Raw genomic sequence first — 134,958 nt, forward strand, 5'->3', positions numbered from 1 at the left:
GGGGCTGGCTCCGTCCCCGGGTGCCCCCGGGGTGCCCTCCCTCCCCTTCCTGTCCCCTTGTCCGCTCGCCTCCCACCGGTCGGACCGTCACCCTTGCAGCCCGAGGAGGGTGCTCAGCGGGAAGGGGGGGGTCACTGAGAGGGGCACGGCCGGGGGCACGGCCGGCGCGGGGGCGGTGGCGGGGGCGGTGCGGTGCGGTGCGGGCGGCGCCGCCCGGCACATATAAGCGCGGCGCGGCGCGGCGGGGCCCCGGCGCCGGTGTTGCTGCCGGTACCGTCCTTCCCCGCCAGCTCCCTCCGGGCTGCCCGTCCATCCCTCCGACCGCCCGTCCCCCTCTCCATCCCCGCCCGCTTTTTTTTCTCGCCGTCCGCGGGCTCGGGCCCCCACGCCGCTGCCACCCTGAAGTTTCTGGCGGTGCTGCTGGCGGCGGGCATGCTGGCTTTCCTGGGGGCCATCATCTGCATCATCGCCAGCGTCCACCCGGCCGGCACCGCCGCGCCCGCCGCCGCCGCCGACAATGACTCGGCCGCCGCCGCCCTCCTGCCCGCCGCCGACAAGGGGCTGGGAGCGCTGCACGGCCCCGCCGAGGCTCTGGCCAGCGCCGGGCCGCGCCTGCCGGGGGGGCCGCCGCTCTTCAGCCGCTTCGTCTGCACGCCGCTGAGCACCGAGTGCCCGGCCACCGGCACCGGCAGCGCCGCCGGCAGCGCCGCCGGCCCCGAGGAGCTGCTGGCGCTGCGGAGCGCGGCGGCCCAGCTGCGCCGCACGGCGCTGGAGCAGAAGGAGCGGATCCGCATGGACCAGGAGACCATCCGGGAGCTCACCGGCAAGCTCAGCCGCTGCGAGGGCGGCCTGCGGAGCCCCCCGCCGCCGCGCCCCCCGCCGCCGCCGGGCTCCGCGCCGCCCCGCACCCCGGCACCATGGGCCATCCCCCCGACGAGCCGCCCGCCGTGCGGGAGCTGGAGGAGGCTGTCCGCACCCTCCAGGACCGAATCGACCGGATAGAGGTGCGAGGGATGCTCCTGGGGATCTGGGAGGGATTCTCGCAGGGGATGGTGCTTCCAGGGAAAGATGCTCCTGGGGGGTCTGTGAGGGATGCTCCTGGGGGATGTTGCTCCTGGGGTGATGCTCCCACACGTGCCATTCCCCAGGCCTGCAGCTACATGCACCCCGAACCAGCTCGTCCCCCTCATGAGGCTTCAGGAAGGTTGTCCTTGCCTTGCTCTTTCCTGAGATCTCTGCCCAGGGGCAAGGGAGCCCTCCTCTTGAGCCCCCCTCTCTTCCCTCCATGCAGGGTAGTCCCAAAGCACCAGGGCTGCCCCACTTTCCCCCGGTCTGCACCCAGGCAGGGTACCTTGCTTGCCCCATAGCACCTGCCCAAGACTACTCCAGAGCAGGTTGGCAGCTCAGGGCCAGATGCTGCCCTTTGGCAAAAAGGTAAATCCCATCTGATGCCTCCATGGCTATGAATGGGATGTCTCACGAAGTGAAGTGCAGTGAAGTGAGCCTGGCACCCTTTTCCCACATGGTCCACAGGAGCTGGAGAGAGAAGGGCACAGCTGGAGTCATTAGCTGTGCCCATTCTTGTGGCACTGGGCTGTTGGCACTTGGGATGCAGACCCCTGGTCCCCACTCTGCAGCAGATGCACAGCGTGTGCTGGGCAGGCTCAGCCCTGGCTCAGCCACAAGCCAGTGGCACCAAAGGCTGTCCCGTGATGCCTGTCATGGGGCACATCACAGAGTGCAGATGAGTGTTGATTTATTTGGGCTGGTAGGGGCTCAGCAGTCCCATGGCCCTTGGCAGACTTTGCAGGATATGGCTGTGGCAATGGTTTTGGCACGTAAGAGCTGCAAGAGGAGAGTTGTCTGTTCTCCCTGTGGGAATTGCTCCAGGCAGGGATTGTTCCCTGAGGTCTGTCAGGTGTCAGAGCCACCTGCAAGGAGCCTCCTGCAAGTCCTCAACGTTCTCATCTTCCTGTTCAGTTCCCTGTTGCCCTCTCCACTCTTCCCTGGAGTGTGGAGCTAGGAGGGAGGTCATGCAGCACCCCAAGGGGTCCCTCTCCTCAGCTTTGCCCTTCTGCCCCCCTCCCTGCAGCCACGTGGGCCCAGCAGCAGCAGGCAACACATGGGAAATTCAGAGCCACTGAGGTCACAGGCTGAGAAATGAGACTGGGAGAGAGGGTTATTGTAATGGATGGAGATATGAACAGGAATAGAAACAGAGAAAGGCGAATAAACACATGCACACAAGAAGGAAAAGAGGTGGAAGAGCAGAGGAAGCACCTGTGAGCTGCCAGGGTGGGATGTGCAGCCTGTCTGACACGTTGCCCAGAGCCAAATGCAGCCAAAGGGAGGGACAGATCCCCTCCCCCCAGAAAACCCCCTGCAGCTCCAAACAAATGATTTTCCATCAGTGGAAAAACGCAGCAGGTATGCTCACCCAGAAATAAAGCGGGGAAATAAGTCCCTGCACACGTATACCAGGTGATGCACAGTGGGATGGTGCCCAGCATATCAGTTTAGATCTTGCGGAGCATCAGGCCATAGAGCCATGCTCTCCCCCTTCTCCGAGGGGCAGCACCACCCATGAGCTGCCCTGGGCCCTCTCCTGGGGTCTCTGATGATGGTGGGAGGTATGGGGTGGAGGAGGAGGGTGAAGCTCACAAGGGCTGGAGCAGGCCCTCACACGCGTCTGGGGAGCCTGAAGTGATGCTGGGACGAGGCTCCTGCACACACTGATGAGGAAGCCAAGTGACACGTGACAAAACATGTTCAGCTTTGTGTTGCCAGGGGCCTGAGGGTCCCAATTATACTCTGCAGGGGAGACACAGCAGCCTCAGTGAGCCCTGCCAGGTGAGGAAATAGGGCACTGTGTTGCCGGTGGGCTTGCTCCTGCCTGGTGAAAAGTGTCACCCGTGTGCACCACACCCCTGTGATGGCTGCAGCCCGGCCAGCTGAGCCTCCTGGTCACACCTCAGCCATCCAGTGATGGTTGCCTGTGGCCTCCCTCTCCGAATTGCCTCGCACCCCACCCCAGGAGCAGGCACCTAAAACTTCATGGTGGGGTACCTGCACGCTTCTGTCCCACATGGCTCTACCTGTCAGCCCTGGGAGCTTTCCTGGGGTACCCCATGACATGGGAGGCACTCTCAACCTCCACAGCTATCCTGGATGGTGGCAATGATCATCCCAAAAGGTGACCTGGATGGGGACAGTCCCGGGGTGGCCCCCATGTGCTGGAGACTCTGAAAAATCCATTGGGAAGGAGAGGAAATGTTGCCAAGTCTGTGGTGGCTTAGTCTCAGAAGAGAGTTGACACAAAATGCCATGAGCTGCTCTGGGAAGGCTGCATCCCAGGGAGTCTCCAGGCAGGTTTGCCAGCAGGGATTACAGCTGGATGCTTCAGAGCAGGGACTGCGGGGAGGGGGCTGGTGGAAGATTGCTGATCTAATCTGGGCACTCTCAGCCCCGTCTGTAAGGCATAACAAGATTTATTCATGTACTGAAAAACCTATTAAGGCATTTGTTTCTTAATTTTGTCAGCATGGCAGAAGGATTTCCCAGGGGAGGATGCAGGGAGGGCCCCCACGGTCTCGCTCTTTGTCCCCTGTCATTTCTGTGGGGCTGGGCTAGCATCAGCATAGCATTCCCACATCTTCCCTCACCTCTTCCTAATGCCACCCGAGGCACTGATCATCCTTTCCTCATGCACAGCAGCCTAGTTAGGCTTTTTCATCCTGGTTTTGAGGGTCCCCCCCCATTTCTCTCAGCATGTGCTCATGTCTGTACACTCAGGTGCATCTTGGAACACAGAGCCGAGAGACCCAGGTGCTCCTTTTCCACGCTTCTGGTTATTGCTGCAAATGGAAAGGGAGCAGGGAGAGAATCACCTTGGCTGTCTGGGCTGTGCTGAGATGCAGATGCCCCCCTTCTCCCCATCATCCCTTGCAGGAGAGCAGAGCAGGAGAGGGGACAGCCTGATGGGCTGGGGGGACCTGGTGGAATTGCAACAGCCTGCTTGCTCCTCAGCTGGTACGTGGCTGTGCCATTGTGGCTGGTGACCTGGCTGCTGGCAGGGAACCCTCGGGTAAGAGAATGGGAATGGTAGTGACCTAGCTGTTTCCCTCCTGTCTGCATCTCCAGCAGTGTGGGGATGTAAATGCCCAAATTGTGACAGTCCCAGGCCCCCCTGAGTGAGGCTTTAGGGGGACAGGATCAACAGTGAGCTCTTCCCTTGTGAGGAAGGGGGAAAAGCTGATGCATCCCTGTTTGTCTTCTACTCCAGTCCCTGCTGGAGTTTAATGATCCCCAAGGTCCTGCCTGGGTTAAAAGAGGTGGCAGCGTCCAAGAAACCTCGGTGCAGCAGGTGTGCTGTCCTGCAGCAGTGAGCATCCCAGGGTGGCAGCCACTGAGGAGTTTTGTGCAGGCTGGAAGGATTCATGGGTCAAGGAACAGAATGGGTCTGCTGTGTGCACGCACCCAGCTGAGCATCATGATCCCTGGGATGTGCCGGGGCTGCATCCTGCAGGTCATGTTCTGTGCTCCTGCCTGCCCTGCCCCAGCAGTCAAGGTGTGCTGGTGGCTGAGGGGGAGCAGCAGCGCCCAGATTTTACCAGATTTTACCAGATTTTAATGCCAGTGCATTAGTAAATGAGGCTCTGATCTCCTTATGTAAATCAAAGTGCATTTGCTGACTGAGGGCTCCAGCCCCAGTGGCACACTCTGGCATGGCTGCCGCAGCCCCCTGCCCCCACCTCCCCCTCCCCACCCCCTGCCAGCCGCTGACATTCAACGTGATTAATATTACCTGGCATCTTTCAATCTCTTTTGCTAGTTCTGGTGGCCAAAAAGCGTGGAACAAGCCTCCCCCACACCCGCTGCCCACTCCCCTGCTGCCTGTGCGGCAGCAGATGGAAAGCCGGGTGCCTGCCGAACAGCCAGGGAGAAGGCGCTTCCCCCCCTCCCCTCCCCAAAGGTCACCAGTAAATAACAGCTGCACATCAACCATTAATAGTTTTGCAAATGATTTGCCTTGTAAGAAAGATGCTCGAGCAGCAGCTCAGAGATGGGGATCATGGCTTGGGGATGCAGCCCAGCCTGGCATCCAGCACAACTTGGCTGCATGGGGTAAAATGGGGACTTCGGTCATTGTCTGGCTGCAGGGATATGGATGGTGTTTGCTGGGATGGCCCTGAAGCTCTGCCAGATGATGGTACTGGCTACAACCCCTTTCCAGAAGGAACATGAGGTCAGCAATGATTCAATTGACCATGTGGCTCTGGCTATTGGTGCCCTGGCTGCCAACTTGGAAGGACCAGCAAGAGCTGGAGAGAGGGCTGGATGGACAAAAACTCAGGAAGGGGGAAGAAATTGAATGAAAGGGGAAAGACACTGTGTGTGTGTGCACAGAGGGAAGCATCAGGAAGAGACGCTCTGAAGTCAGAGAAATGAAAAAGCCATAGGGAGAAAAGTTACAGAGGGAAGAAAATAGCAGCAGGGAGAAAAGCAGGAGGAAGAGGGGGGTAAAAAAAAAGTACTCAGTCACTACTGACTAATGTAGGGCAGGCTATCAGGGGCTAGTGAGAGTGACAAAATTTCCCAGCCTTTTCTTTTTTCGTCATTAACAGATGGAGCTGTGCATGAAAGCAGGGACGTAGGCTCCAAACCCGCAGCTCGAGCAATCAAAGCGTGCGGCAGACAGGAGCGTGCCAGCCTCCGCGGTAGCCAGGCGGCCTGAAAGGATGAGAAAAGCTCTTGGAGCACACGGGATGTGGCCACAGAGGCAAAGGCAACATCATCCCACCTGTGCTGCCTCCTGCCAATGCAGCCAGCTCAGCTTGGGTAGAAACGCAGGCAGCCTCAGGTGGGAATTATCCCTGCCAGGGGGATGAGAATTAACCTTTCCACTTCCCTTCCCTCCTGCCATCTCTACCCTGCCTTTCATCCAGTGGATCCCCAAGACCCCTTCCAAAAAAAAAAAAAAAAAAAAAAAAAAAAAAAAAAAAAAAGCAAAAGAGCTAAAGCCCCTTTCCCATTGTCTAATCCCTCCATTTTGCAAAGACCAAAGGTAGGATGCTCTTTTTTCCCTTCCCAGAGAGGTTTTGCTCACTGCCAGAGCGTCCTCAGTGCTGCCGGAGCAAGCTGGCAGCGAGAGCTGGCATTAGGTCAGGGCTGGCAGATGTCCCCAGCACAACCTCTCCTTTCTTGATGGGTTTTGCTTTTCCAGGTTGGTTTTCCCCACAGAACCTGTGGGTTTGCCCTGGCAGACCCTGCTGGCAGCTCTTGCAGACCTTGGGGCATAACAACTTCCGTTTTATTTGTAGCCTGAGCATGTTGCTGCCCAGAGTGGGTACATTTGTGCTCACACCAATGCCATCTTCTTGCTTTTCCTCTCCCTGCTGTTCCCATCCGCCAAGGTTGCATCCTGCCTAGCCAAACCTGACTTTCTTCCAGCTTTCCCCTCCCTCTGTTGTTTATGATGGATAGCAAAGATTAGGAGTGACATAGGCAGGCATCCCTCCCCTTCAGCTTTGTGTGCATGATTATTAGGTCCTGTCCAGCCTGGAGAAGCTGGATGTAAGGAAGAAGAAAAAGCAGGAAGCTACAATCACAGATAAGCATGCTGACCACCTCCAGGCCAGCTCTGAGGCTGGAGGGAGGCTGTTCAGATCAACAGGGATGGTATCCCCCCTGTTCTGCCAGCACAAGCCATGAGAATATCCAGGGCTGAAGTAGTAGTAGTCTCCAAGGCTGCTCCAGCACCTCTGGGAAGGTCTGGCAACACAGAGAAGGTGGTCGTCATCTTTCAGAGCCCATGGCAGAGACACTAGCGTGCTAAGAACATGGGGAAAGAAGAGGGTTCCTATTTACAGGGAAACCCCAGGAGAATGGCAAAGGGTCACCTTCTCCTTTCCAGACTGCTTTTCTTCCAGCTGGGGTGGGGTCTCCCAGTAAGGTGGGATCTGGCGGCTTTGCAGTGTGCAGTAGCAGCTGGGAGCATCTTCACCAGCTGCCGTGTTGGATTTGCCATGGGAAGAGTTTTGGTCTGAGTGTTAACCCTGATGGGACAAGACAGGCTTGATGTCCCCAGGTGATGGTTCGTGCCTTGAGGACCAGAGACACAACAGCCTGGCACAAGTCCCACTTTTCCCTGGCATCCTGTTGGCCTGGGAGAGGTTGGCTTATGGAGAGCTACCTGGCACATGTGCACACACCCCCACACTCTGGCTGAGCTGGGCTAAGAGGATTACAGCCCCATTAGTGATGTTAATGTGCTGGCTATAGGTTAGCAGCCTCACGAGCAGCAGGAGTGGCCGGGAGCTCTGAGGTCCTTCCCGCATCATTTCCTCATCGTGGGAGGCTGCCTGCAGGAGCAGAGCCAAGGGATGACCCAAACATCCCATCCTTGCTCTGCCTCTGAAGCAGCAGAAAGTCATTAAGAGCAGCCAAGCTTCGTTTCGCAGTAATGAACTCAATGGGGGCTCTGAGAGGGGAGGTACAAAGTCAGCCGGAGGCTCTTGGAGAAGACCCCAGTGCGGATATGGGACTGTCATCCCAGCACTACCTGTAGTGCTGCAGGCTGGGCATGTCCTTATTTAAACTCTTATAGAGACACTGTGCTGAATTTTCTCTTTTGTCCCTCCTGTTCCCTCCATCGTGTCTGCCACCAAATGCAGCAGGAGCTGCCAGCCCGCACCAATGGCTCAGCACCCACTGCCCCGGCACTTGCCCGTGATGCCCTCCACACCAAGATGGAGCAGCTGGAGGAGCAGCTCCTTTCCAAGATCCTGACCCTGCAGAAGGAGCGCCAAGCCGCCAGCACTGACCGCAGCCAGCAGCAGCACAACATCGAGAAGGAGCTGAACTCCCTCCAGAACCGGGTGACGGAGCTGGAGCACGGTGAGTCCTGCCCCGCGGGGATGGAGGTGGGGTGGGGGGTTCCTACCCCGAGGTACATCGCCAGGAGAGCCCCAGGACAGGTCACCCTCATCCCCGTTACAGGTGCTGACCTTCCTCTCTCCTCCCCACCCTTGTTATGTAGGACCACTGGGCTACAGCCCTCCTGATGCCTTCAAGGTGACCATCCCAGTGCAGAACAACTACATGTACGCCCGTATGAAGAAGAGCCTGCCGGAGCTCTACGCCTTCACCATCTGCATGTGGCTGAAGTCCAAGGCCCTGGCAGGAATTGGCACCCCGTTCTCTTACTCTGTCCAGAGCCAAGCCAACGAGATCGTGCTGTTGGAGTGGGGCTCCAACCCCCTGGAGCTGCTCATCAATGACAAGGTCAGCCCAGTTGCAGGAGGGGCAGGAGAGAAAACCCTGCCCTCATCTTCCCTGCTTCAGTCACCCTAGGAAATTATATTCCCAGGGTCACTGGTGTGGGGGAGCTGGGAGGAAGGGGCCCTAAGCTTGTGGTGGGAGGCAGGAGGATGGGGAGGATGGCTCTTTGGGGTGAGTTTTGAGAGGGAGAAGCAGCACATCTGGATGTCTGTAGATTTTGGGATGCCACCACCATGGGGGTGCACTGCTTGCTCTGTGAGGGGCTGGGGAGACCCTGGGGTTCCCCAGCAGTCCTACCAAGCACTGGGATCTTGCTCTTCTCTCAAAGGTTGCCCAGCTGCCACTGAGTCTGAAGGACAAGGCCTGGCACCACATCTGCGTGGCATGGACCACCCGGGATGGCAAGTGGTCGGCGTATCAGGATGGTGAACAGCGGGGTGCCGGCGAGAACCTGGCCTCCTGGCACGCCATCAGGCCTCAGGGTGTCGTCATCCTGGGTCAGGAGCAGGTATGTTCCAGAGCTGCCAGTTAGCATCACTCTAGTGGGAGCTGGCTGGGGGGAAAAGCCCCTAAATGGGGTGAGGGCAGGGGGCAGCATGGGCAGGAGTGCTCAGCAGGGCGTTGGCTCTCCTGCCTGTTCATCTGACCTCCAGGCTGGCCATGTGTGCTCACTGCCTTCTCTTCCCTCTCCCTATCCCTTTGGCCTCCCTGCTTTGTCTTCTTGAATCTCTTCCATGCATCCATCCCCTCCCCTCCTTGCCATCAAGCACCTTGCTCTGCTTCTCCCCAAACCTCTCCCTCTCCCCCTTGCCCTGTTTGCCCACTGGATGCATGTTCCTCCTCTTCTCTCCATCCCTGTCCAATCACCTCTCCTGCTCTTTCCCAGGACACCCTGGGGGGCCGCTTTGATGCCACACAGGCCTTCGTGGGAGAGCTGGCACAGTTTGGCGTGTGGGACCACATGCTGGCACCAGCAGAGATCCTGGGCTTGGCTAACTGCAGCTCCCACCTCCAAGGGAATGTGATCCAGTGGGATGACCAGGCGGTGGAGGTCTTTGGAGGCGCCAGCAAGGCGGGCTTCGCTGCCTGCGAGGAAGGGAGGAAGGCATGAGTGGCCCCCAGCCCTCTCCCCAGCACCAAGGAGCCCGGTGGTAGCCCCAAAGCAGGGAGCCCCTTTCTCCCCTCCCAGACAGACCAGTAAGCCTTGCTGGGGCAATGCCTGAGCCCCTGTGCTGGTGCCCCAGGAGGGAGAGGGGCCCCTGGAAGCCTCCCTGTTGTCCCTGTGCTGGTGCTGTGGCTTGTCCTCGTTCCTGGCAGGCTGGCTCCTGAGTCTCATCTCGCCCCACTTCTGTTTTGGGTGGACCTCGCTGTACCTGCAGCTGTCCTTGGTACGGTGAGGGTCCTCACCTTGTCAGACCTAACAGGGAGTGGGAAGGAGAACGCCATCTACTTTGAGTGCAGTCCAGCCTCAGTGGGGTGCCAGGGTACAGGCATCACCTGAACACATCCCCTTTCCTTATTTATTTCTAGCAACCTCACTGTCTGGGTTTATGAGCCTGCATTCCAGGATCTCACCTCCAGCCCCATCCTTCTCCTGCTGCCCTGGTTTTTTAAATGTGGCCCCAGGGAAGCTGAGGGAGAATGGCAGAGAGTCAGTGGGACAGCACTTACCCCCCTGCATCCTTTTCCCTGCCTCTGTTGCCTGTTTGGGCAGGGCTGCTGGAGGGGAGCCAGGCTTCTGAGGCTGAGGGAAGGGAGCACTCCCCACCACCTCCAGGCTGGGGCATGGGTCAGCCACCAAGGGAATGGGGGGAAAGGGGCAAAGCATCTCCCCCAGCGCTGGCCGAGGGGGAAAGAGCGCAGCACTGCCAAGGGAGCAAAAGCAAGAAAAAGAGAGACAGAGGATGGTGGTGGTCAGAGGAGCCCTGCCATCCATCCCCCAGTCTTTTGGTACTGGATTGGGCTACTGCCCTTGGTTCCACCCCAGTCCCCTTCTTTTGCTGCTCCTTGCCAGGAACAGGGCTGCCACTGGCCTTGGAAGTGGGAGGGTGAGAGAGCGGGCTGGTGTTTTCCCTGTGGAGTGCCTGAGAATACGCTGTTTCCACATTGTGTGGTCACCAACATCTCGATATGTGAGTGTGTGTATGTGCACGTGTGTGTGTCTGGGGGTGGGGTGGGAGGGTTATTTCGGGGCTCTCATGGTTGCTCAATGCAGTGTTCAGCTTCCAGTGTTCCCCCCTACCCCAAGTCCCACTTTGGGTGACAGCTGCCCCCACCCCTGGGGGAGGCGAAGCTGGCAGAAGGGACAGCCCTGCCACCCCGCATCCCCCTGCCCAGGGTCTCTGCCAGTGCTGAGATGCTGGGGTGGCTCAGCCCACTGGTGGGGGACATGGTGGGGATGGGGAGCAGCCCTTGTGCCAAGTGGGAACACTGTGACCTTCGTGCACCCTGAGGAGCTGCCCCCTCTCCCTCGCTCGCTCGCGCGCTTTCTCTAATGCACGTTCGTGAAAAGGGCCCCTGACGTGCAGCCGTGTTGGGACATTTCTTTTGTAAAGCTGATGGTGAACAATAAACGTGATGTTTTCTGTTCGAGCCTCCTGTGCAGCACGAGGTTGCTGGGGGGATGGAGGGGACTGGCCAGCCCAAGCTGAGGTGACCTTCCCCAGGGTGCTTAGGGTTGCATCACTGAAGGGAGTTCGCCGGGCTTATCGCTGACATTACAGGAATATCATCACAAGGGTTTGGTATTGTTGCCCCGGGGGGGGCAGGGGGGTGGTGTCACAGTCTGGCCACCTCTGATCTACTCCACTGCAGAGCAGTATGGGGTACAGGCTGCTGTTGTGGGGCATGAGGGCTGGGGAAACACCTCTGATGGGGGAGGAGGAACCCTCATCCTGACAACAGGGAAGCAGAAGCGAGTGAGAAATTGTGGCCTCTGAGATAGCAAGGAACTCACATTGAGTATAAATCTAATTAAGTACTAGTAATGAGTTTCTGATCTAGCTAGGCACACAATGGTTCAGGCATGGCTCTTGGAGCTCCTATTGTAGAACAATTTGTGACCGGGTCTGCATGGTGCTTTTGCCCCTCAGTGGGTCCTGCTCCTCCTAGGAAAGGCACAGCCTCATCAATAGTTGGGGAAAACAGAGCACAAAGCCAGAGGACTGAGTTTTCCCCATTGCTGGCATGCTGGTGGGATCTCCTCTCTGAGTCAGAGCTGGCCCCCCCACTTCTGCTTCTGGAGGTTATTTAATGCCATAAAAGAAAGCCTGACACTCCCACCTTCAGCACATCTCCACAAAGTTGGGGGCTTTTTTTTAAGAAAAAGTATGTACTTCAGCTGGAGGCTCACACCCCCGTTACTGAGAGGAGAGGGTTCAACAGGTGACATCTGCTCATGTGCCCAAGTAACAGCAGCGTAATTAAGAAGGACAGCATTTTTAGAGGGAGAAATATTAAAAAACATTGCTGGGATCATAAACTCAGAGGTTAAATGGAGGGGAAACTGGTCCAGAAGCCCCTTCCATCAAAACTGCAGAAGCACTGTGAGAGGGCTCTTGGGGCTTCTGGCCAAGGCAGGAGAAATATAAGAGGATGAACAAGGATGGAAACAGCCTGGCTGCTGATGTAGGCTATTGGCATAACACCCATCTCCTCCGGAGCCCGGAAACCCAGCCCACGTTGAAATTGTGTGTAAATCCTCTCCAGAAGAGCAGAAACAAAGGGGATGCCAGGAGATGCTTGATCAGGGCCTTTGGTGCTGCCCTCCTCATCCCTGCCAAATGATGCTGGCATGATCCCCATCCAGCCATGCTCCTGGGATGTGGATCTGTCTCTTCTGGAACAGGAGAATGGGGGGAGCCCGACGGCACAGCTTCTGCAGGGTGAGCTCCTCTCCCCCAGAGGTTCACAGCCAGTTAGGCAGACCTAGGGACACACAGGAAAACTTGATAGAATTTTCCTAAACCTTTTAAAAGCTTCTAGCAAATTCCTATACATAAGGTTGTTCAGGAAACAAAGGCATTATGGAGAGATTAGAAACTGGTTGGGAGACACAAATGAAGAGTAGAAATAAATATTTGATCTCCATCCTGCCCTGGCTCTCTGCAGGAAGCAATGTCTGCTTCATGCCTGTCTGAGGAGGAGAAGAGCAAGATGAGACCATTTCTTTTCGGTAAGCTGAGCCTTGCAAGAGCTGCAAACCTGCAACAGGGCTTAAAAGGTAGAGGAGATGACAAATCAATAGTGTTGCTGGCTGCAAGGAGTAATTACAATGACTTACACATATTGCTTGCTTCTAAATTAACCAGGAGCACTCAGGAGATGCCCCGCGTCTCTCTAAGGGCAGCTGGCTGGAAAACAACCTGTTGTGCACAGAAGAGATGAGGAACAACGAAGTCAGCCTTGGGGGGGAAAGGGGGGAAAGAGAAGGAAATTTTTAACAATGGTGCAGAGCAGAAGGTTTTGTGGTTGTGGTAGGTGCTTCAGCTGGTTGGTTGTGTTGTGTCTGGATGTCCAGGATGGGGGGAAAAGGTGGAGGGCACCCAAGAGGTGGGCAGTGCAGGGCAGGGGCACTGCTGGGCTATGGCAGTTCAGCAGGAGCTGGCACAAGAGGAGATGGTGTGGGAGACAGGCAGGTGTGATGGATGCCACCCACGTGCTCTCCTCTATCTCCCTGCCAAGGGGCTGTAAGCACACTTTGAGGAGAGGAAAGGGACTGCCATTTCCTTTCCTAATCTGCAGGACTCACCACTGCAGGGCTTTCTGCTACCAAGGGCTTAGCCAGACTCAAATACCACCCACCCCATACTCCCAAAAGGTTTTGTCCTGCAGTGAAGAAGACCAAGTCAAACATGGCAACAGGAAACCTTCAGGCCTGATGGCTATTAATTATTGTGTTTGAAAAGAAAACACTGACATTTCTGAACCCCTCTGGCCCTACCCCACTGGCCACGCAGGCTCTGCCCTCCCAGGGACATGGGCAATCCTGGGACCCCTGACCTCAGAGTGGGCTTTGGGGATCTCTTGTACTCCTCAATACCTGCAACCTCAGCAAAGTTTGCATTTCATGGCTCCCTGCAGTGTGTCAGCCTCCTGGTGCCCTCAAACAAGGTCAAGCCAGCCCATAGTTGTCCCCAGGAGGTGGCTTCCAAAGCCCCCATTACCTGCTCTGCCCTAGCAATGGGGCACTGCCTAATTGCCTCCTTCCACATCCCTGTCCTGCTGGGAGCCTCCTGTGCTCCTTCCCAGAGCCAGGAAGGCTCATTAAGAGTTGTGTAGTGCTTGCACAGGGAACGCGCCATGATTCCGGAGCATCTGGCACAGGAACAGCCCCCGCACGGCTGCCAGTGCTGCGGCACAGACCTTACTAACAGTAGCTGTCGTTACTAGAGGTAGTAGCTACAGCATCACGTGTGTTTCCCAGCAGAGATGGGGATCCAGCTATCCCAAAGCAAGCTGCCCTGTTCTCTGGCACAGAGGCTGAGCTGCTTCTGGCTGCCACCCATTCCTGCACACCAGCATCCTCATCTCTGCCTTCCCTCAGCTCAGCGTGGTGGGGGTTCTGATCCCAGCAAAATGTGGCTTCAGCATTCCCACGGGGCATCCTGAGCGATCCTCCTGCCTCCAGAGAGCTGCATCCACACCATCCTCGGGCAGCTGCAGGGTGGACCTCGGTGTGACCCAAGTCCCCAGCCTTGGCCCTCTGTTACTACCCAAGGTGGTGTGAGTGGTGCCCAGTCCCTGGGCTGTGGCTGACAGGCTAGACAGCAAGCTCCAGCCTCCCTGCTTTATCACAAAGATAAAGAGGAGATGGGGCATGGCAGAGCCTGTGCCCACAGGGACAACAGGGAAGTCCCAAAACCTGGCCAGAAGCAGGTAAGAAAAGAGAGAAAGAAAAGAAAGCTGTCCTCCACCTGATGAAGAGTCAGCCTGCTGTCTGGTCAATGAAGATGGCTAAAAGAAAGCACGAGGCAATATATTTATTCCATATATGTATATTTTGCAGTCATTGGTTACTTTTCTGTGTTCAGCTAAGGAGTACAACATGCCCTCACATCAGGAGGCAAATTGCACTTTGTTTCAATGCATTTCACTGTGGCTGCTGAAAACAAAGGGATGAAAGAGTTTCTACCTCTGATTAGTGGCAAATAAGGTATGAGCAGCCAGAGCAAAGCAACAATTCCAGCTCCCTACAGATCCACAGGGGTGAATTGGACCCTTGCTCTGGACTTGCTTTCACCTAAGAAGGGCACCTGATCACTTGGTATTGGAAACTAAAGACCAGGTGACGTGCTGTCTCTGCTGTCAGAGCCAGCAGCAAAAGGACCAGTACACACAACCTTTGTTGGCTCAACAGGGCTCTGACTGGCTTGCTGAGTTATACAGAGGCAGCCTCTGGAAACCCTGCACTTGAGGGTCCAGAAACCAACTGCTCACATTTTGTTAAGGCACGGTAGATGGAGGCAGGCCAGCAGAATGCTCTCCTTCTTAATGAGGCATCTCTATCTTGCAGCCCCGCTGTATCACCCACCACAATCACAAAAACATTGTTTTTCCTATCTTTGGGCAGGTTTTTTTTTGGCCATTTTCCCTTAGATTCTCACCTCGGAGCCACTGATGAATAATCCTCACAAGCAGTCCCAGCATTCCCCGAGGGAAATGCTCCCTGGGGTCACAATGATCAGAACCAAAACACGTTTAATCGAACCCAGACTCAGACAAGTGTGCTCCCCCCTGCCCCACGCACAGAGGCACATGCACACAAACACACCAGCTCACACTCGCTGCTTGGTAGTAAAAGTGGGTGAATTACACAGGGATTAAAGCATTAAAAAAAACACAGCAAGAATACAGTGCTTGAAAGTGCCGTGTCCCCGGAGAGATTAGAGTAGCTGCCTGGAGATAAAGTAATGATGATGGAAAGATCTTCTTCCTCGCAGAGATTCTCTTCCTAATTATCTTGTCTGCAAAGAAAAAATGATGATCTCCCAGCTTTTATCTGTCTCTTGACAATTTTAGCTCTGTGCCTGCCTCATTGCAAGAGGCCCAAAAGAGGAAGGAGAGGGAATTAGCCCAGGAGGCAGGAATGGTAGGAGAATGAGCAGCACAGGAGGCAGTGCCTCATTTTTGTCACCACCAGCAGTGACAGAAAAGGAAAAGATGAATGATCACTGCAGCTTTGTCTTTCCAAAGGCAGCTTCCCTGCCTCCAGCACTGCTCTGTCAGGCAAAGGACAGCCAGGAGGTTGGATTCACTGCTGAACCTGTTAAAGAGATAACAAGGTGTTCTCCCTGTAATCACAGGGCAGAGCTTCATGCTAGGGAAGAGGACTCCTGAGCTGGCAGGGACAGGAGAGCGCCTAGATTGTTCCTCCCCCACTGTTTTCCTTCTCAAACAGCTGGAAAGAAAATTCTTCTTTCTGCAGACAGCGAGCAGCAAGAATGTTTCAAACACACGCCAGCCAGAAGGACCACGTGAAAAATCAGACCCATGAGCCACTCTGCAACACAAGGATGGCGACTGATGGAAACCCAGGCAGCACACCCACCAGCTGGGGCTTTGCACAGAAGTCTTTCCCTTGGCGTTATCCTGGAGCTTGCTGATCTCCATCTCTGTTAATTTAAGATGAATACAACCCTGGACCTCCCTGAAAGCTGTTTAAACACTGGTTTAGAGGCTTATTTGGCTAGCAGGGCGCGGAGACAACAGAGGTTTTGTAGCAAGCCCAGAGCCAAGAAGAACCTCAAAACAAACATACATTACAAGCACAAAGCTATGGAGGGCGGGAGGGGATTTTCTCAGTGGGGATGGAGGCTGGTGCTATAGGAGCTGTTTGCAAACTCATGATTCATCCCCTCAGTCTCACTTTCTTCTTCTTTACACTCCCGTTGACGTGCAAATGTGAGCTGTTGCCTCTCCCACAAAATGAGAACCGTGTCCAGTTCTGGAGCCCCCAGTTCAGGAAGGACATTGAGGTGCTGGGGCATGTCCAGAGAGGGGCAATGGAGCTAGTGAAGGGTCTGGAGCACAAGTCCTGTGCAATTGAGGGAGCTGCGATTGTTTAGCCTGGCGAGGAGGAGGCTCAGGTGAGACCTGATCACTCTCCAGTCCCCTGAAAGGAGGCTATGGCCAGGTGGAGGTCAGCTTCTTTCTCCCAAGCAACCTGACAGGACAAGGGAACAGAGCCTTAAGCTGCACCAGGGAGGTTCGGGTTGGACATTAGGAGGAATTTCTTCACAAAAAGTGTGACTGGGCATTGGGATGGGCTGCCCAGGGAGGTGGTGGAGTCACCGTCCCTGGAGGCGTTTAAGGGAAGACTGGACGTGGCACTCAGTGCCATGGCCTGGCTGCCAAGGCGGTGTTCGGTCAGAGGCTGCACTCCACGATCTCAGAGGGCTTTTTTAACATGATTCTGTGATTAAAGAAAAAACCAAAATTGCCCCAAATCGCTTCTTGTTCTTATATTTATCCTTGTTGTTTAAAAGAAAAAATATGTAGAACCAGGCCCCTAAGGGGTTTTAGGTCAGGAAAACATCAGGCTGGGGGGCGGCGGGGCGGCTCTGAGGCCGGGCCCGCACAGCACAGGCGCTCCGCGGCCACCCCACCGCCGCCAGCGCCCCAAGGCCCCGCGCGGCGGCCGGCAGGGAGGCAGCCAATCAGACGCGTCGAGCGGCGCGCTCCGTCCAATGGACGCCGAGGTGGGCGGGACTTCCCGCGCCCGTTGCTAATGACAAGCGCGGCTCTTCCTTAGCAACGGCGCTGGGCCGCGGCGGCCGCGCAGGTGAGGCCGCGCCCGGAGCTCCGCGGGGGCCGCTCAGCGCCGCTGGCCCGAGCTCTTCCTCCGCGGGGCCGAGGGCGGCGGACCGGCGTGGCGGGGCCGCTTCGGGTGTGCGGTCCGCTCGGGCCGCGTTCCGCTGCCTCACACTCTCGGGCTGTGGCTGCGGGCACGCCCCGGGCTAGGGGCTGGGTATTGAACTGGCTCCCGGGGGTGGTGCTAGCCAGGCGGGGGTTCTGTGCTGCGGAGGTCGTGGTTTGGGACACCTGCGGGTCCCGCGGCCCCCCATGTGAGGGTTGGTGGTGTATTTGACTTGGTGCTTTAGCCAACAGCTCCATGTACGTGGCATAATGACTGGTGCGTCGCCTGACACCGTGTTTGTTTCGTTTTCTTTTTAATATGGGCTCACCCTTGCTCTCCCTGGGTAGGAGAGGAAGATGCTTTGTTGTGGGTGAAAGAACCAGAGGGAAGACCGCGGTGAAATGCTCTGAATCTCTCAGTCAGTGCTGTGCCTCTGCGTTGCCCGAGTAGAGGCAGGTTGGTAATGAGGCCCTGAGGCACGTCCAGAGTTTTCCCATATGGCCCTCCCCAGCTGGCAAATGCTCGGGGATCTGAGGAGCAAGTGCACAAACGAGACCAAGATGTTCCTGTTAAACATTTCCGTCCAGACAAGTACGCAGATTCTGTGCCTAAAATACTCCTACCCTTCTCTTGTCGTGTGCAGTTTGAAACTCTTGCAGATAATAGCATCCTGGGAAAATCCTTTTGGAATTAATCAAGAGTGGTAGCAGCTGATATATTGTTCTCTTGTCTCTGTTGAAAGCTGTACCTTGGCTCAGCTCTTCCCTTAAGCTCCATTGGTGCTTCTGGGAAGTGCTGTGCTCCTCACTTATGGAAAACGATACGGTTTAATAATTTGTTTGCATTAGTGGTCTATGAGCTAAGGCTCTCAATGGGGTGTGAAGGTGGTGTTGCGGAAATGGCGAGTGAGATAGCATGATATTCTCGTAATAGTTTCATTTGCCTTTTGTTTTAATTGAAAGCCATCTGTCTCTTGCCCATGTTTATTTTTGTTGAAGCAGTGTCCTCTCAGCCAAGAAGTGACTCCTCCTGCTGAAGCCGGTCAGAGAGGAGCACAGAGCCCTGTTCCTCTCAGCCGGCTGTGCCGTAGCACTTTGCTGAACTCCGGGCAGCCCCTGCTCCCCTTCCTGGACTCTCTGTGGAAGGAACATGGAAGAAACTGAGGAGGAAAAAAAGGACGAGGCTGATTATAAAAGGCTTCACAGTTTTCCTCTGATTAGGGTAAGGAGGGGGATGGATTACACATTTACCGGTGTCAGAGATATGAAAATCTGCCTTCATTCTTACTATCCTTCTCCCACTGAGTAGCTATTGTGAGAACATGTATACTGATGGTCCTGTGGAGGGATCCTGGTTGTCACTGCTGCTTTCTCCCTGTCCTTGACCTCTCCCAGGGAAATCTAATAGCACTGGTGTTCCCCATGTCAACCAGAGGAAGCCTGGGGCAAGTGATCCATCAAACAGATTGAGAGAACGCTGCCTTTGGAGCCCTCTCCTGTGTTTTGGATGCAGCTTGCTTTTTTGTCCTAGAGAAGCTGGAGCAAAAGATCTTGGTAGCCAGACAGATAGCAGCAGCAGAAAAGGCTGTGTAATTTAAACTTTTTACTCATATAGCAATAATTAAGGACTGTGGTTAAAACGGTATTAACATGCTTTCCCTTTATCTTACAGCAGAAAAACTGGCAAATGTCTTGATCTCCTCCTTTAAGCTGTGCTTGCACAGTGCTAGTTTTCGTGTAGGTAAAGAAGAATTCCTCATTGGCTGGAGGAATGGTTCACTTATAATGCAATAAGCCATTTTCATATTTACTATGTCTAAGCCCCCAAAAGAGCCAGTGAAGAAGTAAGACCGACTTACTGTTGTCTTGTGTCCAGCTCTTATTTTTCTGCTTAGTTGCCTTGTCTGTTTGCTCTTGCCAGCACTCGGACATGCCGGAGGAGATGCGCGTGGAGACCATGGAGCTGTGTGTCACGGCCTGTGAGAAGCACGCCACCAACAATGAGGTACTGGCCACCTCCCAAAATAGGCAGCCCACTGTTACTGCAGCTCAGGGCACCTGCAGGAGCAGGGTAAGAGTGCAGGGCAGAGCAGAGTCAGGTCCTGACATCCTATTACTCTCTTTCTGCACTGAGCTAGGGTAGAAGGAGGCAAAGAGCTTGGCTGGACCTCAGATTCAGTTCCCTTGGTCTGCAAGATCCGTAAGAGCACTTTGTAGACGTTAGTAGTGGTGCTGGCTCCCAAACTTTACCTCCTTGCTTTTCCTGCCTTCCTGACACATGCTTCCACTCTGTTCATAAAATGCCCTGTGTCCTGAGGGCTTGGTTCAGAACTGTGTGGAGTCTCTTGTTTTGGGGATGAGTATATGAAATTCTGTTAAGTATTCCCTTTTGGCTTTAGGACCAACAATAAAGGGAAAACATACCTTGCTTTGTGGGCAGGGCACCGCCTGTCACTGCAAAATCTTCCTCTGCTTTTTTTTTTTTTGATCAAGCAGAGTGTGATCTGGGAGAAATGAGCCTTTTAAAAGTCAGCCTACTTTCAGTGTTTTGGTAATTACCTGGAGAAAAATAATGGACTCCTGTAAAAATAGCTGCAGCTTAGTGACCTGAATCTCCTCTCATGGTCACCGCAACCAGCATAACTCCAGCAGCATCTAAAGCAGAACTCTTGCTTCAGACTGTGTGAACAGCAGAAGTGATGCAGTTCATTAATTGCTCCTAGCTGCTGTGCTGGAGGCTGCTGAGACCAGTTCTACCCTTGTGTGTACCTCTGGGGAGCTCCCAATTCCTGTGGTGCACCTGCTATACCTGTTGCCCGTGGCTTGAGTAGTCTTAAAGGGAGGAGAAGACTATGGGGATATTTGCTTAAAACCTCCCTGCTTGCTTTATCTCACCCTATGTTCTCTTCCTTAACATTCTCCAGAGTGCTGCCAAGATGATCAAAGAAACAATGGACAAGAAATTTGGGTCCTCCTGGCATGTGGTGATTGGGGAAGGTTTTGGCTTTGAGATCACTCATGAGGTGAAGAACCTGCTGTACATGTTCTTTGGTGGCAGCCTGGCCGTGTGCGTCTGGAAGTGCTCCTGACCCCTGGCCGGGTCCCAGACTTGCTGAATACAAGAGATTTCTTCCTGCTCTTGACAAGTTTTGTATGATCTGGAGGTGGGGCTTTATTTTTAATACTTAAATGTCAAGATTTCTTTTTTTCATACTGACGTAACAGTTCTGTGGGATACATAAAGTTGGTGTGTGTGTGTGTGTGTATAAACTTGCTAAACTGTCCTGTCCTTGCTTGTGGGATTTCTCATCTGTCTGGCTCTTTCCTTGGTGTTTGAGCTGAAGCAGGGGAGAGATGAGGAATAGGTAATCTCACAACACACTACATGGCAGCGCTAGCAGGGGAAAGCAAAAGCAAAAAGGTGCTATCTAGCCCTATGGTTTTTTAAACTCCCACTTATTCCACACAGTTTCCTCTCTCCTCTGCTTTCTCCACTACCATGCAGTATGGCTCTGACCAGCACCTGTCTTTCCTCTCTCTGGATCTGCTTATACATTCTTCCTCCCTTCTAAGATGTCTGTGCAGACCTGACAGCACCAAGGGTCTCCCTTCAGGCTGCCTGTGGAGGTGTGAGCCACAGGGAAGCAGTCCCAGCTTGCCCTTCCCTGCTGTTTTGGGAGGGTACAACAGCTGAGCTGCCGGAGTGTAGGAGGTTGCTATGCAAACTGCCCCCTCCTTTCTCACCCACAGCACACGGAGACAGCATGAAAACACAGGCGGCTGACGACGCCTGGGGAGTGGGTGAGAGCTCTTTTTAAGGCTCAAATGCCTCCCTGTCAGTTCCTGGGGGTGTTGCAAGTGCTGTGTACTTTCAGCATCTTGTTTGGAGGCTGACAGAGGAAGGAGGCTCCATGTGAAATATAACTTGGTCATCAGAAACCCAATGTCTTTCTTTTAGCCTGTTTCAGTTTTTAAAACCGTTGGTGTTGGAGGATCGAATGAGCGTAACTATGTTACGTGTATGGCTTATTTATAAAACCTGGGCAACTGTGTTTTTACAATAAAAGTTTAGTAAAATGTCTTTGCGTGCGTTTATGTAGGCCAAGTGGTTCAACAAACATGGAAATAAGTAAGTAATGGTGTAGCACAGGCAGAGGACAGTGACAGATCTCCATCCTGCAGATTTCCTGTGTGACTCTCAGCCTCCCTGTTTTGTTCCTTTTACCAGGGCAAGCCACGATGGTGAGGAAGGTTGCCAGGCCCATGGTGCTGCCGGCCACATCCTTCTGTCCAGGCAGCTGTCTAAGCAGTAGCAGCAAGGGAATGTAGCTGTGTCTGCTGCCCCACCAGTGTGCCTCAACTCTGACCATTGGAGTCTCGTATTTGTGGCTTCCATAATTTTCAGATTTCCTCTCAGAATGTTGCTAGCTGACACTTCTAGTCCATAGTTCCAAGTCTGAAGGATCTTTCTGCATTAATGCCTGTGGTGGATCAACCTGGTCTTACAATTCCTTTTGTTCCTTTTCTAAACCTCAAGTGTTACGCTAGAGATGTCCTTTCTCAATTTCATTATGTCAGGGAGCCAGGAATTGGAGTAATATGAAGACAACTAAGAATTATTTCAAATTTGGACCATCTGTGCTTTGCTGGGCCAGGGTAGGTTGGTACCATGATACCTGCCCCATGATCAGGATTGCTGTGCTGTATAGAAGAGCCCAAATCCTTTGAGCTATCTCGTTGTGCAGTTGCTCTGTGTCCCTCCAGCTGGCTGCCTTTACATGACGATAGTGCTGTTGACAACACTTTCTGCAGCTGGCAGGTGGAAAAGATTATTTCCTCTTCTGCAACTTTCTGTCTCTTCTAAATTCAGAGGAAGAGGTAAAGCCAGTGTCTTTGGAATGCCCTGTACTGGAGTAGGATGATACCTTCAGCCATACCACGGTCGCTTTAATCGTGCCTCTTTCACACTAATGAATAATTAACTGCTCTGTGCATATGCAGAGGCATGCTGCTCATGGGCATCTGCAGGGTCGTGGTGACCTGCAGATGACCACAGGGAGCTGCTGACCTCAGCACACAATCTCTTGGACTTGCTGCCTGTTTATCTTTTTGGCCACCAGCTGACCCAAGCTAATGTCTCTGTGACCTGCAGTGGCAACAAGGGGAAGGGTGAGTGCTCCCCAGCCTTCTCAAAGCCTGAGTGTGCAAACAGATTGAGGTGAGCTTTGTGTGAATGTGCAGCAAGTCAGCTTCCACGCTGCCATTCTCGCTAGGTAAGTGCAAGGTGACTCACAGGAGAGTGGCAGGCTGTTTTTGTTCCCAAGGGTAACAGCTTTCCTACAGGAAGTTACCATGAAGAGGCAAACCCTTGTTAGCTGGTTTGCATGCCCGTCATTGGCATTGTAGCTGAAAGCACAAGCCTCAGCACCAGAAAAGCTGGAGAGGGACTTCAGAAGGTCCTGTTGTGATAAGACAAGGCTTAGAGGTTTTAAACTAGAAGAGGTTTGTTCCAGATTGGATATCGAGAAGAAGTCTTTTAGAATGAGGGTGGTGAAACACTGGAACAGGTTGCCCCAAGAGGTGGTGGGTGCCCCACCCCTGGAAACACTCAGGGATCGGTTGGATGAGGCTCTGAGCAACATAATCTGGTTCAAGGTGTCCCTGCTCATTGCAGGGGCATTGGACTGGGTGACCTCTAAAGGTCTCTTCCAACCCAAACTATTGATTCTATGATGCTTTAGAGCCTCTAAGGCCTCTCTACTTTTTACTATAAAATTGCTCTGGATGATTTTTACTTACGGATTTTCAGTGGAAAGTTGGCAACAGTTTGCTTGCTATTATGTTTCCCTCTCATTTCATGCCCCCCTGCATATTGCTGCCATTACCCATCAAAGCATCAGGCTGAGTCAGATGTAGAAAATGAGATGAAAAATGGAGAGTGATGGATGGGTGCCAGCCAAAATGACTTTTTCTATCCACCCGTCCCCTAAATCTGTGATAGCAGCTCAGAGGCTGTGCCTCATGACTTCATCCCTCCCTGCTGAGGGGAGATGGGAACATCATTATCAGCTGCTGCTGAGTCCTGATTTGGAGCCGGCAGTGAAAATGTCCTCGGATGTAGGGCTCCTCCTCCGCCCCAAAGGTGACTTGAATCTGCTGGGAGGATGGAGGAAGAGCTGGAGGGGGGAGATGAGAAGAAAGAGGTGCAAATTCAACCACGTCTCTATGATGATGTCATGGCAACAAGGTACACCGAAGTGCTTGTCAGGTGATCGGGGCAGGCTTTGAAGGTCTCCAGCTCTTCTCTGTTGCTGCAGGCTCATGTCTGACTTGCTGAAAAATCTTTTGGTTAATATTTAATGGCAGTATTGAAGTGCTAAGGGTGGCAAATGCCTCACCCAAGCCCCCTGCCTTTACTTTCCACTGGGATGCTAAATCAGGGTGATGTGGTAGGATTTTAAGCTTCAGTATCTGGGAATGGGACTAACAGTAGGGTGGCTTCAGCCCATAGGGTCCCTGTGCCTATCTGACTAAAGGACGTGAGAAGGAAGTTTCTATCCCCTCCAGCCCAGTTTGGAGCTGGTTTGGGGCACCAGAAGGAGGAGGTCTCCAGGGCTCACTCTGGAATAAAGAAATCTGTGGCCCTGCTCCGGGAGCCGAGCCCAGGTCCTCTGATGCGATCATTTAGTACACGGAGTGGGTGTTTTGGTTGGTTGTTTTTTTCCTGAGCCATGACCTAATGATCCCATGTTCCAGCTACAGCCCCTCCTAGGGGCCTTCTTTCTGAGCCGTGTGTCCGGACTGAATTCAGCGAACTTCCCGAAGCAAGACGCTGTGTTCCCCCACCCAGGGAAGCCATCTGCTCCCCTCCACCAGCTCCTTCTGCGGGCCTTCGAGCTCGCCAGCCGGGCTGGGAAGCTGTCCTCCTCCTCGCCTGCCCCGGCTCTCCTCGGCCATCTTGTTAGCAGAAGGCAGGGAACGCGGGGCTGGCTGAATCTGGGGCGGTGATGGTGGCAGCCGGAGGCGGTTTCCAGGCAACTGTCGCGCCGTGGGACACGCGAGCCAAGAACGCCGGGGACGCCGCGTTCCCAGCGCGCCGCCTGGGAGGGGACCGAGACACACACGGAAGGAGCCCGCACAGGACGGTGCGGGGAGGGCAGCAGAATATCCCCTCCTCCCCTCTGATCCCACTCCCCTGGCTGGGAGTGAGGATTTGCAAGCTGGCTGCTGGTGCACCACGCGACAAGGAAGGACTATATGATGTATGGGATTTCACATGCCTTCTGCATCCTTTGGAAGATCAAAGAGAAAAGAAATATTGTGCCAGACTCTGTACCCCAGCCCCCAGACTTTTTGCAGGTGGTCCTGTGCTTCTCTGTCCCTTATCAAATACAAAGCTCCACCCCTACAAGTCATGAACCATTTTTGTGTACGCATCCCAGCTCTGTGTCCCTGGGTGTCACCGAAAAAGTGAATTTCTTGTAAAAGGAAATGCTCTTCCCTTCCACAAACTGCCAATCCTGCCCAGCACTTGGTGGGTCCCACTGCTCCTCTGTGCCAATGCCAAAGGCAGTATCCCCACTCCTGCCTGCCTGCCTCCCCTACCTGCTTTAGAGGCCCTGGGAGCATCCCTGCCCATGAAACTCAGCAGCCTGGTAGCCCCTCCTTACACGGCCTGCCCAGCATTTTCCCTCGCAGCAATGTTGATACTCATCCCCTTTATTTTACCTAGTTTGAGTGGTTTTTGAGAGTGGGCTTGAGTACAACTGATTTTGAATGGATGGGGAAGAGTGATAAAATTGATTTGGCCGAGCAATGGGAAAAAAAATTCTTCTGGATTCTGAGAGTACAGCTATGATGAACATGGGGAATGGGGCTACATAGTGCTTGGCAGGGTGTGTGCTGCAGAGGGGCAGAACCATTTTAATGCCCTGTGTTCAAGGAAATGTTCTGCAGCCCTGTGCAGGTGGCAGCACAGAGAGACAGGACAGTAGGAGGTCATCTGCACCCGTTGCTGTCCCTGAGCCAGCCTTGCAGCTATTGATTTGGAACTTGCCCTGTTCACTCTAACCTTGGCAGTGCCAGCTTGACCCTTATCAGCGCTGATAAACCCCACCACAACCTCCTGTCCCCTCCTGGTGGTGTCACACTGTGAGGTGCCGTGGTGACAGATCGTTCCTGTCACTCTGCCTTGTACCAGTTGCTCTTTAGCTGCAATGCTCTAAATCCAGGAAACCTCTCTCCTATTTTTGCACGGAGGCTGTAGCCACACCAACATTTTAAACCTTGTGTGGATGGCCATCCCTTGCTGAGCATTTTGTATGAGGAAGGATGCGGTGCCGGCTGCAAACGCTTTTCCAGAGGAAATTTAAAATCAGCCTTCTCTTTCTTCTGCTCTTGGCCCTTCTTGTGCACCTGGTGATGGATTTTGCTCTCCCCACAGCCCACAGGCCGTGTGGCTGTGATACAAAAGCACCAAAAGCTGTGGGTGTCCTGTCAGGCAGCCCCATGCCAGCTGGCCTCAAAAAGCTGAGCCTGCGAATCCTTCAGGATTTCAGTGGAAGCAATGGCTCCTTGGAGAAAAGTTCCCAGCCATGGAGAGTGGGGCTGCATGTAAGGGCTGGAGAGCCAGGGGTCCAACAGCAGCACGAAGAGGGGAATGCAGGGTGGACCAAGGGATCAAAGCTGGCAGCACTCTTCGAGCATCCTCTTTACAACATCCCAATCCCAGAGGTGACAGAGAAAGACAAGCTGTTTATCGTCAACCCCATGGAGAAGTTCAGCCTGCACAGCAGCGGGAGTGATGAATGGTGAGGAGCAAGCTCAACTCTAGCTTGCATTTGGGGGATATGTGGACTTGAGGGGACAAGCAGCAGGGACCAAACATGTTGTTTCCTTATGTAGATCAGCATCCTACCCCAGAGGGGCCCCCATTGCTAAGCATGCTCTTCTCATATCTTAAATCCTCTCCTAGCCCTGAACTTTTGGGCTGCTACCCATAAGCTTGTAGCACACAGCAAAGCCAAAGGCGACTCTTGAATTATTCACTGTATTATGGATATCTATTAGGTGATCTCCTCAGCTCCTTCCTTTCCCCAATGCAGACTAGCCCTTAGTCTCTCTCTCTGTATATGAGGAAGTCCCTACTCCAGATTTCTAACCAGTTTTATCCCCCTCTCTTGGTATGGTGAAGATGCAAAGCCTGCAATGTAGGTTGCCTCTAACCGTGAGACTGTTTCTGTCCTGCATTTTGCAGGATATTGCCTGACCTCTTTAGGCTCAGCCGTATGGTGAGCTCACTGCTGATGGCTGTCTATTTTTATCTTTGGACTACTAACCTCTAATTAGAAGGGAAGATATTAAAAGCTTTACCATTGTAACACATAGCATCTTCCATATGGAAAGCACACCTTCCAAAAGTGGTGCCTGCTAGAACTGGGAGAGAATAAAAGCTGGCTTAAGAGCTGTTTTCCACAAATGGGTATTTGCCTTGTCTCTGAGGACCACCTATCGGTAGCCTTGGGTCTGGTTTGATGAAATCGATGCACAGTCTGTGTTTTCCTAGAGAGAGACATGGATTTGGGTTATAGGTGCCTTAGGCTAACTGTGCCATTGTGGTGCCCGTGTGTGCTAGCACAGAGGTGGGGCAGATACCCCCAGGGGCTCCCTTGAATGCCAGAAAACTGCAAATTTGCAGGATGCACAGAGACAGGCACAGTGCTAACCCAAACTTATCCCCCTGGGGAAACCAGGGGTGTGTGATAAACCCACCCAAGGGGAATGGGGTGCTGAGGACAGGAGTTCAGGTCAGTGCTGGGGATGACTGGAAAGCTCATGCTTCTCCACCCTTGTTCTGTGGACACACGTGTGTCCCCGGTAAGCACGTGGAGGGGTGTAGCAGATTGTACTCCTGGGAGCTAATCCATTAGGGAGAAACAATGAGGTGATCTGTTCCGGCAGGGAAATAAATGCATGGATGAGAGAAGCAGGATCAGCCCAGGGATTTTCCATGGGGAATGGAAGAAAGACATTGTGTCCCATCCAGCCATGCTGGTGGGTCTTTCTGGCCACCGACTTTGTGTGGGATCTGCCAGGTGCCAAGGGCCCTGTGGAGGCCATATAGGCCAGGGGCCACCATGAAACCTGGAACCCATCCAGGCCTTGCTCTGGGCTTTCTCCCCATCTCACCCTCCATGCACTGGCTCCCAGGAAAGGCCCGGGGACACCCCAGGACCCATCCTGTCCCAACTAAAAGCTGTCATTGTTGTTGGGGTGGTGGTGGCTGTCGGGCTGCAGGGTCAGCAGCAGTAAAGCCGAGACGCTCCTCCCGACAGGGAAGACGGCCTACGACACCTACCCCACCTGGCTCAAATTCCATGTCGGCATCAACCGCTATGAGCTGTACCCCCGCCGGGACCCCTTGCTGCCCACGCTCCTCCAGGATTTGGCCACGCAAAGGATCGTCAGCTCGGGTACCACCTCTCTGCCTGCACCCCTGTCCACAGCCCTGCCCCCCTGCCTGCTGCCTGCCTCCCTCATCCCCATGTGCCTCCTTTCAGTCCAGAAGTCTGGCGGGACCCAGCTCAAGCTCATCATGACGTTCCCGAACTATGGGCAGGCCCTCTTCAAGCCCATGAAGTGAGTAGAGCCTGGGACAACCCTATACCTCGCCCACACGGTCCTGTTAGGTAGTGAGGAGTAGCCAGCTCATGGAGGGAGAAATGGAGAAATGCTTCACGCGCTGCCTCGCTTCAGCACCTCCATCCCAAAACTGAGGCGAGCAGAATGGTCCCCTTTCCCTTGCCTTCCCTGGCCGTGCTCGATGCAAACTGGATGCAGCTTGTGATGGGGTAGTGACCTCCAGTGGTGGAAAGAAGAAGGTGGTCCATGAGGACCATCCAGGAGCCTCCAGTCCATGAGGGCTTACCCACCCTTGAGTTGGAGGCAGGGGTTGCATGGGAGCCTGGATAGGGGGCTTGGAGCCACACCACCCATCAGGAAGTGACTGGAGGAGACTGGGTCTGGCTGTCTCCAGTGTCACCAGGGGACAGAAGGGGAGTGAGTGGTGGTTTGGAACTAATCCCATGCTTGGAGTGACCCCATTCATGATGATTGCCCCCACCATCCTCTCTCCTTCCAGGCAGACCCGGGACCAGGAGACCCCCATTGATTTCTTCTACTTCTCAGACTTTGAGCGGCACAATGCAGAGATTGCAGCCTTCCACCTAGACAGGTGAGCATAAGCTTTGCATCCAACCCTGCCCTCCCATACTGGCAAAGCACCAGAGAAACTGCTCCTTCATCCCACTTCCTGCTCGCTGTTGTGAGGGATGTGTCTCCTGTTGGTTTTAATAACTCACTGTGATTAAACCAGCTGAGGTCAGTAAGAAATGGTTCCAAGTTCTGTGTTTCAGGATCCTGGATTTCCGGCGAATCCCCCCAGTTTCTGGTCGTTTGGTCAACATAACAAAGGAGATTCGGGATGTCACCACAGACAAGAAACTGGCCAAGACTTTCTTCATCTCCCCAGGTGACCTTTCATGCTCTCCATCCTCTCCTGTGGCCACCTGGATGGAGCTCACCTGGAGCTCACTGCTGCTGCCCTGGCTCCCCCCACACTTGGACAAACTATCCTGCTGGGGACTGTTCCAGCTCCCATGGTTACCCTGCCACAGGCCTGTGCTCCTCACAGCCTCCCTTGCCATTGCTTTGCTAGTGGCACATGGCCAGAGTGGATGGTGGAGCATCCTCCCCTGGCTGCTTGCTTGACCACTCTGCCTGGGGGTCGTGGGCTTGTTGCCTTCCTTCTCTTTGTCAACCTTTGCTTTGTCCCCATGGCCAGCGGGTAACGTCTGCTTCTATGGGGAGTGCTCCTACTACTGCTCCACCGAGCACGCCCTCTGCGGCAAACCGGACCGGCTGGAGGGCTCCATGGCTGCCCTGCTCCCTGACAAGACCCTGGCCAAGCGCCGCTCCTGGCGCAGCCCCTGGCGCCGCTCCTACCACAAGAGCAAGAAGGCTGAGTGAGACGGGGCACGGGGGGTGTGGGGACATGGGCCAGCAGAGCCATGGGATGGGAAGGGGCTTCTCCACAGCCGCTCTCATGGCCCCATTCCCCTCCCCGGCCTCTGCCACCAGGTGGGAGCTGAACCCCAACTACTGCGCTCAGGTGCGAGAGACACCGCCCTACGACAGGGGCCGTCGCCTCCTCGACCTCATCGACATGACCATCCTCGATTTCCTCATGGGTGAGCCCCTCCATGCCTGTGCTGAGGGCTGTGGAGGTCCCTCAGGACCAAGAGGCCCAAATGGCTCCATGTCCTGTGGTACCATGCCCTGCGAGGTCTGTTGACCAAACTTGTTCAGGCTGCAGTGAGCTTCAGTCTTACCCACAATGAGAGCACAGGGCTGTGCCACGAAGGCATTTCCCAGGCAGAAGTTGAAGGTCAAGAGATTCTAGGGACATCCCAGCTAAGTACCCTGGACATGGGATGCGCCTTCCAGCACACTGTCACATGCAGCCCCTGGAGAGCCAGAGGCGGAGATGATGCTGCCCAAGGCTCTTGCTGCCTCTCCTGTCCCTGGGCCACTTCTTCCTCCCTGCACTGTCCCCTCACCGGCATCTGACTTGGAGAGTTTCCCATCTCCTCATTCCTGGCCACCCAGCCATGCCTTTGCCATTACTTCTGCTCCATTTGCCACTGTTGTCCCTCTGTGGGGCTGCTGGGACGAGAAGGGGCCTGGAGGCCATAGGGTCTCTGCTCAGTTCCCCTCCACGGCCATGGCCACCAGATGGACACCCTAGAGGTGCCTCCAACCCTTTCCCCCAGGCTCTGGGTTTCAGTCTCACACCAGGAGCGTGCTCCATGTCCCTGCTCTCATCTCCCAGCACACAACCTGATGGCAAATTTGTTGGCCCGCCACAGGCAACATGGACCGGCACCACTACGAGACCTTTGAAAAATTTGGGAATGACACTTTCCTGCTCCACCTGGACAACGGTCGTGGGTAAAGTTGGGGAGTAGGGGGAGCAGTCACAGCAAAGGGGGGTGTCTTGCTGAAATGCCGTCCTGACACCTCCCGGTGGGCTTCTCCCCACCCCCAGCTTCGGCACACACTCGCGTGATGAACCGTCCATCCTGGCCCCCCTCCAGCAGTGCTGCAGGTAAGGGGCTGCCACCGCCCCCCCCGGATCTGCTGTTGGGGGGAGGCTCCTCCTATTGAGACCTCTCCCTCCTCATCTCTGGCAGCATCAAGAAGTCGACTTACCTGCGGCTGCAGCTGCTGGCCACCCAGCCCTACCGCCTGAGCGACCTGCTGCGGGAGGCGCTGGCCACAGATCCACTGGCCCCTGTCCTGGCCGAGCCCCACCTGTGGGCACTGGACCGGCGCCTGGGGAAAGTGCTGGCGGCAGTGGGACACTGCCTGGCCAGGGCAGCACGCCAGGAAGAGGTGCTGGTGGATGATGTGGGGTCATGGGTGTGATGGGGGGCTGGGAATCCTGCTGGATTGGGGTGTTTTGTTGTGCTGCCAAGGATGATGTGGGGATCGATGTGCAGCTCTGATTCTGTGTAGCGTCAGCTTTTGATGGTGCCAGAGCTGGTGGCGTGATGAACCAGGAAAGCAGGTTGTAAGGATAGCTGGGACAGGGAGGGAATTTAAATAAAAAGGTTGGTCTAGTGGAGAAGACACGAGCTGTGATCTTCCCCATCAAGGCTGCTTTCCCAGCCCTGGCCTATCCTCACGTGCCTGGACGTGTCACTTCAGCCCTCCAAAGCCTTTTAGGAAAGGGTAGGGATTTTTCCTGCCTTTCCCCGGCAAGAGCTGCCAAACTGGAACAGCTGGCAATCTCCTTCTGCCGCACCCCCGCCCCCAGCATGGTGATGCCCTGGTGACCCCCAAAGAGAGATGAGACTCCCCACTGCTGGTGTGGGGAAAATGAGGCACAAGCTCCCAGCCACTCACTTATCTTTGCCCCAGTCTTCCCACACCCACTCAAAAGCTCCCATGGCTCTGGCATCACCACCTCCTCCACAGGACCAGGGATGCAGCAAGGACAAACCCCACTCCCCCCAGAACATCTTCCCAAATCCCCTGGGAGCTGCCGCTGACTCCCTTTATGCCTGAAAAAGTGGCTCCTGAGGAGGGGATGGATTGACCTGGGGCTGTGCACTCTGCTTAGTGCCTGGTGGCTCAGCACCCAGCTTATCCCCTGAGCCTCCCGGGGGGGTTAATCCACGCAGGGGTACGTCAGCTGGAGCAGGTGCCATTGTGACAGCTACTGCCAGGGTACCCAGGTCGGGACATGGGATTGCCATCTGCATGGCCAGAGATAAAGGTGCCACTGGGGAGGGGAGATGTCCTCTGTCCCAGACAGACACTTGCAAAGGGATGGGTAGCCACAGGAAAGGGTGAAAAAGGGCAGCTGGCACAGTGGGAGATGAAGCTGGAAAAGCTAGGCAGAGATTTTGGCTGGAAAGAAAAAGGGCTCAAAAGGAAGAAAAAAAAAAAAAAAAGGAGACAAAGAGGATCTGTCTGCATTACACAACGGGGCTGGGGACGCTGAATTGGGGTTTGTTGCAGTGTGCCCCCCCCGATACTGACAGCACGTCCTCCTGCTGCTGCACTGGCTTGTGCCCCAAAACCCAGGACATGGAGGAAAAGGTTTCAGGGCTGTTTTGCAATAGGTTCCTCCCCCTCTGCCAGCTTCATTTTTTTTTTAACTCTTTATATAAGTACCTTTTTGCCCCATACCCAAAGCCGGGGGGACCATTCTTGCACCGTGCCTCACAGATACGGCCTAAACAAACCGTGTCCAGTTACAGGTTCCCCTCACTCTCAGAGCTCCCCCAGGCAAATCTTTTTCCGAGGCGCCGTCAAATTTAAAACGCGGGGCGTGGGAGGGTGGCTGTCTTTTCAGCCTGGTGAGTTTGCACAAGGTCCCAGCTGTGCCGCAGCGGTTCAGGGTCCCATGGGAGCAGCCCAGTTTGGCTCAGACGCCCCTGACGAGCCAGCCCATCTGCCCGCGGGGGAGAGCGATGGCAGCGGGGTGTCTGGGGCCAGTGGCCCAGGGAGCAGCAGAACACGCCCGCCCAGTCGAGGCGGCGTGGGCACACGGGTGTCGAGCGGGGCTGCCCACGCCCCAGGGACAGGTTCGGCCGTGTCGCCGTGACGGGTGGTGCGTGGGGTGCGGGGATTTCCCACCCCACCAGGACCAGCAAACCAGGCACCCCAACAAAGCCCAAACGGGGCTGGGGTGCAGCCCTGCACCCGGGAGCTCCCATTTTGGGCTGGCATCACCCACGCCCTTGGCTGGCAGTGTGGTCTGACTGCTGCTCGTGGTGGACAAGGCAGGAGGAACCCCAGGGGTGAGGTGTTTGGGGACCAGGTCCTGGCGGGCAGCAGAGTGCGGATGGCCCCCATCATGGCCCCCCCACCCCCCCAAAATGATGAAAATGAAATAAAATGAAATAAAAAGAATATGCCAATGGCGGTAATAATAATAAATAGCAATGATGGTGGTGATAAAGAAGAGGTCCCCAGCGGCCGGGGAGCGGTGGCTGCTCCCTCTCCGCGGCGGCGGGCGGGGCGGGGCGGCGGCGGCGGGGGGGCCCGGGGGGAGGGCGGGGAGGCGGGTGCCGCCTTCCCCCGCAAAACAAAAGGGAGCGGCGGCGGCGGCGGCGAGAGCGGCCGGGAGCAGCCGGGGAGGGCGGAGGGGATCGTTCTCCGCTGCCCCGTACTTGCCGGTGGGTTTGCGAGGGGGACGGCGCGGCGGGGGCAGAGCCGGGGGGTTGCGGGCGGGACGGCTCGTACCGGGGCCTGGGGGGGAGATGTGTGGGGCCGGGGGTGCGGAGGGGCCGGCGGGGCCGGGGGTAGCCGCTCCACGCGTGGGCGGTCCGCGGGAAGGGGAAGGAGGCGAAGGGGTTTATCGGCCTGTAAGGGGAGGCGGCTCCATCCCGGGGCACCCCACGGCCGCCAGCTCGGGACGGTGTTCGGTGTGGGCCGGGACCCCTGCCACAGGGGTGGGGTTTCCGCGAGTGGGATCCCGCCGGGTGCGTCCCTCCAGGGACCCTCCCACTGACACTTGCCTCTCTCCCCCGCCCCCTCGTCACCCCCAGGTGAGCCGAGCCCCTCTCCGTGCTGCCGCCATGTCCCGCCGCAGCCAGCGCCTTGTCACCACCACCCGCTATTACCCCGGGGACGATGATGCCACGACCAGCAGCAGCAGCACATCCCTGCTGGGTGGGACACAGCTCCCCTTCAAGGAGACCACCGGCAGGTTAGTGGGGGGCAGGAGTGGGGGGGTTCCCCCTGCCCAAATCTGACAGGGGCGGGGTATTCCATCCCACACCGGGGATCGGGCACCTTCCTGGGTGGGGTGTGGGGATAGCTTGCAGAAGGGAGCGTGACGGCCAGCCTGACGCATTCCGGCATGGCCGCGGCCGCCTGGGCACTGGCTGTGCCCCTGCTCCAGCGAGAGCCCCGTTCTCCCTGCCCGGGCACCCCTGCGTGCCCACGGGCCCGGCACAGGAGCCTGCCGGGGTGGCCGGGTGCCAGCTCCCAGCTGCAGCTGGATGGCGACAGGGAGGAGGAGGAGGGAGGGAGGGAGGTGCGCTGCAAGTGCCGGCCGGAAAACCGCAGCGGTGCGAGCGGAAGCGGTGCCCGGGACGGGCGGGAGGCCTCCGCAAAGCAGAGCTTGCAGCCTCCGAAAGCTGCCGCCATCCAGTGTGGAGGGAAGTGATGCTGGTCGAGGGATTAGAGTGAATTCCCCATGTTCCCCCATGGGTGCACTGTGACACACACCGCGCCCCCCCCGCCCCGCCCTGTAACCACACATGCCTGATGAGCCTGTTCTCGCCTCCTGCAGGACGATCAGGAGGAAATCGAGTAGCACAAAGCGCCTGTCTCCCGCCCCCAGCACCCAAACCTCCTACTACAGCGAGTCCATGATGAGCGAGTCCTACCTGGGGGGCAGCCGGGGCCTTGCTGCCCTGGGCAGCTCCATGCTGGATGATGACCTGGACAGCAGCACGTACTGGGGTGAGCCTTCCCACTCTCCCAGGGCAGCTGGACCTCCCTGGACACTGGACAGTGTTGGGGCAGCTGCCCGGGCTGGCTGGCTGGGTTGCTTCTTGTGGAAGTGATGGTGGGTGATTTCTCAGTGGAACTCCGTGTTTTGGGGCAGGTGGGGAGCTCTCCACCAGGAGGAGAAGAGGCACAGGGGACACTGAGTCCAGTAAGATCAATGGGGTACTGGAGAGCAAGACATACGACACCTACACGTCTTCATCTGGGTACTCCTCGGAGGACGACTATGCTGGTAGGGATGCACTAGTCTCTCTTTAGTGGCAGAAATGCAGGGGAGGCATCCCCAGGGGGAGCAGCCCAGGGCCTGGCTATACCCAGTGTGCTGCCAGTCCCCACTAGATGCCACCCACAGTGCAAAGCCTTTGCTGTGGGCAATGCACTGGGGTGCTGTGTGCATTGGTGACTTGCTTCTTCCTTTTCAGGTCACTATTACTCAGGCCAGAGTAGCTCCGGGTCAGGTCTGAGAACTGCAGCCTCCCGGGTGGGCTCCTTCCTCTGGCAGGTGTTCACCTCCCCAGGTGAGCGGAGGGCTGGCAGGGGCACTTGTAGCAGCAGTGTTCTTGCCAGTCAGTATCTCTACTCTCCAGGTGCTGTGTATGCTATTCCCTGTTTGGGTGGAGGGGTTTTACCCCCTTGTTGGTGCCACCCTTGGGCATGGAGGGGACATCTCTGCCAGGACTCCTCATGAGGCTTGTTTTTTCTCCTGGCAGTTCGGTTCATGGGGTGGCTGTTCTCGGGGCTGGCAGGGGCCTGGCACCGCCTCACCGGCATGGCTTCCCACTTGCACAGCATCCCCTTCTCCAGGTGAGTGTGGTGCTGGGGGACACCAGGATGGGGAAAGCCTGCAGGACCCTGGAAAGGGGAGGCACATTTGGGGTAGTGGGTGTCTTGTGCTAAAGCCTGGCTGGGCTTTGCTTTCCATCTGGCCCCCATCCAAAGGTGGGGGAAGGTGACTGCAGTCCTACAGGCACCTCTTTCTTCTCTGTGCTCCAGGCGCTACCCACGTCTGAAGAGGTCCCTGCTGCTGCTGCTGCTGCTCCTGCTCCTCGCTGCTGCCGCCTACGGTGAGTCAGCCTCACTTGATCTGCTGCCCTGAGATCTGGGGCAGTGCAGAGCATCCCACTGCCATAGCTGGGGGATGGGATGGCTTGGAGCTCAGTGCTCATGGCTTCTGGTAACCTGGTCCATCTGCACCCGCATGCCGGCGTCCCCTGGTAATCCCAGGGGATGTTGATGGCTGAGCCTCTGCATGTCCACCCTGTCCACTACTGTGGCCTGTTACCAGCCTGTGGTTTTGACCATCTCATCCTTCTGTGCCCAGGAGCTTGGTACTTCTACCCATATGGGCTGTCAACACTCAGCCTGCCTTCCTTTGCATGGTGGGGAGCTGGAAAGCTTTCCTCCTCCTCCGATGTTCCTGGGGCAGGGGACCTGACCACGCTGGACCAGGTGAGCTTCAGCAAAGGCATGGTGGTGGCCCAGGTGGGATGAGTGCCTTGCAGGGAGAGCTGGGACGGTGTGATCTGTGGAACAATTGCTTCCAGGGTACGAGGAATGGTGGAGAATGGGCCAGATGATGGCTCCACATTGGCTCCCCCAGCTTGTGGCCATCTCACTCTTGGGGTGTCCCTGGGATGGAGCAGGGAGAACATCTGCCCTCTCCTGGGACGCAGCAGATGAATAAGATGCCACTGACTCTGTGGAATGGGTGGGAATAGGTGGTCAGGGTTCCCTTGTGCAGGGGTCCTATGGAGCAGACACTTCCCTGGAGGGCTGCATCACACCCTGTTGTTGTTGCTGCAGGGGGGGCACCGGCTCCTGGCTCGCTTCCAGTCCCTGGAGAAGCGCTTTGAGGCACTGGAGGCCGAGCTGTCCCGGTGGGAGCTGCGTCGTGGGGCGGCAGCAGTGACAGCAGGGGGAGAGCCACCCCCAGGGGACATCCTTGCGCAGCTGGAAGGGCTGGTGAGCCGCCGGGACGCGGGGCTGAAGGAGCATCTCCGCACCGACATGGCCAATCACCTCCAGGTGAGGGACGTGGGGAATGCAGGGAGATGGGGGCGTGCAGGGCCAGGCCCTGATAGTCCACCCTGTTCCTCATCCTTCAGGGCGAGCTGGATGCCCTCCGAGTCCAGGTGCAGAGGGATCTAGACGGGCGCCTGGGGAAGATGGCACAAGCTTCTCAGGTAAGGTGACGAGCGTGTGGTGGTACCTGGACAGGACACCCTCACCAGTGGTGTCACGGGTCTCACCCCTTCTTCCCTTGCTGGCAGGAGATGGAAGCACGTTTGCTGGAGCTGAACTCAGAGTGGCAGAGGTAATGCTGGCTGTGGGGCAGAGCCATTGCTCTGCTAGGGGCTGGCAGGTAGCTGGATGAATTTCCCTCAGCCAGGCTGGTTTGCCTGGGACAAGAGAGAGAGATTGAGAGGCATAGTGTGGGGGGGGAAAGGAAAGAAGGAATATGTGGGTGTCTGTGGGAGGCAGCACTGTGCCCTTCTGGCCAAAAAGGTAGTGGTACCTTTGGGTGCATTAGGAAGGGCATTGCCAGCAGGTTGAGGGAGGTGATCTTGTCCCTTTACCCAGCCCTAGTGAGGCCACATTTGGAGTGCTGTGTCCAGTTCTGCACTCCTCAGCAGTACAAGGGAGACATGGAGCTCCTGGAGCAGGTCCAGCAGAGGGCTACAGAGATGATGAAGGGACTGGAGAATCTCTCTTATGGGGAAAGACTGAGGGAGTGGGACTTGTTCAGCCTTGAAAAGACACAATTGAGAGGGAACCTCAGCAGTGTCAGTGTCTGAAGGGAGAGCAACAAGAAGTTGGAGCCAGGCTCTTCTCAGTGGTGCCAAGCAACAGGACAGGAGGCAATGGGCAGAAACTGGTGCACAGGAAGCTCCACCTGAGCATGAAGAAAAACTTCTTTACTGTGCAGTGACCATGCACTGGAACAGACTGCCCAGAGAGGTTGTGGAGTCTCCCTCACTGGAGATATTCCAGAACCATCTGGATGCAATCCTGTGCCATGTGCTCTAGGACCCTGCTAGAGCAGAGAGGTTGGACCAGATGACCCCCTGTGGGCCCTTCCAACCTGACCCATTCTGTGATTCTGTGGCTGGCAGCAGGGCTCCAAGGGCAAGGGCGGCAAATGACCTTTGCCACTGTCATTTTGCATCACTGTGAATGTGGCCCTTCAGCCAAGGCCACAAGCTGGGGATGCTTTCCCATGGGATACAGTAGAAGAGGTTCCTGCCACTGGAATTAAAACTGTGTTTGGAGATGGGGTTGAGCATAGGTGATGTGGGATGAACCTCTTCCTCCAGTTTGCAGAGGAGAGCTGGGCCTGTTGGCATGAGGCTTTGTTACCTTTCTCTCGGCACAGCTCGGTGCAGGAGAGCCTGCGAGGGACCTTCCGGCAGGAGGTGGGCAAGCTGGAGCAGGAGGTGGCAGCCTTGAGGAGGGAGCTGGCAAGCCTCAAGTCAGACCAGGAGGTGATGGGGAAGCACGTGGAGGGGATACTGGAGCAGCTGAAGACAGTGCGGGCTGATGTGAGTGCCCAGTCCCCAGCCTGTTCGGCAGAAAGGCAGTCAAGGGTCGCTGCCCCAGGGCTGAGCTCTGCCCGCACTGTTTCAGGTGGAAGCGCAGTTCCCGGTGTGGATCAGTCGGTTCCTGTCACAGTCCCAGCAGGATGGTGCCGCTGCCTTCATCCTGCAGCGGGAAGACTTGCAAGCAGAGCTCCAGGCTCTGGAGCGCAAGATCCTTGCAAAAGTCCTGGAGGACCGGAGACTGTCGGCACGGGATGCTCAGGCTGGGATTGGAGTGGCCCTGAGGCAAGGAGGGACTGCAGGGGTGACAGAGGAGGTGAGTGCTGGCCTGTGCCCCACTTCATGTGTGCAGGGGGCTGGCATGTGTGCCTGGCAGGTGGCAGAGGTGTTGGGACAGCCCCCACAGCTGGGACATTGATCCTGGGCTCACAGGATGCAGGAGCACCCTTGAAACACCTTCTCGGGCTGCGCCTGCTCTCTGCTCTGGAAGGGGTCACAGGTACCTGCAGCCCTGCAAGGCTCTTACTGTCTTAAAATCCAAGCTTCTGCTCATGCATCCTTCACCCAGAATGTGGGACAGGTGCCAACGAGGCTTCCATGGGTGGAGCATCTTGCTTATCCTCATTCGTCAGCAGCGCCGCTGAGTTGTTTGGTGCAAAGCATTTCGGCAGAATGACACCAAGGGGAAAAAATGAGCCTGCTTGCTTTGGAAAGAGTTGCTGGCAATTCCCTGTGGAGGTAGTGGAGGGAGGGATCAAGCTGGGATTAGCAGTCCCCGTAGTCTGTGCAAGCTTTGTGCACTCTGTAAAGTTTGGACCCAACATGGTGCTGCGGGGTCCTAGCTCCTTAGGCTGGGTTTGGCTCCAGGTGGATGCTCCAGCCATTTCCTCCTTTTCTGGGTGGGAGGAGCTCCCATCAATCCTGTGGGACAGGGTGGGAGGGAGCAGCAGATGATTCCGGGGTGTCTGGTAGTTCCTCTCCTCCCTCTGGGCCAGCCCCTCTTGAAGACAGGCAATTGCAGCGTGCCTGGGCCCTGCCCCTTCACTGCACAGCTCCTCTCCCCTGGAGTATTTTTAGCAACCTCTATGGAGGCTTCCCAGCCAAACGCGTGTCCTCTCATTTTTGCCATGGTGATTCATCCCCTGGCTGTTTTGTGGGAAGGTCCTTGCACCCTCTGTCCCTGCAGGGGCAGATGGGTGGGGGGCAGGATGCCTGCCCCAGTTCTTCACCCTCCTGTGCCCTCTGCTCCCACTACAGCAAGTGCATCTCATCGTGGGCCAGGCCCTGAAGCGCTACAGCGAGGACCGTGTGGGGATGGTTGACTACGCCCTCGAGTCAGCAGGTGGGTGGTGGGGACGAGCCAGCTGTCCTGGGGAGGTGACCACAGGGTGCTGGTGTGCAGCTCACCTGCTGCCATCCTCTCTCATGCCAGGGGCCAGCGTCATCAACACTCGCTGCTCAGAGACCTACGAGACACGGACAGCGCTGCTGAGCTTGTTCGGCATCCCCCTGTGGTACCACTCGCAGTCCCCCCGTGTCATCCTGCAGGTGGGCTCTGAGAGGCAGGACTGGGCTGCTCCTCATGTGGTTGTTTTAGTGGGCTTTGGCTGTTGCTCCAAGCCAGCAGCCAGGCTGGTGGGAGAAAAGTAACACTGATGGTGGTAACGTTGCTGGTGTCTCACTTCCATGCTCATAGCCAGACGTCAACCCTGGGAACTGCTGGGCATTTCGTGGCTCCCAGGGCTTTGCTGTCATCCGCCTCTCCGGCATCATCCGCCCCACAGCTGTGACGCTAGAGCACATCCCAAAAGCCCTCTCACCCCAGGGGACCATCCCCAGTGCCCCCAAGGACTTTGCTGTCTACGTGAGTGCCCTTGCCCAGACCTGAGGGAGGGGTGGGGGCCACAGTGGGAGGGCGCTGGAAGGGAGGGATAACAAACCCTATACCTGGCTGTGGGGTGCTCCGGGGGGGTTGGTCTTATCCTGAAGAAGAGGAAGAAGCAATGCTGGTGGGGAGAGGGGCAGCACTGGGTTTCAGAAAGAGTTTGAGGGGACAAAAGAGCTTGAGTAGGTGTAACTTTTGGTCTTCCCCCTTTTCATCCTTCCCCACTGGTCCCTGTTCCTATTTGTCTATTTTGACCTGGAAGAGCAGGAGTGGGGGCCAAGCATGCTTGCGTCTCCCTCTCCCTCCTCTGCCCTGAGTGTGTGCATCACCTCTGGTTTCCCTCTCTGATGACCCCTGGTTCTCCCTTTATGCTTCCCTGCCCTTCCATAGGGCTTAAAGGAAGAAGGAGAGGAGGAGGGCCTTCTCCTTGGACAGTTCACCTACAACCATGATGGCGACCCCATCCAAACATTTTACTTGGAGGTAAATGCTTGGAGCACCTGACCCCTGAGAAGAAAATGGGGCCTCTGGGGTCTCTGAGCCTCACAGAGCTCTCAAGGGCTCAAGTTTTCCTTTTCCCTCTTCCCCAAGGGTGACTCCATGGGCACATACCAGCTGGTGGAGCTCCGGGTGCTGAGCAATTGGGGCCACCCCGAATACACCTGCATCTACCGCTTCCGTGTGCACGGGGAGCTGGCGCACTGACCCCCGGCTCCGCGCGGGATGAGGATGCTGCCAGGCTGACAGCAGCAGGGGATGCGTCTGGTTCACTGCTTCGCACGTAGAAATCCTGGGATGTGCCAGCAGCCGCCCCAGGAGGCTGCTCCCCTGGGGGAGGAGAAGAGCTGCTGTCGAAGGGGTGAGGCTTTCACTCTTCCAAGGACCGGGGTGGTGAGGCAAGAGCATCCCACGTGGGTCCTAGCGCAGCCTGGCTCGTTTTCAGTGCGTCTTGGACATTTTAACTTTTTAAGCTAACTTTGTATCGGGTCTGCGCTGCCCCTTGTCCCTGTTGTCCTGCTCCCTCCTGCTGGTGTGTCTAGCATTGCCAGGGCTTGGGAAAGGGGTGTGGCATTTTGTGATGTGCTTCATGTGGGCTTGGGTGCAGGAGATGGGTGTATGTGTGGGATTGTGGTGCTTGACTCGGTGCTGCCAGAGTAGGTGGGAGACACCGGTCATGGCTACCAAGTCCCCTTCACTTCTCTTGCCTTGGTGTTGGTTTGGGTAAAGATCTCCAGCCCTCCAATGCTGGGCCGGCAGAGAGGAAATAAGACAGTATTAACGAAGTATTAACATAAAACTAATGGTTTGGGGCAGCAGGAGGAGAGGAGCGTGGCACGTGTTGGTGGCAGAGCCCATCTTGCTGCTGCCATCCATCCACTCAAGCCCTCCTGCTGCCAGTGGCTGAGTTGGGTCTTGGCGATGCTGTTGGCCTCCCTGGCTGGCTGCCTCCCCAGTGTTAAGCTTGATGATGCTATTGAAAATTCCTGTTGCCTGCTTTTCCTTTGGGGTTTGTTCTGATACTTCTTTTTTAAGAGGGGTGGGGAGGGGAGCTATTTTCCAGTTGGGTTGGGGTGTTGGGGTGGGTTTTTTGGGGGGGGTTTGTAGTTACAAAGGGAAAAAAGACTTTTTCCATGCAATTTGTACTTAACCAGAGAATGTTACATGGTGCCACTTGGATGAGTGGCTTAGATGTGGAGAGGGCTAGAGCTTTGTTTAGTAGGAGAATAGCGCACACTGTAGGATAAACTAGAGTAAGATGAGCAGAGCTGTTTAAAATACGGGCCTCAAGTTGTTGGTGGCTTGGTAGCTGGACTTGGAAGCTGGGGTCCTCTGTGGACTGCTGCTGGTGGGGTGCTGGAGGCATTCCTGCCCTCCTTGCTCCGGATGTCCTCCGAGACTGCAATGCGTGGCTGTGGCCTCCTGCCCATGGCTGCATCTGTATATACTTGACTGTTAGCAGCAAGTGGGAGCTGCTGCCCCAGGGCTCGTGGGGGGGAGATAGATGGGGCAATCGCCAGGGCTCGCAGGTGCCAGCCTGCAGAGCCTCCCCCGCCTGCAGGGCTCCCTCAGCTCCCGGTCCCCCATGGCGGATGGCTGGTGCAGGCTGACCTCCTTTCTCTTGGAAGGGCTCCCTTTTCCTCCTGCCTCTCCTCACTGGCACTGCACTGTTCTCTGAGCCCTGGCTGTGGGAGGGCTGGGCCAGAGCAGGAGGGGAGTTCTGCCTGCAGTGGGCATGTGAATCCTGCCTGTACTGTTTGGATGGGAGGAGGCAGAGCGGGTCTTTGCAGGGAGGATGCACAGGGACCTTCCCCAGGCTGAGGAGTGCCAGGGCCATCTGGCCCCTCCACCTCCTGGCTGCCTGCATCACATAATTTGGCTTATGTTCTTGGATGGTGTTAACAGCCTTCAGCTTTGTGTTGTGTTTCATTGAAAGAAAAGCTAAAGGGCTTGTGGTCAGTGTTTCAGCCCTGTCCAGTGCTGGTGTTGTCCTTCCCCTGGCACCATGAGAGCACCATGTATTGATTCCCACTCTGGTGATCTCTGCTTGAAGCACTGTAGGCATAGAGGAGGAGAGGAAGGGGCTGAAGAAGTGTCTCCTTTCAGCATCCCTTGATGGGCAGCAGGCAGAGCTGCTGAGCTGTCACTCCCTCCATGCCAGCCTGGGAGGGGGAGGATGGTGGCAGCACATCCCTTCTGAAGGGGTCTCCTTGCTCCAAGCAGGGGAAGTGAGCCCAGGGGGCAGAGTCCTGTCTCCAGCAGGTTACATTTACCCTGTGGAGCCTCTTGCAGAGCTGGGAGGCCCTGCTGCAGGGAGAAAGCTGACCTGGAGCCAGATCCAGGGACTATAAATTCGCTCCTATATTGAGCACAGTCTTAATTCTTGGCATCCACAGCCAAAGTTATTTTAAACTTGTCTACAGCTGCCCGCTTGCCTCGGAGTCATGTCCGTGAGTGCACTGAGCACATGGAGCTGTGCTTCTATGAATGCCTAGACCTGTTCTGGGCTCAGCAGACCAGCTCCTGTATTTATTTGAATCATAAAGAGAGAGCAGAGATGAAGCTCTCCCTTTTTCTCACCTTTCTCTGGCCGCTGGAGCAAGTGCCATAACCATGAGCCCGGGAAAACCCCTTTTCTTATGTTCCTTCTGGCTCCCTGGTCTCTGGCTTGGACTGTGAGGGCAGACAAGGTCTTTGCCCAAGAAAAATTATTTTGTGGTAAATCAGGCATGCTGGTGAGAGGCAGGAAAGGTGACCTCTTCCCCTGAGAATGGAGCTGTAGTGGGATCTCTGTTCCTTCCACGTGGGTGTTAACTGCTGTGTCTGGGTTAGGGAGCATTTGGCTTTACAGGGCAAGCTTGCCCTGTCCTTTAGACATGAAAATCTCTGCTGTTGTAAGTAAAACTCCCTGCAGACACCAGTGAGAGCTCATCCTGAGGCTTCATGCTCTTTTCTAGCTGGTTTTGGAGGCCTCACCATGCCATCTGTGTGAGGATCCCCAGGAACATATGCTGAGGCTACACGTGGGTTTTCAGCCCCCAAATTCAGCATCAGTGCTGGGCTGCAGCCCGAGCACCTGCACTGCGTGCCCAGGGCCGCTGGCTCTCCAGACTGTAGCTTGTAGCATTTCTGCAGCCCTTCCGAGAACTGCAGAAGAAGAGGGCACGTAAAACTGCTGCTTCAGCATGTGCTTCTCTGCCTGGGGGTATTGAATCCTAGAGCTGATGCCAAAGATGAGCCTGGTGAGGCAGGAGAAATGCAGAACAGCTGTGGGAGCAGATTTCTCTTATTTACTCCATTTCCCTCCTCTATTCTCTCTCCTTCGCAGTTTGCCCTACACACATGTTACGAATTAGCCCTGCAGAAACAGATGGTTACAGACAGGAGTTTGTGTTTGATGCTGTAGCCTGTTGCAAATGCTGCACTGGTTTGTTCCTTTTATTTTTTAATCAACAGATTGTAATTTATGCCTATGCAAGAAAAGAAAAAAAAGACCAAGACAAATAAATTATATCAAAACTGCCCAGAGTGGTTTGGATGTTTTGTAACTCTATTTGCTGTTGGGAATGATGCACAGCTATTAGACAGACAAAGCTATTCTTGTAGCTCTTCTTCTATGCAGTTTTATGGCAAATCCTTATTCTTGAGCCCGATGTACTAACTCTAGGGCCAGCAGTTGTCACCTTGTCATTGAGCAGGCCTGAGGATGCAAAAACTGCTTGAAACAATGGTGAAAACAAGACTTACTCCTAAAAACTCCAATTCCTTGGGACTTCATTGACTTCTGCTAGACTTAAGTCTGTGATACTGTGGCTGTCCTCATTCTGCAGTCACCTCCCAAGCCTTCCCGACTGCCTTACCATGAGCAGAGCCCTGCTTGGCCCCAAGGAGCAGCAACAGAGGCAGGGTTAGCAGGGACAAAGCCTGACACAAAGCCCCATTCAGGGTGTCTGCATGCTTCTCTTTTCCTTAACATGGGCTGTTAATTACTCATTCAGCTACAAAGCAAGCAGAAAGGAAATATTTAATTTTCCTCAGCATGAGGAAGCTAGAGCATAAAAAAGCCTGAAAAATGGGAAATTGAACTGGCTTGAGGAGGGCCACAACCCTGTCTTCTTAACCTGGGGCTGGAGGCAGGCTTATGTTGAGGAGTACGCATGCACCTCCCTCCCAGACAGCCACTCTAGGGCCAGGCTTGCTCTCTGCTGGCCCTAGACCAGCCATCTCCAGGAGAAGGGCTGTGTGGGCCTCAGCTCTGGCTACCACAGCCCAACACTTACCTATGAAAGGGCTGTGCAGAGCAGAAAAAGCCTTTGCGAACCTCTGAGATCAACTGAGGAGGCAGAAAAAGGCTCCTTGCAAACCCTGGAGAGACCCACTGTATTTGCAGGAGCAGGTGAGGTGCAAGTCCTAGCGAGGTCCCAGGGAGCACAGCACACAGGCACTGCAAGGCACTGCATCCGCCAGCAGTTTCTCTCACAGGGCTGGCCCCAAGTGCTTTGTTAGAGCTGCTCTTCACGCCCACTCGTACCCATCTCACACAGCACAGCTCACACCACACCCGTGTTCTCATGTCACCACTCTGCCACCGAGGTGCACTTCATTTTGGCCAGAGTAAAAGCTGCCAGGGCTATGCAGAGGCGCAGCAGCAGCTCTCCTGTGCTGTGCCATGCCCTGCCCTGCTGTCACTTAGGAGCATAGCCTCTTCTCTTGTAGCCAGCAAAAGAACCTGGTGCTAGGCAAACCTGCTTCCTTTGGATTTCAGCCTGGTTTTCCAGAGGGACAAAAATCAAGAAGCCACACTTTTACTTGGAACAAACTTATTTAAAATTTATTTTATAGATCACACCAGCCTGAGTGATCTGTAAATGCTGGTCACAAAAGAGAGATCACACCACCTCCTTTGCACAAATTGAAGTGAACCTTCTTTCAGTCTCAGCCGTCTCCTTCATTTGGAGCACAAGGAATGGAGAAAGAGAAAACCGCCTGGAGCTCCCTGCTCCCCTCAGAAGCAGAGGGCAGTGAAATCAGATGCAGTTCGATGCTGCTACAGGGCCAGAAGACAAACAAGCCAGGCCCTCGTGCCCTGCTTAGCCACACCTCACACCCCCTCACAATGCGGGTGCTATTAGTGTTGTAGCCGCCTATAGTTCCTCCCTCGCCAGGAGAGTGCTGGTATTTAGGCACATAGCTTGGAAAAGGACTGTCTGACCTCCCCCTTCCGCCCACTGCAGTCTCTAAGGCAAAGGACCCTCGTCTCCAAACCACGTTTCTCACCTCTCCCGTGCCGCTTAATGCTCTTGGAGTGCTGGTGTTGGCAGCGGGAGATGCGCTCTGCCACTCAGCCGGCCTGGAAGCCTACCCCAAGTCACAAGGTGAACTGGAATGAACTCCACACAGGTGACACAGAGTGAGGAACAGGAACAACTCGCTAAGGAGGGACAGAAACTTTGCAGTCTCCCTCTAATTAAAATAAAAGTCCTTCATTGGAGGAGGAAGCCCTCAGAGAAACTGAGCCTGACCGCGCCTGCTGGGGAGAGCCATGATTTGCTGAGGATGCCACCTCCTCCTCAAAATGCTACCACGCTCCCAGAGCTCACCACAAGCTGGCAGAGGATAATGCCTGTCCTCATCAGAGCCAAGCGAGAAGGCAGGGTTAGAAGAAAAGAGATCAAAATAAGCAGGGAATCAATCACTTGAAAAACTCATTAAATGGTTAAAAAAACCATTCCAACAGTAATTTGTAAACTGTCCTTGCAGGGCCACCTTGGAGAAGCCAGAATTTCTCATTAACAAAAATAAAATATTTTAAGAAATTAAATTAAAGTCAGACACATTACCACGTATTTCCCACCTTGAAAGCACTTCTATAAATTTGGTACCAATTAATCACTGCCCTCTTTTGCCAAGAGGGGAGAAAACAAATCCTACCTCTTTGCCACGGCAAAGTTTGGCCAGTGAGTTCCAAAAACGTTTTGGAAATCTTGGGGTAAACAAAATCAAGGGGAGGTCATGTTAGCCTGGTGTCTCTGTTCCAAAGAGAACTTGCCCCCTGTGACCTCTGTCTGTCGAGGTGAGAAGGCTTTCTCTGGCTCAAGGGACGGACGGAGTGCTCCTGCACTATTCTTAATACTGTCAGTGGAGCTGCTGCAGCCTTGAGAGGCAGGTTAGATTTGCTCCAATGTGCACTGGACAAACACTAGGAAAAGCAGCACGATGGGAAAAGGGGAACAGGGTGGGTGTCTGCACATTTAACTCTGTTGCTAGTTAAAATTTTAAGTGCTATCAACATTATTTGAAGATATTGAGCATAGGATCCCTGAACTTAACATCAACAACTGCTTTCCAATTTGTTTCCCTCTTAGATCTCCAATTAAGGAACTTTCTCACCATCTCCTTCAAACTTCAGTCATTACAACATTAAATTAAATCCACTAAGAAATAGTTTAAGAGGGAGGGAATCCAAAACATATTTGGCATGAGGCCACAGTGGTGATGACATGATGCTCCATGGAGCCATCCTAAACAACCTGTTTTAACCTTCGCAAGTGTGAAATTTCAGGCATCTGATAACCCCTGGTTCTGAGACAGCCAATAGGGGAGAGCAGCAAGTCCTGTGGACAGAAAGGGGTGAGGGAGGAGGGAGGCAACTAACTGGCTCTTTGCAGCTCTATCCAGACTCTCCTCTCATCTTCATGCACACAATATAATAAAAACTAATAAGAATAAAAACTAAGCCCATGATGTACAAAAATGTGTCAACAGGGGGAGGAGGAAGGTGTCAGTTACTCAGTTCTTTGTCTTATCACCTTCATTAGCTTATAAATTATGCTCCTCTCCATCGCTTCCGGCAGGGAGGAGGGACGATTCTTCTGCAGCCAATCAGCTGGGATGGGTTTTGGTTTATGCTGCTCTGGATCTTTTGGATAAGAAATGAAGGGAAAGGGAGGAATTCCTCAGAGAGAGGAGGAACAAGAAATTCAGCAGCCACTGGCAGGAGTCACACAGGCTCCCTGAGATTTCACTTTATGGCGCTGACCCCCACGTCGACGGCCTCCTCCTCCGACTTTTGACTGAAAAACAAGAAGACTGACTTTAGTGCAAAGCAACACCTCAGCTGGGATATCAACACAGCAGGAGTTCAGATGGATCACACACACATGCCAACAGTGGCAGGGCAGCTGTGACTGCTCAGCTTCCTACTACTGCAGGAAGGAGATAAGGCAGGAGGGAGGCAAACACACCATGAGGAAAGGAGGAGAAACAGATGCACCATTAAGTTTTGCCCTTCAAGCTGGGAAGACTTTGATTTCCCAAGTTTCTGAATGCTTCACTCCCATGAGAGCCAGCAGGTGCCATGGGGTTCAGCATATAGGAAATCAAGGTCTCAGGCTCCCTTGACTTTGTGCAGAATTGAAGGAGAGCCCCCCACTCCCTACCATGGCTCTCTTGCTAACCTCTCTTCCCAACCTCAGCAAACCCACTGTTTCTCTTTGAGAGCAGCCAAATACCTTATTGCCCTCACGGATGTGGGGCTCTTCATCCAGTGCAGGCTGAGGGGACGCAGCAAGGAGAGAGAGGAAGACGTAAGCAAGAACAAAAGCAACCCAGAGTCTCAGGGGGAGGGATGAAACAAAGAGCAAGCTTGGAGCACTACTTACAATCACAGTGACACTACAAAAAGACAAGGACAAGATGGAGGACTGGTGTGAAGCCCCAGGCACATGCAGAGGGAGAGAATCCCTGCCAGGGGGTCCTCTTTGATGAGCAGTCTGGCTCAAGAGGGTGAAATTTGACCATGGCAACTAACACAGCTAGAATTAAGAAGGCGAACACCCTGTTGCTTGATGGAGTTGGTTCCTGAACCCTTCACTTACTAAGGAAGTACCCTACAAGGAGAAGACCTTTCTTCTATCAGTAATAAAGCTGATAAATAGGCTCCCAAAACCTGCAGTGAGAATTGAGTTTCCATTCCTTGCAGGCCAGAAACACTAGGTATCCTTCATGGACAAGCTGAGCTGAGAAGTCCTAACCAACAAAACAACCCGGATAAATTTCTCTAAAGAGAAATGTAAAGCCTTTCCTTCTTCTTGGATGTCCCCATCCTCCCTCTTTTGACAGGGCAGATGACCTAGGTTGTAATTTCTCTAGTGTAGGGATTTTCTACCTCTCCTACAGGCATCGAAGACCCCTTTTGTGACTGGTTGTTAGATGTTTCACTAGTTCAGCTACTGGGTTTGTAGAGACACTTTTTCACTGTGCACATGGTCAAAGTAGTGAAACAGGTTGCCAAGGGAGGTTGTGCAGTCTTCCTCCTTGGGAGGTTTTTGAGACATGACTGGATAAAACCCTGAGTAACCTGGTCTGACCTCACAGCTAATCCTATTTAGAACAGGAGGTTAGACTAGACACTTCCAGAGGTCCAACCTGAATTGTCCCAGCACCCTGAGCTGCTGTCTGCTGGAAGGTCAGGCATGGAGTCACCCAGTCATCAGAGAATTATGATTTCTGCTCTGAGACTACTCATATTTCTGTTTATTTCTGTGGCAAGGTGAGTTCAAGGTGTGAGGGGATAATGCTAGTGCTTTAGACTGCTCTTCCTCCAACAGTGAAACCAGGACACAAACAGCTTGGACAGACATGGTATTTTCCTCACTTACCAATGGTTGCAGGGCAGTAGGTGTCAGTGGCGCTGCAGCTGTTGAGGGGGCCTCATCCCCAGCTGCTGGGCCTCCAGCTGCCATCCCAGAGGCGGGAACACCATCCTCTCGTTTCGTAATGGCTCCCTTCTTCGTTGACTGCATCTTGATCTGCTGTGGCTTGGAGTTCATTGGTGAGTTATTGGTGGTCTGGAGTAGCTGCAAATTGCAAAGGGAGAGGCCAAACTCAGCATTAAAATAGCCAGGCTGATCTGGCGAGGTTCAATGTTGCTTTTTAACAAAAAGTCTCAGGAGAATTTATAAAAATAGCTGTAAGGAGAAGAATGCAGCAGTAGCAGCAGCTGTTCAAAGAAACCTAGAGCTCTGAGCTCCCACCCTTGGAAAGGGCCACTTGGCTGAGGTGGCACTCTAACCTCTACAACATGACTCAAAGAGACCAGCTATAAGATGGTCTCAGAAAGAGACTGAGCCTTAAGAACCAGCAGCATCTGGCTCAGCCCCACCCTTTATGTTCCCTCATTCACACCAGCTAAAGACCCACCACACTACAAAGCACATCGGCCATCCACGACCCACATCAGGGCTGATGCTTGTGGCTGAAGCACAGCCTCTCTTCCCTCACTTCTCCAGAGCTATCCAGATTCTCCTGCTGGCTTCTCAGTGTAAGAAGCAGCTAATGGGCAAAGCAAGCGGCCCTTGGCAGCCTTTACCTTAGTGATGGTACCCACAGCTTTGGTACGGCCTTCCCGGAAGACCAGCCGCTGGTCTATGTGTAAATATTCTGGGGTTTTGATGAAGCGGAAGTGCACCGTGGCTTTGTCACCTGTCCGCAGGCAGTCCTTGTCCATGCTGAGAATCGTGGCTGTCTGGCGGATGCTGCCACAATGCACTGTGAATGTAAAGCACAAAGGCTTTCAGCAGCCAGGGCCATTAGTGCAACGAGCTTCAGAGACACATCTAAGGCAGCTCCTTACCCTTCAGCAAAGGCTATACAGGTCACGGAGCTGCCTTTGTTCCATCCCCAAAAAGAACATGCACATAAGCTAGCACAGCTGCCTTCAAATTGTGCCTGGCCTGAAGCACCCTCTACAGAATTCTACATGCCAAGCAGCTGGGCTAGAGGGCAGGACCCAAAATGAGTCCTTCCATCAGCATTTGGAAGTGGAGAATCTTTGCACCATGGATATACAGCACAGGCAGGTTCCAAGTACACTTGAGGGCACACATCTCCTTTTTACTTTACAGCCTCCCCCACTCTCTCTTCCACAATGTTGGGAAAGGCAAAACCAGGAACTATGGCATATATTCAGGTTGGCAGAGACATCAGGAGCAAAATTATCTCAGGCTAGATCTGATACAAACTGCTACCACTGGGAAGCAAAGACAAACCAACACTGCCACACGTACCCATGGCCTGATACCGTGGGCTGATGGTGGTGGGGTGATGGAGCACCAGAATCTCTGCTTCAAACTCCCACGAGGCTTGTGGATTCAGGCGGGGTGACACCATTACCATGCCTTTCCGGATGGAAGAACGCTTGATCTGAAAACAGAGACACAAAAAACCTTAGCATGATTCTCCAGGGAAGAAATCTGCTGCTCTGGCTGACTGCATCCAGCAGAATCCTAAGGGATTTCACAGATACTATCTCATGCCCACTAAAAGGCAAAGCAAGAGCTGCCTAGCTGTATGTTATGTACAGGATATTATGTAAAGGTTGCAAAAATAAAATTCACCTTAAAGCTCATAAAGAAGCTTTAGAGTACTGGAAATGCTGGAAACTGACTCATTTACCTCACTGATCCTTTAAAAGCAAAACATACATCCTGGTTGCACATTACCCAAGGAAATATCTTCCCAAAATCATGATGTCTGTTAATATAACATGAAAAGTCTGAACACATGAAATATGGTATAGCTTAAACTATATCCCCTTAAAATCGGTGCAGCTTCTATTGACAGAAACCTTTTACAAGAGGAATTTTGCTGAATTTTAAATCCCAAATCATGCAGCCGGTCCTACAAGGCAAGAGGAGTAGTGCAAATACGCTGCCCAGGCTACTAATGCAGTTCCAGCACAAAAGCAGCCTTTTCTTGCAATGCCTCCACTTTCTTAGGTAACTCCAACATCATTACCTAGTGGCATTACTATCCCCTGGCAGCTCCCAGGACGAAAAACCAGGGTGTGGAACCATAGATTCTATGGGATTTCATTCCACTGCAAAATGAGGCAGCTGAGGTTTGTAGAAACAGCCTTACTGCAGCTGAACTCCGAGAGCACTCAAAAATCAGGAGGGCAGTTCCTGTTCTGGGGGTCTAGAGGAGATCATCTCACCTTCTTCAAGGCAAAGGAGGCGGTCTGGCCTCCCCGCACCTCCTTGACGGGCATCCTCTTGCGGTGGATGGACTTGACAGCAATAGGGAGGAAGTTGCCAAGGGGATCTGGCCCCAGCAGCAGGGTGTCATTTAGCTTGATTAGGCCTCTCAGTGTCGTCCCAGAGACAACTGTTCCTACACCCTAAGCCAAAAAAGAAAAAACAGGAATTGTGGTTACTGAACCAGGCCAGCAGAAGAGCTCTAGAACTCTCCTCTCTAGAGGAGATACCTTCTTCAACCTAGAAGAGGGAACAGAACATTGTTGCAAATACCAGGCCTCTTACCGGCACAGAGTAAGTATCGTCTATCTGGAATTCTGCTGGCTCTTCTTCCCTGTAACTGGTCCGTGGAGACAAGAGATTAAGAAACATCTTCAGCAAATCTAGATTCTCCCCAGTGACATTTGAAATCTGGAAAATTGGGCACATCCTGTAAAGGAAAATTGATGAAAATGGAGTTAGTTCACCTTCCTACCTGGCTTTCCACATGTAGGGAGACATCCAAAATCTTGGGACTGAATTCAATACACAGTGCTAGGAAGGGAGAGCCTGGCAAGCAGTCAGATGCACAACACCCCATGTTTGAAAACCTGAAACATTGCCTCTGCCTTCTAATGACATTTGGGAAAAGGTGTAAGGTTCCAGTACTGAAGGAAGCTGAATTCCCTGCTGTCTTCTGCAGACTGCCCAGAAGCAGCCTCTCATTTCTGCCTCAGAGAGGGGAACACAAGCAGGTCAACCTCAAAATCAACACTCTTATGGAATCAACACACCACATGGCAGATGCAACCTCCACACATCTAAACAATGGGACTCTCTGGATCTCCTCACCCAGTCTCCACATAGGATTGAAAGAGAAATGATTCTCCTCTACTCCCGTTACCTCTCTGAGCTGAAGTTGGAGGCTGTTACAATGACATCATCCTTGCTCTGAACCAGCACGGGAATCTTCCTGCACCCTGGGGACTTCAGCAGTCGCTGTAACAGCTTCAGGGTTTCTTAAAGGGTGAAATGAATATTGTTAGGGCAGCATCTCCTGTCTTTACAAATCACTTTTGTGGGGTCTCTCCCCGAAGGGAGACGGGTGCTCTGGCCACAGATAAGACAGGAGAAGATGGCTAAAGGTGAGACTATGAGTTTGCTGCAGCCCAGGTAGGACTTAGGAGCCATTCCATCTTCCATTTCATGCCAGCTAGCCTGCTGCCAAGCGACACCATACATGAAGAGACAGACAAGTTTGCAATGCTGTGAAGTAGACATTTTATAGCTGTCTATTAGTAGCTTTAAGCAGTTATTTCCTCTTTCTAGAAAGGATTTTTCCTAGTGAATTAATTGAAAACTAAGATTCACTGACAGAAATATTTGAGAATATGTGAATTGGAAATCAGTTTTGACCAAGCAAACCTCAATATATTTTCCCTGGGAGTTAACTTGCCCTAGGAGGCTGAAGAAGCATGCAAGAGGCAAAGATGATCATCATAGACTGGGAAAATGTGGGTGGACCATATTCAGAAATCAGTGTTGGGACAAATCTCATGGCTCCCAATTTTCAGCTTTTGCCTCTTTTTAACTTATTTTCTAAGCCTCGTATCTAGCAGCCAGCAGGGGCATTACCTGATGCATTAGCATCAGCCTCCTACAAAGTGCCTGACAATAAACAAAGAAAAAAACAAAAAAGGGTACTAAGGGCTTAAAAGAGCAAATCATTTATGTTCAACAATTGTAATCCAATTAGGCAGAGTTTTGTAAACAAATTATTGCCTATGGGAAAGTAATGTTTTGGATACAGAAACACAAACATCTAATGAGGCCATCTGCTCTTCACAGATATACTTGAGTCAAATCTTGTGTCTATTTACTTTAAACAGAGCATGTTGAGGGAGTAGCTTCTCCCAAGAGCAGCTCTTCTCTCCTCATGCTGAGCCAAAGGTTCTCCTTCCTTCCCAATTATTATCTCATGGTCAGGCCTTATGTTTATTTGCCAAACATCTAGTCTAGAGATACAGATTATCTTCTGATCACATGCATCTATTTGCCTGACACATATTTAGGATTTTTATAGTAATGAACTGAACTACAGACAGTACCAGGAGCATTCACTTCCCTGATCCTTAGGACTGATTATCAAAAAAACCCATTGCTCCAATTAACCACAGCATGTTTCTGAAGTTGTGTGAAATGCTTAAAGAGAATTTTAGAAGTGAGAACAGGTCACAGCCCGAAAAAACATCATGCATGGGTTAATGGGACACTGCTGGGGTTAGAGGTGCTGTTGAGAAAAAAAACACTAGCCCATGCTACTTACTGCCATCCCTGCTTGTGTCTAGTCCTGCCTCCCATCCTGCTACCATAGCCCATACGCAGCTGCTTTAAACCATGATTTATTAAGTGTTGTTTGGTTGTTCAGACAGAGGAAGGAGCTGCTGTAGTTATGCCAGTGTACCTGAGAAGTTCTCAGGTGAGCAGAAGGTAACAAGCAGCTGCCCCTTCACTAACAGCTGCTGCAGATCAAGTCTGATCACAGCTTAAGATCACACTCAAACTCTTCCTCCAGGTTTAAATACCCAGAGAGAAAGCAAAGCCTAAACCCCAGCTGTATGCTGCTTCTCTTAGAGCTCAATTAAGCAAAACCTTGTAGCAAACACTTTTGGGCTGCTCAGTTGAGTCCCCAGCACAGGTAATTTTGAAATCATGAGTGTAAGTGAACCACCTGCAAAATGAGCAAGGGAAAAGGATAGATTTCTGGAAGGTGTTTAGGACACAGTCAGAACCAGATAAAGGAGCTTTCTTCCAGCAGTAATTCCTGAACCCAAGCAGGGGACAGCAACACACACAGAGGTAAGAAACAGCCCTGGAGAGAGCCTGTAGGACTCACCTTGCAGGATGTTGGCAGGGCACATGTCAATCTTGGTCACCACAACAAAGACGGGAACGTTAAGTGCAAGCGCCAGGCCTAAGTGCTCCTTGGTCATTCCAACAATCCCAGCATTACTCCCAACCTACACCAGAGATATAAAATACAGGGATGTCAATGCTCCTTCTGCAGGAAGCTGGATTACAAAGAAGGCCTTGTGTCAGATGTGCAGTATGTTGTGATTAGGTTGTAGATGTGCCACTGGGACCGTATGACCAGGCCCAGCTCATCTCAAATGTTGTTGGCCACTGGCAGAAGACTGACTCATTTCTTCCCAGTTTTAACAAGGTTTTCTAGAATTCAGAAATCTATCCATTTTCAAGAATCACAAACCTTGGGCCTGTCTGGGACCAGTGCTGGGGCACTCGCCTCAGAGTACAGGAGAGATAGCCACAGAGGCTTCTGCTCTCCAGCAATGTGAGATGCTGCCTCCCTCCAAGACCCCACAGGCACTTTGCAACAGGAAAGAAGTCGAGGCTGTTAAAGCTGTGAACAGTCCCCCTCCAGCTGGTAAGGTCCATCTTTCTTGCTACCTACCATAAGCATGCAGAAGTCAGGCAAGTGGCCGGTCATGCCAAAGACGGTGGTTTTCAGGTACTTTTCGTGACCAGCCAGGTCAATGAAAGTAATGACCTTGGTGGATTTCTCACAGATCTTTGTCCATTCCAAGCTGCCACCATGGCTGTCGGGTTTGTTCACCACGTTGCCCTCGCTGTCGAAGCCCAGAATGTCATTGCCCACACTGCTGGTGCGACCTGACTCGATCTCGTGCTTGTGGCGGAAGAGCTTTTGCCGAGCAAAGCCCCGGCCATTGTCTAGCTCGCCGTGAGTCAAGACACCCAGCAAGGTGCTCTTCCCTGCGTCCACATTGCCAACCACTGCTACCCTGCAGGGGAAAGGAAAAAGGAGCCTGGTAAAATACGGTACCTGAAGAAATGAACAGAAGTGATCAAAAAAACCCAAACATCACTGCTCTTGCAAATGGCTTTTTCTCCCTAACCTTCAAACAGAGATTAAAAAATGTTAGATCTTCACAAGCAGAACAGAGATTCTTTTACAGTTATTAAATAACAGTGGAGATCCCAGACTCTGGGGACTGGGATGTGGAAGACTGTGGAAACATGTCACTGGTGTCCAGAACACAGTCAACTGAACGTGACACTGCTTGATGCAATACAGAGCGTCTCTATTCCAACTCCTTGTGTCTGCTATCCAACATAAACACTGTCGCAATTCAAAAGGAAGACTAAATCCCAACTTCCTCTAGAACACCTCTGCCTTTCTCACATTTCTCATGCTGCAACAATGCCAAGCGCTAAGTAGAGCACAAAAATTAAAATCGTTGTTTCCAGAAAAGGATAAGCTAAAAAAACTATGAAATATTTTAGGAGATAGCCGTGTCCTCCAGCAAGCTCCTTCTTTGACTCTGATCAATGTGGCTATTATGGCTGTTGGCAAATGTTGGAAATCCACTCCATCCAGGTCTGGGCAGACTCTCAAGTCTTGTTATATAAGCTAATATATGTCCATTAAAAGGTGACTTGGATCATCACAGCCTTGGAACAGAACTGGATCCTTAGTCAAAAGTACTGTGTTCCAGCACTGAGCATATATACACATACATACAGCCACACATGTGACTTCTGGCATCCCAGCATACAAAAGATCCCCCAACTGTGAGGCTGTCACCCAGAGAGCAACAGCCCTCTGCTAAACACAGGCAAATTTCCAAATTTTGTTTGTTCACAAAAGAGACAGCAACAACAAAAAAAGGCAATTTCATCACCAAGGAGTGGTCAAGCTCGACTCCCTTTGTTGGGTAGCTCCAACACCAAGACTCGAAGCAGCGTTGCTGGCTCAGCACCACGCACTGCTCACACAGTAAAAATGCAGCTGAGCTGCTGACTAACCCTGTCTCCACCCAGCTCCTCACCTGACCTCCAGGAAGTCGTTGTCACCCACACGTTTCCGAACGAGGTAGTCGCGCACCTTGCCCCCAGCCTCCTGGTGCTCCCGCAGGAGGATCACGTCTGCCTCGATCTGCTCTGCCATGCTCTTCAACGTGGCGTAGGACGCCTCCATGTCTGCCTCACTCAGACCGTACTCAGTCCCATCTAGCGTGGTGTTGAGGAGACAAAGAGCAGTCAGTGTCATCCTGCCTGGGACCTGCACACCCATTGGGATTTATACGTGGACTGGAGATGTCAGATGTGTACGCAGAATAAGCACCCTTGGCCCAAAATGAAAAGGGATCGTCTTCACTCTAAGGCTTAAAAGACACTAGAAAAGCACCATCTTTCATCTAGAGGAGTTTTCTTCACAATTTTTACAAGTAAATACGTAGGGATTGGCAAGGAAGACACATTTCTGTCTAATTCCCTTACTTCATGTATTGAAAGTACTTTGTGTCCTTCAATCAGATAAAGTATCTCCTCTCACATTGCAAGAAAAGGTAAAGCATTAACAAAAGGAAAGCTCAGGCTGAAACATCACCACAATTAGCCATTAGTGGTAAATGTGGGACCGCTGTAAACAATCAGCTTATTTTATAAAACCACACCCCAAATACACGTATTTTGCAAGTCTGACCTGCACAGCAATTTCTTTAGCCCCCATATACTCCAGTTAAAACAATGCTTCTGGCATGTTTCACTGCCTTCATCCTAGTACTTGGAAGAAATGCTGACAGCACATAAGACCAGAAAAAAACAAGGAGGCACTGCTTCCTCTGAGCAGCTCACCCAAGCAGAAGAGTTGACAGTCAGAGCATGACAGTGGCAACTACCTAGACACGGTAAAGCCACCACTGTCTCTTTTCCAATGCAGGTGCTGTGAAGGTGCACAGATTTCACCCCAGAATCTCCTCTGTGGGTAAAAAACACCCACAAAACAACAAACAAAGGTGGAGAGCCACACTGCACCCGTATGACCAAAGTCATTGCCATGTGTACATGCTCATATGCACGGCTGACTCATCAGCTGGTAAGCAGGAACTGCAGTTTGCATGAACTTATCAGCATTTTAATTACTGCCCAGCTCTAAAACTAGCAGAGTTACAAGGCGATTTCCAACCTCGCTCATAAACTGGCTGAGACTGAGGAAAACTAAAAGCCCCATGTCTTGAGCCTCGGGTTATAGGAGGGGAACGAGAAGTAGGGGCCAGGAAAGGGCAAGAGCCAAGGGAGAACAGGAAAGGTCACTACTGGTGAACTAATGAACTTCCTGTGTCAGTCTTCATTCGCTTCTCAGTCAGTGGAGTTGGGTACCTGGGATGATGAAAATCAGATGCTGAAAGGGAATGAGAAGGAGAGACAGTGGCAGGGATACCAAGATTCTTTCTCTGTTGAAAATATCCCCATCTTCCTTGACTACGCTGCAACACGAAATGAAGTCAGAAGTTTAACCTCCTACTTTACTTCTAAGTATATCATTGCAACAACCACCAGTTAACACTCTCACAAGGTATCCTAGAAGAGAAAGCAGGTACTAGCCTGACTAGTTAGATCTCCACTGCAGATGTGCTTATCCCAAACACCAAGGATTCAGACTACATGTGGGAAGCTTACTTGGGAGACAAGAGCATAATCCCTGTGATATTGGCTGCATGAACACTGGCCATCTAATTCTGGCTTCTCTTCTGAGTTGGCTGCTTCACAAAACTCCAAGAAAACCCAAAAAGCACACAGTTCTGAGGTTACACAGCTCCCCCCCTCCATTATTTCAGCCAACCCTGGCACTGACAACCAGGGTTTCATATTCTTCCTCAAACACAGCAAATGTCTGAGCATGACAACTTCATATCCAGTAGACATCCAGCATATTTGAAACATGCCTTTAGCCTTATGATAACTGCAGACAATTATTTTATATTCAGAAAAGAAATTTCAATTTCAAAGCAAGGGCATGCTCAGTATTATTTTACCAGCATCAGATGCAAATATTCAAATTGCCAAAAAGAACAAAAAGGTATTCCATGCTAACTGCTAAAATCTGCAAAGGCAAATGACTAGCAGCCACACACAAATTAATGTGACAATAAAGGTCTCATGCTGAGCAAAGGAAAACCTTTCCCTCCACAGTACAGACACATACTAACAAAGAAAGTCAGCAGCATATATTTTGGCTATGTGAAGTATCTATAATACATTCCTGTGGGGTAAAAACATGTTATTTCCATCAGAGTGGTGAACAATATCAGACAGAACAAGATCTTCGCAGACATTGAGGACGTCTGTACTAAAGCTGTTACTATAACTTTAGATTCTTTGTCTTTTCCTGGTGTGCTCAGACAAGATATGCATTATTTCCAAAAAAGAACTTGCATGATTTTATAAAAAAATATGTTTAGCTCCACTATATAAGACAGTTGTTGGCAGGAATAAAAGAAAAGAATCTGTCCCACATATTCTGCTATATTTCATGGACGTTATTCTGGAAAAGTAAGCATTACCTTCAGCAGCAGTCCAGTTAGATGAACTATGTTTTTCTTATAATTTTTTGTTGTTTTGCTGGGGAAGCTATACTCACCTGATCCTTGTCCAATGACATAGATGGTCTCCCCACATCCCTCATCGATCCGTTCTGACATCTGCTGGAGCAAACTGTCATATTGCTCTGAAGTTGGACTCACCATCACCAGCTGGAAAAAAAGATTGAATATCCATTTGCAGATGTCAAACAATTTCAAAACCAGCTTCAGTTACAAGCACAATCAATCTATGTGCTTTATTGAAAGAGAAGGACTCTTTTTCCAGGACCGCTTTGCGATGGTTTTGTTTTGTTTTTTAAACCAGCTTTGCTGACAGCTATTTCTTTGTGACACTGCACAAGGTTGTTTGTCTGAGCTCAGAGTTCATTTATGCTGGAAAATACACTTCAAAGCAAGTAAGAATACCAAGCATCTAATTCTGATGTAACCAGTGTTTAAAAGCCACATTTAAGTGAACACTCCAATATGTTTTCATGCAAGGAAAACAGAAAGGGGAGGAGGTATTTTCTCCACAGAAATTCCTTAGCTGGGTACACCACAGTCTCTGCTGCAAAGAGTGCTGCTGCTCCCCTGAAACATGACTGGACAGCCAGAGAAAGCCAACCAGACCTCACTGCAGAGAACACCTGGGCACCAAAATCCAGAGCTTCTCCTAAGTCTTTCACATATTTGATGTCCCCTTCTGTTTTCTGAGGGGGCAGAAGGAAAGGAGAGAACATGAATAAGCATTCTTTTCAATTTTTAGGTACTTTACACTACAGTGCTGAGGGGCAGGCATACAAAGCAATTTGTTTGAGCACATCTGGAGGTTTCACCAGTGGAGAGCTGCAGTTTTGTAGGCCAGCAGCTGTGTTACCAACAAGCTTTGACTGCAGCTACTGCAATAATCAAACTTCCTTTGACCTTCCCTGCAGGAACATCAAGAGAATGAAAAAATAAAACAGAAACAAAGCAGAAAATGAGGACAAGAGAGTGTTTCAGGAATGATTTTTCCTAGAACTGCATAGTATACCACCATTTCTGGCAGAAACCTGCACTGCTTACAGAGTACAGCTGAGGACACCTGCACAGAGCAGCCACAATGGTGGCATGGCAGTGACAGACTGACAGACCAAGGAGACCTCCATCAGCCACTCTACGTGCTCTCTGGCTGCCTCCATGCTTACAAATCTGTTGGTGGCTGAGCACCCCAGTACAGTAGCCTGATAGCTATAGGGATTGAGATACATATTTCTGTGAAAAAGGCACTTTTAGCAACAGTTATAAAGGCTGTCACCCACCAAGAGCCCTATGGGTAGGCACACCTGTGCCACACTACAACACTCGATGACATCCACAGTTGTCCCTACATACACATCCCAAAATCACACCCAGAAAGAAGCACTTCCCTTCACTATGCACTGAGACTGAAATCTGTGCTAGATATGCCTAAAACATATGGTTTACAGCAGTTGACAATAACATCCTCAAGTCTGCCCAACATTCTCTAACACAGCCTGACTTGCTAGCACAGTTAACACAATGTGTTTTCAAACAGAAACTACCTTTCCCACTACTATGACACACTTGATGAAGGCTTTTTTTGGAAATCTAGAATGTAAAGGAAGCCACAACCCTCCCTCCCCCCCCCACCCCCAAATAACGCTTAAGCAGCTTTCAAAACTATAGTGATGCACGCTGGGGAACTGAAGCACAGACAGCAGGTGCTGGTTAGAAGGTTTAAGGCTGCCAAAGCAACTCTTTTCTCAAATGTTAAGGGTCCCAGAGAGCAGGGATCTGTCTGCAAGGGCCAGACAGCTACAACAGATACAATCACCTTCACGTGCCCCTTTTGGACACATGCCCTACCTAAGCCTTTTAACTACTTGGCATGGTCTGCAAAGGGTACTGAAGCACTCTTATCTGGAAGGTCACAGTCCTTCTATTTCATGCTATGAAAGACTGAGTTTTGCTTTTATTAGTTTTACTTTCAGTTCCATTTTCCTTTCAGTTTCGTTGTCTTCTTGAGGGAAACCACTGGATGTAAATGTATTGAGAGGGGAATCAGCAACTGTTGAGAGGTCCAATCTGGGCAGGAATGGAAGGCTGTGTTTTGATGTGTAGGGCTCATTTTGCTCTGCAAGTACTTTCAGGAATTCCTGGAAGCACAGCAGACAGGATCACTGTTTAGGCCAGTGCACCAGCACAAGTCAGGGACTCAGAAGATCTATTAAACAGGCTGTAACACACACAAAGATCAATAAAATAACAGGGGCCACCGGTGCAGGGCACACCAACTTCAGTTTCTTCAAGTCTCATCACCAGCTCTATTTTTCTATGAGTCCAAGTGCTTCAGCAGTGTGAGCAGGCAGGGTGTTGTAACAAGTACCAAGGCACTCAGCAGCTCATTGTACCCTTTCCTCACGTTGCCAGGCAGGAGGGCTGGGGGGTCTCAAACAGCACAGACTCGCTCACATCAGCTCAAAACACTGTTCCCCCACACTGCTACTTCCACTGCCATGCAAAGGTGCTCCTGAAGGGTGTTCCAGTAGCAGACTGCCTCCAAAGTTTACTCCGGGGCCGACGAAACTTACAGCTGATATGACATAGTAGGACATCAAGAGAAGTATCTGTAGATAAAATAGCAGCTTTCACGGGTCACACCTTCCAATGTCGCTCAGTGCTTCTGACAACTATTTCTGCAGTCACAGCCCCAGCCAGTTCTGCAGTTTCCTGGGTCACTGCAAGACTTGACGTGCTGTTTTGAAGATCTCTTTAGCTTCCTGGATGGAGAGAGCCTGTTCTCTGTCATCTCTTTTGTTGAAGAGAAGCCCTCCATTTTGGCCCCTCTGCTTTTTTTTGCTTTTCACCTTTGAGCGACCCCCTCCATGCCTGCCCTATGAATGCATATTTTTAAGAGGTTTTCACAAAGTCAAAAACGTTCAGTTTTGTTCTTTCCACTTTGTCAGGCACGAGCAGTTATCAGTAGGAGCCATGCGGGTCTAGCAACCTCAGGTTTCCTATAGGGCAAAAAAGTAACAACTAGTTATTGTTTTATTCTTAAGACAGCAGAAGGAAACATACCTCACAAGTTCGAAATGCCACCTCTCAAGTCCCTTCCCAATCTCTGGGGCAAGGCGGCTTTGCCTGCCTCTCCTCTGATCAGTTTGGAGATTTAACACACACCAGAGGTGGGTAACAGCTACAGCTGCCTGGGCTTACTCCTGGGGGACAGACCGGACTGTGCCATTCTGCACTGCCCAACAGCAAGCAAGAGGCCATAGCTTTAATTAACAGCAATTTCAAGACACCAGCGAGATTGAGCTCGGGTTATACCAGCACTACTACAGGCAGTCCTTACAAAAAAAGCATCCTGTATCCATGAGGCAGACAAACTATAAGTATTAAAGGCAAACCAAATACTACGTGGTACGTAGTGCTGCTCTTTATTGGAAAAGCAGAGTCTGACACTTTGCATGGCTAGAAGGCCACCACGAGCCGTCGAGAAGGTGGGGGAAAGGCATCTTATGTAGTGTCGTATTTTGCTTTCTATGCCCTGTAGACATACATTGTTCAGGTGCTATTAATTTTCTGTTGTCAATGTAGATCTAATATAAGTATCGGGTTCACTAACAGCCTTGTGTGCTATGGTTTTTGACCTGAAAGTTGATTACTACTGCAGTGTGTTGGCACTGAAGGGAAAACAAACACCCATTAAGATCAACATGATAATGAATTTATGCTGATGAATGGAACTGTTTGCCTGACCAGCTGACAAGGTGCACTTGATAACAGAATCTCAGAGTGTTCCTCTTTAAAAAAGAGCTCACCTTACAGTGAATGCACAGGGAGAGGACTGGGAGAAAAGTATTAACAATGCCAGGGGGTGGGTCAGAAGGACCAGGACAGAACTAGCAACTATCAGACAAACTGACTGCAGTGGGAGTCCCCATTTTAAGTAGGGACTGGAGTGGAACAATTCAAGTGAGAAGACAGAAAAGATGAGGGGGTCGGGGAAGCGCAGGTTAGCTACTGCATTCTCACCATATGGGATTGCTGTTTTGAGCACACAGTGGGAGATTAACTTGGAAACATGGAGCACAGCTCACAGTTTTAGCTCTCATCCAAGGTGGGGATGAATGAAAAGTCCAGTGAAAAGACAGCAGGTGCACAGTGCTGTATGGAAAAGTAAATTGTAATAAAGGTCAAAAAAAATGCTTACCTACCACCTCCACAGCACCTGCAGACTTCTAGGAACGGAAAACAGACTGACACCACAAATAGGAGTTTGTGGGAGAAAAGCTCTCTTCTCTCTTTGCCGGAGTTTTGGTCAGGTTCCTGGCTGTCAAGAATCAGTGATGCTCTCCTTGGCATCCTCCTTGGCCCTCTTCCACAGCAGTCACATCCAAGACAAAGCACAGATCAATATTGGCATCCTGTATAAAAATCTTGTCCAGCTCATTAAGGCACGAACAGGTGGCTCAATAAATACTACAGGTTTGACTTCTATTCTTTACTATCTTATAACACATCTTCATAGCATTTGTTTTAATACAGTACCACATTGTAAAATACCCAGTCATGCACTGAAAAAAAATTTTCCATGTCCACAGACACAATTCCTCTTTCTGTTTCTCTGTGCAGAGATGGCAAGAAAGTCCAGGACTCTGGACCAACTTAAGCTGGAAGCATGAAGAGGAGGGACGACAGAAAACGAGGGGGAAACACCAGCTGTGCTGACTTCTGGATCACATAATTACAAGTGGACCGAATGAGGTTTGCAGGAGACTATTTAGAGTGGGAGATAGCACCACAGTGCGTCAAACCCGTGGCAGCAAAAGGTAAACAGGTTAAGAGATCAGCCAATTAGGAAAAAAAATAGCAGACAGTGACAGAAGGCAGCTAATGTAGTCTGTGGCAGGCTCTGGCACACACATATTACTACAATGTACCTTCCTGCAGGATGGAAGTGAGAACTGGTTCTGACAGAAATAAGACCACCACACAGTTTTGTCACTGGGATCCTAGAAAGGAACTGCACAAGATGAACAAGCCTTTTTTGCGTTGACTTAACACTGTTTGCAAGAGCAAAGCAGCCTTGTCACTGGGCTCTTGTGCTCAGAAGTTACAAGCTCTGACCTCCTATTAAGATTGTGGAGAAAGTCCCAGGAACTAGTACAACTGGCAGCAGAGATAACTACAGAGACCCAGCGCGGAGGGCAAACGTCAGCGGGACGTTGCAGCAGATGACAGCTCCAAACCCTGCGCTTCCTGAGGATGCTAGACCAACTGCGGGCTGGCGTTCCCCCCGGGCAGCCGAGGCGGGGAAGGCGCAGGGCGGAGCAGCCTGCCAGCACCCTCCTGTCCCGGCCGGGGTACGGGACAACTTTTACTGCGCCTCTCCCGGCCACCTCCACACGGCACTGCTGGCTCTGCCGCCCGCCCAGGTGATGCTGGGGCCGGGGGAGCGCTCAGGGGAGCCTCCCGTCCCGGCAGAGGTAGGCGGGCCCCAACCTCTCGCTCTTCTGAGGTGCGGGGAGCGGCCAGGCTGGAGAGGCAGCCCCCCGGGCAGGGCCGACCGGCAGGGAGGAGGGCATCGAGGGCCCGGCGGGGTGATGGTGCTCGCCGCCGCCCGCCCCCCCGCCGGGCCTACCTTACTGGTGAGGTCGATCTCGGGCTCGCCGTTGAGCGCCTCGCCGTCCTCGCCATCGAAGGCTGCGCGGAGGGGACAGGCGGCCGCCGCCACGCGAGGCCGTCCGCCCGGGGAGCCGGGCTCCGGGGCGAACATACAGGCCGGCACCGGGGACCCCCCACGAACCGGGGATCTGCTCCGCTCCGCCGCCGCCATCTTCCCTTCCCTGCCCGGCCCTCCGCCCCTCCGCCCCGGCACCGCCCCCGGCCCGCCAAGGCGGCGCCCGCCAATCACTGGGGGCTCAGCGGCTAAATTTGCATGTTGCCATGGCGACAGCGGGTGGCTCGTGATTATTCATGAGGAGAGGCCACGCCCCCTCGCAGCGCGCGAAGCCAATGGGAGAAGCACTGCCAGCTCGGCTTGTTTTCTACACATACACACACACAACAGAGCCCGCTCGACGTGCCCGGGACCGGCTGTCCAATGGGAGAGCTGGGCTTCGTGACAGACAACCTTGACAGCCAATCGAATAAGGGATTTCGAAGGCCTGGGTGGGACCAGGTGCCGCAACAGAGCCCGCCCTGGTGGGTGGGCATTCTCACGGGATAGCCAGTGAGAAGGAGGGGATTTTTCACTGATAGTTGTGTCAGCCAATGGCACAGGCTGGGAGCGCGCCGGCTGTTCCTGCAGTGCGCGGGACCGGCTGTCCCGGCCCGTCGTGCCGCCAGCTCCCGGGGCTCGCAAAGGACCCCGCCGCCCCTCCCGCCCTGGGCTCCCGACAGAAAACCCCTACGCCTGCTCGCCATGCGAGCCCACAGTGTTCATTCCGCCGGCGGGGGCCGCCAGGCAGGACGCCAGCGCCAGTGAGGAAACCCCTCCGGCTGAGGGGCTCTGCGGGCTGGCAGGTGACCCCTGCGGCGGGGGAAGCTGCCTGTCCTGCTCCTCCGCCTGGCCACACACACGCACCACCGCCACAAGCGCCAGCCTTGTGCACAGAAGGAAGCCGGGGGAGGATTTACGTTTGTTTACTCAGCGGGCGATGAGACCGCTTTCGCCCGCGTCCCGGCTCCTTTTACCGCTGACGCCAGAGGGGGCGGGGCCGGCGCCGGCGCGTGCGGGGGGGCGCGCGCGCGTGTGTGTGCGTGCGTGCGCGACAGCGGCGCGAGCGGAGCGCGGCGCGCGCGTGCGCCGGCGCGGGGCGGCCCGAGGGGCCGAGCGGGCGGTGAGGAGGAGGAGGCGGCGGCGGCGGGACCCGACCGGCCCGGCCCGGCCCGGCCCGGCGCCTCGAACCCTCCCGAGGGGAAGGGAGGGCGCCTCGGCCCGGCAGCGAGCCCCGAAGGGCTGGGTGGGGGTTAGACGGGGGCCTCTCCTGAGCGCGGTGGGCTGCGGGGGTCGCTGGGCCTTGGTCGTGGGAAGCGGCTCCCGCACGGGTTGCTGCTGCTGTTGTTGTTGTTTTGGTGGTGGTGGTGGTTGTGAGGACGTAGGGTGGGGAGGGGCGGGGAGGAAAGGTGCGAGGCAGGCCGTGGGGCTGGTCCCGCCTGCCCTATCGTCGCTCCCACGGGTTTTGTGCTGCTTCTCGTTGCTAACGGAGACTTCCCTTTGTCGGAGCGCAGGGTGACCTGTGAGGAATCGCCTTCCCCGCAGCCTGGACTTGGGTTTCTCGTGGCCTAGCAAGAGGCGGTTTCCTTTCCCGAGCTGTTGGCATCTTCCTGTCAGGATTCAGTAGTTCCCAAAGGAATGGAAGAAATGCAGCTGATAAGTGCTTAACCACCCTGTGCTCCCATAGGCAGCACCAGGTGCTGGCTTCATCTTCTCCCCTTTGGCACTTTGCGGGTGGGCCTCTCCTTCTGACGTGGTCTGGGTACCTTTTTTAGTGGCACTATAGACCAAAGGAGATGGAAGAAAAGGAGCGATGTGATAAATTCCAGCTGGTACCTTTACACTAAGGAGAACTGTATATTTTGACATTTTAATTTTTTTTTCTGTGGAGGGGAGGGAAATACTACATTTTATGGGGTATGGGAGGAGGGAGGAAAAATACGTTGCAGATCTTCATGTGGTTTTTAAAACCAGCCGTCAGAGGCAATTACTGAATAAACTGAAGCACAAGAGGAGGGTTTGTAAGCTGGAAGCAGTGCTTGCCCACAAAAGAAAGGGGCAGTGGGCTGCTGTTGTGACTGTGGAGGCAGAAACTTCAGCCTCCTTCATTTTTCACCACCTACTCCCCATCCACCCATCGAGAAAATGAGTTGTGTGCCATGGAAAGGTGACAAGACCAAATCGGAATCGCCAGAGCCATCCCAGCTACCGCCACAGCATATTTACCATGAGAAGCAACGCAGGGAGCTGTGCGCCCTCCATGCCCTCAACAATGTCTTCCAGGACAGCAACGCCTTCACTAGGGAAACCCTACAGGAGATTTTCCAGAGGTACGATGCTCTCTGTACTGACATTAGCTTTCCCTTGTCCTCTGCTGATTGGAGGAATTATCAGGTGTTATTTGGGGGGAAATAGAAAAGAAGGGATTAAGGCTGTGCCACTGCTTTGAACTGAATGCATCTTGGTTTTTTTTTAACTCCAGCCTTTTTTTTTTTTCCTCTCCATGCAGAAGTTCTTTCTCATTTTACTTGTTTCTTAACCTTTTCTGGCTGCCAGTTTTGGGTCCAAGGGCTTTATTGCAGATGCTGTCACGTGGTTGGAGTCCTGTCTTCCTCCCTACTCATCTTAATGCATCTTCTACCTGTCTTCCATATTTTTGCCTCTGCCTTGTGTAGATAAATTATGTTGATGTTAATAATGGATTTGGGGATTACCTTGGGAGAATGAAGGCAGCAGGTCATCGTAAAAACTTACTGGCTTAGTACTGCAACACTTGTCAGTTTTTTGAAAATTAGGAGTTTTGCCAAATGAGTGACTCCTTCCTTATTCAAGAGGTTCAGTGAAGTTCTTCAAGTATTATGGTCTTTTTTTCCCATGCAGAAAGACCCTATGTACTCTTTGAAACTGGATTTAATTTCAGTAGCTGGATGCCTGTTTCCTGTGGCATTGCTAAATGTTTCCCAGCAGCTTCAGATAATTAATAAAGTGGGTTTGAGTTTTATAGGGATGAATATAAATTATTAATGTGGCCTGTGCAATAGCTCATATTTTGCTCAGTGTTTATCTTGTGGTGTTTTGATGCTTTGTGGAAATTCTCCTGCATGAGCCCAAGTTCTGGTAACCCACCACTGATGAAGCTAAGTGATGATGTAGGAGAAGGGCTCTCCTCTGATACTCAACCTGCAGGTGTTGTCAACATGGTGTAAATTATGGCTGAATACCTGTTACCAGCTGTTGCCAGCATCTTATGTTGGTGACAGGTGGGAGATCACACGTCATGGCAGCAGGTGCTGTGGGACAAAGCAATTGCGGTACCCTGTGCTGATGAGCAGGAAGCTGTGTGCGTGTTGCTGCTCTCATGCCAACTGGCAAATTTATGAAACTCGTGCTTGATTCATCAAGCTCATGCCTGTCTTTGGCAAAAGAAATGTGGTGAAGGACAATAGCAAATATCCGATCAAGATGCTATTCATTATAGCATTGTAGATAGAACTCCTGCTGGTGGAGTGGAGCTGGTCCATGGCAGGCTCAAGGCACTCCTTGTCCAGCGTAAACACACTGTGGTTTTGTTCCAGAGCAGCAATTGTCAGAATCTTAATCACAGCTGGATTGCTCTTGGCCTGAAGCAAACAAAGGCAGTTCATGTGGTAGAAGGAGTGTGATGATCTAATTAGTTGGCTTTCATTGTGTTTGGTGAGACAGAATTAGTGTGCAGCACGAAACCTCTCAGAAAAAGACTGGATATTAATCTTGTTGGACCTCTTTCCCTAGAAGGGAGAGTTTATCTTTCATTCCAACGTGGAGTTGTTCCATCCTAATACACACATCAAGATACACAGATTGATTCAGCCCCATGGTAGTATGAAATTATACATGGATATTCCTCTTGGAAATGGATGAACTATAAGATATGCATAGGAATTCCTGCTGCCTTTCTATTTCTGTTGGGTGACTACTGGGGTGTAGCTCTTTGACTTCCCTTTAAGAAGCGTGGATTTAGTTGCCCTTTGTATGTCACTTGTCTTTCCTGTGTCCACTCATATTCTATGTATTGATAAAGGACTGATGAATATTTTTAATAACCTACAAAAATGTTGAGGTCTGATTTTTGAACCCAGTGTTGACAAGGAAACAAAATCACAAATAAGCTCTCTAGCTTTTACCACATTCCTTGGAGAATGATTGAACCACATTGCTTAATCATTAGCTTCCTTTTTGCTGCATCCTATTATGTAAGGCCAGGGTAGTCTGATGATTATCATCTCAAGTGTATGCCAAAACTTGGTCCTGGCACCCCTCTGATTTTGTAGTCTTTCTCTCCTCTTTCCTCTAAAACAAGAAATACCTTTTTGATGTTCGTCTGGTTTTTGTTGCAGGAAGTGTGATTGAATGTTCCAAGTGTTGCATGGAGATACAAACAAAATCTCTTTGCTTCACTGGAGTCTGCGTATTGAGACCTGCTTAGGAAAGACAGCTGCACGCAGGAATCTTGGAGCCCCTTGTGTTAAGACAACATGTTAGTGGAAGTTTCTGATAGAGAAAGATCAGGAGGATTATTACCTGGATTTCTGTCCAACTTTGTCAGTCTTCCTCAGCTTAGTGGCTAGATAAAAAAAAACCAAACCAACAATTTAATTCCTTGCCTAGTCAGAATACTTTAGCTCATGATTGTGGACCCTACTTAGGTATGTGTGAGTCAAGAAGTTGAGGTGGTTCTTGATGCAAGTTTGCTCACAGGTGCCAGTTTTTTGTTGCCCATGCTGGTCACTTCATCGCATTTCTGGGGCTCTGGAACTTATGTGGAGGAACAAAGATGCATGTGTTCTTTCAGCTCTTGAATAAACTTGTCTCTGTCAAGTGGTGCCATGAGAGGGTGCTTCTGCAGCCCAAAGGGCTCTCTGAATTGTAAGGCTTTCCTTGCTCACTGGCGCTCAGTAGGGTTAGTAGGTTGAAACAATGATCTTGAGGAATTAGTTGCAGCCAACTTTATGGAGGTTCTGGAAGAGCTGTGACAAGCTGCAGGTTCTATCTCTGTGATTAGTAAAATACAGCCCCACGGTGGATATTAACAGCTTTTCCTCTTACCATGGTACTATGGGCTCCTCTCCCTTCTGTGGTGAACTCACTTCCCAGACTGTTCTGCTGCAGACTGCTCCACTGCAGAAAAACTCAGGCTGAAGCCAAAAGCTACTTGTCAGTAGCCTCTCCAGCCGTAGTTGCTCTGAAACTCCCTATTAAATCCACTGCTTTCTTCTTGTCAAATGCCTTATGCTGTCAGGGTGTCACTGAAAACAGAAATAAACTCTCCAACCAGTTGGTTAGGTAAGAAAGCTGACATTACTTTATTCAGTGTGCTGGGTGCACGGGGATTGCTCCACCTAACGTGCAGCCGGCAGCCTAACAGACCAGGTTATATGCATGAAACCAGTGTATATTCACTGCATTTCTATTACATATGCATTACATTTCCTGAATACATGCATATATGTTAATTATTTCCATGGATTTATTTGGATATCCGTAGGGGTCTTTTGAGGGTCTTTGATGGTCGTTTGGGAACATCCCATTCCCCAAATTTTCCATTTATGGTTCTGGACCCTCTAATGAATCTTTTCTCCTTGAGAATATCTCAAGAATGTCGTCAGGTCACAATGCACTTCTCTTATCATTCTTTGCCCTGGCACTCTATCTTTGTTCCCAAAACTAAGACATCTGCTAGTACATCTTAATCCCTGATATAGGTAAATAAGGAAGTGCTAGCTGGTACAAGACTATTAGTCACAGATGTAGGGAGTTAACAGAAAGCCACATTAATCTCTGGCATTTGTACAGAGTACTATATGGTACAAAATGAATCATTAGTCACAGATATGGGGATCAAACACTACTGTGCTAAAGTTAAAAAGAATTTTCCAACATCTTCCTCCACTGCTGCATGGACGCCTTTTTAAAGAAATACAATTTGTTCAGTAACAAGGGCAGGAATGCAGAAGGGCTGAGGGATTTTCAGTGGATGAAATACGCCTGCAGAATATGCAGTGTGCTAAATAAAGGCCGAGTGAAAAACGTGCAGGAACATTAGGAGTTTTGGGGATAGAGTTCACAGGAGGGGGAGACAGGTAAAACATGGATGTTTGGATGATATGAAATCTGAACTTTGCATTAGCAGAATTAATAGAGTCCTTACCAATGGAAAGAGCAACTTATCACAACAGAACTCATCTGAGGCTTGACTTTCTTTGGATTGGCATTAAGTGACTTTGCTATTCTCTGTTCCCAGTTTCCCCCGTGCTTGCTTTTCCAGCTGTCATCTTCATAATAATATATCCTGTTTTCCCTCCTTAGAAAATTTCTTAGGCAGAGGGGGGAAACATAAAACCATAAAAATGGCTAACAGGCTTTTTTGCCACGCATCTCCATGTTATGTCTCATATCCGTTATCTGAACTTGTGCAAAGGCTGTTGTATATTTTGGCATGTAACCTCATAGCAGCCCACAGCTTCCTCACAAAGGGGAGGTGGGGGGGCAGGCATTGATCTCTCCTTTCTGGTGACCTGAAGGAATGGCATGAAGCAATGTCAGAGGAGGTTTAGATTGGATATTAGGAAAAGGTTCTTCACCCAGAGGGTGGTTGGGCGCTGGAACAGGCTCCCCAGGGAAGTGGTCACAGCACCAAGCCTGACAGAGTTCAAGAGGTGTTTGGACAATGCTATCAAGCACATGGTATGATCCTTGGGGCTGTCCTGTCTGGGACCAGGAGTTGGACTCCATGTGGATCCCTTCTAACTCAGGATATTCTGTGGTTATATGAACATGATGGATTGTGGTTCAGCATTTTTAGATGCTGTGATGCAATTGATGTCTAAGCAAACTTAGAGGTCAAAGCTGAAGAGATTTGTTCGCATCAGGATTATCTGTTTAGCTACCTGCAGCAACTGATATTTTTTTATCATCTAGCAACAGCAACACTTTAGAAAGCTCCCAATGCCAAGTGTCTTCACAGCTTTGTGTCTGAATACTTTCATTTACCAGTGGAGGAGAAAGAAGAACAACCTTTCCTGCAGCCAGCTTCCCCTGCCTCTTTTTCTCATCCAGTCTTCAAGACTGGTGTTGACTGTTGAACTCTTGAAATTGTAATAGCCATTGTCCTAAATAGCAAACTGGCATTTACTCCAACTGTAAATTGAGGAAAAATCATAATTGAAGCATCCTTCAGAAGTACCAGTCCAAGGGCCAGGGGGGAAGAGATTTGTGATATCTTTTACATCAAAGGCAGGATTTTTGGAGGCATCAAAGTTATTCTTAATGTATTACTTAGTTCCCTCAGCCCGTTTGATGAGGGATAAGGAGGGATGGAATAGTTTGCATTTAAACACAAAACCCCTGAAAATGGGCTTCAAGTTATACAGCAAGTAGTCCCTTTCCAGCTGTGGAGTACAGGTTCAGCAGACACCTGCTAGAGCAGTGTCCTCTTCTGTTTGCAGGCTGTCTCCCAACACTATGGTGACCCCCCACAAGAAGAGCATGCTGGGGAATGGGAACTATGATGTGAACGTGATTATGGCAGCACTTCAGACCAAAGGCTACGAGGCGGTTTGGTGGGATAAGCGCAGGTACTGACAAGTTGTGTAATTCTGGAGGCGGCTACTGTTTGTAAAAATGAGAAAGAGATTGAAGTCAGAGCACCAGAACATAATCTTGTTGATGTCTTGTTTTCTGCACTCTTACAGGGATGTTAACGCCATTGCCCTGTCTAACGTGATGGGCTTCATCATGAATCTGCCCTCCAGCCTTTGCTGGGGCCCCTTGAAGCTCCCCCTCAAGCGACAGCACTGGATCTGTGTCCGGGAGGTGGGAGGCACCTACTACAACCTTGACTCCAAGCTCAAGGTGCCCGAGTGGATTGGAGGTGAAAGTGAGCTCAGGTAGGATTTCCTCAAATCCTTCCCTGTTGGAGGTAAGAAATCCATCCTTAAACAGCTGGCGATTGAAACATGTATGGCTGACCTTCAATTGTAAAAATTTGAGAGTAATAAGGTTCTTGTGCCTCCACTTGGATTTATGCCCCGTTTGTGCAAAGCTAGGGAAATGTTTTGGCAGTGGCGTCCCTATGAGCTCAGGAGAGCTCGACTTTGCCTTTTACGTGTCTGGCTCTGTCAGTGGTGAAGGTGTAGAGGCCACCTCTGGTATTAGTGGGTGACACCTGCAACAAGATGTGCTATGCCCTGCTCCCTCCTCGAACATGAGAGTCTCAGCATTCTTTGCCTCTGTAGTACCAATCTGTATGTTTCCAACAAAAGGCTTTCCAGACTAAAAGTGCAACCTTATCCCTGACAGCAGTGAGAGCTGTTTGTTAGGAATAACTTTTCCTATGTAAGCATATGCCGCCCTTTCGGCTTGGCTCCCCTTCCCTTTTCAATCTTAACACAAGATAGTCGTTGTAAATACTTTGTAAATTTTCACCTGCTCTTGATTGCTGTTTGGTTTCCATTCCATCATGCTGTAAATCCTACTAGCAGCTTTGGTGCCTTGACTAGACTTGTTTTGAGATAGGGATTGCCCTTGTGTAGTACTTGCAGAGCCAGCCATGCCACTGAAGTTTTGGTAAATTTCTGGAGTAAAGTAACTCTCTTATGAAACTACTGTGCAGAGGTTCTGGTGGATTTTATCCTAGATCTGTTGTTCTTCAGCAATAAATAAGGGCTTTCTCTACTGGGAGTTTTGGACATCTGGACCAAAGGATATTGGAGAAAACATTGATTGGACTTTTGTATTTATTGGAAGTGTAATCCGTTTGGTATTAGAAAAAGCTTAGGTGCAGAAAGGGGTTTAAAAAAACACGTCAAATGACCAGGTGATACACTGCTACTAAGGACATCTAAATGATGGGGTGTTCTTTTTTCACAAGGAAAAGATTTTTCCCAGATTTGTTGGAATTATTTTAAGTTACAGTGCGATTCTTGATCTTGGAAATATGAAGAAACTAAACTTGGTTTTAATTCTGTTTTTCCTACCTTGGCAAGTAAGAAAGTAGCATCTATATAGACTCATCTCTGCTGAGGTTAAGATAATGTCTGTCTGATTCTGAGAATTTTCTGGGTAGAGATGGCTGAATCTATTGGGGCAAGTTTGTTTGTGGGTTTTTTCTGTCATAAAATAACTAAAGACTGGGGGTTTCCCCCCATTTCTTGTCACATCTGAATAGTTAGTTGCATTTAGTTGTTGTTGCAGATGACAAAGTTCTAAATTCAGTAGCATTTGTTGATCTTTCTCTTTATGATAGGAAATTTTTGAAACACCAGCTGAGAGGAAAGAACTGTGAACTCCTGTTGGTGGTGCCAGAGGAGGTGGAAGCACATCAGACCTGGAGAGCTGACGTGTGACCTGGGCTGACTCTGTCCTCCCACTACAGTTCTTCCCCTTTACCAAACTCCTGATGTCCTAAAACCTGGATAATGGGTGCCCCGACTCTTCTCGTCTGGAATTTCCTTTGTTAGGCTCTTCTCCTCCTTCCTTGGTGCAATAGGGCAGTGGAGCAGGACATTGGGGGTGGTGGATGGGGAAGAACTGAGGGCAGAGTGGAGGAAACTGGAAGGCAATCACTTTAATTACAAGGTTGATGAGCTGCAGTGCCCTTTGGCCAGCTGGAAGGCATCGTGCTTTTGAAGAACTGGGTTGGGGGAAAGAGTGCCTGGAAACCCTTGGCTTCCCTTTCCCCATGTGGTTCAAGGCTGCGTGTGGTGGGACGCTGCTCCCTCCAGCGCTTGTCAGGAAGGAGCAGGGGCTGAGCACGCTGCCATCTCTTTACAGTTCTCTCCCTCCAAAACAAGTTGTCGTGAAGACATTTGCAATTCCTAAGGGTCTCTCAGGACACTCAAAACACTAGGAATGGTACGGTGCTCAGCACGACCTTCTGCTTCTTAGGGCTGGTTTGTGCCAGGAATTAGGAAACAATAATAAAACCAGTGTCATCTTCCAAGAAATTCTTCAGGTAGCTAGAGGATTCTTCCCCAGGGTCTCCAAGGATTTATGTATGTGGTGAGCGGTTGTTTGGCAGTGTGTGTCTGGCTAAGGTCACATGGAAACGAGCAAGCACAGGCTGACTGAGGAGTATCAAGTTTCTGGACTGAAGAGAGGCCACAGTCTGCTTAGGTTTCTTCATGCTACGGTAGGGTTTTTCTTAGTATTTTTTAACAGTTATTTTGGTTTTCTGCATGGTCACCCAGTAGTTTAGGGACTCCTTGGAGAGAGGAATAAAGCTGAAGAGGTTTTCAAAGAAATTAATTCCCTTTATTTTCCTCTCTCCAAAAGTCTAGCCTACAGTCACGGATATCATGTGAAATGAAAGAGGTCAAGTTATAAAATAAAAATGGGCTGAGGAGGGAAGCCTTTATAGCAGTCAGTTTTGCCCTCTTGTTGCTACCAGCCGCTGGTGTGGGAGCTACAGAGGGTCCACCAGAACTTTCAGGCATTGGAAACACCCTGGCTTGGTAGTTGAACCAACCTCTCCTTTAGTGTTGGCCAACAAACATTCCATTAATGGGTGAATTGCTTTTTCCTGCCTTCCATGGGGAAGAGAGACTAGACATGGAGACACCAAGAGGAATCTCCACCAGCTGTTTCCCAGTCACCCAGGCGAGCTGTAGTTCAGCCATGCCTTCCATGGCAGGAGGAAGAAATGGTGAATTTGGAACTGACTCATTGTGTTTAGCGCTTCCTGGCTGAGCTGCTGTTTGCTTCCATCTTTACATGTCTTGGTTGAACAGCAACCTCTGGGACCTGATGGAGCTCGAAGAATCCTGTTCCATCATGCAGGAAACTCATCACTGATGTTTGAGCTGGTGAAAGGAGGGCTTGTAACGACCTTTCTCAGTTACTTTTCTCTTCAGAGCTCTGCAAACGCATGAGCAGGTGCTCGAACCTGAGAGACCACCTAAATGGCACCATCCCAACAGAGAAGAGAGGCCACATGAGGACGGGATGATGGTGTTTGCTGACCCCTGGACACCTGGCAAGCACTCTTTTGCAGTCCATTGAGCACAGCCTCCCATAGTCAAGGGCAAATGGCTCTTAACGTTTTAAAAAGTCCTATTTCGTAACACATTCCAATGACCAATACCAGCTGGCAGAGTTTTTAAACACTTTCCAGGCAGGATGTTCAGCCTGCAGGCATTCTGCTCCTGACTTGAAGCCATTTCTTCAAGAGGGGAAAATATTAATCTCAACAGCAACATTTTCTATGCTAATTGAAGTTGCACTTTGGAGAAAAACCCTGTTTGCATGGAAACTGCAAGCCAATGGATCAGTGCACAATATGCAAAGATGTTTTAAAATACTTTGGGGCTGCTTTCCTCTCCTTGTATGTCAGCTGCTTTCCCGGGGGAGAAACAGTGTGATCCAGCTGCTCAGGTAAAGGGAAAGTGTATGATCACATCCCCGTGGAAGGTGAGGCTGCTGTGCCCGAGGGTGGGTGAGCTGGTCCAGTCCCACTGCTCGGGAGTGGGGAAGCCCCTCTTTGTTTTCTTGCTTGTTTGGTTTTGTTAGAGCCTTGTCTTGGGTTTGTTTACAGAGATGTATTTTGTTTAACCAAATATTAAAAATGGAAAAAAAAAAAGTTTCCATATAAATGTCCTATCACTTCTGTATGTTCAATTGAATTGTTCTGTAACAAAGTATGTAAAGGATAAATAAATTTTTTTTTCTTTGGTTATAAAACCACCTTTTTGTGAGTTAAGAACCTTGAACGGCGGGCACTGGTGCTGAGGTAAGATCACCTCCCTGAAAATTCCCTTAAGCCACGCAAGGCTTCCCCACCCCTCTGAAGGTGACAAAGCCACGTTGGTGCCTTCCGCACTGCCAGGCTGTGCATGAAATGGAGAGATCCCTACCCAGAAATCCCCCAACAGCTCTGAAAGAACTGAGCCTCCCTCAAGGACATCTATTAAAACCACACTGCTCAGGTTGGATTTATTTAATATTCCATACAAAAAAATACGCAGCTGATGTCTGTTCTACTTCATGAGGCAGAGAATCTGCATGGATGTGATCGTCTCAAACCTGGCCTGCTGCTCCCTCGGTTCTCACACACACACACAGCTGCAGTGAAAGTGTTTCTGCAGATGCATCTTCCCAAAGAGTGTTTTCCATGGGGTATTGATTGCCACCGGCACCCCTCCTTCCTCTGCTGTCCACCACTGTCCTTCAGCTCCAAATCAGGCAGGAAAGCATTTGTTCTGTCTGACTGCTGCTTTTCAAAGCCTGACCTGTGCCCCGGGGTGTTTTGTGGGGGCAAGAAGCTGGCAGAGGAGCTCCCCCGGTCCAAGTCTGTAACTGGTTATGGCATACTGATTGAATAAAAGGAAATACTCATGATTTCTAAAGGAGAGGGGGATGCAGACAGGAGCCATCATCAGGTCCAGAGGGGGGCTTCCCTCCCTTGTTATGAACAGGTCAATGTCCCAAAGGAGAAGCAAAAATAAAAAGAAAAAAATGCCCTGGCCCAACAAATCAACAGTTCAATATATCATAATCGCAAGGTCTTCCCACTTGATACGAATCCAACTCAGCTCCCGCAAATTAGATTTTTCCAGACAGTGGAGGCAGGGCCCCTGGCATTCCCCCTGAGAGCCCTGTGTTGGGTCCAAGGAGGATCTGGAAAGAAAACAATCAATTCAGGGGTTTCAAGGACACAAGATGCCTTCCCATGGTGTCCCCCCCCCCGCCAGGTATTGGTAGCACTTTGCAGCACCAGTCCCACGCCTGCTGCAGCAGCCAAGACCAGTGCCCAACAACAGCCCCTGTTTCAGCCCCTCACAGCAGATTTTGGCTGGTGAAAGCTAGGTTAGGATTGCCGCCAGCCTGGCACTGCAACTGGGCACGATTGTCCTGTTAGAACATCCAGACAGAGCAGCTGGTGGGATGAGTGAGGCCACAGCACACAACAGACTGCACCCTTCTTCCCAAGCTCCCTCAGCAGCTGCTCACAGCGGGATATGCAGGCACTCCCGGCCAACTCTGCAGGGCCGGCAGAGAGGGCTGGGCCTTCCTGCCTCACCTGTCGCTGCTGCAGCTGCTGCTGTTGCTCCATCTGCAGTTTTTCGGTTTCAAAGACGACAGGAAGAACCAGAATCATGAAGGAGGTGGTCCCAATCCACAGAGCTGCCCTAGAGAATCTACCAAGGAGAAAGAACATTAAGAATCAGTTCTTTAGCCACTTATTGGCACAATCCCGCGCTTCCCTTCCGTGCCTCAACCATCAGCCTTCCCCCATATCCAACCCCGAGCTCCAGGGTATCCCCTTATCCCCGCCCTTCCCACGCCGCCCATAAACAAAAAACGTGGCTCGCCGCTCCCCGCAGGCCCCGCACTGCGCTACCAGCAGCAAAGCCACCGCGAAAGCCGGCGGAGCCGCCCCGCGCCCCCGCTCTGCCCGCCGGGCCTGCTCCGAGGGGCTCCCGCTAGGCCCGCCGCCCCCTCACCTGTACATCTTCTGCGCTACCGTCAGCGACAGGTCGAACGTAGCCCCGGCTGCCGATCGGACGCTCTCGGGGAACATCTCCGTGAGTCCCCACAGCCGCTCCGCCAGCGTCTCGTCCAGCTGCGGGCGGCACCACCATGTCAGGCCCCGCCGCACGACCCTGCGCGCCCCGCGGGGTCACCGCGCCCGCCCGGCCTTCCCCGCCGCCCGCCCCGATACCTCCTCGTCGTCCTCCTCCTCCTCCTCGAGCTCGTCCTCCAGTTCCTCGGCCTTGCCCGCGCCGCCCTTGGGCAGCAGCTCCTCCGGGGACACGGACGCCGCGGCCGCCATCGCCACCAGACAGGACGGAGGGCGCGGCGGCCAGAGCGCCGCCGGAAGCGCGGCGGCCCTCCCGCCACCCAGCCCGGGCGAGGCAGCGGCCCCTGGCGGCGCGGAGGAGCAGAGGCCGCCCCCCGCCCCGGCCCCCGCAGCGCAGCGCGACGCGTTACAAACACCCTCAGAACCCGGTTTTAATTGCAAGGTTTTATGTGAAATACGCAAAACTCTCGAGAACGAGAAACTCGAGCATCCTGCTCGCCCAAGGCAGACGGTGAGGCTTGTACAAGCACCCCGAGGCTCCCTAGGGGGAGCGGGCAGAGGTCTCCCCGCTTTTGTAAGCAGAGAAGGCAGGAGGAGCCCTCATGGAGACAGATCTTCTCCACCGCCCGTTGCCCAGCTGCTTTAAAGAATAGGGTACCTATGCTGGGCTGCAGTGAGGAAACATATTAAGGTAAAGTGCTCTGAGGAAAATCGTGTTAATTAACAGTGCTGTGGTGCCAAACCAGCCATTAGCAGTACCCGTGGCACCACACGACGCTGGAGGCATCTTGGCACTCGTGGTCCCGTGAAACAAAGTACCTCCACACAGTACCAACATGGCTGGGAGGCACAAGCCAGCCCCAGCATCCCGTGGGCCAAGACCCAGAACCAGCCTGGCCACCTCTTGTTCACTTCTTTTTCCGGCTGTGCTGCTTCAGCTCCTCCAGCTCCTTCTCCATCAGGTGGGACTCGGCAGTGGTTTCAGAGAGCTGGAACACACAGCAAACAACAACAGGAGTGAGTTAAAAGCTTGTGAGGCTTTTCCAACCTCACAGCACAACCGAGATTTACAGCCACAAGCCAGGACCTGCAGGAGGGAATTTGTTCCTGTTGAGCAAGGGGGAAGCTACCATTTCACACTTCACTGAGCTCGCCTGGAAAACCTGGAGAGCAGCTAGGGCTTCTGCTAAGTGTTCCAGCCACAAAAGCCACCTTCCAGTTTTAAAACACGTGAAGAGTACGGAAAGAAATATTTGTTCAGACTGACATAAAGGCTAAATCACTTATGACCTGAGAAGAGATGTGTGTTCTATTTCACTGAATGTCTCTCCAGATTTTAAGCATGAAAGCTGTGATCTCTGGGTAAAGTTGAAATTCATTCATCCACAGGTTTACACACAGAATAGATGTCACACCCCTCATGACATCAGATGGAAGCTTTAATCTTCTGTGACCAGAGAGGATGGCTGTAACTCAGTTTCAAAGTTAGGGCAGAGGACAGAGTGGCAAGAAAAATGCCATATTCTGTGCAGAAAGGGAAAGAAGAGGCACGGCACTTGCAGGGGCTTCTATCTCCTCAGTCACAGTGTTCTCAACAAGCTCTGATGTGGGGGAAACTGTCCCCTCTTCTCACAGAAGGGATCAGGCTTTACTCCCACAGCACTTTGCCATTATACCTGTGTTGCATGGCAGGGTAAAGCAGGAAGTGGGGTGCAGTGAGAGCAGCCTTTTTCAGGGGACCCAGCACCCCTTGCTTGGGCATCCCCACTGCTATGGGCATGCAGGAGTTGGGCAAAGGCTCACCATGTCCAGCAGAATATCCACTTTCAGCCGAAGTAGGTTGTTTTCTTCCTCTAGCTGCTGGTTTCGTTTGCGCAAGCGCTGCAATTCCCTGCGATCCCCCAGGAAGCTTCCTGATTCTTGGAGGAAAGAAGGAGGTCAAAATACAGATTGTCAGCCAACTGTGGCTACTTCAAACCAGAGCAAGCTGAGCTGCACTCTACCTGACACCCACTGGCCATTTTCAAACTTCAGGCTCTGGCCAGCAAGGTTCATTGTGGGGGTGCCGTATTCCAGGCCCAGCTCAATCTCACGAGTGGATCTATCCTGCAGGGAGAAGATCACACTCAGCATTTCACAGAATTTCAGAGCCACCCCCTGCTCTCCCACTTCTTAGTGACTGGCAGTCCAGTGGAATATGATGGTCCAAATGGCCTTGGAGCCTGATATCCTACTTTGGTCATGTACTGCTGCAGTAGATAGAGGACTGGCTCCTCTCACTACCATCCCTGCACTTTCTCCCATCCACACACTCATCTCCCTGCACTTGGAGACCACTGGTGAGAAGTTTTCGGTGGCACAGTTCTGGATTGCAAGTGGGGTGATGATGATTCTTCCCTGAGCTATTCCATTTCTAGCTTTATGTATAGTCAGCAGCGATCAGAAATGGTGCTGCACCGCAGGAAGAAAGCAGCACAGTTGGAATAATAGAACATACTGAGTTGGAAAGAACCCACAAGGATCATTGAGTCCAACTCCTGGCCCTGCACAGGACCATCCCCAAGAGCTCCACCATGTACCTGAGAGTATTATCCAAACACTTCCTGAACTCTGTCAGGCTTAGTGCTGTGACCACTGCCCTGGGAAGTCTGTTCCAGAGCCCGAGCACCCTCTGGGTGGAGAACCTTTTCCTGCCCCAGAAGCAGCTGGGAGCTCTTGTAAGGATTATGGCACACACAGCAGGAGCCACCCACCCGTGCCACCAAGGAAGCACTCCTGCAGCAAGCCGCAGGTGCTGGGACTCACCAGGTGCAGGTTGGACAGCGAGGCCCATTTCCGGGGGGGGGTCTTCTTCGGGCTGAAGGAGTTCCCAAAGAGAGGCATCGCACGCTGCTGGCCACGCTTACACGGGGCTCCTGAAGGAGCAGGAGAGACACAAGCGGTCTGAGGCTGTGGGCCAAGAGCAGTGATGTGGCAAGGCGGCTGCTCTCCCCAGGCGGAGCCCCCCGGCTCTCAGGCCAAGATGGCGATCTGAGGGGGGGTCCTGGCCGCCGCCCCGCCACTGCCACCAGGCAGCACCGGCCCTCCACGGGCACGGCCCTCGCACTTCCACCGCCACGTGACCGAGGCGGGCAGCGGACAGAGGACGGACGGACGGTGCGAGGTGTGACACCCTCCCCCCAGCCCCCCTTCCCCGCGCTCCCCGCCCTCGGCCGGTACCCCCCGCGCCACGCGGCCCGGCACCTCGGGGGGCACGGGCCGTACCACCCTACGGGCACGCCGAGGAGCTGGAAGAGGAGCACTGCGGGGCGCTATTCCCCGCACGGGCCACTACTGGAATGCTCCTTTTTTCTTTTTTCCCTCCCGGCATCTCACTGGCGAAAGCAGCGGGCTCGGCAAGAGCAGAGCCGATGAAGAATACCCCCCCCCATCCCCCCTCCGCCGCAGTGGTAGGGTCAGCCCCACGGTGCGGGGGCGGTTGGGCCGGGCTGTTCCATCGAGCTTCGCCTTAATTCCGGGGGGGCCGCACCTCTCCGTCGGGCCGCGCCTGCTCCCGGCGCTCCCCGCCCGCCGCCGGTGGGATCCGCCGCGTGTCCCGGGAGCGGTTTGCGGCCGCCGCGTTGCCGTGGCGACGGGATCTCCGCTCCGCCTCCTGTGGTGGAGGGAGACGGGGGCGGAGGGCCGGGCAGCGGGCTTGGCGGTCGGGCTCTGCTCACGGGTGGGGCTGCGTCAGGGTAGCGCCGTGCTGACCGCGTTTTCCTTAACACCTTCCCTAAAACGCTCGACTCGCTTGGAAGAGTTTTTCGAATTGTTTTTGGTGGGGATTTTTTGGTTGTTTTTGCAGATAAATAACTAAACGCCATTAGGCAGAGAACCCCTCCTTGCTTGGGAACGTGGGAGAAGTGGAGGAGGTCTGGGGTCCTGGCCTGCACGGGTTCAGGGGGTGATGGGTGAGGAGTTGGAGAGAGAAGAATCATACAGAACACAGAATCAGTTAGGTTGGAAAAGGTCTCTGAGACCATCAGGTCCTGTCTCTGACCAAACACCACCGTGTGAACACGACCATGACACTAGGTGCCATGTACAGTCTTTTCTCAAACACCTCCAGGGACAGTGACTCCACAGTAGCAGCTCCTCACACACTTTCCTTTGAAGCAGTCCCAGCACCCTGATTTCTTGTGCACATTGCAAAGTCCTCCCTTTCTGCACATGACGGAATAAATTTATATTCATTGTGTTGCTTGCTGCCTTGTATTCCATGGGAGGTGGCAGTGGCAGTTGGTTTGGATAGTATTTTGAATGAATGGCACGGGTGTGTAACACGTATCACCAGCACTTTTCATGTTACAGAGGCAAACTGCCACTCCTAAACTATAAAATAATTCTCCAGTATGTTAGAATAGTGATCTGAAGTTATTTGCTTCATTGTTAAAAAAGCTTATGTTGAGGACTTCCTGGGGCTTTCTTTAGAAAATTTTGGATTAATGAGATACTAAGATGCTGACTTTAGTTAAAAGGGTACAATAAAGACAAGGAAACAAAGAAGGGGGCAGGCAGATAAAAGGAGGAGAAAAGAATCACCAACATCTGAATTTGGTTTGTACATGTATTAATACTCCAGGAAAAAAAAAATTATCTAACAGTCTTTCATTCCCAGGGTGCTTAATTGGCACCCTGCCTTAAGTGAACCAGAAAATTGCTCGCTTGGAATGAGAATTGGAAAAATAGCACAGTTAAACCTGGTGACTTGAGACAAGAAAAATCTGGTGTTGCAGTATCTTTTGGTAGTCCAGTTAACCAGTATCTGGTTCTTGCATGACACATGCTATAAAACCAGTTGCCTTCTGACCCAGTGTACCAGAGTCTGTGCACTGGAATGCAGTGATTTTTGCAATAAGAAAAGTCATTATAATGGAGTGGGGGGGAAGTCAACACCCTTAAAAGTAGAATAAAAACTCACTGTTCACAGGAAAGTATTTGTGAAGTAGTTGTGGCTTCTATCACCATTTACTATCCATATGTGTGTGCATATATTGGAAAAGAAAGATGAAAGGAAGGTCCAGATAAATGAGGGCGAGAACTTTGGAAGAAAACCTGAGAGAACGTAGAATTACAATTTTGAAATGAAAAAATGAAGGCAGCTCACCTGGGTGCTTGTCAGAGCCAAAGACCATACAGGATAGTGAGGGACTGAGCTCTTAACATTCTCATTGGTTGGGGTTTTTTTCCAGTAATGTTCACCTTCCTAGAAGAAACCTGTATGTTTCAGCACAGTTGTTGCTTGAGTTCTCCTTGCATTGAGCAGGATGACTGTTGTAGTAACACATTGTAATTATTGTAAAACTAAAACTGTCTCATGCATCTAGGGTCTCAGAGTGATTCTCTGACTGCTTCTTTCTGTGGAGCAGAGACCTGGAAAAAGCCAGGCAGCCCATCCCCACTGCTTTGGCATGTGAGGTGAATGTTTCCTTCTGTGCCTGGTTGCTGTACCCATGGTGGGTAATACCTGTGTGAATGGTCTCATGGTTGGTAGGACTTGTCAACAAGAGTTCAGAAAATTTCCCCTGGAGACTAAGAGAAGGAGGTTCAGTGTCTGATTTCCACTGTGATTTGCTACAGGAATCTTTCTTCTTCTGCATGGTTTGACTAAATTTCATTTCTTGCCATACTCCATTTCCTTGAAAAATGCTGTGGAATTTCCTCACTGCACCAACCTCCCAGGGTATTTTGGCAGCAGCTTTTCCTCATTGTTTCTCCACCTACACCAGGTAGATACCGAGACAAGAACTGACTGTTGCTGTTTCTAGCATTGTCTCTCAGTGTATTGCAAATACATACATATATAGATATATATATAGTTTGACATATGATTTTCAGCTATGTTAAAAGCATTATGGTGTAGTACTGTGCATCCTTCTGTGTCTGTCACTCTGTGGGAAAAAGAACACCTAGCACACACTCTTTCTCCCAGGATAATAACTACAGAGATCCCTTAGGAACTGCAAAAGCCCATTAAATGGTGAAGAGCCTGTATGGTACAGTCACTGTATAAGGAGGCTGCCTATGTTCCCAGGAAGACATCTTTGGGAACACTGGTGGAAGGCTGAGAGATTGACAGGATGAAGATAGGGCTGTAGCACATGGCAGTGTGGAAATTTTGGAATAGACCCAAGCTGTTCTTGGTAGCCTAATTTGGAGCATCTTCTTCAGTGTTTTTGGTTCACAAGTGATAGAGAATCTACAGCTTAGATGTTCTCAGAGCTGCTTTTAACTCCATAGTGTTCCTCTTGGCTTTTTTCATGTAAACTGCAGGATTATTATTGTTCTCTGTTATATCAATAATTACAGGGAAACCCCATTGACTGGTGAAGTCAGTAGACTTACTCTAGACTAATTCTGACACCAAAGAGAATATTTATTTTAGTTATTGTATAGAAAATTGCTACATTGCCTGGTGGGATAAATGAGACTGAGTTTAAAACCTATAAAATAAAACTTTTTTGGCATATTGAAATTAATTCCCTGCCCAATTAAATTTTTCAGCAGTGAGGTAATTCCTGTTGCCCCAGTGCTGGCAGCTAATGATGTCCCTTCTTTTAGAATCCTAGATGTTAAATACCTCACCTATATTTTACTGACAAAGCCGACACTTCCTTTTCTCTCTCTGTTTTTTTTATTTCATTATAGCTAACTCAAGAGATAAAAGATCAGCTGTTTCACTGCTTTCTAGAGAAATGTGCCTTTCCTCCCGCTTGACTGTTACAGATTCCACCACCAGGAGGCCCCCATTCCAGTGCTTATAGCTAGGCAAAGAAAACACCAGGAGAGTGAAGTGGAAAAACATATCTGCGCAAGAGTAATCTGAAATTAATACTTATCCTATAAATGGAGGTTTTCAGAGTACTGTGCAGGCATCTATTAATTAATTATTGCAAGTATCCTAATATCCAGCTATTTTGGATGCCATGACTTTTGGAGATAATGAAGTGTCTGTCACAGAGTGGTACCCTTCATTGAACAGCTGAGTGATAGCCAGGAAAGTTCATGCCTCTGTCTTCTGGATGGGTCTTAGTAACCTAAATAAAATAATAAAATGCAGTAAAGCACAGGTTATATTTCTCATCCCTCATGTGTGCCCTCTATCACCCAACAAATATGCCTTCACCTACTTTGCCCCTCTGCCTTCTCCCTTTTAGTTACTTACTTATTCACAGGTTCTTAATTTCCTTTCACTTTTCAAAGCTGGCTTTTATCATCTCCTAAAGTTCTAAATATCTGCACTAACACTCTTTCTGATTGTTCTATTTTGCTAACCAGACCTTTAAAGAAAGGAGGAAGGAGAAATGTTTTCATCCTTATTTTTTTACCAAATCATGTACTTCTTCCCTACTGGCTTTTCAAAGCTGCAGTCGTTACTTTTGCTGAAATGTAGACTTTGCTATTCAAAAGAACACTGTGTACATGATCTCTTAACTAAAAAGTATATAGAGTTGTCATTCTTTTTTCCTTAAGCCCTATTTTTTTTCTCTTCACTGCTGAGTCAAGCCTTGTGTATCTGCTTCTGTGCTTCTTTCCCACGGTCACATTTCAGTACTGATAAGTCCAAGACTCAGCTTTGCAATGCAGTTTCAGAATGAATGATAGGTGAGAACAGTTTTGCTCCTGTCAGGAAATGCAGCTCCTGCAAGCTGTAAGGTTGCAAACTGAGTTACCCCTTGTCTTTCAAACTCAGTTCCTGCCCTCCTTCCCTCAATTTACACATACATACTACATGTTTACATTTGTTTACTTGGGCTTCTCTAATATGTGTTAACGTGGCAAACATATCCTCTGCTCTAAGAAGCAGAAAAAGTGTAAATGCAGGCAGTTGAGCCACACACATGCTCTGGAGAGAATCCACTGCTTCCCTGACAAGAGTTTGCCACAAGGCTGTCCTTGGTGTCTGGGAGACCAAAGGTTCAGAGATCATGTGCAGCCCACAGCAGTGAAAGCTTGTGTTAAGCTTTATTTCACTCTGTTCCTATTACCTGGCTACTCTTTGCTTGCTTCCACATCTGTATTTCATTAATTTCCTTGTCTCTTACTTTCAGAGTCATCTGTTTCCATGGCTCACTTAAGATGACCTTTCCAGGAAATGATGAAATATTAAACCTCCAGTCTGTAGGTTCCTGATGGGCAGATGCAGGGAAAGGGAATACCAGGGAAAGGGTCTCAAGCATCTCTCTGTATGGGTTGGTGTTTCGGTGCTGTTGTAACCCTTCACCACTGGCAGCTGCTGCAGACAAGATGTTGGGCCTTTGGACTGTGCTGCTGTGTTGTTTATAAGGGAGAGCAAACAGGGTCTGCATTCTAAGTTCCCTTCCAAGCTGATTTCATCTCAGGCCTCAGATGAACATAAATTGTGCTTTGCTCGTACAAACAAGTGCACTCGTGTACTCATGAACTGCATTGTGAGATACTGTGAAGCTCAGTGTGTATAGCATGCTATGAAGATAGGAGAGAACAGCTAAGTATTCTTTCCTCTTCCATGTTCTTTCACCATTCCTTCTATATCTTCACTTAAGCACACTAACAGCTCCAAGAAGCTACACTAACTGGGACTATCCCCAGTTGGAACCAGAAAAATTCAAGATGAACAAACTGCTGTCACCAAAGGGAGAGTCACACGAACATTGAGGTAAGCATTCTCCCTAGACCCTGCTAATCAAAATAAGAATTTTGTATCCAACCCAGGTGGTCATTTTTCCCCCCAGGGTGCCTTGATCTACAGGTCTTACTCTACACCAATTCTTTGTGTTAGAAAGGTATGCCTGTGGATGGCCTGTTACCAAATGCAAAAATTGGAAGTAACGTGGTCTTTAGATGATGTGGTGTCTGCAACAACATGACAATGGACTGTGTGGCCCAGAAAGTCCTTTTTGGTATCTGCTGCCAGCTCATATGCAGATGAGGTTGCTTTTCAGGCTTTTGAGGAATGCAGATGACAGCTCACCCATGGTCTGCACTACTCTAGGATGCCAATTTAGAACCCATTCCTATGAGACCTGTGAAGGCCAGGTACAGTAGTATTTACAGCAATAAATGGGATATCTGGTTGGTTTTTGTTTCCTGTCCTAATTCCATGTTGTTCCCTGGGGTAGCAAGGGTTGCAAATACGAGACCTATTAGGACCAGGTAGAAGGTGATCTTGGTAGCTCAACAGCTGTCATACAAGTAGCAGCACAGTGTCAAGTGTGTTTAGCAGCAGTAAAGGAGGATCTTCATTGCTTCACAAGGAAAAGAAATACTGAAAATGTAAATTTTGAATTTGCATTAAATGCCCAAGCAAAATGAGCCTTAATGAAGGGTGCTCTCTCTGCATAAACATAAAATAAAACAAAACATAAACTAAGTCTTGGATTCTAAACTTAGGAACCGTGTTTTTCATTCTGCTTCCCTTCCCCAGATTCCTTCAAGATGACAAGCAGTTCAGAGAAGACTGGTAGGAATGCAGGATAAAAATATATTCACAAATATGTGCGGCCAGCATGTGGATGTGTCACAGAAGCTCAGTCTTTCATTAAAAGTATTCGTTGCCCTTAAGGAAACTTTCCTTGTCTGACCATCCAGAAGCCACTCTGTCAGTCACACTGGGACTGAAGCCCTTTCTCAGCAGGCAGCTCCAGTGACCCAGTGAGTCCCTCGCTTGACCCCCTACACCCCCCACACTCACACAGTCAGACCAGGTTTCATTACTGGCTTGAGCCAGGGTTTCCCTTAGCAGAGTCTCAGACGTCTGAATCCTTAAAATAATATAATCATGGTGCAACAACAAACCAGCAGCTTGATCTGGGTGTCTCTGTGGAGGCACCCCAAAGAAAGCCCTGGGTTTTTATACCCTCCCAGTCTGCGTGTGACGAAGTCCTGGCTCTTCCAGCTGAGTCCTGGCTCCTGCTGTGTCTCAGTGTCCGGTCACCTGGCTGTGCCACAGGTCCTGTGCCCTCTGTTGTGCAAAAGGTCGGCGCCAGTTCCTGGCCTCTTGCCTGGGGCTCTCACCACCCAGAGCTCAACCTGCGGCTGACACTGCAGCTGCACACCGAGCTACCTGCACTGAATGTGTTCCTCAACACTCTTCATCTTGTTACTATAACTGACAAGTTTATCAGTTTGGGTTTGTTGGATTTTTGGGGGGTTTTTTTCTTGATCAATTTGTCAGATGACATGAAACAGGAGTTGTTCTGTAACAATTCAGAAAGATTTTCTTGAAGTCCTCGGCAGATGTTCTATCACCCTAATTTCAAACACATTCCCACAAGCACCTTTTGCACATCCTCTGCTGTTCAGGGATTCTTATTTATTGCAGGTCATCATTCCCCAGGCAACACTCAGTGCCTATATTGTACTCTCTAGCCAAGATCCAAGATACAGCAGACATTTCCTTTAGAAAAGAAGTAAGGGAAGAATGTGGTACAGGGAAAATTATACTTAACTTTGACTTACACACCAAGTGCTTAAATATTGTGAAGAATCTCATCTTTTTAACAGGAGGGAAGGCATATCATATTTAGATTAGCATTAGCTGCTTCCCAGCTCACACATCTGTGTAATTTGATTCATTTTGGAAATAAAAGCAAATGAAAATCTGAGTCTCTGAAGATTTAAATCTTGTCACTCTGAAAGAAAGGGAAATTGTTTTCATGGGTCAGCAGACAGGCTGTTCTCACAATTCATTCATTCATTTACAGTTGAAGTAATGTGCTACTTCAGTTCCAAGGTTAAACAACTGGTAGTGATAACTTGTTGTAAGGGATCATGTCAGGATGTCAAGCCTGGTGTAGAACACGGGAAAGCTTGTAATCGAAACTGAGACAGGTGAGCCAGTGTGCAGTGGCCTGCAAATAAGGATAATCTGCCAGTAAAAACATGGAGATTGCAGTATCCAAAAAAATGTCCTAGTTTGATATTTAGTCACCTAGGCAAATAGTGACTTTCCAAAATGCTCCGTAATAAGCATTTATTTTGCAGTCAATGGGAACTGCAGGTGCTCACCACTAACCTTTTACTGTTTAATTATGAGCCCCTGATTTAACTCCTGGTTTGGTATCTTGAGACCTGAATAACCTTGATGATGGAGTATAATGCAACAGCATGACCACTGTAGCTGGGTAGAGAGTAGCAAATTACTTTGAAATGTCTAACAAAAAACCATGGGAATTTTGAACATAAAAGGAAAAAAGCTTATTTGTCACACAAAAAAGGGAAAGGCTCTAAGCACAGAGAGCAAAGAGAGTAAGGGAGAAGGAAAAAAGCAAGAGAAGGATATTTGGGCAAAGCAGCCTTCAAGAAAGTATGAACAGTGGAAGGAATGGTAGTGGTAAATGTACACAGAGGCTGCATTGAATCAGAGGCTGGGAACGCTGAACCAGATACAGAAGCCTGTGAGGATATTCAAAGCCGGTGTTGATAGAGTCAAACATTTATTTCTCTACAAATGCTTCAGAAAGAAACTGAATTATATTGGTCTTAAATTGAAGTTAAGAACAATGCCTATCTTATTATACACTTTGGGAGTTTTCCTGTATTGTACATTGAAGCAGGGAGGGGAGGAGGGGTGAAAAGAAATAGGTGATCAGTCACAAGTCTGTCTGTTCTGTTAAAATCCAGAGCCCTTGAAAGCAAGCTGGCAGGAGAGCAAGTTATTCTCCTTAAAATCTGAAATTAGGTATAGCAAACATTTTCTTTTATATTTACTCATGCTGCCGATGACCTCTTGGTATAACACACAATTTACTCACTTTTCAACTTGCTGATTTCTACATATTTTTGTAATGAAAGTTTGTGTTGTCACATGTCTGCCAACAAGTGGAAACAAAATCTTTGGCTTCTCTTGACCAAGCTGAATTGAGTTTGGTTTAGTTCTTCTTTTAATAGTCACTATTAGAGCAATGCTGATGGAATCCAGTTAACTTTTTATTTTTTGGAATCCCTGTGTTTGCTTATGTTTAAGTATCATCCCAGTGATATTGCCGTGCTGCCAGCCACATTCCTCCTGCCACAGGCAGAGCATTGCCATTACAGCATGTTAGAAAAAGCCCTTTAACTGGTGCTGCTTTGTCACCATGCAGTGGCAAGGGGGAAACATATTTCACTGAGGAATTATGCAGGGAGTGGAATTTGGGAGAGATTAGTTTGCTTATAAAACTGTCTTAGAAAAATACAGTAACCATGTGATGCTAGTGCCATTTTTTATCCAGACTGGCAGACTGAAACACACAAGTGTGTTGTGATTTGTTAATTTTGTTAAAGCGGTTTATGGAGTCAATAAATCTTGGGGGAAGAAACATTCCAAACTCATTTCTGTTGGAGACAACTGACTTGGCTGTGAGCTTTATGGAATAATTCCATGAGTTGCTTTTTACTAGATGAGGACATTCCCTGGTGTCATAGCTATTTTGCAAGCCTACAGTTGCCTTCTATGACCCTGAAATTTCTCCGGCCATTTCAACAGGAGAGGATACTTTTATTCTTTTTCCCATGACTGCAACGTGGTGCTGCTAGCACTAGTGCAGCTGCATTTTGCCCTAGAGACAGCTATGTTTCACTTGGGGATGGCCAGGCCTTTGAAAGGGAATGCATTAATTCTAACAATATGGTAAATCACTGAAATTTTTTCTGCATTTCATTTCTCTTGAAAGAACTGAGACATGGACAAGCTTCTAGCAAGTACCATCCTCATCAAACAAGCAAATCTGCTAAGTCCAAACAGGTAAAATATAAGCCAGTGACTTTTCCAGATATATAACAGGGAAGAAAAGGTTAAACACTATTTGTTTTACTAAGAATTTTCAGGCTTGTTGTTGTGAAGGCCTTTGCTATGCTATAATATGTGCTCCCCAAATGTGAATCAGGAGAGTGTGTATACACAGATGTATAAATGTTTGTCAATCCCAGACAGCTGGAACCCATCAAAGCTGCTTGTGTGTGTGTGTGTGTGTGTGTTTGTGTGTGTGTGTGTGTTCTTTTGTGTGCCTAAGTAGTGCAAATAGCTTCCTTAGGTTTTGGATTCACTGACATGTGCTAGGCACAGGGAATCTGGACTGCTAATATTTAGTATTTCAGACCTCCACACCCAAGATGCAAAGCTTGAAAAGGACAAGAAGGAAAGCATTTGGAAGCAGTCTCAACATATGTTTGAAATTAGAGGACTAAAAACAGCACCTCATCCTGGAGAGGTAACACAGTGTTTGGAGAAGGATAGGACATGATGTCATAGGTTGAGTTAATTTTTCTCTCTCCTGCTGACATAGCTGATTTGTTGGCACCCATATATGCCCTGCAATACAAATATATATATATATATATATATATATATATATATATTCTTAAGGACAGTTGCTCATGTAAAGGCAGTGTGGAAGTGGGTTTGCTTTGCACATTTTAGTGTTGCTTTTTTGTCAGTTTTTCTCACAGATTCTGCCCCTAAACCAATAAGGTCCCTCCCCATCAGCACTTAAACCCTTTTGTTTTCCTGAGAAGAATAGGTGAGAGGAGCTTACTCCTTTCTTTGGAAGCAGGTCCTCTATCCTTTCAAATAGATTTGAATTCCTCCTGAAGTGATACCTGGAAAAATCACCCAGACAATTCAGAATCCTGAACTGATCTGCAGATGCTTTTACTTCAGAAAATGTTCTTCAAGACCACTCACTCATTTCTTACAAATGCCTGGGAGGAAAGATGGTTGTTGCTCTCTTCAGCTTCTTCTCTCCAATTTGCTTTTGCTGCATCAGCACTGTGATAGCTGAGGCTGGGGAACAGTGGCTGGTCAGTTAGGAACATCTCATGGCTGCAGTTCAATACTGAATACAATTTTGAAATCAAATATTTGAGTGTCTTGTGACTTCCTTCTTGTTTGATGCTCATTGCCCTAAGAACAGAGGTCATGTGTGAAATTTGGTCTCAAAACCCTGATCTATTCCTCTGTCTTGGATTGCCTGACTGTTAAAACAGGAAGTGCTGCCTTAATAATCCAGTGGAAGAACAACAATGGAGGACAGACAAAATAGGAAGAAAGACTGCAGTAGAAAGTACTGGTGTATATTGAATCTCAGTGGGAGTGGGAGTTGTTATTGAGTAGGAGTTGCACACCTGCACAGAGTTTCAGAAACACAGATATGTCATTTATAATCACCAATTCAGCAAAAACATGATAAGGAGAGATTAACAGCTTTTTTTTTTTTTTTTTTCCAGATTTGGGCAGAGAAATGTTTAATAAAGAACTCACTTCCAGTAAGGCTGGTGAAGAAACCATGGTAATTCGAGGAAAGGAAAGCAATGGATTAAAAAAAGAATAATCAGGCTAATGAATATCTGAACTTTAAAGGTTTGAGATTGAAGAAGATGATTGGCTGGACCATTACTGAAGATTAAGGCTCTATTGTAGCCAAATCAAGGAAAGAGCATTTTAAAGCCAATTACAATTCCTGAGACCTTTAAATATTATTCTGAGGTAAAAAATCCTGAATGATGTTGTACTCAATGCCCATCCAAGTTCTGGGGTTTGAAAACTGCTTATGATCTCTTGTAGCCAATACCCTGGCAAACATGGAACACAAATGGAGCAAGATGAGGGTTTTTATCTGTGGTTTACATACAAACTCCACTGCGGAAGCAGCAGGCAAAGCCAAGAGTAGAAAACTGGCCAAAGAAAGAGCATGTTCAGTTCTGCATCATGGCTGGTTTAAAAGGCAAGCTGATACCAACTGAGAGGCTAAGCTAGAAAACCTGAGTTTTTCCAAACTGATAAGGAATGTGGAAAGACTGTTAAATTTATTCGTTTTTTGGGTAGAGGCTCTTCAAAGTTTGGGGTTTTTTTTTTTTTAATGAAGAAATGTCTGAAATACCAGTGCTGAATTTCTCCCAATGTGAATTTAAAAATGTTTTTCCTGTAATATGTCGTTTGTTGATGTGACCAGTGAAATCCACTGTGACCCAGAAATTTAAAATTTTCTATCAGCTGCACTTTAAATACATTCTTCTTTCTGAAGCATGCTAATGAAAATGTTGTCCTGAGTACAAAACAGAGCAGTGTACTCAAAATCATTATTCACCCTACTTGACAACAGAAGCACTCAGCTTCTTTGGGCTGGAATGCATTAAAGGGGGAAAAAACATTCAATGAATTATGCTTTTTTCAGCTGTAACACTGAAAACTCTGCTGTCTTATGTTTGGTTCATAAAGCTGCTTTGCTTCATGCCTTTTTCAGACTGATTTTCAGTGCTAGGGTGTGAATAAGTTAAAGAAGCATTGACTCTTTTGGCCATAACAGTTAAGACAGTATTTGCAGTACTTCCAACTTTGTTTGCATTAGGAGTCAGAATCTCTTTGTGAAGGATACACACACAGAGTCCTATGTTCTGCAGCATAGCAGATGCATCCGTGAGACATTTTATTGGTTTAACTCCCTTTCTCATGAGTTATTGCAGTTAAATCAAATTTTCTGACTCAGCTTCCTGCAACAAATCCTTGTTGCTTCTCTCTAATTTTTTATTGTGCACCAATGTGTTCAGCTGCTGCCAGACAAATTCTACCCCCTGTATTTGCATTCAGTCCCAGAGAAGTCCCTCTGTCTACAGAAACAGTGACAGTCCATCAAATGGCAAAACTGATCCAACACCGTGCCAAGGCAGCCTTTCCCTGTCTCTCTCCCCCATCTCCCAGCTGCCTGATTCCATCTTTCCTTTTTTACTGCTCAGATAAGCACCAGCGGGAATACAAATAGGAGAAATGCAAATCATAATGCCTTGCTGTGTTAAAGCTAAGCTCAAGCTTGCTCTGAGAGCTGGGACACTGGGCACTAGTGAGGGCAGCGTAGGAGCCTGGCCATGCTCTGTACTCTGATCAGGCCCCTGGTGCCAGGGACTGGCCATGTGATGTACTTCATTCCCTTGGGGAATGGCTTCCCATTTAATCTCTGAGCAGAGGATTGTTTAGTCAATTCTTCCGGTTTACTTAGTGAAATGAAGATATTCACCCATGGACTTTAACCAGGCCTGTGACTGAGCTTTGATTCAAATGCAAGCTAGTCAGAGGCATTGTCACCAAATTTGAAGACTGGTAACAGTTTCATATCAAACAAATTTTATTATTGCTTTCTTCATCCTACTTTTATCTCATCTTGGAGGTAATTCAAACGAACAAAGATACATGCAACTGCAATCACTACTCCCACTTTCCTACATATGTGGGCAGTCTTATTTCATAATTAGTCTGTTACTTCTGTTTATCATAAAGTTAATATTAAGCTGAAGTAGAACAAGGTGCACTTATTCCAGCACAAAAATCTATGTATGTGGAGTTAGTCAAGAGCAGTTATTTTGGAATTTGCAACAGCTGTTTAGAAAGCTCTCACAGTTAAAAAAAGACCTGCACTTCCCAAAGTATACATTTCATGATTCAGAGTAATACATTTTACCAACTGCATTTCGCTTTTTTTCAATAGCGATTAAAATAGAGATTCATTTTTTTTGTGTAGAGACTGATAAACTGCAAAAGGTCACAGCACCAGTCGCTCAAGCAGAAAGAAATGTTAAAAATGAAAAAGCTGCTTTAAAAATATATATTTTTAAAAATATCTGTTAGCATAGGTTAGAAATGTGCTCAAAGGGTTAGGGTAGTGATTAGGGGTAGTGGTTAGGGTTAGGTTTAGGGTTGAGAGTCAGAGTGCCTACAGCTCCAGGAACACTGGGACTGGAAAAGGCATGCCAAGGTGATCCTGGCAGGGCCCCAACATTGCTGCACTTACATCCCAGCAGCACCAAGCTACATCTGATTTTATGGCATGTAGTGCCTATTATGAATGTTACTTTTTTGTTGTTTTGGTTCGGGGTTTTTTTTTGTTTGTTTGTTCGGTTGGTTGGTTTTTTGTTTTGCTTTTTTGGGTTTGTTTGTTTGTTTGTTTTTTGGTTTTGGGCTTCTTTTTTGGTTTTTTGTTCTCTTTGTTACCCCTAAATCCAGCTCCAGGTCAGCATTTCTTCGACTGATCACTGGTGAGTTGTTCACAGCCATCAGGCCAGCAGTGCCAAGCCTGTGCCTTGCCTGTTACATTTATATCCCTGTATTCCTCAGAAAATCTTGTGCCCCCACTTCTCGAGGCTTCTGCTGTTGCACCAGGCCTGCATTTCTCTGCACTGCATGGTTGTGCTAGTCATAAATCTCTTTTTCTACACAGAATAACTGTTTGTTACTTTTATTTATATAAAATGATGGCTGTACCATCAGAAGTAAAACATATTAGCTGTAGACCTGTTTAATTATGGAAACTGCTGTGACAGCTAACCAAGGAAAAGATACAGAAGGGTCGAGAGAAGTTTAAACAAAGCCAACCTGACAAGTCTCAGTCCTGGGGCCTTGCACATTCAGTACAAAGCTTTTGCCAATTACTGAGTGGCAATACTTTACTCCAGAGCTGCATATTTCAGCCCCAAAGGTCCTGAGCAGGTAAGAGCAAGATGTACACACTATTGCATAATCCATCATGTTTGGGCATTTTCTTAGAATTGCCTATGCTGGCATTTTTTTCTTTTTTGGGGCAGAAAAAAGCATGCAAGAATTAGTCTCAGTTATCTGAACTTTTAAAAGTAGAAGTTAGCTCAAATATTGCATAACTTTTACAGATCAAATTGCACAGCATAGTGAAGGGTAGACAACAAGGGAAATGGCAAGGATAGGCAAGCACTGAAATTGGTTCTTTCTCAAAAGACAAAAGAAAATCCACAGCCTCCCCAGGCAAATGAACATCTGATTCTACTTTGAGCTAGATAATCTCTTGATGTCTCTTTCAGTCCTATTGTTCTCTATTACTAGTTTGGTTTTTTATCTTAAATAAAAAATTCCTTGTGCATTCTCAAAACGGACAGTTTTTCTTATGTCCTTTGTCTTTTTGATAGATCCCATGTGATATACTGATGCGTGTCTCCATAAATCCTCTAACTCAGTTTAGGTTTTGCAAAACTTGAAAGTGGCCTTGTTCACTTTAAAAAAATATTTTATCATGTCGTTCTTAATTATATATAGAAAGAATTGTTAATTTCACAATCACCTATTAAAATAGTAAATCTTGTGGTGCTTGGACTGCTATCACTTACTGTATTTGTATAGTTGACATACAGATTATTTATTTTTCATTTAGAAAAATACCCATTCCTGAATTCTCTAGTTGGTGTTTTGATATTACTGTTATCTTCTTTTCCAGTCACATACAATCTGTTGTGTTCCTTACTTGACCTGGCATCTCTTTTATATCAATGGGCACAGCGCTCTAATTCATCACTTCCTCCATAGATGCAATGCTGAACAGGACATCTTGATAGACAGAAGGGAGATCTCTAATCCTGTAACATATCCTTAGTGTTTAACTCAAAATAAATTAGAGGTAGCAAAATCTGTGTCTTTTTAATGCAGGGTCACTCCCAATACTGTAGTATTGAATACTTTTGTCAAGGCTTTGCTTAAGGATCTCAAGACTGTGGTGGAGACATAACTCAGTCTCCCAGTACCATCTCTATTCCTTCCAGTAATTCCATTTCAACAATAGAGCTCTCCTGTTACTCCAGTCTTAATCATGAAGCTTCGCTGAGCTGATTATTTTGCCAGTCCTACCCTGAGACCCATTGTATGCACAGAGCTTTTGCAGTTCATCTTAGTTCTGACCAAAGAGACAGAAAACAAAACCCCAACAAAAACAAAACCCCTCATGATTTCCCTATTGCAACCATGGATGAAGTTCATGAGGATGAAAAAAAATTACCTGGATACTTAATATTTTATGGTAATGGTTTGACTTGGTTCTTGGTTCTAAACTGGTACGAGATCTCAAGTAAGAGGAAATGCGTATCACAGTGGTGTGTCTCATTCCAGTACCTCCCTCAGAGTTGGAGATGCAGTGGTTCAGCAGCAGAACCTGTAAAATGGAAGGAGACAACTGAGGGATACCTCTACTCATTTGGGCCAATGTGTAAGGTGGGCTCTGTGGGGTTATTGTGCAACACCAGCTGGAAGCTGAATAAGCAATTAACGATCACACAACATTTTGAATTTGTAGAATGTAATTTATTGCCCAAAGTAGCACTTTGGAGTGGGAAATGGTCTTCAGATTCTGGCATTCATTGACCTTTCTGAGAACCATTTTACAAACTAAAAGGATAATGAAGGGAAGGTTGTTTACAGAGAGAGGTATTATCTGCTGCAGAGCTGCTCAGCAGCACCAGAAGGGTCACCCTCTGCATGTGCATTCTGTTCAGGAATAAAAGCATACTTTGTGAAGGAATTCGCCTTTAAAGGGCTGTCTGCCTAAGTGCTCTTCTGGAATAGCTCTTGCGGAATAATGGGGTTTTCAAAAGCAGTGCCAGCCACTTCTTCTGTATAGACAAAGCCTTGGGCTCCCAGGATTAGACTTTTGGTACTTAAATAAATCGCTTGATGTTTTGAATGGGGACCCTGCGAGCACTCCTGTGGTGTGCTGATGATGGCACAGGGCCGTAGGTTTTGTTGCTTGGTTTCCTGACTTGGCTAAGAAATGGCTTGGAAAGGGTGCCCTTAGCCTCCCACAGGCAGAGGGTGGGGAAGCTTTCACAAGCCCCTTGAAACAGGCTGAGAAGCTGCTCCAATGCCTTCTGCCATTTCAAGCCCCCACAAGGGGCAGCCAGGAACTCCTCCTGCTCGCAGGAGATGTGATGTCTCCTTGACATGCAGTCCCGTACCAACTGTGCTACCCGAGGCAAGCTAAAACGGGCGATTGCTTTCCAAATACTGTCTCCAAGAAGACTGCAGATGTCTCGTACAAGTGTTCATATCCTAAAAAGCACCTTTTCCATCCTTTTAAAATGGCAGATTAAGTCATGTGTATGACTCAGCCTCATTTTCTTGTCCTGTGACTCCAGGCAAGTCACTTCTCTTCCAGATCTCTGACAGGTTTTGGCCATCCAATCCAAAACCGCCGTGTGTGTGCCTTGTTGAGGAAGATGCGTGAGTGGCACCCTGGAAAAACAAAAGACAGAGCTGCGTTGAACTAAATGCCTTCCAAACCAACGTGGTTTTAACTACGGCTGCCTTTTCCAGCTGTAGAGTAAGGCCACTGCGATACCCCTGGGAGACGGCGAACATAGCAGTTGATAAATCACGGGCGGCGGAGTGATCGAAGACGGTGAAGGCAGCGTCTTTCAGCGCGGGGCGGGGGCGAGGCGAGGCGCAGGGCCCGGCCCCACCGGGAGCCCGCGCCCGCCCTCACGGCGCCCCCCGCGGCCCCGCCCCTCGGCGCCGGCGGGAAGGCGGCGGGGCCGTGCCCTCAGGACGAGGAGGAGGAGGAGGAGGAGGAGGAAGGCGGGCGGCCGTGGCGAGCCCGGAGCGTTCGCCCCGGGTACTGCACCCTCCCACCTGCCCCGGAGCTGCCCCGGCATGAGCTGGCGATTTAATTACTATTCTAATTTTGATGGGGAATTACGGTGCTCCGCGGAGCAGGGAGATCAGTGATTCCTCGCCCTTTGGGAATAGAAATATACATCTCATGAGGAGGCAGCTGGCAAAGAAAAGCCAAGTAAATCCGTGTGTTGATGACGATTAATCAGTTATTTTCCTCTGAGTCAACAGATGTGAGATCCCGCCGTGGAGCCCCTTGGGGCAGGTCAGATCGCCCTCGGCCCAGAGAGCCGAGCTCTGCTGCCATTTTCTGACAGCCCAAGCCCAAGGGGAATTGCAGGGACCGGCTCCCTGTCACACCCGCAGGCTGTGAGGAGTGTGGCATCCAGGTCTTGCTCACCTACCCTTGGGTACCTGAGGTGGCACAGGACTGTTAGTGGCTTTTCATGGATGTGCTCTGTTGTCTCAGACTTTCACCCTTTTATCTGCTTCCCTGCAGGCAGTGGTGACTGGAATCCTTCAGGTGTGCCAACACACCAGCAGCAGGAGAACGCTCCACTGAGCAGGAGGATTTTTTTCGTACCTAAAGCTTTTAGTAGGGTGAGGTATAATTTCTCCATTTTCCCTTGTAGCCTGCAGGAAGGCACAGGTCTGGGTCTGCCTTGTTTTTCTGCTGTGAGATGCCAATTGCCTAAGGATGGGGAGTAGGAGAAAAATCCCATAACCTGCTCGGCGGTGATTGAAGTGCAGGATTATGTGCATTTTGTGAGGACGTTTTTAATGAAAAAGGAGATTGTAATATAGTTTTAATGCCTCTTGCGTTACTTGTTTTTCTTCCTTCAGTATTTGAAGCTAAGGGATTTTTCAAATCTCCCCAAGTATTTTTTAATAGTGTTTTGCTGTAATTATGTGAAGACATGATTTGTCATTCCATAATTGTCAGGGTCCTGAAATAGAAATTAAATATATCCTGATACTATCAGAAAAAAACGATTTTATAAGAATATTTCCATTAAATACCAACAGAATAAGATAATTCTAAAATTCTGCTATTTTGTTCCTTGTTTTCCCAGCCTCTATATACATAAGATTCTTGCAAGCAAATTAATATCCATTTAGAAGCTGAAAAAAGGCTTTTTGCAGATATTTAGCCAAAGCTATCCAAACCTCTGTTAGATGTAGCCCACCTTATAGTTCACAGATTTTGTTAACAAGGATGAGCAAGTAAATGTATGCACACATTTTGATGTGGTTGTCTGCAAAACTTTTGATCATCCATAGCTAGAACACCAAAAGTAAGCTCACAATTTAAGCAGAAGCAACTTAACCCATTTACAGAACCACAAAAGTGATGCAGTAGTTTGGTTATAAGATTGTATTTCTAAGGAACTACTTTGTATTCACTGTTCTTGCATTCATAAAATTTAAGGAGGTCACACTTTGCTTATTTAACCATGCTATCACAAAGTGCCTATTCCAGTTCTAGGCCTTGCTTATAGGAAGTCACATAGAGAAGGCAGTGAAGCTGTGGTGAAGTACAGACATCACCATTAACCATGAGAAAACATGAAATGAGCTCTCTGTATAAGGGTTTGCGTAATAAAAGTCTCAGATTTTTATTACCCTTCTTTTGTTCTCTCCATGCAAGCATACTCCTTACAGGCATTACCTGCACGTCTTCAGCATTTATTGGTCATTTTGAACCTCAGCAAGAACTTGAAAACAAATACAGCTTTAACAGTATGCTCTCAAGATAAATCACTAAGGAGCTGTAGCCTTCTCAGCACTGTTTTGAGGGTTTTCTGTCATATCAAGATGGGGAGGCTGAGCCGTTGCATTGCCTTTCCATTACCCATTCTGTCTGCAACTATGCTGACTTTTGTTATAAAAATACAGACTATCTTTCACTTTCTTACCAGAATAAATTCCACTAGTGATAATTCATTTCAAATGTTCCCACATCCAAAACTCATCTCTGACCCAAGATTCTCACAAGGGAATGAGGTCTCTTTTCCTAATACCCGTGAAGCCCTTTCTAGTCAAACTGGTTCATGGGAGTGCAAAGCCATGGATTTTCTCCTTTTGGGCTAGTAGGTCAGATAATAAAAGAGTTGGAAGCAGAATCCAAATTTGAATCCATATCTGATGTCATACTAACAAGTTTCTATAGTTCAAGGACTTCTTAAAAGCCCTTTTACAGACATTTACTCATTTATTGCCCCTCCAAGACTGTCTCTGTTTGCATTTCCCAGTAGCGATCAATACTTTACTGCGTGCTCTTTCGTGATGAAGGCCATGGAGGATCAAGTAGTCCAAGAAGAACCAGGATACCAGGATGATGAGGTAAATGTATGATTGATTGAAAACTATGTGCAGCAAATGTTTGAAGGTATTTTGATAGTGTTACGAAACCCATGGAGGGACAGGAGGTCCCCAAAAACCATCAGGGAATTCAATGCATTTAAAATTTTGTTCCAGTCTACTACCAAGAAAATCTCATTCCCCTAATCCCAATACAGCCTGGCTCTTCAAATAATCTTCATTAACCTTTCAAAAGCTATGCACAGTTTGTAATGGGATTATCATTATTTCATCGTATTTTACACTTCTATATTAAATGCAAGGGGACTATCAGTTAATTGTCTGCTTCTGAGGAATGATCATCAGCATGAAAAAAGAGTGAGAAACTATGGCAGAAAAGCTGCAGATTATGATGATGATAACACGAGTTTTAACACATTACAGGATTAATTGTCTGTGAAGATACACTTTGTGGAAAAGATGATAAGCCTTTTTGGCTTCCTATGCTTTGCTTGTTTCAGTTGTCCAACAAGTTATGTATTATTTGTGAAAAATCAATAAATGTTTACAAATCTGAAACAGTCACATAGCGAGATAGATGTAATAACAAGAAAAAGCAACATCTATTTTTTTTCTGCTATTTTGTTTAGGAATCCTTTTTTCAGGATATTGACCTGCTGCAGAAGCATGGAATTGTAAGTATTAGCAATCACTTGATCACACTGAGTTTTCAAGGACAGAAGTCCTTGAAAAGCTACTGTGAGGTTGTTTCCAAAATTGTATACACATTGATGCAAATAACTGAAATTCCTCCTTGCAGTAAGTTCTAACTCAGTCAGCAGAGGCAAATTTTGCCTTTGGTGATAAGACAGATTTTTAGAAAATCACATTCACATCAGATTCCTAAATAGAGTGTCAAGATACTCAAAGTATTTAGCACCTAGCACTCTTGAAAAACCAACTGCTTGCTAATTTATTTGAAAACTGTGTGATAGATTATTTCCTGTTCCTGCCAATCTTTGTAATTACTCCTGCATTTTTTGTGCCTGTGAAATTACACTGTGACAATTGTTGCTATACTATTTTCAGCATGCTGGTGCAGGGGGTAGAGTAGGAGTGAGGAAAATATTAGTAGCTAGAGAAATAAGTGGTTAGTTTTCTTCATAAAATGTGAATTCCTATCATTGTTACCATCATCACATAAACACCACCTATTTATTTGAATTACTACTATTGTATGTTTATTTGGAGGCTGGCTCATGGGTTGGAATCCTATTCTACTCAGAGTTATAGAAGCAGAATAAAAAGCTGGGTTTGCCCGATGTAATGTGAGATTTGACTCTAATGAAAACGACTACAGACAGATACAGATGGGGAGGACATGTCACAATGACTCATCATTAGTCAGCGCTGTAGTTACTGGACTGGGCATGTCAGCAGTGCAATTGTTGACAATTTTTTTTTATTGGCAGTTCACTGGCAGTTTTAAAGTTAGTTCTGAAGAAGGATCACATGGTTGGGAGCTCAAACTATGGGGCAACATAGGAAAAATAAATTATTGCTTTAAAAATTTAACAACTTGATCAAAGAGGGTGACCTGGGCTGGAAGGGAGCTGTACTACCCTGTCAGTACAAAAGGAGGCACAGCATTCACAGAATGATACAAATGTATGAAAGAGTTTGAAAACTTAGAATAATGATTTAGGCTGTTCTTCTGGAGTTAATAAGGGTTTTCTGCTCCTTTCCATTATTTTTTTCTTTCTTCCAAGTGGTTATTCCCACACCTCAGGGGAAGTTTTTGTTCTCAGCTGTGCTAGTTAAAAGTGTTGTGCAAACACATGATGACCCATATCTGTTAAATTCATTTACCTGAAGAAATAATTTGTGTGGGCTTGGAATTTTTTTCCAAGGAGTAGAGAGAAAAACATTTACTGTATCTGCCAGCGTGCCCAAAAAGAGAATCAGATTAGAACAACTGAGACTGTGGTTAGATCATCAAAAGTGTTTTATAGGATTTAAGGTGCTGTTACCCCTCAGCCTCTGCTGAGTGTCACACACATATCACAGGATGAGAAATAAGCTTCCAGATAAACATGACTAATTTCTCACATAACCCCCCTCCCTTCTTATGCTCTATGCACCCACACACTCTAGATAAATAGATAATCTGTCCAGTTCATAGTTTTTTTTCAAAGGAAAATCTTGGCTGGAAATTGTAAATTGATGTATTATCCCATACCTTTCACATAGTATGCTTTCTTGTGAGTAATCTCTTCCTGCTTTTACATTTCCAGTGATGTTAGAATCATAAAATGAGGTGAGGGAAGGCAAAATATGTCAGTAGGGTGCTGTCTGAAGTTGTGCTGTTCCCAGTTTATGAAAAACTAGTAGCCTCCTCCAGCCCAAAGTGTCAGTCAGTTCTGCAGGATACATATGTTTTAAACTGGACATAGAGAAACAGCACAGCAGTTAGACTCAGCTTCCAATGATCCTCATGAATCAGCTCCCAGCTATCCACCATCAGATTATCTGGTTTACAGCTTAACTGTGCTAAGGGACCAAGGGCAGACTGAGTGTTACAAGGTGTCCTAGGTTGGGCTCCACACTATCTGAAATAATTCTGTACTGTTTCTTTACTACCATCTTTGATCTAGAAAAACTGACACTGAATGGGGAGAAGTAAATACCCAGACACCTTTCTCTCAAAACCACCAGGAGCTGTTCTCTGCATCATGAACCCTCACACCAATGTTACTCAAAATTTTGTTTTGTTGGTGTCACAAACTACACAGTGAAGAGTTTACTGTAAATCTGTTTCTTTCTTGAAAACACATGCATATGAATGTAAACTTAAAATATGTTTCAAAGGTTTACTTCACCTTCTAGCTGTTAACTGTCCTGAGTACTCAACAGGAGGGAAATTTCTTTGCAGAACGTAGCAGATATTAAAAAGCTGAAGGCAGTTGGGATTTGCACAATCAAAGGAATCCAGATGACCACAAGAAGGGCGCTGTGCAATGTGAAGGGGCTCTCAGAGGCCAAAGTGGACAAGATTAAAGAAGCTGCAAACAAGCTTGTTGTAAGCCTGTCACTTTCCTGAGAGTTTGAACTTATGCTGGCCTCTCCAAAATGCTGTGCAACGTTTCCCTTAGCAGATTTCCCACTGCATCATCAAAATAATTTTGAAAATTATTCTGCCTGTTACTCTAAGGCATAATATTTTATACTCCACAACAACCAGACAAATGCTGTGGTGCTTTTTATAACCAACCCACGTGAATGAGGCTAGGGGGAAAAGAAGATATTTATGTGGGCTACTGCACTTTTAACTTCAGGTTAAAGCTAAAATAAACCTCTCATGTTCTCTTTGGTCTTTCCTAGGAACCAGGTTTCCTCACTGCCTTTGAGTACAGTGAAAAACGGAAGATGGTATTTCATATTTCCACTGGCAGCCAGGAATTTGAGTAAGCTTATCTCTTATATCCTTCCTTCATCCAAATGTTCCCAATAATCATTTTCGTTGTCTTTAATGAGACACAGAAATATAAGGGAATAAATACTCAGCTAGGACACATAAATCCCCTTGCATTTGGAGTTAGTGCTGGCTTAAAGAAGCCTGAATCAGTAAGCACCAAAACCAACTCCTTTTCTGAGGGTAAACTGGACTTTTTACAGTCGCTGAAAATAAATAGTTGGCATCCAGAAATACTGAATGTATAATTTTTTCACCTAGCAAAATAATCTGCAGGTTTCAGGTCAAAATTACAAGTCTTCAAGTTCTCCCTGGAGATATTTTTATGGAATGTTATCTTTTCAAATCTTATTTTCTCTCCTTTCTTTGCAGTAATAATTTCTGTAGATCTTTCCCTTGCACACAAAAAGGGAGATAAAGACAGAGTTAATTCTTTATGAATCAATGATCGTTTAGAGCCCTGCACTTAATGCATCAAGTGAGGGGCTTTAGGGCAGAAATTACTTTCCCTAAAGTAGTAAAAAGGTCTCTTTTTTACTTTCCTCATGTGATTTTTTGGGTTTAACTACATCATAATCCTCTCCCTTTCTGCAGTAAACTTCTGGGTGGTGGGATTGAAAGCATGGCAATTACTGAGGCCTTTGGAGGTGAGAGAACCCCATTAAATGAGTGTTACCGAACAAAGAACTGCAACTTACTTTTGATTTTAATTCAACTTGGATTACTTCTATCAAATTTACCACATTGTAGTTACAAAGATGAGTACCTACATGAGTGCCAGAAGAAATAATCCACTTCTCTTAATGTTTTCCCATTTTTCCTCTTCATTTGCTTGCAGACTAAGTTTGAGCTGAGTAATCATTACTGGGCATGCTGATTCAGTACAAAAAGTATCTTGCATTATTAAGACTATTACTAACATGCCAAAGTTCTCCCTGATGCAGTGTGTTCCTTTCCCGTAACAAAATTGTCACAAAAGGTATTTTAGTTATGCACACTTAGGGTACATTGCATTTTATGTAAGATTTTGAAATGACAATTAAGCTACTATTACAGTACACCTGATTAGTTGCTGCTTGACACTTCAGCAGTAAGAGTTCATAAAACACAGTACTCTTCCCTTTAGAAAACATAAACTGGAGACTAATGTGATTTGATAGAATGAGATTAATAAACTTGTAAGCTTCTCCTTGATCATTTTACTGGAAATGAAACCGGGCTAGGTTAATGGAATCAGCCATTTCTTCCCACCCTGGCCCCCTGTTATCACTGTTCCACAGGTGCCAAGTGGTTTTAACTTCTATATACAAGAGAATAAATCACTTTAGCAGTCAAGCACGATCAAATTAAAGCATTTCAGATTTTTCTTTTCATGTAACACATTTCTCCTGCACAGAATATGATTTTAGAAATTGAGGTTAAATGATTTTAAAAGGTAGAGATAGAAATGAATTTTGTAAGTAAGGGTGTTTCTAACTGCAGTAATTCCTGAATCTGTCGAAGTTGGAAAAAGAAACTCTGACTCTTTTTTCTCCTTTTCTTTATTTAACAGAGTTCCGGACAGGCAAAACCCAGCTATCTCACACTCTTTGTGGTATGTGTAATACCTTAAAAGAGAGTGATGTTTCTTCTCAGTGAATCCATTGTTTACTATGGATATAGTAACTGACTTTATCAGAAGTAAACATATAGAGACAAGTCAGAATCTTTTATTTTTACAAATACAGTGAAACAGATCTTGGTGACTCTTACCTCCATTAACTGTGTTTGAGTAGAGAACTCATAAAAATGGTTACTTTTTAATACTGCTCACATCCATGGAAGTTTTGCCATAAGGAGAGTGAAGATACTAGGCTGTCTTAGATAAACCAGTGAAACACACCATCTGGAAAAGCAGGGCACAAATATGGGTCACATGTAGATGGGAGCATTGCTCAGAAAAGGGCAGAGGCAACATTTTTTCTCAGCAACTCTTTGACTGTCCTGGTTTCAAGAGGTTTTGCTGAATATGACATTCTGAAAGGGCACTGAAAGGATACTACTGGCTGTCAGTAACTGGATAAACAGACTTTGGCAGTCACCGTATTTGGGCAGTGCCAAATACAGCAGGACTCTGATTTCCCAGAGATATCTCTCAGTGTGTAAATAGTAGTAAACAATAACTTATATAACTATTAATGCTGCTGGAATTACCAGACACTGGGTAGGCAAATTCTCTTAAATGAACCCTATATTGTAAAGTGAAATATGGCATATTCTGGAAAAATAAGGCCTCTTCTGGTTAGTACAGTGTAATGGTCAGCAGAGTCATACCATTTTGCATGAATGATTACAACTGGATTGAGTATTTTAGCTTATTCACTCCAAAGAGACAAAAATCCATAATCAGCAACTATTTGCATATCAGGAAAAATTCATATCCAAAGAATTTCTGATCATATGAGTTACAGCTGGAAAAAGAGTCTACTAAGCCAATAGAATTAATTTGGGTAGAGGATTAAGTGTATGTGTGTGTAAGAACTTACTAATAATATCCCTAAAATATACAGATTTAGTGATAGTACTGAGTAAAACAGTTTTGACATCATTAATTAAATCTCATCTGAGCTGTAATCAAGAAAAGCGGCTTGAGTTTATTGTCAAGATGGCAGTAAGACATTATACTCCTGATTTTCACATGGATTAAAACTGACAGTTCTTTGTGATATGGATAAACAGTTGTATTTTATTTTAAAAATAATAATAGATGGAATAAGAAAATATTTTTCCTGCTTTTTCATTTTGATCTTCTATGATTTTCCGTAGTGACAGCTCAGCTCCCAGGACCAAATGGCTACACAGGTGGAAAGATTATCTTCATTGATACCGAGAACACTTTGTATCTTTTTGACTGTTAAAAGCTACAGGTGTGATCAACTGGAAAGACAGTTCATTTTGTATAAGTAAATAGGAGGCTCCTGATAGCTTCATACACGTAAAACATTAAGACTGGCACAGAAATCCTGGAGAGCACAATGTGTAGTGGCCCACAAGGAAGTGAGTTTTTCTTCTGTCATTTGATGTAATCCAACCTGGAAAGATTAGAGTTAGAAATTGGATTTTATTTTAACTGGGGTGGTTTTTTGTTTGTTTGTTTGTTTTTGGGGTTTTTGGTTTTTTTGAGATCTAGTAGGCCTCCTACAGGTTATAGCAGCTTTTCTATTCAAGATAAATATATCTAAGTACTAAACACTATTTTTAACACGTCACATTTGCAGTAGACTGTGTATAAACAGGTTTTGCTCACAGCTAAATTCCTAGAGCACAGATATCCATATGTCAACCCCCCCGCCTCAAACCCTAAACACAAAACAATTATCATCGTGAGCCCTAAACTATCTTTAGGGTACGTGGGACAGCCTGAAGACAAAAAGTCAGTCTTCTCTAGGATTAAAATAAATATTCTTCTTTTTCCCCCATAGTCCTATTTTGGAATGGAGTTTTATTATTTTCAGAGCATGGTTTGCACACGGAGAAATCCTTAACTCTGACTAATGCCAGCCGGCCAGACCGCCTGCGTGACATTGCTGATCGCTTCAATGTTGACCATGAGGCAGTGCTTGACAACGTGCTGTATGCACGTGCATATACCAGTAAGGCCATTATTGCAACTGGCATGATATCTAGGTTTTTTTCTCCCAGGTACCCATTTTAATAATTCTCAGTTTATTAACACTTCTCAGTTTATTAACAGCTCCAACACTCTGTCACAAGACACCACTTTAAAACGTCAAGAAAGTTTGAAATGGGACTTCTTCTTTGAGAGTGCAATATAAACATAATATGATTAAAACATTTTCTGTGTGTCATTTAATTCAACATTAAATTAAAATGTTTATATTGCTTTTCAGTTCTTAACACAACAAAAAATTTTGTTCATGCAGAGTGAAGATTTTCACAAAAAAGTTTTTGTGAGATGGGTGAGAGGAAACTGGAACCTGCAAAGTAGATTGTCACTGAGCACTGGATTTAAAACTGCTGGCAGTGAAAATATAACCAGTGCAGACATTTAAAGTGGAATTTTAAAATTCAGGCTTTTGTTCCTTCACAGTTCTTTCTGGTCCTAATTTCTCTTGGCAACTCTGCTTCCCACTAGGTGAACATCAGATGGAATTGCTTGACTATGTAGCAGCCAAGTTCCATGAGGAAGCTGGTATCTTCAAGTTATTGGTACAAGACTTTTTTTTCTGTATGCTTACTGTTTTCAGAATAAATGTTCCTATTTTCTTTCACTATATTTACTTATCTAGCATGATTACAATGCAGATCATTGACTCCATAATGGCACTTTTCCGTGTGGATTTCAGTGGTCGCGGAGAGTTGGCCGAACGACAACAGAAACTAGCTCAGATGTTGTCAAGGCTCCAAAAAATATCAGAAGGTAAGGGAAACATTGCAAGATTTGGAAAACATGGACTGGAGTCACTACCAGTAGCTGTTGGTAGCACAACCACCTAGTAGTCCAAGTGTATTATCAGTCAGGCACTGGCCCAGGGATCTTTCCTCACTTTACACCTCTGTCAGTTACCAAAAAGATCAAACTGATAATATATTATTTCAAGATGACAGATTGAGAAAACTTCTGGACTTTTCAACTTTTAGAGTTTTTCTAGAAATACTGTTAAGCCCTAAATGAGATAACAGGTTGTAGAACTGGACAAATATTCAGTAAGAGTAATTGTCTTCCCCGAATTTCAACAGTCTAAGTACAAAAGAAAGACAAAGAATAGAAAATAGGATGAAGGCACAGAGAAATAAAAAAGCCATGCCTCTTGCCACTTTCTCAGTACTTTGCAATGCTTTGAGGGATGATGACAGGATGAATAGAGTTCCTTCTCTTTGGAATGTCTCAGAAATGTTGATGAGTAATGAATAAATGCTTTTTTCATGAAGTAAAAAAAAAAAAGGCAAACAGAGAAAGGGAAGGAGAGGGAGCTGAGGGCAGGGAGCCAACAGAGAAGATGGGAACTGAGAAAGACTTGTTCACTGGAATTCTGAAAAGTGCTCATTTTTGGCATATTACAGCTGGAGCCACGCAGGAGCAAATCTAGGCTGTCTCCTGATTAACTGCAGCCATCAGTCATAAAGAATATTTTCTTCTCATTCATTTGAAATTTGAAGTGCTTCAGCAGAAGCCTTGCTTTTACCATGGATGAGAGAATATTTTGGAATTCTAATTGGATGTAGTCTACCTTCTTTGCATTGTTTTCTCTTGCAGAATATAATGTGGCTGTGTTTGTGACCAACCAGATGACTGCTGACCCAGGAGCAACTATGACGTAAGATACTTTTTCTCTCTCTTTTAAAAAAAATTCCTGTATTTTGTATTACTTATTTAATAGAGATGAGAACTGAGATTGTATGGAGAAAGAGGCACTGAAATGAAAGCTCAGATTGGTCATTGTTCCCTGTGGTATTAGGAATCATAAGTTAATGACACCTGTAAGTTTCTCTCAGTTTTTGGAATGAGCTTTTTTATGTTTATCTGCTGCCTGGCATGGTGGTATGATTTCACTGTGACTTAAATGAAGAGAACAAGCTATAAAAAGTATTGAAAAAGTACCACATTTTCCTTTGGAGCAGCTTATATGTGCTATTTAAGGTGTGTATTTCTTAAGCCTCTTGAATTTAATGATAGGAGAATGATGCCAGCATTGAACATTGAACGTCTTATGTTGAGGCAAGTGTGTTAAAGTCGGGTTTCTAATGTATATCCCTGTTGATTATTCATTACTGAGTTGAATAGGGCTCATTCTGACAGTTAATCACACTATTAACCTCTGGAATTTGCACAGTGAATCACCGCAATTTTCTTGCTAATTCAGCTTTCAGGCAGACCCAAAAAAGCCCATTGGGGGCCACATCCTTGCTCATGCTTCGACTACCAGGATCAGTTTGAGGAAAGGGAGAGGGGAACTGCGGATTGCAAAGATCTACGACAGGTAAACCACCTTTCCCTCACGGAAGGGAAGCTGTGTTATGAGCAACCCTAAGGTGACGAAGTTCAAGGTATTGAAGCTCTCTAGATGGTATGTTGGGAGAAAATCTGAAAGGACAAACTAATTAACAGAGTAAACAACTAATTAAAGTTGTCCTGCGTATTGCATACATTAAATTACATAATCTTTCATCATAAATCCTACTAGATGCTTAGCTCTTAATGAAGACCATCAAATACTTTGGTAGTACTGGTGGTCCCTTGGCAGGAAAATTCTGGACGTTAAATTCCCAAGTTTCCCTGACACGATAATTTCACATTTTCTGATCCTGATGATATTGATCACATCCTACAGTTTGCACATAGGTATAAAGGCACTGATGTATTCCAGGTTGCTCACACCCACAACATTTTAGAGACTATTTCACAACTGCATTTTACATGGGGAAACCCACAAGTTTCTTGTTTCTTTTTCTCCCAGCCCTGAGATGCCTGAAAACGAAGCCACATTTGCAATAACTGCCGGAGGGATTGGGGATGCCAAAGAATAGGTAAAAACATGATGTAAATGTACAGCTAAAAACCAGCTGAGTAGTTGGGATGAAGATCTGTGCAAGGTTGACGACTACCTGGCTGCATTTGTAGCTTTTGGGAACTATTTAAGATATTTTGGGAGAACACTGGGATGAACTTTGTACAGTTCAGTTTTCCTGAACTAGAATTTGTTTCATTTAGGATCTTTGTTTTTCAATTGAACTTTTAGCACACAAAGATATAAGCAGTAAGATTTTGAATTGTTCTTAGAATCCTTTTTCTATGTTTTGTGAAAATCAAACCTGTCCTTTCACATGAGAGTGAATATACTCTTTCTTAATTTATTTCAAAGAGAGTGTCTAAGTGGTAGAATTTAACAGTGTGAAATGCAACAGAATTGGAATAAACTCAGTTATAAAATCGACATATATAGATGGAAAAGGCAGTGGGAGGAACAACAGCTCAAGAACTTGATGGGTTTTCATGTACTGTAGAGGAACAAATATATTTTTTAAGCCATTTTATCTCGCCTAGATGTTTATGTTTTTATTTAGCATTTTCTACTTTTTGGACAGAATGTTTTAAACCTGTTCTGATTAAAGTTAAAAATAAAGACTATGAATTAGAACAGAAGTCTGACTATGTTTGGGTGCTTTGAATTAAACTCCTCTCAATAATCTCATTGATCTTTCATAAGAAAAATAATCTGGGTGCAACCCAACACCTTAAAACCTTTTGTCTAGTTCTCTAAAGAAACAAACTTGATAAAATTGACTTGCCATTCTTCTAGTACAAGTAAGAATATTAAAGATTACTATTAAATAATAATAAATATTGTTACCACTAAAAAGAATAAAACAAATCCTGTGGCTAGATAGGAGAGAGGCTGGCACCAGCACTTACACCAAGGAAAAGGCACTTAAGATTCAGCTTGCTGAGGGAGCCAGCAGCACAGGCACAGCTCCGAACTAGCCAGAGATGTAGGTCACAGGGGGCAAAAGAAGAAGCTGGAAATAAAGAGGGAAATGAGGCATTGGGGGCCAAAATAACAATTCCATTTGCAATACCTCCAGTGCTCATGGAACTGCTTGTTTGAAAATAAACTAAACAATACACATACACACACACACACATATATATATATATATAAAATGAGAAAGTCTTACTTTGGTAATTACAATGAATCTAATTTTGGTATCTGGTCAGAGAACTTGTCCTCATGCATGTAAGATAACGTCAAGTAAAAAGGCAGCAATGAACAGAAATTCATGCAAGAGAAGCCTGACATTTTAGCCAGGCTTTTCCTTGTGACAGACCTAGAGGGCTTGCCTCCCTTAAGTGGTTTCTTAGCAGATAGTTGGTATTTTTCCCGAGGTAAAACACTATTTTTCACAGTGAACAAAAGTGTAGGGAGTTGAAGGCTGGCAGGCTGGCTGATCTGAGAGGGTCAGGAATGGATTGGCCATTGTCATTTAACGCAGCATCCAGTCCTTCGCACGTGCCAGGCTTTCCCACACTGGGCATTTGTATCCAATGGCCAAGTACCCAAGTACCCATCAGCGAGAGTGTGCAGTGTCACTTGACTCCCTGCCACCCACTTAAAAAGACACAGGTTTCTTCCAGTATTTTATTTTAAGCACTAAGATTGCTTTTTGCTTTCTCACACATGTGATACATATGTACATATATCTATAGCACGTGAAACTAAAATGGTAATCTGTGTGTCGTTCTAGGCTGTTATTTTTATCCAAGGGTCTGAAAGCAAAGGGGACTTGCTTTCCCTTCTGCCAGTGTAACCAGTTTTTGATAACCTGACAGCCCAGAAAGCACTGCTGCTAGCGATAACAGGGTGTGGACCAGGGCTGGGTTTGGCTGCTGTAACCCCACCATCCATGGGACACGGCTCCTTGTGCCAGGACACACGGACCTGGCGATAGCATACACACAGCACAAAAGGATTTATGGCCTGTGCCACGTAATCGCCTCATGGATTATTCTGTCTTTCAGTGAGGAGTGTCTGGCTCATCTGGGGAATTCTCTCCCTGCCTGCTGGCGCTCAGGCGACAGCAAACATCATGGCCGCTGTCACTCTGCTCCTGCCCCAGCGCCGCGCCAAGATCCCCCTGCTAATCTGACATGGAATAACGTCGGCCCGCCGGAGCCGCCACAGAGGTCCAAGGGGCCGCTCCCGCCCCACCGCCCAGTGTCCCGTTATTGTCCCGCCATTGTCCCATCATTGTGTCCTCAACCCCACCGCCACCTCAGCGGAGCCCGTGGGCGCGTAGACGACGGGCCGTATTCTTCAAACCCTCTGCGCAACCAGCGTAACCCTCCGGCCCGGCCTGCACGGTCCGTGTAAGACTGTTACGCCAAGCGCACCGGGCTCTTCCCGCCCTACGCCAGCCTGAGTTACGCACCTTGCGTACGCTGTGCACTTACGTAACGTGCGCCTCAACCCAGGTGTTCTCCACCGTGCAGAAGGGGTTACGGAGAGCGCTCCTTGCGCAGCTGACTTTGGGGAATAGCGTTACTCCTCCCCTCCGCCTTCCTCGCGCGGGCCCCCGGCTCTAAGTGAAGAGCGTTACGCACCTTTCGTAGCCCGCCTGCTACTGCGCGGGGCGGTGTTTCCACGAGCGCGCTTAGTGCATAGTTGGGTTCCGTGAATAGGCGTAGGTGTTTCGGAGGGCCGCACTTTACGCAGCGCCAGGCCGCCCGTAACGTAAGCGGAGCGGGCCGGGGCGGCGGCGGCCATTTTGTGCCGGGAGCGCGGAGGAAGAAGACGCTGGTGTCTCCACACTGCTCGGGCCCTGGAGCCGACCGAGAGCCCCGCCGTTCCGGCCGCTGACGCCCAGCGGGTCTCGGACCCACTGACCACCTCTTCTCCTTTTGTGTCCCACCAAAGAGGCGAGGTGGCGCAAAGCGAGGCCTCCGAGGCGCAGCCGCCTCTGGCTGGACCCTCTCCCCGTACCCCCAGCCCCTCGCCGTCCCCACGGCCGGCGTTCCGCTGCCTCTCACCCACCCCTCCGGGGGCGATGAGAGGCTTCGGGGACCGGGGCCGCGACCGAGACCGCGGCGGGTAAGGGGGGGGTCGCCACGGCGGGGGGGCGGTGGGGGAGCCGAACGCTTGCGTTGGGGGGCGGGGGGGAGGCCGCGGGGCAGGGGGGTGTGTGTTGGAGTGTCGGTATTGGGGGAGCCAAGATCCCGCTTGTGGGGATTTTCCCCCCATAAATTCTCATGTGGGGGCGGGAGGTAGTTGGAGACTTATCTGTCACCAAGGCTGGGTGGTGGGTTTTGAGCGTTTTGTGGTTTTAATTTTTTTTTTTTTTTATTTAGCTTTTCCACCGCTCATGTGTAACTAATTGTGAAACTTGCTTGCAGTTTTAAGGCCTGCATCCACCCTGCCCCCTTAATTATTTTCTGCCAGTCCTCTTATTTACCCCGCGACACCCGTGGCACCCTCCCCCCCGCAAACCACGAAGGTCTCGGTGGCCCTGGCAGAGCTGGTTGTCCCTCTGTCTGCCCTTCTGGTTGTCATCGCTCCTTCTGGACTTACTAGAAATATGGCAGTGGGGGGAAGATCTCTCTCAGCTGCGCTCCCAGACTTGTCGTGAGAGGAAATGGGATTGGAAACGCTGCCATGCGGGGACTTGGGTACTCGGGAGGGTGATCTCGATGAACACGGTGCTGGACCCCACTTGCCAAGCTGACATAGCGCTACAGAAATTGTTTGTGTGGTTCTGTAAAGGCCTGGTGCTTGATACTCTTGAATCTCTTTTTTAAAGGAGGTTTGGCTTGAAAAGGGCTTTTTCAGGTTTGATTTGATGTGATGTTTTTCTTCTGAGAATGACAGCAATAAATACAGTGGCGTTATACTACATAACTAGATGAGTCTCGAGGTTTTTAAGGGTTGAAAGTAATAAGGCGTTCGCGCCAGGCCTTTTTAAAGAGAGTTAGAACTGATTTCTGACAGTGGCATTTTCACATCACAAGTAGTTTTCAAGGATTAGCAGAAAATATATCCTGTGGGTTCTGCTATATGGTAAGCTAGATGTCAATTAATGAGTCTTCTCTCCGTTTTTTTTCCTTTTTTTTTCTCCCCCACTTCCTTTTCCTCTAGTTTTCCCTTGCCACTGGGAGATTAAAGAATATTTTGCTACATATTGCAATGCTCTTTGACATTCAGTTTCTCGTTGTCTGTGGAGGGAGATAGTTGTATCATTGCTTTATCTTACACCCACATTTAACATTCTGAAATTAAAAGATACTTTCATTTTTTTTTTCACAGAGAGGAGGGTTCTGGTGTTTTTCTGCTAAGAGATTTCCAGCTCAGTTTAACACAAGGACATTGGAGTAAGCGCTTTGGCAAGTCTGAGATAGATCAGACCACTGCTGGTTTTGGAGTTTAGTGAGTGAGTTTGAGTATGCAGATTTATATACAGTTACTTAAAAGAACACTGGCCAAAGCGTTGACACAACACTTGATGTGCCTTAAAAGTAGTGTAATTTCATTTTCTGTAAAGTCTTTAATTATAGTGGGTGCTTCTCTTTTAGATCAGGGGTTTTGCATGAGTGAAAGAAGTGCCTACATACTTCTTTGTGAAGTTTTTGGACATTTGCATGATTTTTTTTTTTTTTTTTGGCATATTATCCTGGAAGCTTTAATGCATCAGGATTCAATTTGTTATATACATCCTTTTAAGGTATGAAAATATTTGTAACCGCTAACAACAGTCTTACTTCATAAATAATCTCTGTAAAATGTTGGGCCACCCAGTGTGCTGGTTCAGCACCATCTGAAAGTTTATCACCACTTCTTCTGTAGGCTGACCACATACAAGCTTTCTGGTTTCCTCTTGTCAGGAGTGAGCTATAGGTGACTTCTGAGGATGGAAAATTGTTACGTTTTGCTCTGGAATGTATCAGGTTTACTCAGTTCTGTCCCGGAAATGATGGCACCAGTAATATTAGGGAAGAATGTTTTGAGCCAGCCTAATTTGCCTTTGTAAAGAGAGCTGTTGGCAAACCAGGGAAATATTAGATTTAAATCAGCTTAATTGGAGTTGGAATCTCATTTTACCTGGAGTCAGACTGTGAAGTGTCAGTTACTGCCAGTTTAGCAGATAAACCCCCACAGAGGCAGTGTTCAAGGGCTGCTGTAGGGCTCCTTTCTTTCAGGTCAGTATCCAGGCATATTGTGTACAAGAGTGGAGAACTGAAACTATGTGCCTTCTGTATAAAATTTTTTTCCTCTGGATAGCTGTGGAGCAAGTATTCATAGTACCCAGCTGTTGCAGTGTCCAGTCTTGCAATCAGCCCTGTCATATGTTTCCTTTTGTTAGGGAACTCTTCAACCCTTTCAACCTCTGGTGGACTTGAGTGAGGCTGTGGGTTTTGTAGGAACTACTTGGGTACTGAAATTGTTGACATTTTGACCTCAAGTTAGCATGATCAGTAACAAACATCATCACTAAAGGTGAATATCCCTATAAATGAAAGTCTGTGCCTTTCTTTTCCTTTGTCCTGAAAGGAAACATAATGCTTAAATGCATTTTTGAAGTTGTGTTTCACTGTCTTTTTCATATGACAAAAATTGATGACTGTGCAGGCTGTCTGGGGGATCTGATAGATACACTGATGAGAAAATAAGGGATATTTATAGGAAAAGGAAGAAGCCTAATGCACAGTTGCAACACAGCAGACATTTTAAAACTAACTTAGCAGGTTTTAAGTTAAATTATATCTACTATACTTGGCTTTTCCAACAATTTAACTGCTTCTTGTTAGAATGTTGATTTGAGTTCTGTTTCTTTGGTCTCTTAGTCACTGTAATTTGTAGTTTCCATTGGGAAGTGATTTAAAGAACAAATGTATTTAATGTTTGAGCAGATAGGCTTGTACTTAAGATAATTCAGAAATTTTTTTTCAGGTCTTGTTTATTTTTTGGTAACTCTTCCACCCCCTCCTTCATCCACAAGTTACTCCTTTAAGAAAGTTGCTTAGGGGTTTTTGTTGCTTTCAGTTTGTTTCATTACCAGGTTTTTATTTACTAGTGTACTACTTGGGTAAGGTGCAGACTCTTTGGTTTTGCAGTCTAAAAGTTGTTTCTAACAGGCATGTCTCATGAATTCATGTTTTGCAGAAAGCTGTAGCTTTAGGACAAAAATGGACTTGATAGCATTTGGAAAAGTACTTTCTGCCAAGTTTGTACAATACTGATGAAAGTGCTGTAACTGTTTTTTTTTTTAAATATTATTTTAAAATCCAATTCATGATATTTACGGTAAATAATCATTTCATGCCACTGGGTTATTAGTTATTCTTACAGTTTACTGCCAGCAGCTCATGTTTTGGCTATTGCATTAGCCAGTCATTACAGTTAGTTCTTAACATTTTGAAGTGTGTAAAATTAACTGGATGAAGAAAACTTAGAGAGAAAGAGCAGTAATTTCTGAGTCGTTCTGCTAGTCAGAAATTTTTTGTGAACATTGGCTTCTTACTCTCTTCAGTCTTCATCACAATCCACTTGAGAGCAGATATGGCTTTTCCCAGGTTTTTTTTTTTTCTTTTCCCTGTTAGGCTGTGTTTCAAAAATACTTTTTTAAAAATTTTGTTGATTACAGAATTACAGATGGACTTGCAGGCTTGGCTGGACTTGTTTACTTTCTGTTCTTCATTCTATTGTTTTTCATTTGAGGCATAGTTCTTGATAAGAAAGGAGAGAAGATATAGAGGGGGGAGATAGTGAAATAGCTATTTAGTGTAAAACAAACCTTGAGAGAGAGAGAAGGAACTTGCAAGGAGAGATTTTTCTCATCCCTTTTATGTAACTACTTTGTGAGTGCACCGTCGGTTTCAAGGCAGGTGCTGTAGGTGTACAGCTATAGGTGTACACACAGCCATGTCCTAGAGACAGGAGCTTTGAAGGGGTGATTTACAATAACATGGTTTTAGCTTCAGAATCAACCTAAAGCAGGTTTATGTTATTTCAAGAAGTTTTGTACCATCGTAGTGATTGGAGGGGATGACTTGCTAGAATGTTGTGCTCGTATGTCAGCTTGGGGAAAAGACAATGGAAAGTGGTTAAGAAAATTCCAGAGTAGTTTTAAAATAGTTTTAAATAGTGGTAGTATTTTTTTTTTAATAACTAACATTCACGTTCACAGGTTTGGAGCGAGTCGTGGAGGTCCTCTTCCTCCAAAGAAATTTGGTAATCCAGGGGAACGTTTACGTAAGAAAAAATGGGATTTAAATGAACTGCCCAAGTTTGAGAAGAATTTTTATGTGGAACATCCAGAAGTGGCCAGGCTTACTCCGGTAAGTTCCATGTTGTCTACAACAGAAAATATCTCAGGTTGAAAAACTTGTCCTAGGAGGTTTGGGACAGCATGTAAAATAGAGCTGACTCTTCTTTAAGTGTGTTTGGCATGTGTACTCTGTAGGATACTTGTTTCTAGTTGCCGTTATTATTTAACATTAGCAAAGGATATGCCTTTCTTCGTAGTTGTTTTTATATGAGATATTTTATATTTTGTCATTTGTAATGCATCATCATCATGCTTGTCTGGTCTAGCGATTTGTCAGTGGAGATGAAACTTAGAGAGTTACCGTACTGGAGAAACCCTGAAAAAACCTAAGATAATGAACTAAAAGTGACAGAAATACATGAGAAATGTTGGAAAAGTAATATTTTGTCATAAGAGTAATTTGGGCTGAAAGAGGCCTTGGGGACACCTCTAGTCTAATCCTCTGCTCAGAGCAGCACTAACGGTAGAACTGGAGCAGGTTGCTTAGTGCCATGTCCTTTTGCGTTTGAATACCCCCAGGGATGAGGAGAATTGATATCCTCTCTGGGTGGCTGTCTCAGGGCTTAGTGTTTCTCATGGGATTTTGAACGTCTTTCCTATAGCGACCCATCAAGTAGTTGAAAGTAGCAGTTAAAGGCCACTGTTAGCCCAGTCTTCCCAAGCTAAACAAATCCGGCGCTCCCAGTCTGTCTTCATGTGGTCTGTGCTGCAGCCTCCAGCTTTCCCCCATAATTGGACATGCCATGTTAAAAAAATGTCCTCCTTACATCGGGGGCTCAAAACCAGATGCAGTACTTTGTGTTTACTCTGTCGATACAGTAATCTTCCCTTCCTGCCTAGCTTGAGTCTGGTCTTCTATTCTCTCTTGCAATGTATTTTTATAATTAGAAATTAAGGTGTTTTGTTCTAAACGCGAGGCAACAAGCACGGTGTCATTATGTGATTGCATAGACTTACAAATCCTTATGTGAAATATGCATATGGCATAAAGGAATTGAGGGGGGTATCAACTTCTTAAAGATACCACAACTTGAGCTACTGAACCACGGTTAGCATGAGCTGCTGTAGCTGTCCTTGGCTTAGCCAGCTAAAAGGATTTTCACGTTTTCCCAAGAAGTCACTTTCTCTTTTTTACCTTTTAATTCAAGCTCAAGAGATTCTCAGAAATAGTGAATCTATTGCTTTGGATAAAGTACATATTAGGTATTGATGTGTCTCTATTGATTTCTAATAAGCATTAGAATAAGGTCATGAATTGTCGAAGCATGTTGCAAAGGGCAGTTGGACTTAAAAGAACCTACACAAAAATGAAATACTTTCTCTAATCCTGAAATTATGCTTATGTGGCTACACATTTCTGACATATTACAAGAAGTTCCTTAAAAAAATTGTGAGGTCCTAGGGTATCATTATGATGTTGTCAGAGCTTCTTTCATTCTCTGTAACAATTCCAAGCAACATTTGAGTTGCAAGTTATCCAGCAAGAACTCTGTATTTATCTACCTCTGCAATGTGTTAACTGAAGGAGAAGGACTGCCCTGCCTTCTGTTCATGGTATATTAGGACCTATTTAGTTTGTTTAATTCTTAGCACTGTAACATAAAACGTGTTTCTTATCCTCTGTTTCTAATCACTTTTGAAGCTGTTGGTCATTTCTGGCTTCTGGAAAAATGCCTAAAAATGTTCTGTTAACTATACTCTTCATTTAAAAGGGTTGGTTGTAAGAAGAGGTTGACATTAGTCCTTCTAGGCTATGTAGAGAGCTCATACCGCTGAATATTGGAGAAGCTGTACAATAAGTCACTCTTAAAGTAAAATCTTTAGAAAAGCAGTTGTTTTTACATCCTGTTTTAATTTAGTTCTCTAACAAAGCTGTTATCCAGAGGTGAGAAGAGTTAGTAGTTAGAAACACACTTTAAGTCCCTGCTGATACTTGGCATTTATTTTTTTCTTTCTTCATTAATAGTATGAAGTTGAAGAATTGCGAAGGAAGAAGGAGATAACAATTCGGGGAATGGAGGGCTGCCCCAAGCCAGTGTTTGCGTTCCACCAGTGTAGCTTTCCACGTAAGTATTTTTGCTATTTTTTAAGATCATGAAGATGGCTCAGAAAATACCTGAACAGTTACTGGTTCTGTTCTCTAAAAAGTTCTCTAAAGCTTCAGTTATTCTTTAAGAAATTTATTTTTTTCTTAAATTCTGAAGAGTATGTGATGGATGCCTTGATGGACCAGAACTTCACAGAACCCACTCCAATTCAGTGCCAAGGCTTTCCACTGGCCCTCAGCGGTCGTGACATGGTGGGCATTGCACAGACCGGCTCTGGGAAGACACTAGCAGTGCGTATTCTTTCCTTTTATTTCTTCAGCTAGCTTTCCTGGTCACCTGGCAGAAATTACCTGTGGGTTAGTTTTTGGCCTTGCCAGTACTAGCAGCAAGATGATTACATTTTTAAAGCTTTGTGTATTGCATCGTGGGGGACAGTTGAGTTCCAGCTCAACTACAAGCCTGTTGTATTCACAAGGGCGTATTGTGTGCGTGTCTTCCTGTTTGGATGCTTAGTCAGTTCTTTATGCTTACATTGTGGTTTAAAAACCAGAACATTCTCTTTAGCACATTTGCTTCATAAACTATCCAGGTTAAAATAAAAGATGGTTGACTTTCAGCATATATATTAATTTTAGCTGTAGCGTTAAAAAAGATTTTTATCCTTTATGAAAAACATTGGCTAGGACCATGATTACTCAGTTCCGCTAACTTGTGCTCCAAATTTAAGTGAGCCTTGCTTTCAGAGGTGCTGAGCAGCCACATTCTGTGCTCATCCGCCAAAGCAAATACAGTTGGTCAGCAGCTCTTAGAAATCTTCTGTTGTGCTGGATAAATGCAAGCATCTGGTTTTGCAGAGTCACAATTTGTATATGTTACAGAATACTGTTTTCTTCTGTTTTAGTACTTGTTGCCTGCAATTGTTCACATCAACCACCAGCCATATTTGGAGAGAGGGGATGGCCCAATTGTAAGTGCTTGTTGATTCTCTTCGTTTTTGTATCTATAGCGTGACATTGTTAATGAGATGGGTGTTTTATTTAATTGATGTATCAGAATAGTAATTTTTCATATCCTATTTCTATCAGAATAGGAATATTTACTATCACAATGTGAACATCCCACTCAGTTGAAATTCTGTGCAACTGCTGATGTAGTCTAAAGATATTTAAATGTTTCAGCTAATAAAGAGCAGATGGTCCAACTTTGCTTATGGTTTTATGTTAGGGATGTGTATGCAGCTTGACTCTTCCTGAATAATTTCCTTTTGCAGTGTCTGGTTCTGGCACCTACTAGAGAGTTGGCCCAGCAAGTGCAGCAGGTGGCTGATGATTATGGCAAATGTTCAAGACTGAAGAGTACCTGCATATATGGAGGAGCACCCAAAGGTCCCCAGATCAGAGATTTAGAAAGAGGTAATTTTAAAATGGGTGCTTGCAGTTTCTGGAGGAAGTGGTATTGTAAAATCTCTGTAAAAACAAAACTTCTCAAAACCTGTTTGGAAGGGGACGAGAGTGAAAGAGTGTCTGTCTCTTTTTCCAGTTGCAGTGACAGTTCATGAGGTAGTTCTTTTTTTTGTTGTATAGTGGCTTGGATATTAGATTTTCTTTCTGATTGCTCTTTGAACTTTCCACTAGTTAAGATCATCGAGGTGTAGAAAGGGGAAAAGGAAACTTCACAGAAGGAGAGCAGGTTCTTTTCAGGAAATGCAATACCAGCAGCGTGTTTAAGGAAGGATTTTTTCTAAGGCAGATTTCAATTTTTCTGCCTACATTTGTTCAAATAATCAAACTTTGTTTCTGAATCTATAAAAACTTCTTTGGACAGCAGAAGGGGTGTGTGGTTTTTTGTTTGGTTGCAGTTTTTTGTAGGTTTTTTGTTTTGGTTTTTTGGTTGTGTTTTTTTTTAACTGTTTTTAAGCACTAAGCACTATGTACCCTGTAAGCAGCTACTGTAACATAGTAGTGCTTAAGTGACCTATAATTTCAAATGCAGGAATGTGCTGATGGCTTTCATCTTCACTAGATTAAAAAATGTAATAGAATTATGTGAAAAGGTGCAAGAATTATTATCAAGGCAGACATACATACAGATCTATTCAAGACATCAGAAAATTTTGCTTACCGCTGCAGTTTGCAGGGTCCTTATTGCAAACTGCAGTAGTGGGATAAAGGCATGCATTCTGGAAGTCTGTGGGATATTGCTGTTCGAGAAAACAGTGCATTCCAGTTCAAAAATAGCATCTTCAGTGGAAGAGTCCAAGGTTTCATGAAGAGTCCTTGGGAGGATCAGCTTGCTGGGTTTTGCACACCTTTCTGGAGTGCAGTAAAACAGATATTCTGCTTAAGAAGAAAATCTTTTCATGCCTCCTCTTCCTTAAACCTACTTTCTGTGGACATTTCAGTGACCCTGAAATAGTCACCTGTAAAATTTGGGAATTGGTGGAAACCAGATCCTCCTTTTAAGGAATGTGTAAATTGCCCAACCCGGTATTAGTTAGGAATATTTGAACGCTCTTCTTATCCCCACAAACGTTGGTGGGATGGTTGTCTCTCACTATTGGTGAATAATTGCTCAGTTTTAAAGCCCGTGCTTTGGCTTTATATATTAAAAAAAAAGTGAAAGTAATTTGACCCATATAGAAAGAGGAGCACTTCATGTTTGAAAATGACTCTTCTCTAGACTGCATAGTTCTGGAGGAAGGTGGATCAGGCTTGAGTAGAAGCTTGCTTCACTTCTAGTTTTTGGAATGCTCTTCACTGGTGTTTTTCTGGCAGTAACCTTTTAGTTTCTGTACTGCATTTATTATTCTAATGGCACTGTAACAGTAATTTCAGAATGGAAAAAATAATCAACAGAACTAGGGCTTCTACTGAAATGACTCAATCTTGGGTACGAGTGAGGGTGGTGCTTTTTTTTTAAAACAATTTTTCTCTGGGAGGTGATTCATTCTGACTAAAAATACCAGTTGACATTCAAATGAAGAGCCTTACTCTTTTTCCTCATTCTGTTCTGAAGGTGTGGAGATCTGCATTGCTACACCAGGTCGCTTGATTGACTTCCTTGAGGCTGGAAAGACCAACCTTCGTCGCTGTACATACCTGGTGCTGGATGAAGCTGACAGAATGTTGGACATGGGATTTGAACCACAAATTCGTAAAATTGTTGACCAGATAAGGGTGCGTGACCCTTATGGAAGGACAGCCTCCCTTGTTTTCCTGTTTGAAATGTAGTATCGTAAACAAATCTGTTTTCCCTTTTCCTTAGCCTGACCGCCAGACTCTGATGTGGAGTGCCACCTGGCCAAAAGAAGTGCGCCAGCTTGCCGAGGACTTCCTGCAGGACTATGTTCAGATCAATGTGGGAAACTTGGAGCTCAGTGCCAACCACAATATCCTGCAGATAGTGGATGTGTGCATGGAAAGCGAGAAAGACCATAAGTAAGCTGATGTTCCCAGCATTTCACTTTCTTTGGTTGTACTTTAAAGTGTATGATGCTTTGTGAGCCTTCTAGGAATTCCAAATAGTGAAGTTACTTGTAGTACTAGTTAACCTTTGAGTGTTACGAAGTCAGTCAGTCCTGTAATTAACTAGTCTCTTGTGTATATTTTGACCATACCTTTGCACAACCAGCAGAAATTTCTGTGGTACTGACTAACTTACATGGTTGTGTGTTGTGTGTGTCCTCAATGTCCTTTGAGAGAGAGATCCTTTATTCTGATATGTGTGGCTATACATCTTGGCTCTCATGTCTGTTTTAGACTGATCCAACTGATGGAAGAAATCATGGCAGAGAAGGAAAACAAGACTATCATCTTTGTGGAGACAAAGAGGAGATGTGATGATCTCACTCGAAGGATGCGCAGAGATGGGTGATTAGCTTCTCCCCTTCCTCCACTTCTTTCGAGTGGGAAACAAAAATTGTAATCAAAAGCAGTAAGGTTTAAACCACCTTAATGCTATTGTTGGGAACAACTTATCCATTATTTTCTTGGCTGAATTCAGTCATTGTTTGCCAGAAGATTCCATTCCATCAAAGCATTAGTGCAAGAGAGAGTTTTCATAAGCAGTGCAGCTTTTTTAGTGTATCAGAATCCTGATATGCTGATGGGGACTGTATCAATATAGCAAATGTCTTTTGGCTTAAACGGCTGTTTATGTAGGTGGCGGGTTTACAGTACACATGCTGGGTAGACAGAGGCCAGAGAATAAAATATTTCTCAAATCTTACAGTTTTTCCCTTTTAAACAAAATGCCAATAAAGCTTCCTGTTTGCTTTAATGTATGTACTTTCTATCTATACTAATGTATGTCTCTGTTTGGCAGTTGGCCAGCTATGTGTATCCATGGAGACAAGAGTCAGCCAGAAAGAGATTGGGTGCTTAATGGTGAGTCCGTCACTGACGGGAGAATAACTTAGGCTGCTCTACCTAATTTACCTAGATGTGTTTTTCTCTGGTCTTCTTTTGGTTTTTTTATCTCTAGACCAAATAGACACATTTAAAAGGACTTCTCTTGTCTTTGTACTCTTAATTTCAGTATTTGTGCCTTTTTTTGGTTTGTTTTGATAAAGTTGGAAAATTGCTTAACGCAGATGGATTTTGAAAAATCGTTGAGGCGTTATATCCTGACTTGTGGGGGTTTCTGGAATTGACCCACCTTATGTAGCTTCTGGAAAATGAGCATTTAGTGTAAATCAAGTTCAGGTAACTATCTTTTTGAAAAATCTTACTTCATAGCATGCTTTGTTTTACAGAGTTTCGTTCTGGAAAGGCTCCTATCCTCATTGCTACCGACGTTGCATCTCGTGGGCTAGGTTTGTACACATAGACCACTCTTGCCTACTGCTGCATATTTTTCTTCTTTGGACTGAAAAATGTTTCTTTAAAAAAAAATTCAAAGCGTGATTTTCCCCCACATGTGAAATACGTTTTTTAACATTAATCTTTTTTTTTTCTTTCATATTCAAAGTCTCTTCCTGCTCCTAATGAACAGGCTTTGGTCTGCAGCAAGGCCTAGGCATGACCAATCGATCGCCAAGAGGGAGAAGAGACGTCCAATTATGCAACCCAACCCTTCCACCACACTCACTTCTTCCCCAAATCCAGCTTTTGTTGCTGGATGGTAGGGATGGATTGCTCTCAGTTCAGAGCGTGTCAGATAAAGTTCAAGTAGGAAGTTGTGGGAGAGCATTTCAACAGCAAATAGCGAATATTCTCCCCATATGACACACCACAGATTTGTACATACCAACCCCAGTGTACACGCATGTTTACCCTGCAGATGTATTCACATCTGAGAAAGCACTGCTCCAGATCTTTGCTCTTGACATGTAACCTTCCCTCCTCTGTGTTCCTTCTAGGCAGGACCACTGAGATGATATATGGCCTTTAACATCTTGTTACCCAGATGTGTAATTGAATCAAAATCGCACAGCTCTGTTCTGGTGGTATGAAAATGATCTGTCTGGATGCAACAGTTGTGCCCCCTTTTATAATAAGCATATTTGTGTTGTGAAACACCGTGTGCTGAGCACAGTCCGTATGCATCTGCCCACCCTAGAGGAGGAGGATGGCTGCTGAAGTGCTCTGAGTTTAATAACAGACATTGAATACTCTGCCCACCCTGAGTTTGGTAGACGATAAACTACTTGGGAGTCAGTGTCTCATTTTAGTAAATTGTAGACAAAATTACTGCAAATCAGTTGAGATTTAACTCAGAGAATCTAGTTGGTTGAAAGCCTCAGTTACCTGAGCTCTCTTTGTATGCCAAAAGGGTGGCTGTGCTGTGCATCATATGGTCACTTTAATACAGGCAGACCATTAATAGGCTTGGCAGCCTTTGTTCACACAACCTTCACCCCTCCTTCCCCTCCCCCCTCAAAAAATGTCCAGCACTTCCTCAGGAAGTGATTATATGGACTTCAGTCTCTGCCCTCTAGGGTCATGTCTGGACCTGTGCAGTTAGAACTTGGGCCTGTTGGGAGAAGGGACTGAGGCCTGAAACTAGTTTGTATGAAAGAGAGCTGCTTTCTCTAGCAGCATTTTTTAAACAGGCTTGCTATGTGCTGGTAGCTTCTTTGTGCATCTTGCCTAGACATTTAAAACAGCCTCACCCCCCTCAAAAAAAAAACCAAAAAACCAACAAAACCAACACCCTCCCCCAAAACGACTCAATTGGATAACACTTCAGAAAACAGTCTCCCCGCTTCCCATCGTCCACTTCACCCAAGCTAAGGGGGAAAGGTATCAGAGTCTGTTTCTTGTTACTGAACAACATCTCTGCTTGTTTTGGGGCCCTGAGTTTGCTGCTTAAAATAAGTCACTTAACTGGCAAACTTCTGGACGACTTCCTCCAAGATCCTGGAAAGTGAAGGCTTCTACCTAAATAACATAAAACAGGGGCGCGCGCCTTTTGGCTGAGTCACCAGGGCTTTCCCTCTTCCTAATGGAACATTGGTTTCAAAAAAGCTTCTTCAGGTAAGTTCTGAGTCCCGTAATGACTTCTTTGTGATAATTCCCTGGAGTGAGGTCCTCTCTCTGCACTGATTTTTTTTTTTTTTTTTTTAAATTTATTTTTTTGTTCAGTCTATTAAACTAAAAACATTGAATTTGTTTTGTTTTGTTTTCTTTAACAGAAGCTTTGGTATCAGCTGCAGATCATTCTCAGTGCAGGGGTGGGGGCACATCTACAATGATGGTCTAAACAGCTCTCTAGACTAGCATGTTTGCTAGTTTATTATATCTGTCCCGTTTAATAATTGGAGACTGTCTGTGCCATATGGTGTTCTGATGGTCTGACAAAGGGATTGTTTCCCAGGTAGCTGTTAAAAATGATTTACAGTCTCAATTCTTGATCCTGCTACATTATCTTCTAAAAGTGCAGGAGGATTGCGAGTGTGCGCAAACACTTTGGAGCATGCTAGACTGGAGAAGCCGAGTCTTGTACCACGCTCTGGTCTTCAGCGAGCTGCGTGCTCTACCAGGACCACTTTCCAGTCTGGAAAACACCCTTGCATCTTCCTCTTCCTGCCTTCCCATTCTTTCTGCTCCTCCCCAGTCAAGGCAGTTCTGTCTGCATTGGTAGCTACAATTCCTTGTGCTTTCTGACAGGAAAGCACATCCTTGTATCTTCTCTGATAATTCAAGTCACTTGCTACTGGATGTGCCAAACGGGACTGGCTGAGGACCATGTAGCCTGGAGCTTGTCAGTCTAGCTACACCCCGGCTGTGAAGATGCAATCTGTCACACGTACTCCTCTCTATACTTCACTTTCCCTTTTTAAAAAAACTGTTGCATCAAGGACCCTAGCTGGAGACTCGCGCAGCCCCCTGTGAAACCTGCCTTCTCACTCCCTTTTTTTGGTGTGATTCAGGACTTTGGAGTCAGCAAAGACTGAGGAGCCCCTCCTTTGCTGTAATAAGAAACAGACATAAAGTCCCCCTCTTGTCACAACAACCCTCATGTTTTTATTTTTCCTGCAATCCCTTTGAAATTGATGCAGTCTGGGCAATAGATGCAGTCTGACCCTTTGGATGTAATTTTTGTATCTTCATTTTTTTGACAATTGCCCCTAAGAGCCCCAAATGGGGGACAAAAAGCGTTGGAGGACCTGAAACTTTTACCTGAGCCCAGGTTCTCCGGCGCTTCACAACCAAATGGGGCTACAGAGAAGCGTCTAAGCCAGTTCACAGAGCGAGCGTGTGTGGGGACTTCTCGCTGCCACGGACCCTTGATGCATGCTCCCCGCGCTCCAGTGGTCCCGTGTCAGAGGGCGGAGTTTTCGAAAGGAGGCCGCCAAAAATAAAAGGCAAAGAGACGGGATCGGCTGCAGCGGTTTCCCACAGGAGGAGGGAGTGTGCATCGGTCTGGTAACAAACAGAGAATGTTTCTCTCTTTAAGACAAAACAAAAAAAAGAGGAAAGGAAATCACAAAAATCTGTGTTTTATCTTGGATATTTTCAGAATATTCTCGTTAAAATGCAGATTTTAAATTATTTTTTTTTCTGAGCTGTTAGGGCACTTACTGTAGAACGGTGCATTTGAAAATACTGTATACTATAGCAAGTAGGTGCTTTTGGTACTTAAGGTGCTTTCACTGAAGCGTTGCACTAATATTTACTGAGGTTCTGTCCCATAAGTTTACAAAGTCTGTCTTGTCTTAAAACACAATTTGGATTTCCTAAGTTTTAAAACTGTTTTGCATACAACGCCATTTTGATAATTTTATTTCCTGCTTCCATTTGACACTGGAAGTAGGGAATTGCTTATGGAATTCAGGATTGTCCAAATCACGCAAACTTGCCAGAACTGGACAGAGCAGCACAGAAATGTTAGTGCAATGCATTCTAGTGACAACTACAAAGCTGAGTTAAGATACTTCAGGTCTGAATAATTTTTAATGAGTTGGCTGAATAAAACTAATGTATTAAAATGCCTAAAGTGTTAGGCTAGGGAAATTAGTTCACTGTATTTTATTAGTACTGTAAAAGTAAATATTTTTAAGATTGCTTTTTATTTCATGTTACCAAGTGGAAGGTAAGTGATCTCGTTACTGTTATTTTTTTGTTAGACTTCTCCCAACAGAGTAAAAGCTTTACCATGGCAGTTCTGCCCTTCCTCCGCCCCAGTTTGCTCTGTCTGATGGTGACATTTTCACTTTACAGATTGTGTTAAAAAAAAAACCAGCTATGAAATTCAATTAGCTTATTCACAAACATCGGTGTCTTTGACACAGGAAGACAGAGACATGCATTCCGGGGAGGATGACTTTGAGTGCAGGGCAAAGCTGCTTTGAAATTGCCATTCTTTTTCAGGACACTGACCTTTGTTCCTGATGATCTTAAATTTCAGTCTTCTACTCTTTTGGGATGAGTCTGTCTTGTATTTATTCCATGCAATTACTAACTTGGTATTTTTTTTTCTTATTACTGTCACTGCATTCGTGCTCCCCACCTTTCGTTGGCACGTCCTCTCTTCTTCTCCCCTTTCCTCAACCCCACCCCTTCACTGTGCTTCGCTCCTGGGCACTTCACAAGACGTGGAAGATGTTAAATTTGTGATAAACTACGACTATCCGAACAGCTCTGAAGATTACGTGCATCGTATTGGCCGTACCGCACGTAGTACCAACAAAGGTACTGCCTACACCTTCTTCACACCAGGAAACCTGAAACAAGCCAGGGAGCTTATCAAAGTCTTGGAAGAAGCCAATCAAGCCATCAATCCAAAGCTGATGCAGCTTGTGGACCACAGAGGAGGAGGAGGTGGTGGTGGAGGTAAAAGCACAAGGGAGAAGGGCTACAGAGGGAATATGTTCCCCACTTTGAGGGAGGGAAGATTAAAAGAGGGTAGACAAGTAGTAAGTGCGGGTCTAAGATGACAGATGAGTAATAATGCTGTTCTGTACTTGAGGTCCCAACAGTTGATGTAGACATAGTACTTCTGTCCCAAGAGAGAGGCAGTCCCCTGTTTCACCTTAGCTGTAGAATTTTTTTTCTCCTTATAAGGTCCTCAGGGAGCTGATTTTGCATGAAGTAATTATTTCCTCACAGCTCCTGCTAAGGACAGGCAACAAAGGTGCACGTGCAAGCATGTGCAAAATTGAAATCGGTAAAGGGACGCACTGGCTTTCAGGAACTGACACACTTTTTCTTCCCATCCCTGAAGGAATAAGAAGTTTCCTTATATTTCCAGATTAGTCCTGAATTTCTCCCGTTTCTTTGTCTCCAAGCACATACATAAAGAACCCTTGTTGAACTTCATGTTTACACCTTGAACAAGATGAAGAGGTGTATGCACAGCTGTGCAGAGAAGTTACAGTCAGTCAGAAGAAGGTGCTCCTTGGGAGCAAAATTGGGGATGTAGAAGGGGGAAAAAGGGTGGCATAAGTGTACCAGACATCATTGTTTAAGACTTGTTTATGGTACTAAATCTTAATGTATCCATCGCCAGGAGGTCGTTCTCGTTACCGAACGAGCAGTTCAGTAAACAACCCTAACCTGATGTACCAGGAAGAGTGTGACAGGAGGCTCCGGGGAGTGAAAGAGGGCCGGAGAGACTCAGGTGGCTTCAGAGACCGTGAGCGTGGTGAAAGTTATGCCAACGGAGCCAACAAGACCTATGGCAGTGCCTACGGGAGCCCAAATTCTGCTTTTGGGGCAGCACAGAGCCAGTATGGTTACACTCAAGGGAGCTATGGAGCAGCTGCCTATGGCACGAGTGGCTATGGCACTGCAGAGTACAGTGCTAGTGGCTATGGTGCCAGCACCACAGCTGCCACGGCTGGGAGAACCTCACAGAGCACTACCCAACAGCAGTATGCAGGGATGGTGGGGCGCTCGGGCCAGCAGCCGCAGCCGCTCATGTCACAACAGTTTCCGCAGCCCCCTGCCACTAACGTGATGGGCTATATGGGACAGACTGCCACCTACCAGTACCCACCCCCTCCCCCACCCCCGCCCCCCTCCCGCAAATGAGACCACTTGCTGGTGACCAGTGTAGACCTCTTGCATTTAAACTAACCTTATCTTTCTCTTCTTTCCCATTGTGATGTCTTTCATGCAGGTTAGACTTAGAATTCACTATTCAAATCCCTCGAGCCCATCAAAAATCGAGCCCAGTCCACATAAATGACCCTGTCCTCTTTTTTTTTTTTTTTTTTTTTTTTTTTTTTTTTTTTTTTTTTTAATATATGTAGTTGACTGGAAAAATTATTATTTTTGTCTTGCATGTTGAGGAATTTGGGAATTTTATTTTCTCTAAAAGAAAAGGGTATAAGGCAGATAGGTCCCAGCTTGATCATCTTGGTGTCTATGGTTTGTGTGAAAACTTGCTTTTGAGGGAAAGAAGTTTCTATCTGTAACACGTTAACTTAATTTCAGGAAGTATAAAGAGAGATGGGAAACTCTGGGGGAGCCAAAAAGCACTTAATTTAAAATATAAATGCAAGGGAGCAATGCTCACTTCTCCTAATCTTAATTTTTTGTTTTAAATAGCTCACTATTACTGCTTGTAATCTTACTGTAGGTGACTTTCCATAAGAAAACTCTGTTCATTTGTCTGAGCTGGGTGGTGTTCAGAGTAAAGCTTTGGGTATATTGTTGGCGATTTCCGTAGGTCTGGAAGCCCCATTTTCTGCTACCTGTATCAGCCTGCAGTAGGGAGTTTGGGATTAAAAACCCAGTGTCAGAGACCAAAGCTGTCTTGAATTCAGTACCTGAAAAACAGATAGTTGCTGTGGGTATCACTGCTGAAATGTTCAGCCAAGTAAGCTCTTTCGCTACGATTGTTAAATGGCAGCATCACAAATGTGTGGAGCCTGATTACGGTTAAATTAGTTACTGCTCTAAAATTTCTGTTGTTGGGTTTATTGAAAGAAGTCATCCTTGAGAGCCTAGAAATTACGCAGAACTGAAATGATGAACTGCGTTAGCTCGTTTGTCTGTCCTTCACAAATAAGCTCCCTTTTGCCATGGGGAATGTTCTGAATGCCGCTACGCTCGATAAAATGTGACAGAGTTTTCCACACTTAAATTTAAGAGGTTTGAATAGGGTGGGCTGGGGGGGGCAGGGGGGAGGAAGGAAGGAGGAGATTGCCTGGGGTCTCCTTTTCATGCGGTAAGCGGTGAGCTGGTTAGTGCATCTTGATTCTGAAGCTTTATTTCTTTTGTACCTTGCTCTGACTATTGCTTTCTCTGGCTTTTGAGTGCATTTCCCTGCTCCATTGGTCCCTTTGAGCTGAGCTCTTGCAGGTAGGTAGTATTTTAGAAAATGTTAGAGAAGAGTGAAATTTTAGTAAATACGTAAATAAAACTTGTTTATTTTACAGGCTAAGGTGGGTGTGAGGGGGGTCCCCCCCTTTAGTAAAGCATGTTGTTGACTTGTTATTTCTAATACCAGACGGTTCAGAGACAGTAGATGATAACAGGAGTTGGCTGCCCTTGATCTGATAAGATGACAAAAGTATGGATACATCTCCTGGTTTGAGGCACGCTCTTTGCATTAGGAGAGTGCAGGGGGGTTGTGTGTTTTTTCTGTTGGTGTTCTTGCATATGGATGAACAAGGCAGCCCACTCCTTCTGTAGCGGAGTGGAACTTCTTATAGCCCTGGAAAAGAGCTTGCTTATACAGAAATTATTTCTTTTAAAATTTAATTTCTTCCCAGAGTAAAATTCTGGGGGATGGATGCGCTTTTTTCTCTTTTTTTGTGCAGTACACAGGTAGGTTGCTGACAGGGAGAAGGGAGATTCCTTCCAGAACCTCAGTTCCCTGGTTCCATTTTATAATTCCAGTGCATGGGCAGGAAGTTCCTTTGCTTGTGTTAAGTGAAAGCCAGAAACATTTTGTTTATCCAAGCACTGACTGATACATCTTTGGCCTCCCTTGCAAGCAAATCTAGAGCTTTTTTTTTTGCCTTTTTTTTTTTTTTTTAAATTTGGGAGTAGAATGCAGAAATGTGTTTGAGGGGTGTAAGAGTAGGACATCTCACTGACTGGCTTTAAAAAGGGTCTCTGGACCGCCAAAGCTGCCTTATAGTCTGTTATGGCTTTCACTTTTGGGGGTGACTTGTGCGTGTTTAAACATCAATGCCAAGTCTTGGCAGTGCTTTATTGCCATTGAGGTCAGCTGAAGTCCAGGGTCTCGGTTCGGTTCAGAGCGTCAGCCAGACCGCTGAATGCACCGTGGCATGTGCTGCCCCTGTCCCATCTGGTGCTCTCTGCTCTGCTCCATGTACCAGCTGGAGGGCCCTTGTTGATAAAGCATTAGCCTCTAGTGTTGTTTGCATTGTTTTCAATCTGTAAAAAGTTTGTGGGAGTGTCAGATATCTGAGCGGGGTGTCTCCTCCCCTCCCACTTCCTGAAACAATTTACTGTTTGGACTTCTCTGAACAATGGAAGGATTACTAGCTTTGTGTGGGATCAGCATCTTGTTTCACACACCTGCTGGTCTCTGAACACATTCCTGTTGTATTAACGAAGACTTGAATTGAGAGATTCATAGATCTGTGGTGTTCAGGCACAGGATACTAAGAGCTATGTTACTATTCTTAGTTTGTAAATTGTCCTTTTGATACCATCTTGTTTTCTTTTGTAGGTATAAATAAAAACACTGTTGTCAATAAATTGTGAACTTTGTCTTTATTTTTGGAATGTAAAGCCATCTTTGCTCCTGTTCTTCCCAGTTCTTGAAAGTCAGATTCAAGGAGATGGAAATGCTTCTTGGCAGCCCACTGAATTTTCATTGACATCGTCCCTGTCTGTAGAATACAAGGAAACTGAAAATAAGTGAGCGGGGAGGATGTTTGAATACTTGCAGAAGTAGAAGATTTGTGTAATTCAAAGGAAATGTGTTTTTCTTGAATGTTACAGGGCCTGAGTAGAGAGAGGGTCGGGCAGAATTAATTTTCAAGAGAGTGTTAGTTCATACAGAGTTAAAGTAACAGTTTGTAGCATCTGCTGTGTCAGACATGGCCACTTGTGAAATGGGTCAGTTGTCTTATGTTAACAGACTTTATTAGTACATGCTCCCTCTACCATGGGCACTTGCTGAAGGACTAAAGGGAGTGACATTTTCCCTTGTGCTGCCTCAGGGTCAAGGTGGAGGTGTGTTTTGGACATAGATGCTGGGAAGAGCTGGGAGAGAAGCAATTGCACTACTTCAGTATTGGCCAGCACTAGCACCAAATTCAAGTGAGAAGAAATAAAAAAATGGAGGGGAAGAGTCTGATGGATAAAAAGCATTTCAGTTTTCCAAGCCTTGTCTTCCTGGCACTGGGTTGGCACTCAGCTGAGCCATCCGTTAGTCAAAAAGGGCCAGGGAAGGAAAGCTGTGATCTTAAAACAGCTTCATTTTATGGAACTTCTTGTGCTGTCTGTGGGATGTCTTCAAACAGGCATGGGAAGGCTTAGCTTCTTTCCTTTTAGGACTGCAAAGAGAAAGAGAAGGTAATTAATAAATTTAGTAGAATTCCACTGTTTTATTGTTCCAATAATTTTATGTTTTCTAACTTGTGATTTAGAGCGCCAGTAGCAGGGTGCCAGGTTTGCAAACTGCAAATGGGAGACGACCACTATAAATGCTGCTAAGAAGGGAAACCACAAGCTATTTATTCTCCTTTATGCTAAAGGAAGAGGTTCTTGTCTTTGTTACTTGTTCTCATGGGTGGACCATAGTAATTTTTTTTTCTTGATGATGTGCTGTCCCCAGTGCTTTCCCCTCCTTTTGATACAGAGCATGGCCTGAATAAATGTCTGTGGCCAGGGCCCTGCTGAGCCCGTCCCAGCCCATCTGAGCTGAATATTGAGATGGCAGCAGGGATGCCTCTGGGAAATGCCCAGAGGCCCATAGGCTTAGATGGGGTGGCCAGAGCAGGGACTGTCCTGGATGCGCAGTGGTCAGTGGTGCAGATTGGCTGTGCCTGGGACGGGGTGGTACTGGGGTGGGCGCTGGGGCCCATCTCTGTTGTGTGCCAGAGGGAAGGGCACTGATGTGCTGAGGATGCACCATGCAGGAGGGCCTGATGGACTGGGCGAGGCCAGAGGGACTGTGTCAGGCTGGAGAAGTGGGCTAGGGAGGCCTTGTGAAGGTCAGCAAAGCCAAGTGTACAGCCAGCCCCTGGGGTAGAACAGCCCCAGGCACCAGTATGTGCTGGGGGCTGCCCAGCTGGGCCATGGCTTGGCAGCAAAGGCCTTGGGTGTGCTGGTGGACGCCAAGTTGAACACAAGGCAGCAGTGTGCCCTTGTGACAAAGCAAACAGCCTCTGGAGCTGCACTGCTGGCAGAGTGAGCAGGGAGTCCTTCCTCTCCGCTCAGCCTTGGGAGGGCACAGCTAGAGTGGTGGGCTCAGCTCTGGGCTCTCAGAACAAGAGATGGGGGCGCCTGGGTGAGTCAAGAAGGACCACAAGAGCATCTTAAACTAGGAGCACAGGCTGTGAGCTGAGATTGTTCAGCCTTGAGTAGGCTGAGGGGCATCTTACCCATGTGTACAAGTGCTGGATGGAAGGAATAAAGGGGACAAACCCAGACTCTGCTGAGTGGTGCCCAGTGACAGGGCAAGTGGCAATGGGAAATTCCACTTAAACATCT

At 48.0% G+C, this 134,958-nt stretch overlaps 11 protein-coding genes and 2 long non-coding RNA genes across 37 annotated transcripts in view; 8 read left to right on the forward strand and 5 right to left on the reverse strand.

Moving 5' to 3' along the window:
- The first annotated feature begins 212 nt into the window (after positions 1-212).
- NPTXR (neuronal pentraxin receptor) lies at positions 213-10,872 on the forward strand. Its single transcript, XM_010410602.2, is given in 6 exon segments — positions 213-853; positions 856-1,004; positions 7,674-7,896; positions 8,039-8,283; positions 8,609-8,788; positions 9,167-10,872. Coding segments are annotated over 6 exon segments (1,443 nt in total). The 5' UTR covers positions 213-432; the 3' UTR covers positions 9,392-10,872.
- Positions 10,873-16,996: 6,124 nt separating this feature from the next.
- Positions 16,997-21,217, forward strand: DNAL4 (dynein axonemal light chain 4). 6 transcript variants are annotated; one of them, XM_039571421.1, is made up of 5 exons: positions 17,046-17,062; positions 17,485-17,728; positions 18,139-18,358; positions 19,058-19,141; positions 20,061-21,217. In XM_039571421.1, exons 3-5 carry the CDS (start codon positions 18,287-18,289, stop codon positions 20,223-20,225), a joined length of 321 nt encoding a protein of 106 aa, XP_039427355.1. In that variant the 5' UTR covers positions 17,046-17,062; positions 17,485-17,728; positions 18,139-18,286; the 3' UTR covers positions 20,226-21,217. The 6 variants fall into 6 exon arrangements, with proteins under 6 accessions (XP_039427357.1, XP_039427358.1, XP_039427355.1 ...); XM_039571423.1 differs by lacking the exon at positions 17,485-17,728 and having other exon boundaries at positions 16,997-17,062; XM_039571424.1 differs by lacking the exon at positions 17,485-17,728 and having other exon boundaries at positions 17,025-17,062; positions 18,136-18,358.
- Positions 21,218-21,319: 102 nt separating this feature from the next.
- On the forward strand, positions 21,320-32,614 carry LOC109146101 (extracellular serine/threonine protein kinase FAM20C-like). The gene is made up of 10 exons (XM_039571425.1): positions 21,320-25,946; positions 27,433-27,608; positions 27,696-27,774; positions 28,277-28,369; positions 28,551-28,666; positions 28,979-29,159; positions 29,275-29,384; positions 30,063-30,144; positions 30,242-30,301; positions 30,387-32,614. The coding sequence occupies exons 1-10, from the start codon at positions 25,468-25,470 to the stop codon at positions 30,619-30,621; spliced, it is 1,611 nt and encodes a 536-aa protein (XP_039427359.1). The 5' UTR covers positions 21,320-25,467; the 3' UTR covers positions 30,622-32,614.
- A 159-nt stretch (positions 32,615-32,773) lies between these two features.
- SUN2 (Sad1 and UNC84 domain containing 2) lies at positions 32,774-40,910 on the forward strand. 2 transcript variants are annotated; one of them, XM_039570254.1, is made up of 18 exons: positions 32,774-32,882; positions 33,255-33,415; positions 34,004-34,176; positions 34,322-34,456; positions 34,647-34,742; positions 34,935-35,028; positions 35,218-35,288; positions 35,546-35,673; positions 36,028-36,249; positions 36,330-36,407; positions 36,495-36,538; positions 37,598-37,763; positions 37,849-38,076; positions 39,018-39,102; positions 39,193-39,308; positions 39,457-39,624; positions 40,036-40,128; positions 40,237-40,910. In XM_039570254.1, the coding sequence occupies exons 2-18, from the start codon at positions 33,285-33,287 to the stop codon at positions 40,348-40,350; spliced, it is 2,142 nt and encodes a 713-aa protein (XP_039426188.1). In that variant the 5' UTR covers positions 32,774-32,882; positions 33,255-33,284; the 3' UTR covers positions 40,351-40,910. The 2 variants fall into 2 exon arrangements, with proteins under 2 accessions (XP_039426188.1, XP_039426189.1); XM_039570255.1 differs by lacking the exons at positions 40,036-40,128; positions 40,237-40,910 and adding an exon at positions 39,913-40,029.
- Positions 40,911-44,946: 4,036 nt separating this feature from the next.
- On the reverse strand, positions 44,947-64,436 carry GTPBP1 (GTP binding protein 1). 3 transcript variants are annotated; one of them, XM_010410597.4, is made up of 14 exons: positions 62,784-64,174; positions 60,431-61,581; positions 58,621-58,732; positions 56,027-56,207; positions 54,631-54,979; positions 54,055-54,178; positions 52,063-52,177; positions 51,465-51,609; positions 51,140-51,322; positions 50,211-50,346; positions 49,514-49,692; positions 48,804-49,001; positions 47,655-47,696; positions 44,947-47,216 (listed from the first exon to the last, which is right to left on the reverse strand). In XM_010410597.4, the coding sequence occupies exons 3-14, from the start codon at positions 58,724-58,726 to the stop codon at positions 47,124-47,126; spliced, it is 1,851 nt and encodes a 616-aa protein (XP_010408899.2). In that variant the 5' UTR covers positions 58,727-58,732; positions 60,431-61,581; positions 62,784-64,174; the 3' UTR covers positions 44,947-47,123. The 3 variants fall into 3 exon arrangements, with proteins under 3 accessions (XP_010408899.2, XP_039426190.1, XP_039426191.1); XM_039570256.1 differs by lacking the exons at positions 60,431-61,581; positions 62,784-64,174 and adding an exon at positions 64,215-64,436; XM_039570257.1 differs by lacking the exons at positions 47,655-47,696; positions 60,431-61,581; positions 62,784-64,174 and adding an exon at positions 64,215-64,436.
- A 933-nt stretch (positions 64,437-65,369) lies between these two features.
- JOSD1 (Josephin domain containing 1) lies at positions 65,370-74,246 on the forward strand. Of its 3 annotated transcripts, none has more exons than XM_039570715.1 (5): positions 65,370-65,415; positions 65,807-66,622; positions 71,777-71,905; positions 72,023-72,217; positions 73,576-74,246. In XM_039570715.1, the coding sequence occupies exons 2-5, from the start codon at positions 66,438-66,440 to the stop codon at positions 73,673-73,675; spliced, it is 609 nt and encodes a 202-aa protein (XP_039426649.1). In that variant the 5' UTR covers positions 65,370-65,415; positions 65,807-66,437; the 3' UTR covers positions 73,676-74,246. The 3 variants fall into 3 exon arrangements, with proteins under 3 accessions (XP_039426649.1, XP_039426650.1, XP_039426651.1); XM_039570716.1 differs by lacking the exon at positions 65,370-65,415 and adding an exon at positions 65,448-65,544; XM_039570717.1 differs by lacking the exon at positions 65,370-65,415 and adding an exon at positions 65,453-65,538.
- Positions 74,247-76,229: 1,983 nt separating this feature from the next.
- On the reverse strand, positions 76,230-78,142 carry TOMM22 (translocase of outer mitochondrial membrane 22). The gene is made up of 4 exons (XM_039570718.1): positions 77,989-78,142; positions 77,771-77,889; positions 77,347-77,464; positions 76,230-76,943 (listed from the first exon to the last, which is right to left on the reverse strand). The coding sequence occupies exons 1-4, from the start codon at positions 78,097-78,099 to the stop codon at positions 76,869-76,871; spliced, it is 423 nt and encodes a 140-aa protein (XP_039426652.1). The 5' UTR covers positions 78,100-78,142; the 3' UTR covers positions 76,230-76,868.
- Positions 78,143-78,235: 93 nt separating this feature from the next.
- On the reverse strand, positions 78,236-81,478 carry CBY1 (chibby family member 1, beta catenin antagonist). Of its 4 annotated transcripts, none has more exons than XM_039570714.1 (5): positions 81,112-81,216; positions 80,653-80,762; positions 79,851-79,953; positions 79,651-79,766; positions 78,236-78,836 (listed from the first exon to the last, which is right to left on the reverse strand). In XM_039570714.1, the coding sequence occupies exons 2-5, from the start codon at positions 80,728-80,730 to the stop codon at positions 78,756-78,758; spliced, it is 378 nt and encodes a 125-aa protein (XP_039426648.1). In that variant the 5' UTR covers positions 80,731-80,762; positions 81,112-81,216; the 3' UTR covers positions 78,236-78,755. The 4 variants fall into 4 exon arrangements, with proteins under 4 accessions (XP_039426648.1, XP_039426647.1, XP_039426645.1 ...); XM_039570713.1 differs by having other exon boundaries at positions 81,091-81,216; XM_039570711.1 differs by lacking the exon at positions 81,112-81,216 and adding an exon at positions 81,377-81,478 and having other exon boundaries at positions 78,237-78,836.
- Positions 80,688-92,869, forward strand: LOC120411886. Of its 2 annotated transcripts, XR_005604443.1 has the most exons (4): positions 80,688-81,010; positions 86,412-86,524; positions 90,522-90,592; positions 92,074-92,869. It is a non-coding gene; the product is annotated as an uncharacterized LOC120411886 (long non-coding RNA). The 2 variants fall into 2 exon arrangements; XR_005604444.1 differs by lacking the exons at positions 80,688-81,010; positions 86,412-86,524 and adding an exon at positions 87,297-87,519.
- A 4,043-nt stretch (positions 92,870-96,912) lies between these two features.
- Positions 96,913-113,106, reverse strand: LOC109146164. The gene is made up of 2 exons (XR_002048032.2): positions 112,941-113,106; positions 96,913-97,861 (listed from the first exon to the last, which is right to left on the reverse strand). It is a non-coding gene; the product is annotated as an uncharacterized LOC109146164 (long non-coding RNA).
- On the forward strand, positions 98,178-111,156 carry DMC1 (DNA meiotic recombinase 1). Of its 11 annotated transcripts, none has more exons than XM_039570707.1 (14): positions 98,178-98,240; positions 98,739-98,839; positions 100,492-100,582; positions 101,191-101,235; positions 103,473-103,619; positions 103,922-104,004; positions 104,607-104,659; positions 105,565-105,606; positions 106,818-106,890; positions 107,553-107,644; positions 108,148-108,432; positions 109,270-109,330; positions 109,877-109,993; positions 110,471-111,156. In XM_039570707.1, the coding sequence occupies exons 3-14, from the start codon at positions 100,526-100,528 to the stop codon at positions 110,538-110,540; spliced, it is 1,125 nt and encodes a 374-aa protein (XP_039426641.1). In that variant the 5' UTR covers positions 98,178-98,240; positions 98,739-98,839; positions 100,492-100,525; the 3' UTR covers positions 110,541-111,156. The 11 variants fall into 11 exon arrangements, 10 of the variants coding, with proteins under 10 accessions (XP_039426641.1, XP_039426642.1, XP_039426639.1 ...); XM_039570708.1 differs by having other exon boundaries at positions 98,195-98,839; positions 108,148-108,221; positions 108,318-108,432; XM_039570705.1 differs by having other exon boundaries at positions 98,195-98,628.
- Positions 113,107-113,238: 132 nt separating the features above from the next.
- Positions 113,239-132,996, forward strand: DDX17 (DEAD-box helicase 17). The gene is made up of 13 exons (XM_039570703.1): positions 113,239-113,599; positions 117,687-117,837; positions 119,794-119,893; positions 120,032-120,165; positions 120,777-120,842; positions 121,146-121,287; positions 122,891-123,051; positions 123,140-123,312; positions 123,634-123,744; positions 124,199-124,260; positions 124,629-124,688; positions 128,911-129,150; positions 129,827-132,996. The coding sequence occupies exons 1-13, from the start codon at positions 113,556-113,558 to the stop codon at positions 130,348-130,350; spliced, it is 1,968 nt and encodes a 655-aa protein (XP_039426637.1). The 5' UTR covers positions 113,239-113,555; the 3' UTR covers positions 130,351-132,996.
- The window catches only part of KDELR3 (KDEL endoplasmic reticulum protein retention receptor 3), a 6,508-nt gene continuing 4,544 nt past the window's right edge, over positions 132,995-134,958 (reverse strand). Inside the window, exon 5 of the mRNA XM_010410585.4 lies at positions 132,995-133,799. Within this exon, the coding sequence (XP_010408887.1) occupies positions 133,759-133,799 (41 nt within the window). The 3' untranslated portion in view covers positions 132,995-133,758. The remainder of the gene's footprint in view (positions 133,800-134,958) is intronic.

The sequence above is a fragment of the Corvus cornix genome, chromosome 1A, assembly GCF_000738735.6.
Source record: "Corvus cornix cornix isolate S_Up_H32 chromosome 1A, ASM73873v5, whole genome shotgun sequence".
Taxonomy (NCBI): domain Eukaryota; kingdom Metazoa; phylum Chordata; class Aves; order Passeriformes; family Corvidae; genus Corvus; species Corvus cornix.

What these genes read in the sequence shown, in the direction of transcription:
- DNAL4 (XM_039571423.1), top strand. Translation starts at nt 18,287, where the DNA reads ATGGAAGAAACTGAGGAGGAAAAAAAGGACGAGGCTGATTATAAAAGG. An exon ending in ACAGTTTTCCTCTGATTAGG is followed by an intron (nt 18,359 to 19,057) that starts GTAAGGAGGGGG and finishes TGCTCTTGCCAG; the next exon opens with CACTCGGACATGCCGGAGGA. An exon ending in AGCACGCCACCAACAATGAG is followed by an intron (nt 19,142 to 20,060) that starts GTACTGGCCACC and finishes AACATTCTCCAG; the next exon opens with AGTGCTGCCAAGATGATCAA.
- LOC109146101 (XM_039571425.1), top strand. Translation starts at nt 25,468, where the DNA reads ATGCGGTGCCGGCTGCAAACGCTTTTCCAGAGGAAATTTAAAATCAGC. An exon ending in GACTTTCTTCATCTCCCCAG is followed by an intron (nt 28,667 to 28,978) that starts GTGACCTTTCAT and finishes CCCCATGGCCAG; the next exon opens with CGGGTAACGTCTGCTTCTAT. An exon ending in CATCCTCGATTTCCTCATGG is followed by an intron (nt 29,385 to 30,062) that starts GTGAGCCCCTCC and finishes GGCCCGCCACAG; the next exon opens with GCAACATGGACCGGCACCAC.
- SUN2 (XM_039570254.1), top strand. Translation starts at nt 33,285, where the DNA reads ATGTCCCGCCGCAGCCAGCGCCTTGTCACCACCACCCGCTATTACCCC. An exon ending in CCTCGCTGCTGCCGCCTACG is followed by an intron (nt 35,289 to 35,545) that starts GTGAGTCAGCCT and finishes TTCTGTGCCCAG; the next exon opens with GAGCTTGGTACTTCTACCCA. An exon ending in CCCCCCGTGTCATCCTGCAG is followed by an intron (nt 39,309 to 39,456) that starts GTGGGCTCTGAG and finishes CCATGCTCATAG; the next exon opens with CCAGACGTCAACCCTGGGAA.
- GTPBP1 (XM_039570256.1), bottom strand. Translation starts at nt 64,409, where the DNA reads ATGGCGGCGGCGGAGCGGAGCAGATCCCCGGTTCGTGGGGGGTCCCCG. An exon ending in ACGATACTTACTCTGTGCCG is followed by an intron (nt 51,323 to 51,464) that starts GTAAGAGGCCTG and finishes TTTTTGGCTTAG; the next exon opens with GGTGTAGGAACAGTTGTCTC. An exon ending in CTACTGCCCTGCAACCATTG is followed by an intron (nt 47,697 to 48,803) that starts GTAAGTGAGGAA and finishes GCGTCCCCTCAG; the next exon opens with CCTGCACTGGATGAAGAGCC.
- JOSD1 (XM_039570715.1), top strand. Translation starts at nt 66,438, where the DNA reads ATGAGTTGTGTGCCATGGAAAGGTGACAAGACCAAATCGGAATCGCCA. An exon ending in CTACAGGAGATTTTCCAGAG is followed by an intron (nt 66,623 to 71,776) that starts GTACGATGCTCT and finishes TTCTGTTTGCAG; the next exon opens with GCTGTCTCCCAACACTATGG. An exon ending in GGAGGTGAAAGTGAGCTCAG is followed by an intron (nt 72,218 to 73,575) that starts GTAGGATTTCCT and finishes TCTTTATGATAG; the next exon opens with GAAATTTTTGAAACACCAGC.
- TOMM22 (XM_039570718.1), bottom strand. Translation starts at nt 78,099, where the DNA reads ATGGCGGCCGCGGCGTCCGTGTCCCCGGAGGAGCTGCTGCCCAAGGGC. An exon ending in AGGAGGAGGACGACGAGGAG is followed by an intron (nt 77,890 to 77,988) that starts GTATCGGGGCGG and finishes TGCCGCCCGCAG; the next exon opens with CTGGACGAGACGCTGGCGGA. An exon ending in GTAGCGCAGAAGATGTACAG is followed by an intron (nt 77,465 to 77,770) that starts GTGAGGGGGCGG and finishes TCTCCTTGGTAG; the next exon opens with ATTCTCTAGGGCAGCTCTGT.
- CBY1 (XM_039570714.1), bottom strand. Translation starts at nt 80,730, where the DNA reads ATGCCTCTCTTTGGGAACTCCTTCAGCCCGAAGAAGACCCCCCCCCGG. An exon ending in CGCTGTCCAACCTGCACCTG is followed by an intron (nt 79,954 to 80,652) that starts GTGAGTCCCAGC and finishes TTCTCCCTGCAG; the next exon opens with GATAGATCCACTCGTGAGAT. An exon ending in TGGATATTCTGCTGGACATG is followed by an intron (nt 78,837 to 79,650) that starts GTGAGCCTTTGC and finishes TGTGTGTTCCAG; the next exon opens with CTCTCTGAAACCACTGCCGA.
- DMC1 (XM_039570707.1), top strand. Translation starts at nt 100,526, where the DNA reads ATGAAGGCCATGGAGGATCAAGTAGTCCAAGAAGAACCAGGATACCAG. An exon ending in CAGGATACCAGGATGATGAG is followed by an intron (nt 100,583 to 101,190) that starts GTAAATGTATGA and finishes TATTTTGTTTAG; the next exon opens with GAATCCTTTTTTCAGGATAT. An exon ending in GACCCAGGAGCAACTATGAC is followed by an intron (nt 109,331 to 109,876) that starts GTAAGATACTTT and finishes TTGCTAATTCAG; the next exon opens with CTTTCAGGCAGACCCAAAAA.
- DDX17 (XM_039570703.1), top strand. Translation starts at nt 113,556, where the DNA reads ATGAGAGGCTTCGGGGACCGGGGCCGCGACCGAGACCGCGGCGG. An exon ending in CGCGACCGAGACCGCGGCGG is followed by an intron (nt 113,600 to 117,686) that starts GTAAGGGGGGGG and finishes TCACGTTCACAG; the next exon opens with GTTTGGAGCGAGTCGTGGAG. An exon ending in CGTTGCATCTCGTGGGCTAG is followed by an intron (nt 124,689 to 128,910) that starts GTTTGTACACAT and finishes GCACTTCACAAG; the next exon opens with ACGTGGAAGATGTTAAATTT.